General features: G+C 50.5%; 1 protein-coding gene across 4 annotated transcripts; it reads right to left on the bottom strand.

Annotated features, from left to right (window-relative positions):
- Positions 1 to 71,458: 71,458 nt before the first annotated feature.
- On the bottom strand, positions 71,459 to 142,161 carry ETS1 (ETS proto-oncogene 1, transcription factor). 4 transcript variants are annotated; one of them, XM_050910924.1, is made up of 9 exons: positions 142,079 to 142,161; positions 137,205 to 137,349; positions 92,788 to 92,907; positions 91,922 to 92,122; positions 88,426 to 88,503; positions 87,252 to 87,500; positions 83,534 to 83,794; positions 73,518 to 73,636; positions 71,459 to 72,927 (listed from the first exon to the last, which is right to left on the bottom strand). In XM_050910924.1, exons 1-9 carry the CDS (start codon positions 142,148 to 142,150, stop codon positions 72,712 to 72,714), a joined length of 1,461 nt encoding a protein of 486 aa, XP_050766881.1. In that variant the 5' UTR covers positions 142,151 to 142,161; the 3' UTR covers positions 71,459 to 72,711. The 4 variants fall into 4 exon arrangements, with proteins under 4 accessions (XP_050766881.1, XP_050766882.1, XP_050766883.1 ...); XM_050910925.1 differs by lacking the exons at positions 137,205 to 137,349; positions 142,079 to 142,161 and adding an exon at positions 116,719 to 116,788; XM_050910926.1 differs by lacking the exons at positions 83,534 to 83,794; positions 137,205 to 137,349; positions 142,079 to 142,161 and adding an exon at positions 116,719 to 116,788.
- Positions 142,162 to 142,474: the final 313 nt, after the last annotated feature.

Raw genomic sequence — 142,474 nt, 5'->3', positions numbered from 1 at the left:
GTTTAGCACTTAATCAATATATTGATATATTGAATATATTGAATATATTAATCAATATATTGCTTTGCCCCCAGGCACGGGGACATCTTTACCTGCCGTTTTGTTTGATCGCTTTAACCAGCAACTGTTGTAATGCTAAATATAAAGAGCTTCGGAATTCAGATTTTGCATCTCCCTGGCCCCTCTCAAATAGCGGTGGGCCATTAGCTCCTCATAATATCTTGCTTTATTGGCCGTATGTTTTAATTACGTAGCAATAAGCATCTCATCGGCAGGATCTCAGCGATCCTAGATCAGTGTTTCTTCGTGAATATTTTACTGGCATTTTTATTGCACAGTCAGAAAACTCAAGGAGAGATGGAAGGAAAACAAGTGATTAAAGGCTTTGGAAATGAAAGAGGGAAGGCGAGGAGAGAAAAAAATGTACGTTTATGAAGATAATTAAAAGGAAAGCAATGAAACGAAGACTCCTGGGGCGCAGATGCGCGGGGCAGCAAGTAAAGAGCAACGCAGCGTTAAATGCGATTCATGTAAAGGAATAAAACCCCATGAATTGGGAGTATTTGGGAACCGAGTTGCTGGCAGCAGTTCAGTCCCCAGGGAAGGCTGGCAGGATGGATGTGGGGTCTAGGCAAGCTACTTGGTGGGCAAAAAACAGCCGAAAGGCAGAGGTGTGATGCTCATGGTTCAAGGAGCGTGCTCTGCCCAAGACATCGTGGGACTGGAGATCATTCACAAATACTTTTCTTAATTGTTTAAGCTTGACAAGCAACACTTAAACCTCAGCTGTGCCTGATTCAGAGAAGGGACTTATTCCTCCCTTATTCCTCCAAGGCTCACCCCGAGTTGCTGAATTTTGCAGGGAAAATGGCTCCTCTGCCTCTCCTGCTGAAGCTTTTCTGTTTTGCACCCAATAAATATTCATCGGCCAGGAGAGAAGAGCCAGCAAGAAGGAAAGGCTGGGGCTGCAGCGGCTAAGAAGCTTTGAACCGCTGCTCCAATATCGACTACTGGTTGAAATAAAGATAATAATAGAGGCTGTCTGCTCCCGATAGCTCGCAAACTCCCTGTATGAGACTGTGCAAAAGCTGCGCTCCTCCGTTCCCCTGTTGATAAAGCAGGACTGTGCTTTCTTCTGGATGCCACAAGGCTAAAATAACTCCGTGTCCCTCAGCTCGCAACGATCTGGGCTGCGTCATTACCTCGATCCCTTTTCCCCCACCTCAGCCGCGAGGTCTTGGGAGTCTGCCTTCTTCCAAGGTGATGATCTCCAGGCAATTTTACAGCCTAGAAGGGCAGGGATAAAATGTAGCTTCGTCATCCAAGCCAGGGAGAAAGTGTCATGCCTAATGAAGCCTTGTTGATCCGGTCTAGAGCTGAAATGTTTTGCAGGTGCTTGTTGCGGAGAAGAGGACAGATAATGAATAAAACATGTTTGTACTTTAGTCTCCAGTAAATGTGACAAACTCAAATCTTATGGCTGGGGGGGAATGATATGAAATATGAGTTGGAGCTCATCTGAAAAGCTCGTAACTAATCCAAGATGTTGCGCCGTGTAGTCTTGCTGCTACGGGGTATGGGTCGAGCCAGGTTTATAAGGGACCGGGGAAGTAGAGAAGGGGCTGGAGTTATCTTTAAAAAGACAGCAGGATGTGACCTCTGGCCACTGATGATATAATTCTGCGCATTAAAGCGAGAGCTGTCTTCGTCCCTTTGCTCGAAGACTGATCTGACCCTGTTGTTTTCGAGCCCAAAGCAGAAGCCAAAAGGGGAAAAAACATTTTGGATGCCAAAGCTTATTACATTAAAATGCACATGCTAAAAAAGCCTCCAGAGCCCTTCAGGATTATTAGCGCTCTGAGGTCAGCGGTTGCGACGAGCAGCCAACAAATAAAGGATCATTTTAGGAGCAGTGATTCTCTGGTATTTATTCCTGTGTGGGTCCCCAGCACCCCGCTGATGTACCCCAACTTGTGGTTGCTGAATTGTCTCAAGCTTGGGCTTTCCCCCCTTTTTGAGGACAAAGTTATGCTTTTCTGTAGGAAGTTAACTTTTTTCCTACTAGTGCTCACTGCAGGGTCTGAGAACTAGAGGCTGAACTGAATCCTCATGGAAAAATGACCTGGGAATGAGACCAGCCCAGTGGCTTCGGCACTGGGGGTGTACGGGGTGCAATGGGGCCGCCTGCTCCCTGCCCCACGCACAGCCCATTGAGTTACCCTGGCTTCACTCCAGCCCAAGGAGGAACAGAAATAGCTTGAAGTCTGTGCTCTGAACGCTCGTATTAGCCAATTAATTCTTTTCTGATCCATTTTCACTATGCCTGCACTTCCTTTTACATCATTACTCTTAATTAGGGATCCAAATATTCCCCCGGAATACACCTACGCTTGGTCTAAATTAAGCGAAGAAAGGGTTAGCTACGTGCTCCAGGTCAGTGCTGAGTTCAGTTCCTGGAGGTCCTCCTCTCTTCTTGGGTTTTTTTTTTTCCTTCCACAATCTCTTTCTCTCACTTTCTGAACCTGACCCGATCCATACACATTGTCTTTGTGACTGGGAAAAAATAAAAGCAATGATATGTGCCCTCGCAAATTAAAAATAGCCTAAAGTAGAAGTCTGGGAGAAAATGCTGACTTTGTAACGCAAGGAACTGTGTCTCCAGCTGGTTCAAAACAACTCGCTCATTTATCTTCCAATTAATAAGAATCTTTTGCTAGTCTATATTCAAGAGGATTCTCCCAGTTACTAACTACGTAGCTGAGGTCACGAGAAAGCAGAGCTCTGTATCTCAGCTCAGCAAACCATGAGCTGCCATCCAGAGACAGCTCCTGGGCTCAAGCCTAGAGCTCCAGAACAAAACAACACAAAACCATCAAAAAGCACGATATTCCCAGGTCCTACCTTGCAAAATCCTGCAGGTTTGGGAATGCAAAATACAACGCATTGCTTTAGGAACATCCTGAAATGAACCCTCACTTTTTGCTTTTAACCTTTGCTTTATTCCTCGTGGGATGCTCCCTCTGCTCCCCAGCCTTCTGCACCTTGTTGATCATCTTGTGTTTTTCATGTTTAATGTTAACATCTCCTGGGAGCCGGCCCAGAGCATTTCAGCCCTGCAGGATCTCACCACTGACATCAGGTATTGCTTTATACAAGCCCAGGTCTCTACTCTGAACCCTTTTCCCTTCATTTCTGTCTGCAGGTTCTCTGTATTCTTTAACCCAGATGGCTTTTACCCTGTCAAAAACATTAACTGTCATAACTACTAAAGGCAGCTGCTCAATTGCTGGGGTTTGGACCTGTTCCTCTTTCCAAGAGGAAAGAATGAAACAGCGCCCGGGCTTTCAAATCCACCCTGATTTGCCAAAAATACTTTAGCACCAAACACGTGCTTTGCACAGGAGTTCACTGTCTGCCAGAGAATCATTTTCGCAAGTTTTTTTTTTTTTTAAAAAGAGAAGAGTTAAAATCCCAGGAAAATTGTATTTCTTTCTATCGCAGAGCATACTGATTCCTATCCTGAGGTCAGATGTGTGTTAAACTAAATGTGTAGAGGGTCATGTAAAGCCATAACCTCCCTTTGAAATCTATAAGCCGCCCGGAGAGCATAGAGACAGGGCGTTAGCACAGCCCGCTGCGATGCTTAGGGAGCTGTGCAAGGTTGCTCAGGGGAACAAGGCAGGACAGGCAAGAATTTGCCTGCACAGGTGGATTTTCGGCACCAGCGGACCCGTTTAGGATCTCGGGAGGCAGCTTTGATTGCCAGGTTCGTTCGGATCTACCCTTGCTTCGCTGCTGCACCATCCCAGGCTGCAGGCAGATGGCTCCGGCATCCGTCCGTGCATCTCGAAGCCCTTTTCCTTCTCGTTTTCTCAGGGGTGCAAAGAGGTGGTCTATTTTTGAGGATGGTGGTAAGCAGCATCTCTCTTTAGGTGCAGTTACAACCCCAGGAAACAGGAGTTACACACACAGATGTGAGATAGCTATCTATCTATCTATCTGTCTGTCTGTCTGTCTATCCCACTTAATGAATACATGATGTGCACACACGTGGGTGTATTTTATGGCTCATTTCCCAGCCCTCGTAGCCCAAAGACGACAGCATAAGTCCTCAAAACCCCAACTCAGCAGGTATTTGGGGGATTTGAATCATCAGAGTCCCGTTTTTGAGAGTTTCGTAACTTTTATAACCAGGACATGGAGCGGCTGAAGCTTTTCACAAGCTGGCAGAGTCATAACCTCCCCTGTGGAGGCAAAACCGCTGAAGGCTCAGCTGCTAATCCCAAATGCACGCAGGGAAAGCCTTTTCACCACATCCCTCCATGTGTTCTGTGAGGTCCCCAAGCCTGGTTGAAAGTTAATTTAGTGGCAGCTTAGAGAAGTTGAAGAGCCACGAGCCGGCTGACTTCTTCTTCCCCTCCTTGTGCATCCTCCAGGACATGCCGACACCTCCAGTTCTGCCGAAACGGGATAATCCCACCCTTTGGGTCCCACCAAGGAAGGGAAGAGATGGTTATGAAGCAAGAGAGGGCTTCTCCTTTGTTCTTTATTGTTATTTTCCGCAAATTTTATTTGTTTGGTTATTTTGTCAAGGCCCCAGGTGGGGGACGAGTTGCTGGAAGAAACGATGCAAAAATGCGTGTTGCATCGGTGAGCACAGCCTCGCTTTCCAGAGGCTCGCTCTGGTTTTAGTCTATTTTCCTGCCACGAAAGCCAAACTCGAGCAAGCAGAGTTCGGAAAAGCATTTAAGAGAGTCACGGGTGAAAGAGTTGGAAAACGCTTTAATTGGCTTTTGAAATTGCCTTTAAATTGCCATCGAGCGATCTTCTCCAAGGCGTCTTTCCCATTAGCCAAATTCATTAGAAAATTAACCTCTGCGCCCCCACTAGCTTTTCACCCTTGCCCCTTTCCTCCCTTTGCTGTGCTCAGTCCCCGTTAAAATTAGAAAAGAAAAATGCAGAAGGCAGGAACGAAGGAAGGAAAAAGGGTAAGGATGAAATGAGATCTCCAAAAAGACAGAGGTGACTTAAAATCTGAGCAATTAATCCATTCCCATAACCATCTTCGTGATATCTTTATATCCCTGAGCCCTTGCTGATGTCTGCTGTTGTCTGGCTGCATTTCCTTGGTTTCATGGATGAAAATGGTATTTCTTTCCGTCAGTTATGTCCCACAGACCTGGGGAGGTTTCTCACTCTGCTCAAGGAGTTAATACATTTAGGGGTAGATTGAGAAGTTTCTGTGTTTCACCACAGCTTGCCAAGTTTTTTCCACGTTTTTGCTTTCTTATTATTTTTCTCCATAGCTTCACAGATATGAAACTCTGTCACTCAAAGAGGTTTGCATCCTTCTTCCATCCCTGGCCATCGTTGCAGTTGAAGAGCTCCAAGCATCTCCTTTACTTTTCCAACATTTTTGAGGATGCAAATTTTTCTTCCTCTCCCAAAGTCTACGGGGAGTCAACAGAACATCCACTGGGACAACAGCCTGGTGGGGAGCAGAAGCTTCACAAGCTCACGGATTAGATGTCAGCAAGAGATCAAACTCGGGTGTCTTTCGAGGTCTCTGCACCAAAGCGACTTTGCTCAGTCCTTCCAGGGAAATCGCTCTGCCCGTACACCAACGACGCCAGGCAGAGCCTCACTGCGCTGAGCCCCTTCTGGTTTCCTACAGCAGCCTGGCCTCGATTTTCAGAGGGTATTTTCCTTCAAAGAAGCAAAAAACGGTAGAGAACTTCGGTTTTTGCCAAAAGCTCCACCGATGACAAGGCGAAATAATTTCCCTGGAAATAACTGTTATTTCTTAATGTTGTGGAATCAAGATGGAACAGGCTCTTTGGAGAAAAATTTCCCTTTCTCCCTGACATGCCAGGTCCTACAGCAGCTGCTGAGGATACAGGGGAGAAGGTGGTCAAGGACAGGAATTAAGCAACTATTCCGAATGAGTAAGGAAGGTGCTGATAGCTAACAAAAAAGACAGAGCAAGTTAGAAGTGGGTCAGGGCAAGAAGTAGTTTCTCTCCCCAGTAACAAATGTGTCTGGCCTGCTTCCCCGATGAGCTCATATATCTGACAATATCCTCGCTTTAATGCTTTGCAGACCTCAGGTATATTATCATACCCTGAGCCTGAACCCTCCAGGGAAACCACATTGAGGAGGGAGGTGGGAAGCATCCGTGCAGTGGTGGGATGCTTACGGCAGTGGGATAGGGATGCCTGCGGCAGTGGGATTGGGATGCCCGTGGCGATGGGATGGAGATGCCCATGGCGGTGGGATGGAGATGCCCACGGTGGTGGGATGGAGATGCCCACGGCGGTGGGATGAGTGCAGCCAACGGGCTGTGGACCAAGAGGTGGCGCTGACAGACTGCAGTCCAGCAAAAATCAGATTATTAGCTCCGGCAGCAGAGGAAAGCAGGCACATACCCAAGGCAGACATATTTTTACCTCTTATCTCCGTGCGCTCGGGCTGGACGAGGCATTCTCAGGCACTAATCTCATGTCTGTCCTGCACAGAGTCCCCGAGGAGGCAGGGGAGCTGCTGGGGTTAGGAGCAACACACGGCATGTGGCACTCATCTTCCAGGTTTGAAGGCCACGGTCAAAGGCAGTTCTAATTAAATTAAATGAAGGGAACTGTATTTTTCTGGTAAAGAAAACATGATTACTTTGCTGAACAAGAGACTTGGGGGGGGGGGGTTAAGAGAAGGTGAAAAATGCTTGCTGTGCAGAGGAGGGAATGCAGACTATTTCTTTGCCCATCTTGACCCATTTTTTGTTTCTCCTTTGGTGCACTGCAGGAGGCAGAGGCTCACAGAGGGGCAAAGCTCTGAGCAAGCCTTTGACATCAGGAGTCACTTTTGGCCAGGCATGTTACGCAGCTCCCGGGGGTTTCACAGCCACGTCTGTAGTGCACTCGAAGAAAAGGCACTTTTTTACAGAGAAAAACCAAAAATCTACCCTAGGCACGTCTGATAAGCAGGTGGCTGCAGGTAAAAACCAGCCCAGCACACTTCGTCTCCCTTTTCCTCAACATCTTAAAGCATTTCTGGTACTAGAGATGAGTCACTGGAAATCCCCACTGTCTAGCGATGCTCTTCCCCCGGGGCTCTTCTTTCAAACACCGTTTGATGCTGCTTCGAGCGCCACACCACAGAGTCCATACTTAGTCTTTCCGGTACCACAATGCACTGAAGTTTGGGGAATAAGAGGAAACAAGGTAAAGAGGGCACCTATTTTAGGCAGCAAGCGCATGTACTGCTGATGGGCAGGTTTGCAAAGAGCCCGTCTTCTAGAGAACATCACTCACATCTCCGTGGTTTGGATGTTAATAGCCCAAGCTGTGTTCGCAGTTAGGAACTACTTATATCTTTCCTCGGGAGCCAACATGGGAGAAAGTGGTGGATGTGTTTCACGCGGGCATCTGGACAGGGTTAAAATCCCCGGGGCTTCCGCAGGTTTGGAAGAGATCAGAGGCTGAGCTGGAAACAGGAGGCTCACACGGCACCGTGCAGCAATACGCCAGCTATCTCCAGATGGAAAGGGTAAAGCGTGGGGTCTCCTGCCTCCTTGGGTTGTACACCCTCATGGAAAAACACAACTGCCTCAAGAAGGTGCGAGTCTTTCTATCACAAGGCATGCAGCTCCCCTGTTGAAATCAATAGGGTCAAGCACCAGGGTCAATCAATAGGATCAAGCAGTGTAAATCCATCAGTGAAACATCCATTTTATATTTGAGTCCGAATTCTCACCGTTGATGGGTAAAAGTTGAAGAGTCAAAGGTGCATCTCGGACAAAGACATCAGAAAGATGATTGAGAAGGGAAAATCCCAAACTAACGTGTCTGTATTGCAAATAGTCAGAAACAAGTACTCCTTTGCATCAAAGATCTTGGGGAATGTTAAAGCTAGAGGAAATTTAGGCTTGCAGAAAGCAGCAGCAAATTCAGCTTGTGTATGGAGCAGAAAAACCAAATGCTGCTGGTGCCACATCTACAAAAGCAGATAGCCAGTCAAGAAACCCCTTGAACAGGAGGGAAACGCAGCCCCAAACTTCCAGAAAAGCCTAGGGGAGGGGAAATTCAAGTGGGAGAGTCAGGCTCGGTGGCCATTTGTAGCTCTGAGGGTTTGACTTTGCAACCCCTGTGCTTTTTTCTGACCCAGCAGCATTGGCTTCTGCATATCCTGGCCCAACTCCAAGAGATTTTTGCTTACAAGCCCTGAAGTTCCTGCTGGACGACCAGACCAACTTGGGCAGGAGGGTTGCCTCATCCCCTGGGGCTGTGCCTCGGATGGGTGGGGAGGACAATACCCAACCACGGAGTTTGGATGATCGTTTAGGGATGGCGGGCAGCTTAAGATGACTTTTCCCATAACACCATAGTGATTTAAGATCCTGGATGGGCATCATTTAAACAATACAAGAGAAGAGGTGATACGAGAGAAGGTGGAGAAAGGTTTGTACAGCTTGTACAACCCTTGTGAGCCCTTGGGGTGGGAATAAGCTTCCAGGTGGGCAAAGGTGCCCCACTGGTAAGGCACGGGGAGAAAAAGAGACCACACCATCAGATGCTAAGATTGACCATATAGTTATTCTGGAAGGGATACTAAAACTCAGCTTCAGGACAGACATTAGCAGTAACTGTAGACTCTCCTTACCCAGCATCAGCCTAATGGGTACAAATCTGCCAATTAAGGACTAATTAAGGTTAATCTTTAAATACGTTCTCCCTACTCAGCAAAGTGCTTGCATGCATTTAACTATTAGCAATACGCTGTTTGGTCAAGGTCGTTGTCCCTTTCATCTAAGGATCTCAAAGCACTTGATGAAACTCCACTGCCTTTCTCTGTGGTAGGTAAAGGCTATAATGTTATTTTAATATCATGAACCTAATTTATAAGGATAAATTACAGTGGGAGATAAAGAGCACATGGACCGATGTGGATAAAAATAAAAATCCATATTGCCCCATTATCTGGCATTGGTTAAGCTTCTGCTTGTATGAGGTTTTTTGGCTAATTTATCTTTTTTTTTTTTTTTTTAATGAAATGCTATTTATTTATAGCTAAACGCCAACTTTGAAGCCAGAGCCAAGCATTTGGGGAGCTGCTCCGATAGGGCTCTTGAAAAGGAGAATTATGTCTGTTTCAGATGTTTTCAGAAGTTATTGTTTAAAGGCAGCGAGAACTAGGATATTTCTCCCAATGAGCTCGCCCTCCCCTCGGCATTTCTAAAGGACACAGGCAAAGCAGATGTCTCCAGAGCTGGGAGAAGAAGTGGTGACAAGTGTGTGTGGGGGGGAAAGGCATCAGGGAGGGGATCAGATGAAAGAGGATTTTAGACAGGAAGCCTCAAAGGACCAACGTCGGTGTAACATGCTCCCCAATGCCCCACGGGAACCTCATCCTGCTGCTCACCAGGGTATGGGGCATGAAGGTGGGAGATGCTCGGAGGTGGCCAGAAGATGTTTCACTTTCCCTAAAAAGCCACCATTCCAGTGGTCAAGAAGAAGTTGGTCACCTTCTACAGTGTACCATGGTCTTCCTTGGTGGGCTTCAAGCTCATGAGCTTCCTGCAACCCAAAATAAGGTTCTCATCAGGCCAAGGCACAAGGCAGGAGAGTCATCACGCAGCCTTCTAGCACCATTGGATGGACTGTGCTACATTTTCAGAAGGCTTTTTTACTTAATTTGGACACTTCCCTTTGCAACGTAAAGCTTTTCACCGCTTCTTCCAGGTGATCACTCAAGACTTCAAGCAAAACCCAAGACTGACCGTCCCAGGGAAACCCCGGGCTGCAGGCTCTCACCGGGAGCCGTTTCCCTTCCCTGGTGCAGGGGCTCACCCCATCTCAGTGACCTTCATGCTTACAAGCAGCAACAGGGAGGCTATTTCAGGCCACTTCTCCAGTAATAAGACCTTATGAAGGGCATGGGAAGCCTTTTACAAGGAACCACTGGATTTCGACTAAGAGACGAGGGGATTATAGAAACGCTCGATTTTCCCGTGGCTCCTGCTCTGGTGTCTGAATGACATCATGCCCTCCCGACCGGCGATAAGACAGAGAGTCTTTGATAGTGTGGGGGGGGGGACGGGACGGGACTCTGGCCCACCGCCAAAGACAATTACGAGCGGCACATACCTTCAGCGCGTCGCATTCGCCGAGCAATTCCTGGAGGGTGATATAACTTCCTCCAGGCGAGCGAGGCTCGTGCGGAGCTGCAACGGGGACAAACCGGGGCTCTATCTCGGAGAACAGCGGTTGTTTGAGGGAGGAGAGGGGGGGAAGACGGCAGGATGCATCCTCCCGGCTGCGTGCGTGGAGCAGCTTGGACAGATCAGACATTATTAGCAATCTCCTGGGTAAATGAGGAGTTTTGCTGCCTGTTTATGAACTCCCCATCCTTAACCAATTCCCCGCTGCCCCGACAAATACAAAACCAAATCCCACCGTAGGTTTTCCCCAAAAGCTTTAGAGGAGAGCACCCCTTCGGCCAGCTAAGTCCTTGCAGAGGTATAGGCAAATATCCTGTAATTGCACCACTGTCCTCCAACCTCATTGCTTTCAGGTTATTTGGGAGCCTGGGCCTGGAGATCAGCAGTTCGGGCTCTCTGAATCAGCAAGACTGCTCTGGAGGAATGCAACTATAACAGAAAACTGCAGCAAATGATGCGACTGCCATTTCCTTGGGGTTTCTGCATGATAGCATCAACCTCAGGACAAAACCGGTCCAGACAGTTTGTAGTATTTAACCTGATAATGTTGTATTCCCTGGGCCTACCTTCCCATAAGTGGTCCCTACTCATTTCGGTTAAAGATACCACCTAAGCATCCCTGGAGCAATTTTTCCCCAGTCCGCCGCTAGCACAGAAATGCCTACTTCTTTGGGATTTGCTAAGAGCCTTTAAAAACCAACACAGGAGGAAAGCGGCATGCTGGGCATGGGAGAAGTGCCTCAGCAGTTGCTTTAAGGTGAGGTTCCAAAGTTGCCTAAGCCAGGAATACACTTTAGGAGACTGCCCACATCTGCAACAACTAATTTCAAGAATGGGAAGGCGTAGACTGAGTTTCCCCACTACGGATCCTTCTCCAGTCTCTCTTTCAGAGCAGACAAGATGCCCAAGCTCAGCAGCCTGCCCTGGCCCTGCTCCCCTCCTCTTGCAGGGCAGCATCCTTCAGCCCCTGCCTGAGAGCCTGCCCTGCACATCATAGAGCAACATCAGCCTTGCAGTCACCTGCAGCCGCCCCTAATTCTGCTTGTCAGCCTTCGTAGGTTAGAGCAGAGTCCCTTACAAGTTAAAGCCTGGTACAGCTTTTCCTAAAGCAAGAAGCTCTCTCCTAAATAGCATAGCATCCCCTTTGAGCCCTTCCTGAAAGCACTTCTCCCAAATCTTCCTTACGGAGGGAAAGGGTGATACCTGCCTTACATAGACCCGTTCCCAGCACCTGCGGAGATGGCACTCAGCATCCCTCACATGGGTGTTATAAATACTGGTGGTTACAGGGATGCTTTTATTTTGCGAAACAACACAGGGAAAAGTTTCAAAACCGGCGCTGTGGAGTTTGTAAACAGCTCATTCAGCGAAGCACACCAAAATCCCAGCTTTTTATCCCGGAGCCACGATGCCACGTTGGGCAAGTGGAGGAATAGAGGGGTTCGGTCCTGTTTGAAGTGCAAAATCTCAGCTCGCCCTTCACTCTGGAGCCATTAGCAATGTGTCCGTAAGACTCTAAGATCTCCAGTTGTCCCCCTGGAAATCTGAAAGCTATTAGCACGCTTGAGAAAGGGAGGTAAATGAAAATGTGTTTGCCAGTTTCGCCAGATGTGAGGCCAGTGTCATGGACAGATTTTATTATTCTATAAATACCAGGGGCAGAAGGTTGTTATTAGCCACTCAGTAATTAATACAATGTGCAATGGCCTCAGACATGGCCCACCACTTAATGTCCAATTAATAGCGTGCTGCCCTCCTGAGCATGTGTTAAACTCCCCAGATGTTGCACAAAGTCGGAAGAAATGTAGGCATCAGGCAGAAGTATCCCCGAATGAAATCCTGAGCTCAGAAGACAAGTTGATCGGAAAACAGATGATGTTAAATATTGCAGACATCAAAGCCCGCATGAGCACATCTCTGCACATATTCAAGGCGCATGCAAAGAATGCCTAATGCAAACTCACAAACCAGATACCTCTGTATTAAGAGGCGGCTAAGTGAACAAATCCCAGATTTGCAGTTACCCACTGCATGCTAATAAGCTGCTTTCATGCGCTATTAGCATAGCAGAGAGCCCCAGAACATCTGCACATCCAAGGACACCGCCTCCCTCCGCAGAAAGTCCCTGCTCTCTGCAGCACAAGATGTGAAAATGTTCTGCTAACTCGTATTGATGCCGTTGAAAAAGCACTGAAATCATTTTATTAATGGGCCCTCTTGCTCCTCTTCCAGCGAGCCAGAAATATCTGAGGCTGGATGTTTGGAACGGTGCTCCAAAAAGTAAGGATTGATGGATTTGCAAAGCAAGCCAAGGAGTTATTTGAGATGGGGGCCTTTTGGATGCTAGTGCAAAGGTGGATGGGGTGGTGCTAAGCCCCTGATGAACTGGGTTAATGCAGGGGTGGGTCAGGGAGCTTATGAGTGGTATGTGAAGGGAAAGCTATTCCCACGGCGGCTCATATGTGCTGTCGTGGAAAAATGGGTAAGTATCTGGCCCTGATATGGGAAATCATGAGCTTTAAGTACTGGCTGTACAGAAAAGCCCAGTGTGGAGTGTGATAAATTTATTATGTAGTGGGTTTGCCTGCAATAGCAAGGATGGGACTTGGTGCCCCAGCACATTGCCTCCTGTTCTGTATTGTTGTATCCTTGAAGCTATCATGATAAAAAAAGAGTGATTTCAGGAAAACTAGGTGTTATTTTCTATTGCAGCCACATAATGCCAGCATTTTATCTAAGCCAGGGCATCCAAGTGCCTGGGAGCCCTGGTGGGTCCCGGCTGCGTTGCCAGTGCCCACAAGGAATTTGCTCCTCTGCTCATTGATTAAAGTCATTAACAACATCTCCTGAGGACAGATATGAGCTGTCGCTGGGGATCAGCACAGTTTAACTCACTGAGCTGGGGTTTGTGGAGCCCCGGTCCTTCCCTGAGCAGCCTCGAGCATCACTGCTGGGATAGCTAGACAAGCTGCAAGGTGGGAGCTCTCAGCCCGACAGCAGAGCAAGCAAAGAGCAAAACCTCTGCTGCTGCTGCTTTCCAATCCAGTGCGTAATAAATGTGACCACATACACCTACGGGATTCAAACTAACTTTGGAAAGGGACCAGGTCTGCTGGCTGGGTGCCCCTGTCCCGACTCGCCTGCGTGTCCCCAGCTGGAGGGAGTACCACCTAGCACCAGGGTCACTTGGCAAACCTCTCCACTCATCCTCATTGACAAGCCCTGGCTTTTTTAATGCTGCAAAGGCTCTTGTTTGGATTCCCACCAGCAAATTTTGATCAAGTACTTCGGGACGGCTCCCCAATGGATGCTCATTGCGGAAGGGAGCAGCCAGGGCTTGGTACGTGCCAGATATTATCCTCTTTAAGCTTGGCCTGAAGTGCAGATATATCCCTGAAGCTGGTGGCTTGAAGCTTAGTGCTAACTGTATTATCCAAGCCTCTTGCCTAAGCAACCTCATGCTTTTTACGTTACCTGCATCTTCCACAGATCCTCTGTTTGCAAAGATCAGCTCAGGATGATTTAACGTCAATTAAGAGCAAGGAAAGAGTGCGGGGGGACTTCTAATGGTTTGTAGCGAAGAGGCTATAAAATCACTAGCCTTGGAGGCACAAAACCCACGCGTGGCCAATGGCTCACAGGTTGAGCACCCCACCGCGATGGCTTTTTGGCTCCAGCCTCCTGGTGCCGAGGTGTGAGAGAGAATAAGTTGCAATGCAACTAGCTCAAGTGATTTATTTTATTGCATGTGTGCAAAAGAGTCTTGGCGCTTCAAGAAGAGGTCACCGCCAACTTCAGGCTAGCCAGGCTATACCCTGGTGTAAAATGAAATGGATGAACAGGAACATTTTTCCATAATAACAGAGTGAGAGATGCAAATGATACTCCTCGAACATCCATCTCTAATTCCCTGACCTTTGAGCAGTCTGGCAGCCGGCCCCCGAGATGAGTAGAGGTGATAAAATCGCTTGCCAAGCTCTTGTTTCCCAGCTCCATCTGGACTATCCAGCAGCAAGCACTTGCATTCCCCCCCCAAGGCCATGCAAGGGCCATTTCCAAGCCGTTCCTATGTTCTGCATCGAGGACATGCTCGGTGACACCTCTTGGATAGAACCAAGGCAGGTGCCACCACCTCCACTGCCGATAGCCTGAGATGGAAGCAGCTTAAAGCACCCTGTGTGATCCACATGCTGGAGCATTCACTGCATCTTTCCTGCCTCGCTGGACACTCAGCTTTTCTGAAAAGAAAATTTGGGGTCTACTGAAAGCTTTAGCTCTGAACCTAAAACTCCTAAAGCTCCTAAACTCGTAAAGCTTGTAAAATGTCTGACAGAAGAGACCACCTGGGTCATCAAGGGGTTGCAGAAGAGCATGCAAAGCCATGCACATTAAGGTCTTCATGTGCAAGGAGGAAAATATCCATGGCAAAATGTCCATGTGCAAGGAGGAAAATATCCGTGGCATCTCTTTGGCACAATAATCTGAGATGTCAGCCCTGCCGTACCCACTCCCTCCGTGGGGCTCCTCCGATCCCCTATACGTTCAGCAGAGCTTGCTCTCAGCAACGCCCCAATGCTTACCCTCCTCTTATTTACATCCCTTCAAGATTTTCAGGCTGTTATCATGTCCTGGGGTAGTCGCTACGTCACCTAACTGGAGGGATGTAGGGGCAAAAGGCTGCTGGAAATTGCGGTTTATCAATGTTGGCTGAGGATCTCAAGAAAATGGAGGGTTTTTCCAAGGCTTTGGGGGAATATGTGTTGTTTCTTGCTCTGCTTGGATAGCATTTACAGCAAGGAGGTTTCAGTCCAGACCTGAGAGATGTTGCTCTGACAGATAATTAATAACAGTCTGTTTGTTTTTCAGCCTCATCGCGTTGGGCTGAGCCCATCGATAGACCATTTGCCCCATGCAAAATGGAGGTGGTGCATTGCTGTGAGCCCTTCATTACCTTCCAGCCTTTCTTCTTTCCCATATGTCATTTTCTCAAGTATATGGGTATAAAACTTGCAAATGACGTATAAGAGGGCAGGATCCGGCCCTCGGTGCCAAGAACTAGCACGCAAACAGCTACCGGACGGCATTGCCACCCCTTAACAACCTGCTGCAGGGACCCACTTGCTGCACCCAGTGTAGAGCCCTCATCTCACCCCATCGCTCTCCCTACAAGGCCGATCTCGAGCGGCTTCGGGGGCTTTGACACGGTGTTAATGCGGGCCAGACACTGGCGAGCACTTTCCCTTCTCTTTTTCTGGCAAGACTTGTCCATCTCCCGGGCCGCGGGGCTGAGAGCAGCATAAGGATCCTGCAAGCGGAGCAGACCTCGGAGGAGGATGGCGTTGGGATGCGGCGAGGTTATCTCTTTAACAGGTTTCTCCTGTCCTCTGAACATATGTGCAGTAACACATCTCTGGAAAATATGTGAGTGGGTGAGTTTGGACTCGGCTCTCTCCCAGATGGGACATTACACAGCCCACATCACAAAACCATCAGCCGCGGTTTGACAGAGCTGCCAGCACCCCCCATCCCTTTATCAGAGGCCCAGAAATGTCCATATGATCGCTCCTCTCCCCCAGACCTCCTTTTTGCTCTCATTTGCAAGCAGGAAACATGTTGGCAAAAGGGTTTGGCCCAGGAGAAGGAAAAAAAAATAGAAGAAGAAATGAGAGGGAAGAACAAAGCTTCAAAAGGAGAACGTGGAAGAGATGAGACTTGGGGTTGCCTGGAAGGGTGTAATATTGCTGAGCCCGCTGCGTCAAAGCTGGCACCCCTAAAAGGCACAGATACCTATGCTCGTGTCCCCAGGGCACCCAAAACCAGCTGGTTTTGCCCCGTTTTCTGACAGCAGCTTTGCACTTCTGCTGCAGGGTTGCTTCGCAGCATCCTCCCGGTCCCCTCCTGTTGCTCCTACAGCATGGGTAGATGCTCACAGGTTGCACGGCCCCATAAGTTATAGCAGCATCTCCAAGACCGAGAGGACTTTTGGCTCTACAAAGCACCTAACCCACACTTTTTAGGGCTGTTGCTTAATATTAAGCGCTCTGAAGACTAAACCCATTTGCATCTGCGAAGGAAGAAGGCTTTGCTGAGACCGAAGTGACATCTGAATTCAACAGCCCACAGCTGGGACGCATTTCACCAGCTCCAGAGATTGTTCTAGTGTAAAGAACTATTTCCCTGCACACAACCGAGCGTAATTCTTAGGAAACCATCTGAGCCCTTGGCCTTAGCTCAAAACACATTAGAAAATCAAAAGCATTTATTTTATCCAATTTTTCTCCTGAGCTTTGTTCAATACTATCCAGAACAAGTAGGCTTAATAGACTTTGTTTTGTGACTGCAGACACCTTTCATAGCTTTGCTTTTTCATCACATGTGAACTTAGATATTCATCATCTGAAATCTGGTTAGCAACGTGTTTTCCTTCCCTAGTCCTATATTTGCATTTTGTCCACTGTTTCTTAATGAATTTAGTATGTCAGGGCTTATAAATCATTACGTTCGTTAACTGTTAGCATTCCATTTTACCACCAAAAATCTCAAAGTGCCACAGAGGCATTTAAAACCTAGCAGGGATGGTGCTGTAGGGTTTGCTGTGTTTGTAAGGTGTTCAAATTTGCTAAAATAGAGCAGATTTTGAGAAGGCTGGTGGGGCGCAGGAAGGAAACTATTCACCAGCTCAGACTGAACTTACAATTTCGACAAAATTTGGCAAAAAAAGGTCCAGACAGTCCGTTCTCCATTTTGCCGGTTTCCAAAAGGATATTTGGGTGTCGGGGTTTTTTTTTTTTACTTTTCAAGGATATTTCGGTCTTAAAAAATGGAGCCAGCACAGCAGGGTTTACTCCTTTACCAAGAGACTCCCCTTGAAAGTCAAAAGAACCATTTGCTAACTTCAGAAAATAAATTAATTTGGCACATAACGCCAATTCTCTTTGCTTTGACCTGACCTGAACTTTGCTTGGCTCCTTGCTGATGCTTTCACTCCTGTGGTTTGGTCCAAATCTCATGGATGGCTGCAAACACCTCGGGCTCGCCAGCCTTGGGACCATACCTCTGACATCCAGGCTCTGAAACGGGTGTCATGAGCACCCAGATTTAAGGTGGGTGTAAAAACTTGGCAGATTCACACCGATCCGAAGGCACTCTCAGTCTTGAACATCCTAGAGATGCTTTCAGAAGAAAAGCAGCTCCCGGGAGTAAAAGCACTGGCAGTGGCAGGTACAGCAAACCCATATTCAAGCTCCTAAAACCTGCTCTTCCCAACTCTCCTCTGTTTCCTACAAAGCAGAATTGCATTGATTTCCAAGGATAAAGCACTATCCCATCTCTAACTGGGTCCTGCAGGTAGTCGATGCTGTTACTACCGGATTTTTCCTCCATAAACCTGGATCCCAGCAGTATCAGATGGTCAACCACACACGTGACCCAACCATGATGGGATTTTTTTCCGTATTTTGAGACACCGAACACCTTGTCCCTTCCTAAAGCAAGCAGGCTCCATTTCAGCACCCGTAAATCAAAAAGCCCCAGCTTTGAATTGGGCTCACCCAGATCTTTGAAGCATACTTTGGTTTGGGGTGGGGTGGTGGTTGGGTTTTTTTTTCCCCACTCTTTCTGAAAATTATTATTTTTTAACAAACTCGCTGCCGAACAAAAGACAAATTTTCTATGAATGTCAAAACAGGATGTTTTTGACAATTTCAGGACATTCTAAAAGCTTTTTTTTATTTTCTTTTTGAAACAGGAAGCTCGTTTGAAAGCCCTTTCCTGCAAACGGTTTCAGTTGTGACAAAACTAGCACTTTCTGACAAAGTTTTGGGGTTTTTTTTTTAAAAAAAACAAAGATGCCACACGCAAAAAAAGTTAAAAAAACCCCCTCTGCCAGGTTACTCGGTACTGAAGGTGGGTGTGGATTTCTGCCCTTAAAAAAAGCCCATAAATGGGTAATATGTCAAGACTGGAGCACGGTGGCAGTTGGGTGATGGGGATGGGGATGTTTGACATGGATATTTGGAGACCAAGGTCACGGCAAGTCATTGAAGTGAACGTGTCCATGACATATATTGCAACCCAGACACCTCCTCTGCCTCCCCAGAACAGGGCACCTTTGGGTGCAAGCGTGATGCAGGAGGGAATGGAGGTGGCAGTGGATGGTGGAGAAACCCCGGTGAAACACAGCGCTGCTCAAAATGCTCAGTTCTTGACAAGGAACTGAAACAATATTTGCAAGTCAAACTCTTTCCCCCTCTCTGCACGCAGAGGGAAATGGTGCTAAGGCAGGTCAAGGGGGCTAGCAGACTGGTCAGGGTGGGTTCATGGTGGGCTAAAGCTCTTGTGTGGGGCTGGAAGGTGGTCAAGGCTTCGTTAAATCCTGGTTGCTTTGCAATGTTCGTCGAGCCGGATTCTGCACAGACCGCCCAGGACTGTAAGCCTGGGAGCAGCGTTGGCTCCTCTGCCACTGCCCTGCCGATGTATTTAACCTGAGCTCTGGATGGGATTGCAACAGGATGAGATCTAAGCCCCAGCACTACGAAAAATGATGCCAAAGGGCTGACCTGGGGCTCTGGATCCCTGGATCTTAACACATTAACCTAGATGCATTAATGAAGCTGCAGATGGGAAGCCTTTCCAAAGAGCTCTCCTCCTTTCTTAGCCTGACTCTGACTCCCTTGCAATACAGGGACGGGAAAAATAACCTGGTTTACACACAGGCACAGATATTCCAAGACATTCATCTTTTATTTGCTTAGAGATGGGACCAACACATCCTGGCCTGGCTTCAAACCGTCACCACCTTCCTTGGCTCTCATCTGGTCTTCGAGAGGATGAGCACCTAGCTTTCCAAATGCCAAAAAGAGCAGATGCTTGGTTGAGATGTCTCCTCCAGAGGCTGCTAAATATGGCCTGGGCATTGCATCTGCAAAGCTACGGGAAGCCTCCATGAGATCCCAGCTCTGTCAAAGCTCAGTGTCACCCACTGACCACAAACGAGCCTCTACGAGGCAGCAGGACCCCAAAACAGATAAGAGTGGGAAAGGTAAAATCGCCATTGAGCGTCAAGCCTGTTTTCTGTATCGTTGGGTGGTCTGAAAGTTATGGGATTAATATGACACATACACAATACTCTGCATTCATCTTCTCTATTTTTGCCAGGCTTTTGTGGTGACTTGCAAGAGAAGTCAATGTCAGAAGGAATGTAATGAAATATTCATTCCTTCTGTTAAGGAAATTCAGAGAAAGGCAGGAAGAAGGAACCAAATGTGAGATCAAGACAGGAAGATGTGCCCTGCTCATTTCATTTGCATTTCTGTAACCCAGAGCAGGGAGAGGAGAGGTCTGACTCCTCACCATCACGCTGAATACAGCAGCACAAGCAAAGAGCAAAAGCAGGACAAGGGCTCTGAGGGGAGAGACAAAAAACTCCTTCTTGATCTACGAGGAAGAGAAGTGCAGGTTTATTTGAATTTTAGCAAAGGGAGAACATTGCAATGAGAAATATGTCTTGATTTTCTCTCGTACAGCCCAAAGTGGCAGGACTTTGGTGGTGGAAACAATGTTCACCTTCATCCGCTTGCCTTGGACAGTGCGGTTGCTGAGTGGCACTGCCTGGATGAATTAATGCTCCAGCGCTCCCCATCAAAAATGTTCTACAGGAGTGCAAAGCACTAATAAAATTGTTCCCCAGATGGGATTTTCAGACTCCTTTTTCCTTGTCTTTCATCTAATTTGATTAACTTAGCTCATTTCCTGTTCTCCCTGTGATCTCGCTTATGAGATGTGCAATCACAGGTTTTATTGCAGCCTGATTAGGATCAGTAAATGACAGGAGGGAGCTTTGCAAGCACGACCTCAGCCCGGCTTGGCTGCTTCCGCGTCCTCTGGGTCCCCCAAGCCACATCTCTGTACCCCACTGTTGGGAGATGAGGTGGCCCAAGGTAGCAGGAGCAGGCTGGGGGCTCCTGGGTCACTCAGGGAGCACGGGAGCATCTCAGGGGCTGCAGCTCACAGGTTATGGGCGGCACAAGACCTCTTGTGCTTATGCATCACGGATAACACAGCCACATGCTGGGTAGACCCCGAATTTTCTACTGTTGCCCTGCTTTTTGGGGATACCAGCTTTGCACCGCTCCGTGCGGAGTATCGCCCGATGTGCAGAGGATGGGAATCGGGCACTTGTGCTCCCAGCCTTGTTATCTGCGCTGACCTTACTGTTTAAACAACGTTAAGCCTTCAAAAAATAAATATGCTGGAAGAGTTTGGTTTTATTCAGCTCACCGCCTGGCAGCGCTCCTAAAACATCCAGGAGTTCTCACAGAGCTATTTAGCATAATATTTGACACTTCTATCACTCCTTTCATCCTGAAGTGCTTCTCAAACCCGAGACCACCGCTGGAGTCAAACTTCTCATTGGACAGTGGGGTTTTTCCCGAAGGACCAAATCCCACATCGTCCTGGGACCCCCATGCGTCCTCCGTCCCCCTAAAATCAGTGAGAGCTCAGCACGTTGCACAGCCATGAGGATGTAGCTAGGACGATGGTACTGCAAAGAGGTTGGGGAGTACTGGAAAGCGGTCCTGCTTTTGGAAAAAGAGGTGCCTTTGGAAAAAATATGTCAAAAAATACATGCACAAAATGTACAGGACATTGAATTTGGCTCTGTAATACTCTGCTGGAGCATGGGCTGGTAGGGTGTTGCTGTTAATAATACCCAAAGCAGGACAACCACCTTCCTAGAGCTGATCCCTACACATTTCTGCCTTCGGAGCCGCTTTGGGTCCAGACAGAATGATGCTTTCTGGGCTTTGGGAGCAGTTTTAGTGGTGAAAGCCATCAGTCTGCCCCAGGACAGGGAGGCAGGGACAGGGCAAGGGCAGCACAGCTTCTCGCATGGCACCTCCCGATGACAAATTAACCTGAACCTTGTTTGGCTTTTTCCATCTGCGTGCCCTCGGCCAGGTCCCAAGCGCTTAAAATCCTCTTTCAACCCCAGCGTAGGTGAGATGGAGAAGGTCACCCCGTTTTTGCAGAGCTTAGATCTCCCTGTAACGCTGTTTAGCGAGAAGCAGATAACGCCTTGGATAAAAAAACCACCCCTGTCCCCATAATTAAACCTGACACTTGACAAACACCGGTATGAAAAACCTCCAGTGTGGTGACGGGTCACAGCAGCCACACAAAGAGGGTTCAGTGCGAAAGGCCCTGTTCAGATGTTGCACTTGGACTCGATCCTTCCAGCTCGGTGAGATTTTAATCTACTGCTTTCCTTAAAATCACCACAAAGAGGCGATTGGCCCCAAAATCCTCGTTCTTCTCAGTGCCGGGCTGCAGGGACGTATTTGCCAAGGGGGGTGAGTGGTGGGAGAAGATGCTTTTGGGTCCAGCAAGAGCCGTGAGTTTGTGCTGGTGATGAAGGAGGATGCTCTGGAACATCATGTTTCCAGGCAGGCTCCGGAGAAGAATCCTTGCAATTTGAGGCAGGATTGCCAGGAAAAATTAAGCAAATCTGGAAAAAAATGAGCCTGGAGCTCACTGTGGGAGCTCACTCCTCCCTCCTCCGGACACCCAGGTATTGCCCAGCCCTGGAAGCTGTCAGGCGTGTGGAAATGGGGTCTGGCTGATGTTAAGCAGGATGGGGACCGGCGGGTTTTATTAGCAAAATGCAAACAGGATTGCAACCGAGACTTGAGCGTGTGTGGCTTTGGGGGGAGCAGGACACGCACGCTTCGGGGAGATGTTCTTGGGAGAAAGAAAGCGAGTGCATTTAACCCCGCCATCGCTGAGCCGGTCAACCCCTCTGCAATCCAAAATCTGCTCCTGCCTCATCTGGGTTTTGCTGGTTGGGTGCTGGAAGAGGGAGCAGGGTCCAGGCAGGGTGGCCAGAGCTGGAAAGTTTGTTAGAGAAGGATGGCATCTCCCTGCTAATGAGGTTGGCGATGGGGAATGTGCAGCGCGTCGGGGAGCTGCCTGCACAGCCTGGCCTGAAGTTAAAGGGAAGGCAATTATAAGATTACCAGCTAATGAAGAACAATTGAAATGAATAAGCCGTGCTTGGAAAAACCAAATGAGGCTGACCACGGAGTTTCTAGGGAGACCAAATTGTCATGCTCTCAGCTGAAGCAATGGCTGAGGAGGAGAAAAGACCCCTGCCAAGCCAGGGCGGGGAGGACGATGTCTTTTCTGACTCAGGATCCCCAACTTTGAACCGTCTCGGAGCCATCACACACATGCTCATGTACCCCCAACTCAGTTAAAGCAAGGCAACAACTTCTTACAGCCTGCTCGAAAAAGGATGAAGACAAATCGCATTTGCTGCCCCCCTACCCCACCAGTGATTCCTTCTCCCCCGCGGCACAGTGCATTTTCCAGCTGCTGCGACTTCAATCACGTCTCCTAGTCCCTGGGCAGAGCTACAAAATGATGTTTAATGTGTCTGACTGGGAAGGAGGTTATTAATTCGTCTGGGGGCATAGGGGTACTGGTCGTGTTTCAAGCGATGGTGCTGCTTTCATCCAGGGTTGCGGAAGCAAATCAGCAGGCACCCAGAAGACGGGGCGTCTATTTATTTGGTTTATTTAATAAATATATTTAATCCTTAAGCCCTGGCTGGCCTCACAGCCTAAGCTGACCTCCTGCATGAATAGATGCCCTGTTGGGGAAAAGCCGGAGAGCCAGTTGGGCTGCGCATCCCGAACCATGGCAGCGCCCGCTCGCCTGCATCCCTCGGTGCGGGTGAGGATGCTGTGCGTGGCCAAGGGGAAAGGGCAGGGTACCGTAGTCTTGGCACGGCAAGAAATACCGGGGTGGCTGAAGGCCTGAGCAGATTATCCATCTCCAGCACACAGCTGTGTTATTTCTGCCGCCGGCAGATAAAAGGTTGTAAACGTGTCCGAGCCGGGTGCGCCAGAGATATATTTCCTGAAGACAGGTGAAACGCTCACCAGTGGGGATTAAACCGAAAAGCAACGGTGTTCGGCGATATCCCGCAGGCTCGAGCTGCTCATTGGGGGTGTCCCATCCCCATTCCCAAGCGAGGAAAGAGCCGGTGCTGCCGAGCTGCCGCCGTTCCCCCCCTTCCTGCCCCGGCACGGCGAGTGTGTCCGGCGCGCAGACAGGAGGGGGTTGCGGAGGACTGATAACAGCCCCGGAAACCCATCAAGAGACACCCAGCCTCAGCCCTCTGCCTCTCGTCAAAATTACCTGCCAAAGGAGGCTCCGCTCCAGCCCTGTACCTTGTCAGCTTTTACGGTAATAGGAAACAGTTGCTTGGGGGATGGCGAAGCAGCAGTGAAAGGGACTGGCGGAGGGGGAGAAAGAACCATTCAGAATTGTTGCTTCTTGCCCAAGGCTCCGGCGCGAGGCAGGGATGGGGAGGAGGCACCCCAAAAAGCCAGGCGGTGGGGGACGCTGAGGATGCTCGGTGCCCCCCCCCCTCCCCCCGGAGCCGGTTCTTGGGATCTGCTTACCTGTGGATGCGGCTGGTACGTGTGCTGGGGTGGGTTTTTCCAGCTCGATGGGGTTTCCCGTTCCCTCGAGTAGGTCTCGGCTCTGATGCTGGTTCCTGACAGCATCCCCCTGCCCCAGCTCAGAGGAAAGCTTTGTACGGAGGGGATCCCATCTAGCACCAGAGCTGAGCTTCCCAGCCCAGGCTCAAGGTCATGCCCGGGAGACAAGCTCAAATTTTTACCCAAAATAGCCATTCCACACCCCAAAACTGCCTGCAGAACTCGAATCGCTGCTCTGCACAGACCACAGGTCTCCAAAGAGGACTGGTCCCAAGGAGAGGGTTGTCCTCTGGATGGGACAGCATCATCCCTCCCTACGCTCCAGCACCCCAAGCCATGCAGCACCCCAAATTTTCAGCTCTCCTTGCGGGATTTCCACCCTCCTTAGCGCTGGGAATAGGAGCAGGGTGAGGATTTACACGAGTGCCCAGGATGGGTTTCTGGGAAGAGCAGCATCGTCAAGGAACCGGCTCCGTAATTGGGTTAGCTACAGTAATTTTCAGGAACAGGTTGCTGCTAACGAGTTTTAATTAAAACCATCTTCACGGTGTCAGCAAGTTGAAATCAAGGGCAGCTATGAATGTCGATGGTAGTTCTCCCATCGGCAGGCAGGCAGCGGGTAGGACCAACTGTCTGCCAGCATTTCAATTTTGGGGCAAATAAAGCAAAATTTGACAACCCAAATGGCTCGAGCCCCTCTCAGACCCGCACACGAAGCCCACGATCAGCTCAGCCTCTTCCAGCAACGCAGATGCTTTCTCGCTCTTCCATCTCCCAAGCTTTCTCCAGGCTAATTTTAGCAACCAGCCCCACCAGAAGGTTTCTCCAGGGCTTAATCCCGCTCACGGCAGGGGGAAGGAAAAGTTTTCCTGCTGAGGAGTCACGCTGCTTTTTTTTTTTTTTTGCCGTGAAAATGCAAGTTTTGGGCCCTCTGAACCTCTGGAAGAGATTTTCCCCTTCTCTTTCCCAGCCCTGGCTCTGCCCTGAGATTTCACAGCTCATTGCAGCCACGCTTTGAGTACATCTTGAGTGTTTTAAAGACGGCTCTTTTATGCTCTCTCCAGCTTTTAATGCTTGAGGGAGACAGGGCTGCGGTGGTTTCGGATGCACTGACGCTACACCGTGAGACAGGATCCATGCCGGGATGGGTGCTGCTGATGAGCATCACTGGGTGCAGGAGAGGATCAAGCCGATGGGAGTGCAACCCTGATACAGCGCCTGCTTTTTGCAGAGCCGCGTAAATTCACTTTAACAGAGGCCAAGTGTATTTTGTGCATGGAAAAAACGGCCTCCGTCTCTATCCTTGCAGTTCTGACAGTTGGGCCAGGCTCATGGGTCGCTCAGATAACGGATTTAATTCACTGGGAGAAAAAATTCCAGTTCAATCCATCAGCGGAAAATGAATATTGAATTCCAGGGGCTGTTTGGGTCCATACCATTTCCCTACTCAACCCCCAATACAAGAAGAACTGAAACATCGTGCTTCTCATCACAGAAATGCAACGTTTTCCTTTTTTTCCCACAAAACCAGGTCTCCAACCCAAATCTGCCGCTGCTTTTGGCTTTTTGTCTCCCTCTTGCGACTGGCCTGGAAAGGATTTCCAGGCAGCCCGCTGCGAGGAGGTGGGATGCTGCTTTCGGCATGTCAGGTCTCAGCTCCACGCCGAGGATGGGCAGAGCACGAAGGGGCTGTCGTGACATCGGGCAAGGATTAAAGGCAGCACAAAGACCTGCCTTCTCAATGCGGGACTATCCCTAAGGAATTGCAAAGGCACAAATCCTGCATGGACACGTGCATCACTCGTCCGCCACAAAGGCCGAGGACCAGCGCCCGTGGCGTGTGTTGATGCACACCTGGAGAAAAGCTGAATTTTTTTAGAAAATCTCAAATCTCTCTTGCTTACTTGGAATAAAAAGGCCCTGCTTTGCTATTAAATAAAGGGAAAAACCTACTGGAGTGGGTTTTTTTTTTAACCTGGATGGCTCCAGAGCAGGCGCAGGGGGTGGGTTTTGTCCGCACACGGTGCCTTTAAGACCCCGAACCGCAGTGAAAGCTTGGTTTTTCCCAGCCCTGGTCAGATGAAGAAGCGATCGAAAGCAGATGTTGGAGGCAGCAGTTGGTTGCACGGGGGTGGACGGGGCACGACGAGGGGTGCGAGCGGCTGGGGCCAAGCCCCCACCGGCAACCCCGGGGCTCCCGTCGCTCGAGGAAGGGGTGAACTCGCAACCCGCCCCCCCCGGCGATGCTCTCGGCAGACGGACTCCTAACCCAAACCAGATGGGAGGGGATGGCTTTTTTTCAGGGAGGGAATGAGGACCTGGTGAGATAAAGTGATTAAAATAGATCATCTGCGGACAGAGAGCAGAGGTGCCGCGGGGATGGGGGATAAAATTTGGGATAAAGCCTCCAGCGATGGGGGTTTTGCTACATCTCCCTCGCAGGGATGCCTAAAAACATGCATGTATGTCAAGCGTCTGGAAGGCAGGGTTTTTTTCATCCTGGGAAGCAGAGTTAATCCATTCTCCTTTCCAAGACCCAACTTATGGCAGGTTTGACGGTCCCCAGGTCTGCCTTCACATTTTCTCCTCATCCCTCACCCGATCCTGCAGCAGGAGCGAGGCGTGAACGCAGCATCCTCCTCCTTGCCCGCTGCAGGGCCTGGATTTCACATGGGAAAAAATATAAGGAGAATTCCTGGCTGCCTCGGTCCTGGGGAAAATTTTGGGATTTTTTTTGGCTGGGATGGGAGACAGTGCCCATGTGAACTCCATACCTCTGTTTGGACACACCGGGGAGGATTTTGGGGTTGCTAGGAGTGCCATATCGCCGTGCAAGATGCTGGCTGTCTCTGACAGAAAAAGCCCCTCAGAAAGCATGGCAAAATTTCCTCTTTTTACCTTTTAGCTCAGAAAAAACAGAGGAAAGAGAGTGGGTGTGTCATTGCAATGGCTGATCTCCATCTACAGCCCAGATTTCACAGGCATCTGTGGGCAAAGCTGCTATTTTTGCAGCGCTGCGTGGTACAGGGGATGGCAGCACGATGCACTGGCTCCGGCCAAAGCTGAAGTGCAATGAAAATCCAGTCTTTACCCAGTGGTTTTTTGCTGACATCCTCTCTGCAGACTGTCCTATGCAAAAAAAAAAAAAAAAAAGCCCTTTTCTTTTGCCTTCATGAGGCTGGGAGTCTGCATGCACAAATTCCTCCCGCTCCCTTTCCAAAGCAGCCTTGGAAAAGAATAAAATCATTGAATTAGCCAAGTTAATCAGGTGAGTTTCTGACGCACCTCATTTATCTTTCTTTCGAGGCTGAGCCCGGGAGACCCAAAAATGGGATTAAGTGCAGCGATAAACAAAAGATCCCAGACGGCCAAGAGATTTGTGGATTTTCCCCTGATCTGAACTCTGGGCTGTACGGCCCAACATTTGTTTTTTATTTTTGAATAATAGGAAATGACGGAATTAGGTTTTTCTGCCACACTTTAGTGACCGATTAAAATAGCCTGGAGGAGATGGGAAGAAGGGCCGGTAAGGTGATGGTCAGTGGGATCTGCTGCTCTACCCCGTTCTGGGCCCTAAAAGATGGGTCTTCTCCACGCTGTTAGTGCAGAGGGCTTGCAGCTCCCATCTCCCCTCGCCCAGATGCTTCCCTGCCTGGCTCTCCCTGTCTGGAGGGGGAAGGGGAGCTCATTTTTGGGTTATGCAGAGTACAAGGATTGGGCTGAAAACACTCATGAAGCTTTCACAGCCTGCCTGCAGACACCCTTGGCCACCTCCATCCATCACCCTGGATCCAGCCCCTGTAGGCAATCCATCACTTGCAGGAGCGCTCGCTGCCCGCAGCATCCTCCTGATGCCTTGCAGACACACAGCTAAATCCCCCTTCCTCCCCCCCAAGGCCCCGGCCAGCGCTGTTCTCCCTCGGATTCAGCAGAAATCACATTTTCTGTTTAAAAAGAATCCTTTCCTTGCAAACATCCCCACCACCCATCTCTATTTTATGTTCATCGGGGGATTTTGGGTGCTGCGGAGCTACTGCTTATACTGAACACAAGCAGCAAAGCAAAGATGCTCTGTGTCTGGAGGATTTCACGGCAAATGGAAACGCATCCCTAGACCTTTTCGGCAGTGCTTCTGGTTTGGGGATAAATGGAAGTCCTTTGCTAGGATTATAAGAAATAGAGTCATAGAAGGTTTCAAAGCCCTTGAGCTGAGTGCAAATTTTCTAGCAGCTTTCTCGTTTCACATTTGGCTTTTCTTCCCCAAATGAAATATGTTCCTTCATCTGGAATTTCCTGAGAGGAGCACAGAAACCCATAGTCATGGTTTGAAAAATTATAATTGATCTCTTCAGTTCTGTATTTTTAAGGAAAACTGTTTTGCTGCCAGATTTTAAAGGTTTCATTAAAAAAAAAAATGCAACCAGCATCTTTCTATGTAAACTCTTCCAAGTGCTGCAGCCTTATTCCTAAGGCTCCTAAATCAGCATCATTTGCAAACATTGGATCTAAGGAATATATCTTTACAAGAAGGTGGGTGTTTTTCTTTTAAATTATTAGAAAACAACCCTGGAAGGACAGAATTCAGCGCTGGGTGGAGGAAATGGGGTTTTTTGCTGCTTAAGATGCCCTAAAACCTGTCCATGAGGGCTTGGATGGACTGTGCAGGCGTTGAAGAGAGCGTACACTGATCTGGACATAAAACCCCAGACACGCATCTGCAGCGAGAAAACTCAGCTGCCTCACAATTTTAAGAGGTTAGCCAAGTGGAAACTTTATTTCTGCAGAAATCAGTAAGAATTTGTTTACAGGCTGGTGGAGGGGGAGAGAGAGGGAGAGCAAGAGAGATGTTTCCGCAGGAATAAGTGTTTCACACCAGCTTACACACGCATTGAAAATTAACCACTTGGCTCACCTGGAAATAGCTCCCAAAGATCCTACGAGCCAGGAGAGTTGGCTTTTTCCTTTTCCGTAAGACTTTTCATCTTTTAGGGTTTGGGTTTCGTGCTTCCAGCATCCCAAAGGCATCCCAAAGGCATCCCAAAGCGTCTCAAAGCATCCCAAAGGAGCGAAGCCAGGCTGGAGACAGGAGGAAGAGGAGGAGGCGGCCTTCTCACCCCGACCCAAAAGCAGAGGAGGCATCTCCGTCCCTATAACCACTAGATGGTGCCAAGAGAAAGAGCGTGGGAGAAACAGGGTGGGAGGAAGGAGGGGAGGGGGGGGGACGACCCACGCCACCAAAAATCCCCTGGGGATGAGGGACGTCGAGCATCGTTGCCACATCCGAGTCTCGACAGACCGACCGCAAGCTGCCGAGCCAAGCCTCGCACCGAAAAATGGACCGTTTGGGGCTGAAGACCTCCCAGACTGTGTCCGTAGGGAGGTGGTAGGCTTTGCCCCGGCTGTGGGGCATTTAGGACCTATCTGATGGCTGTGCTGGGTGATGCCGGTGTAGTGGGAAAGTCCTTGGTTGGTTTATACCGGGTTTGCAGGCTGTGATTTCACTGCACGGCGGTTGTGCTTGCACCAGGGGTGCTTTCTGCACTCCTCCCGTCTCTGTCCCCATCAGATGTCCCTGGTTTCTTCAACCTGTGAAGACGTGATGCATGGAAAGAGGGAGATATCTCTACCGTCACGATGGAAACTTGTAACTATGGTGAGATGGGTCCATCTGTGGAGATGCCTGAGGAAACGAAGTGCTCCCTGCACTGTACGGGCATTTTCTCTTGCTAGCTGGGCACCCAACAGAGTAACTACCCTCCCCACAGCCACCTACGGGCTGTAAACTTGCCGTTTCCACTGACACATAATTTGGAAACCTAAAAGACTCAGGTGGATCATACAGTGTCATCAGCCTATCTTTCGTTTGCAGATCCCTTTGCTTTTGAAGCCACCCTGTTGTATCATCTCCTTTAGTCTTCCCTTGCAGCCAGCAGTCCTCTTTGGCAGCCTGCCCTGTCCTTCTTCTTGCAGTTCCTGCTGTCTTCCCATTTGTATTTTACCCGTGACCTACTGGTAAAATAACCCACAGCTATTCTGAAACCAGCTCCTGGCTTTCCTCAGGTTGTTACTCCATCACCAAGCGTCTTTTCTTGATGTCCATCTTGTCCACGCTCGTTATCGAAGCCCAACATCTGCAGAAACCCAACGCATCTGCAGCTCCAGAGGGACATTTCAGAGAAGCCTGATAAAGTACGACCACATCACTCAGGCTACACATTACCTAAATTCAGCTGAACCAAGGGCCAGAGACGTGGCTGTGGGTTTGCCACGCTGAGATCGCTCATAACAGTACCCCTGTAGGCTCCGGCTGCAGGAGAAAGCATGGATGGAAATACTTGCTGGGGTAGGGGAAATGTAGGTGCATCGGGGGGACCTGCAGATATTACAGCCCCCTTGCAAAATCAGGGTGTGAAAGGCCTGGAAGGATTTGGGGAGCATCTCTCAGTTGCATTTCAAGATCAAAAGCGAACCTCATTTGGCTTCGTTTCAATGAAAGCTGGAAGCTTGAATGAACTATAAAAGCCAAGTGAAGTTTCTCTGTATCTGTCAGCCTGCTGAATTTGCCCGTCCATGCCAGGTCACCTGAGTTGCTTTTATGTCTCAAACTCTTTATATTTCTCCTAAAAGCCCCAGTTCCCAGAATCCCATCATTACAGATGAACCTCAACTTTCTTTTCTTTTGCATTGAGGAGGTTTCTAGACATGACTCCGTGTCAAAAACATGACCTCGGGGCACCTCAGAGGCTCAGAAAATCCTTGCCCCTTCCCAGATGATGTATAAAAAGAGCTCATGAACTTTGAGGTCCTCTCCACGCCGGGGGGGAGAAGGGAAGGCTGGCGATGCCGTTTGCATTCACCTTCGGCATTGATTTGCCATGAGAGAAAGGTTCATTGCAGCCAGCCGGGCTGGACGAGCCGGACTCATTGCACATGCAAAGGCTTAAATTTTAAACTGGAGTAGGAAAAGAGCCCAAAAGTGCAGGAAAAAACCAAAATATTGGGTGTCCCATGGTTCAGCATCTCCTATGTGATAATGAAGGTCAAGGAATAACACCGTGGTGCACACGGAGATGAAGAGATGGGATCCACACCGCCACGCACGGTGCTTTCCTGGGGAAACTGAGGCACGGAAGGATTTGGCTGTACTGGAAATCTGCAGCATGGCTGGCGGCTGGATGTAAATGTGCCGAGCGCCCTTTACCCACAGGTTTTCATCCTAATAGGTGAGAAAAAACTGCCTGCAGCATGGGCATGTCTCAGGACTTGCCTGCAATCGGTAAATAGAGCTGGAAACACGGCACGGGGATGTGTCTCCAGGCCCCTTCCCATTCCTCTCCTTTCTCTATGGCAGTCCTGGGGTTTGCTTTCTTCATCCTGTGTCATCTGGGCTGGAAAATGGATGCGAAAGCAGCGCTGGGCTGGATTCTGCATCCGCAGCATTCCCAGAAATTGCTAGTTCTTTCTCTTTCTTTTAGCTCCCTTATCCTGCAATCAGCAGGGGGGAAGAGCAACATGTTTCCAGAGAAGAAACCACTTGAACTTGCTCACCAAGCCAAGGCGAAACCCTCTGGGGAACCTCTTTTTTGTCACTCGTGTTCGGATATGGCTCAGCCCAGAACAGCCATCTACCATGGCTCGGCTGTGCCGTACCACCACACTCCCATCCCCGGTGTCCAGGAGCTTCCTCTCTTTTAAAATCAAATAAAAAAGGAGCAGATCAAGCTTGGAGCCAAAACTCGGGGAGAAAAACCCCCTCCGCTAATAAGCTGCGTGCCGAGCATCTCCCTCCTCGCCCCTTCGCCCGCACGTCTCCATCCCGGGGAGCCAGCTGCGACGTGTAGGAGAAAACTACCCTGTCACGGCTGTCTGCGCTGTGTTATTGTTAGTGTTACGTTACAAATCCCCTTTCCATGCGGAGGTCCCGGGGGGGTCATAAACGGGGGTGGGGGGGGGAGGTCAGGACCCTGCCAATAAACAGGACCCCCAGCCCCACCGCGGCCTCCCCGCAGCGGCCGGAGCAATGCAGATGGGATTTACCCGCTTGTTTGTAGACTTGGTCCTCCAGATCCTGGCTGCGAGATGATCATCATCCATTCCCAGCTAGCCAGGACACATAAATCCCCTTGGAAATATAGCACAGCAGCGGTGCGGGGTGGCCGGCGTTGCTTACAACCACTCGCAGCTCCAGCTGTAATTAAGCACCTTGCGGAGACGAGGCTTTTAAAAAAAGGTATAAGCAGGAATTGCTGTTTTCCTCCCGCAATGAGTTCATGTGTTTGGCCGATGTTGTTGCCTGGTGGCAACCTTCGGCCAAGTATTTTTTTCCAGTGCGTATTCCCTGCACAGCTCGGTGGCTGTTCGTAGGCGTGTAGTGCAAAAATATCTTAAAATAAATTCGGGTGGGGAGGGAAAGTCGAGGCTGATGCTCTGGGTTGGCTCCTTATGCACAGGATGGGGCGGCTTTGCAAAGGCTTTGCAGCATCTCCTGATGCAAAGAGGATTTTGAGAGCATCCCGGTGGGAGCCAGGCTCCGACTCGGCCGCAGCATTTGTGATCCTGAGCAGCGGCAGGGAAAGGGTTAACGTGAAGATTCCCGCAGGAGACGATCCCATCGGATCCCATTAGGAAGGTGCACAAATAGCAGGAGCGGTGTAGCCTGCAAACTCCTCTTCTCACCATCTTCCCCTGCCCTGGACCACACTGCTGAGGATATTTCTTATTAATTGAGGATGTTTCTCATGAATGTGTGGATTTATTTTGCTGCACAGGGTGGGAAAAGGCTAGAGAAGCAAAAATCACCCAAGGGAGGACCAAAACTCAAGCTCTCCTATTTGCATCCCATTTTCCCAGTCTTCTCCAGCACCTTCTGCCCTCCCATGGTTGGGATGAGAGCCCTGGGTAGATAGTTGCAGAACAGGGGGAGGATAAATAAAAAAAGGGACTTATCCACCACAGGGATAGAAATGAAACCCCACAATAAATCATAGATATTATGAAGATCATATAGGTCAAAGCATTGAGGTTTCTGGATGATTTAGGAGCTTGAACCTCACTCAGATGGGGTTGAGTGAACCAGTGCTCCACAGGCAACGAAGATGTCGTAAAAAATCCCGCCCGTGGCCGCCGTGGGAGGGTTGCAGGGGTGGAAGCGGCGGTTCGTTGCCCAAGTCCGAGCGACTTTCGGTGATGCCTCTGAAAACCTCACGCCCAAAGAGCAGTTTGCTGCCCACGGACTGAAAGATGGTCCTCTCACGCCTGACTCACGCACCCGCGTTCAGCCGCTCCGAAACCACCTTGCAGGTAGTTTGCTAATAGGAAAAAAAAAGAAAAAGAGAGAAAAAGAGAGAAAAAGAGAGAAAAAGAGGGAAAATGAGAGGAAAAGAGAGAAAAAGAGGGGGGGAAGAGAGAAAGAGAGAGAAAAAGAAGGGCTCAGCTGGATGAAGCTGCTCAGCTTGAGCTGGTGATGGAGTATCTGGGACTGCTTTTAGGTCCAGCATCGGAGCAAACTTTTAATAGCCCAAATCTGGTTAAAACCGAAGTTTCTACCATTGCAAACTGAAACTTTACAAAAGGGCGCAGCTCACGCTCGGCTCATAAATCTACGTCTCGAGGAGTCAATAAGGGACCCACATTTCTTACCATATGGGGCCACATTGTCAGTGATGCCGAGCAGTGAAGCAGAGGAAGCTTTTGGGTAGGATGCTCTCCGTGCAACGAGACGCATCGGTTGTTTTAAACATCTCTTTTACGTTGCATCGCTCTGAAAAGCAAATACTGTAGATGCAGCCAAGAGATTTCTACGAGTCCTCTCGTGCTGAGATCCTGAGTGTTACCATGTACACCCAAAAAAACTGAGGCAAACAGCACAGTGACTCAGAGGTATGTGTGATATCGGTTTCGGGTAGATGTGAAAAGAGCTCCTCGTCTCATTTCTGCTTGCAGGTCAGATTGGTAACAGCTCCTTTTTTAAAGGCAGGAGGGTTTGGTTGGGTTTGGTTTTTTTTTTAAATTTTTTGTGTTTTGTTTTGTTTTGCAGATGCTTTGCCCAGAAGCCGAGCGAAGCGCTGGCGATCAAGATAAAGGGCTGAATAGCAACGGAGGACCCTGCGAGAAGCAAAACAAAATAAATAGGCGTAGAGAGCTAGGAACCGCAAGAGTCAATACTGGGGTGGTGGTTGGGTTGGTGCTCCTGCTCCGGCTCTTGAGCAGTTACATGGTGGAGAAACCTGAGGGACGACTCAGTTGGAGCCGAAAATGGCTTTATGGGCTTCGAGTCCTTCCTCCAGATGACATTTGCAAATAGAGACGGAGCATCTTCCCCGTAAAAACTTGCAGATCAATGCAAATCCATGGAAAGGAGTTGAGGTCGGAGATGAAAACGCAAGAGCTCCCGGCCCAGACGCTGCAATAAGCTTTATTTCGGGGGATTTTAATCCGTTTGCAGATCAAAGCCTTTAATTGCATCATTTTTCACAGAAGGATGACGAAGTCACGATGCGCTTTGCAAGGGTGAAAAACCCCCTTGTTCGTAGAAATAGGGAAACCGAGGCACGGGGACGTGTCTTGCTTGCATGGATGGGATAAATCATGGCCAGCCACAGTATTTCACATTTATTGGAGGATTTTGGAGCTCGTTGTTACGGTTTTGGTGGAATAAATCAGGCGCTGGTAGTAAACCAGTAAGAAAATAGTCTCGTGTCCAGGGAAACTTTGACTGACAATGAGTCAGGGGAGGAAACGATGCTGAAAAGGTCAAGTTCATCTCCAAAAATGCAAACCACTGTCTATTTTGACAAAGTCCCCCTTTTCTGAAGGCAGCTGATATTTTCCCATATAAAGTTGTATTTTGCCCATTAAAAAAAGAAGCCGCTTTGCCTGTTCAAGTATCCCAATAAAGGCTGAATAAATAAATAATAAAGAATATGTTCGATAAAGAATGTATATATGCATCCTTGGTGAGTCCCTGTCTGCCCCTTGGTCAAATGGAGAGGTCTGCTCAGGAGCATCAGCAACTTCAGATGAAAATAAACTCTCCCCTTCCTCTCCATTCGCTTTTCCTTCCAAAACAGGCTTTTCTTTAGAAGCCAGAAACCTCCAGGATCAGAAATATTCAAACTTTCCGGCTTTCTTTTTATGGGAAAGTTGGAAAGAAAGCATCCAACCCCACTGACAATTTACTTCTAGTAAAATCCCGATTTTCCACGGATACATTAATTTTATTTTTTTTTTTTGATCAGCCACAAGGCCTTCCCCTCCATGAGAAAATATTTTAAAGGCCTCAGAAGAAAGGAGTAATTTGGGCTCGATTCAACCCAAATACCAATAAAAAAAGCAAAGAGCCTCCACCTTTCTCAGCCTGTTTTGCCAAGCGGCGAAGGGCTGGAGCATCCTGGGGACCGAGGACTTCGCTTTCATCCCCTCTTTGCCCGTCTTCACATTGAAAAGCGGTTTATTAGCGAAGCCTGGTGTAATTATATCCCCTCCTCATGCTACTGTAACCTTCAACAGTCCCTAAATGAATGAGGTTAGGGCGTTTGATCCCCATTTTCCCTCCGGCTCCATCCCCCCAGCCCCAAATTTCCTCTTCCCTGCCTCATAAAAGGATTTTTCTCCCCAAGAAGTGCAGTTACTATTTTACTGATGGGGTCAGGACCTTCCTTTTTTTTTTTTTCTTTTTTTTTTTTTAATCCATTTTATTGCCCCCCGGGGAGTGAGGCTTTCCATCTGGGGAGACGTGTAATGCAATCCAAAAATAACAGCGCGGCCGGAGAGACGGAGAAATAGAGATCGACAGTAAAACCCTGCACCGAAACACCCATCCCGTGGTGCGGGACCAGCATTGCACACGTTTGAGAGGAAGATTTTTATATCTATACGTACATATTTGTATATTTATCCCAAAGGCACCGTTCCTGAGGGTTACATACTTAAAGAAACCCTCGGTTATTAAAAAATGAAGCGGGTGAGGGTGGGAGCATCTTAAACCGGCTTTGCCCCGGTAGAGATCTTGGCAACATCTGGGTCCGGGCTCTTTTTCCCCCCCCAAAAAAGCTGTGCCTCAGGGGAGATGCTGGGCCAGATGCACACCCCTATGGATTCACCTCAGCGAAAGGGAACCTGAACTGGGCAGCATTTTCCTTGTAAAAAAGGGGGAAAAAAGCAAAAGCTCTGCTTTGCTTTTATTTCACCCTGTGCCCAACACCGCAGAGCCCGAGCCGTGTCCAGATGTGCAGGCAGATGCTGATAATTCCCCTGATAATGATGAATCCAGTGAAACGCCGCTGTACCCCGGCACAAGGTGGATTATATGCACTTAAAATAGCACTTCTCCTGTTTTGTTTTCAACTTTTATTAAACCTTCCGCGCTTCATGCCGTGTCTCAGAGCCCAGCAGGTACCCCAGGCTCTCCGCAGGCAGGAGGTCCCACCGGGGGCTCACCCCAAACCCTGCCGGGGAGGAGCTGCGGGTTACCAGGTCCACCCACACACTCATCTCTGGAGCACTGACTCAGCCCGCGATGCCAGCCAGTAGCGAAGCGAAAATGCTTTTCCTCCAAAAGAAGCGGGTGTGTTGGCAAATCCACCCTCCGCCTCCAGCTCATCCTTTTCGGCATCCCGTCTCCCTTATCTTCTCTTTCCATTTTGCTCATCTGTGGCTCGACACAGCCTCCCCCCTCCCCACCCACCTGCCTTCTCCTCCAGAAACGAGAAAAAATCTATAAAAAGCAGAGTGCCCTTTGCCACCACCGCATCCTTCGCCTCTTGCCGCCTCTCCCTTACGCTGGCAACTGGGCGCGATCACTCATCTGGTCTGCATGATGCTCAGCACAGCCCCACCACCTCTGCATTCGTCCATAGTAATCGTTATTATTAGTGTTATTATCACCCATAACGTAATTAAGGGGAGGAGGGCGTCCCTCCGTCCTCGCACGTTCAGGCCTTGCTCTGTTATTTTCAACGCGGGCTTCTCAAAGCGGCACCCAGCACCCGAACCTTGCCAACGCCATCGGGACGTGGGCATGAAGCCCCCAGGGGCTGTCAGAGCGGTGCTATCGGACTGGTGTGCGTTTGCAAACCAGTAAAAAGGGCAGACTGGGGCTCAGGGTGGGGAGTTGAAGGATGCTGAATATGGGGTCCCTTACGGAGAGCCCTTCGGACCATGCCACCGGCGTGCACACGCTAAATTGCATTGGAAAACTCCATTTTGAACCCAAACCCACCCAAATCAGTCAACTCCGCAGCTTAGCTATCTCTCCAAAACAACCCAAGAACAACCTTGACTTTGGAAAGCTTGCCCAGCCTGGGGGTATCACCCCCCCCAGCCCCCTCCCAGTCCCCTGCACCTCTGCAACCCCTTTGCAAGCCGTGCACGGGGGGAAACCGGTGCGGTTTGGCATCAAGAAAACACTCACAGAAGCTGCCGGGCTGCTGAGGACTGACCCACCTCGTGTCACACACCACCCAGCCCCTTCACATCGGAGAGGATGGGAAAGGGACGGGAGAGTCTTTTCTAGGCTGATAATTCAATATGGCATGGGAGATGTCTTTAAAACCTACTCTGAGCATGGGCTATGGGTTTCCATGAGAGTTATTCCCCCTGGATATCCATCAAAATGCTCCCCGCATCCTCTTTTTTTACCTCCTGCCCAAGCCTGTCTGCCTGCGGAGATGCCAGCAGGGCGGACGTCTGGGTAGCAGACGGCAGAAATCCACCCCGAAACCTTTCGCAGCCCACGCTAAAAACGCTGCCTCTGCCCGCCGCAATCCCTAGAAACGGCTATTTCTAGCAAAAAAATGATGACACCCCTAACCGACAAAGCTAGAGCAGCACAAATACCCATGGGGGGTACTTAATGTATAGGCAGAACATAAAGCTGCATGTTTCCTCTGAAAAACTGGGATAGGATGTGATGGGCAGGGTGTGTGTGGGGGGGGGATTATTTTATTATCTATGGTTTATTTAATAAACAACCCCAAATATATAAGGAGGATGCTTTTCAAGTCGCCTTTTCCCATTCTCCCCTTTGTTAAAACGCTTGCAGCTTCCAGCCAGGAAATAAAATTCAAATATTTTTTCCCCTTGCAACCAAAATAAACATGCATTTATTTTATAAACACGTATTTATTTTATAAACACGGCTTGGAAAGAAACACGTAAGCCCTTCATAAATCCACCATCCCTCGAAGCTCCCTAAGACCCCTGCAACACCATTTTCTTTTGAAATGGAAAGGGGGAAAAGTAAAGGTTAGAAAAAGAGCCCGGTCCCCACATCGCCCTGTTTCTCCTCCCGCTGCATCACTCCTCCTTTAGCTTTTCGAAAGGGTTTTTTCGGTTTTGAAATGACTGTTCGCTCGCTGTTCGTTGGTCCAAAAGGTGCAGAGAGAAAGGTCTTAACCAGTTGGACGCACGGCTCTTTCCATAGGTGTGCTTTAAGAAAAGAAGAAGAAGGAAAAAAAAAAAAATAAAAAAAAAAAGGGCTTTTTTTCTCATTAAAGGAAAAATAATAGGCAAAATATTAAAATTGCTTTTTTCTTTTTTTTTTTAGAAGCAGAGCTTACCCTCAGCGCAGCCAACACCACAAGAGGGCCCAGAAAGTGTTTCAAGTGATGCTGGTGCCTTCCTATATGCGCTTTCCATATCCACTGCCTTAAAAACGGCAGAGCTGCTTGTGCACCCCCCAACCTCTCCAAAAAAATTTACAGGTTTAAAAAAAAAAAAGAAAAAAAGAGCTGAAATTAAAAAGGTACCGTTTACCAACCATTATTGGGAAGGATTTTGCTATAGAGACTCCTCCAAGCCTCCTGCAACAGTGTGTCTCACGCATTTTAGACCCCTTTTGCAATAGCCAGTACATTTATATGTATTTATAATCTATATTTTGGGTATATTTGTACCTGTATAAAGTTGCTTCGTATCAATACAACTTGCACGGATGCAATTCACCTTCTCAGGGGTGGAATTCAGCTCCCGGGCTGGAACAGCCCCACGCTGACGCTCCTGCCACGGCTAATGCCCGTGGGCTGCGGGACCCCATCGGCTCCAGGCAGCTGCGGCTGAAAATTGAGAATTATTTCTCCTGGGGTTTTTAAACTGCTTTTCCACATTCCTCGATGAAGTGAAAAAGGGAACAGCTTTTCCTGGCATTCTTCCGTTGCGATATTTGGTTTTCAACTTATAAAATATAGAGGTAAAGACCCCACAGGAGCGGACCCGGGGGTATTTCTGTTCCTGTCATAGGGACCCGAAGGGATGCTTTCGAGGCGGGGATGTCGGGAGATGTTATCCCCAGCCATATCCAAGCTGTCATCGCTAATTGATATCTGCACCTCCAGCATCCTCTACCCCCTCCCGAATTAACCCTGTCGTTCAGCTAATTCCCAGGGGGGCAGAGGCATTAAGAGCAAGCGGCGTCTCCTCGGGGACACCATTAAGGAGGAGAGATGGGAAAGGCAAGCTTTAATGGGGCGGTGAGGAGGGGAGAGCTGGCGGAGAGGGGGAGCGAAAAGGGATTTCTCTGTCTTAGAGAAGGCAATCTGGGCACGCTGCTCTGAGCTCAGCCCCGTAGCGATGCAGGTGTGGGTTACAAGGTCCAGCCCTGCTCCCTAATCGTTTTGGACCGTGGAAAAAGGGCGAGTCTGTAGTCTGGGGGTGAAGCAGAGCCTCCAGTAAGGTGGTACCCTCATGCAGGAGGCCACCAGAAATGGTTTTTTGGCTCGCAGAAACCTGCCAGCTCTCAACGTGAGGATGCTCTTGCAGGCGAGCTCGGAGCTGAGCAGCCAAGGTGCAAAGTCCAGAGACCAGAGCAATCACCCCAGCCCAGCTTCTGACCTAAATTAGGGGATTTCCAGGGCCAAATTCATCAAGCTCTCCGTGCTGCTAGCAGCAATGCTCAAACAGTTTCACACACAGGGTTAAAAAGCCCTTTCAGGCAGGAATACAAGTCCCAGGGGAGGTTTTGATGCTCAGCGTGCCTCTCTGAAGGACCAGAATGGAAAATCAATGTATATGAAGGTATTTCAACCACAGGCTGCTGTCCCAGCAGAGCAGCTTCCTGAGCATCCCCGCGCCGGGGGACCACGCCGCATCTGGGGTGTAGGAAGGGGCCGGGCTCCCCTCCAGCGCCGTCACGATGCTCTCGCCGGCAGTCACGAGCGGCCAAGATGTTTCCTGCCATTCTTGCTGGCCCTGACCTGGATTTCGTTATCGAGCGAGGTCCTGATGCTCGGCACCCGCAGCAGCCGGCTATCGCTGACCTTCCCCGCTGAAGCCGAGCTGGGCTGCAGCATCCCCCTTTATCTGGCTTTATCTGTTTGTGGCTCGTGCTTCCTTTGACGTCTTTAGATTAGCATGGAGCAGAGGTGGCTTCGTGGGGTGGATTATATAGCTGGGGAGCACCGCAGCCTCCTGTGTCCTTGGGAATCGCGGCAACGTGCACAGATAACCCCATGAGATGCTGGAGCAGGGTGGAGAAGCCTGCCTGCCTCCAGCCAGCTCTGGAAGAGCAACCTAAGATGCCCACATCATTCATGAGCAGCTCCCTCACTACCAAACACCTCTATTTAAAATTGCCTTGGTGTAAGGTCCTGGCTAGATTTCGGGTGTCCTCGCAAAGTCCTGCAAGCCTTAGTGTGGAGCAGGAGGTGTGAGCCTTCCTCTCCAGGCTGTTGGGATGCTCAGCGTGAAACCACGGTAGAATCATAAGTCAGCCTGTCCAACATCAACCGGGCGCTGTGTCCCCTGCCCCCCCGCCACGGCAAACCGGCATCCACAGAGGTACCGGCCCCCCTTTTTGGGGAGTGAAAACCCCAGAGCCGGCAACGGGGAGCTCCAATTGCCAAACCAAAAGCCCCAGAATCCAGCCCACACCAAACTGCAAAGAAACCAGCACAGCCCTGCTGACGGGGGCTCACCGTGCGGCTCGGGGAACACCCACCACCCCACAGCACCCACCACCCCGCAGAGGCCGATTGCATCCCTCAAACCCCCGGGAGCCGAGCTGCATCGCTTGCGTTACCACCCGGCATGGCGGCCTTGGCCCCGTGGCACGAGCGGCTCGTCCTCGCCGGCCTTTTCCATCCTCCCGCTCCCTATTGTTCGCCGGAGCCCGGCCCTGACCCCGGGTATTTATAATCCCCCTTTCCGGCGCGGCATTGTGTGCCGGCAGCCCCGGCGCGCAACCCGCGTCCTGGATGAGCCGGGGCTCGACTCCTCGCTTCCTCGCTTTCCTGTTTACGGGGCTCGGGAGGAGCCGGTCCTGGCCACTCCTCGGAGACCTCTGTAAAATCCTATTTATCCTTCCAGCGGAGAGAGGGACGGCGGCTTGGGATGGGTCCGGCGAATCCATAAGGCCCCCGAAATTTGGGAAAAGACGGGTTGAGCCGGGATGCGCTGTAAGACATCCTATAGCTATTGCAAACGGGTCATGCATGCCACCAGCATGCAAACCCTGATGGGTTTGTCCCGAGACTGTTGGAGGAAAAATGGGTGCCGTCAGTGGGAGAGCAGCTCCCACGTTGCTTGTCCATCTGTCGGATCAAATCCTTTCTGTATTCATTGCTGTTAGGCTTCCTCCAGGATAGGCGTGCTTTGTACCAAGCAATAAGATCTGGGCTATCTCAAGTCCTTTTACCTCCCTGAAACACTACGGAACCCCAAAACAACATCCAGGCTCAGATTTGAGCCCAAAACAGACTTTTTCTTCTCTCCTAGAGCAGTTGTAGCCCAGTCGTCCACGCCCATGGCAGTGCCTTGATGCAGGCAAATCTTGTATGTGTGCTGTGTTAGGAAAGGGGGAAAAATAAATCTATGCTCTGTTCTGGTATCGTGTGCGAAGCAGTTTATTACAGCAAAAGAGACCTTTTGCCTGAATACCTTTTATTGTTCGGGGAGGTAAACAAACAACGCTGGCAAAGGACGTTTGCTGGTGTGCGGGTGTTGCCCAGAGCTCGCAGGCATTTCCCCCCTCTCTGCCAGTGACCTCTGCGAAAGAGCTGGGCCAAAACAGGATGGGGTTTGGGCTTCTCTCTGCTGAAGGGATTCGTTTCCAGCTGAAAAAAAAAAAACCAAACCCTCGATGTTTAATGAGAAAAGGTGTGCCAAGAAAACGTGAGCACCCGACCCCGATTTCAGTTGCTTTTGCTTGGGTGGGTGGCTGAGCGCGAGGGCTCCCTGGCCATCACCATGATGCTGTCCTGGCAGAGGGAGAGCTGAGGCATAGGGAAAAGGCATTTTGCTCGTGCCAGAAAGAGGGTAAAATTGCAAAAAGGAGGAAAACCAACCCTTGGGTTTGCTCCGAATAGGTTGTGATCAACGGGGTGAGCAGAAGAGTGGTCCGTTCCCACTGTCGCCCTCTCTGCGCTGCGCAGGGGGATGATTTATCTCCATTTTTTCCACTTTTTTCTGCTTAAACGGAGATGTTGCTAACCCCGTAGTTTGCAAAGGTTACCCACAGGGCCAAACTCCGTCCCCCATCCAACCTCCTCGCTAGCACGGTCCCCTCCCGTCGCCCGAAACCCCCTGGTGCAGTCCCAGCAGCGGGAATTAAACAAAGCCAAACAAGAACCCTCCCAGCGTTAATCTAACCCTTGCAAAAGCTGGGTGGAGCGAGCGCTCCAGGAAACCCCGATTCAAAGCCATTCATTAGTCAAAACGCTGTATAAATAATTATCTTTGCTGCCGGTTCAACCTCTGGGTCCAGGTGGGGACGTCAATCCCCGTGTCTACTCATCGCTGGAGGAACCCGAGTCGTTTTTTTCCCCCCTCTGACGTGCAAACAGCGACGTGCGAACAATAGCCTTGCGTCAGCCCCCGGTCCCACCGCCGTGGCTCATGAAACTCCAATATTTGTGGGTTTTTTTTTTTCCCCGGTCCCGACCCGCTGATGGAGAATTACCCCCCGAAATCCCACCTGGAGCCCCAGCTGGGCTGTCAGATGTGCAGAGCCCACGGCTGTCACTTAACATTTATTCTTTATCTGGCTATGACAGGCGAGGTAAATATATTTCCAGATGTTTCCTACCCCGGATCCCAGCCCAAGGTTTTTGGGTTTTTCAGCACTGGCCAGGCCGGCGGTGAGCTCGTCTGCAGGAGGGAGCAGCCGCCTGCAAACATTGATTTTTTTCACCAAAAAAAATAGAAAAAAAGCCAAAAAAATTAAAAATTCCATGGAGCTCCTATTAATCAATATTTAATATCAAAATAAAATCTCATGTGCTTTCTTATTTATTAGGCCATTGATGCATCCCCCCCTATTTGTGGGGCTTGGGGCAGGGAAAAGGGATGGCTAAGAGGAATAATCCCCCGTAAGGGAGTCAGTAGAAATGTCAGCGCATCACAACAGCATTCACCAGAGCTGGCCTTTGCAAGGAAAATGAATTTCCTTTCCCGAGGATGGTAACACGATGGAAACCCTGAAGCTGAAGGCTTGCACATGCACTCCATAGGTCTCACTGATCGCTGGTAGGGAAGGGACCGAAGCAGCTCCCGGTATGATTTTGAATGTGTTGGTTTTGGCAAAACTAGATCTCATGAGAAAAATACAAAAAATAGCCTTTAGTCCTCGTTTTGAGTTTTATTTTAATTCTAAAGCAAAATAGTGTATGCATTTTTCCATGGAAAGCCTGCATCTGGATGTCACCATCTCCGAGGTGGAGCTGGCGAACCAGATCCAAAGCATTCTCCCCACATCCTGGCAGGAGGAAGGTCCTGCTGCCGGCGTAGGCTGAGGTTTCTCTGCGCTGGGACTATTTACTCATCTGCTAGACCTGCTTCGGTCAGTGCAAAATGAGCTTTGCCTTAACACCGTGCATCCGTTTGCCATCCGTAAACCCCATCCTGCATCACCTTCATCCCCCTGAAAATTCCTCCTGCAAACAAGCAGCTGCTGGGGAAGGGAAGGGATTTCTTGCAAGCGGGGAGGCACTTTTGGGTGGCAGAAATTGTGCACCAAGGAACATGGGGGGGGTGTGAGACATGGGAGTTCACAGCAGGGAGACGTGTATTTTTTCAGGACAAAAAGAAAAGACGGTGCTGGTGACCCACCAGCTCGAATGAGCAGGGAAACTACAGCTGATGTAGTTGAGGTTGGAGATCCACCTTCCCTCCAGATGGTAGCCAGGATGCTTCTGAAAGAGCTGTGAGATCCTGCCATGGGTTTATGCCAAGTATTTTCTCCCTGCTTTAATTCTCCCTTTGAACTTTCCTGGTTAAGTCCCTACACAAATCCCCAGCTGCATCGATGCTCCTGGTGCTATTGATGAGGTCTCTGGAGATGCCCCCATCACCTTCTGCTCATCTGGAGGAAAAAATATAGTTCCTACCTAGGTCTGAAGCCTACAGTCAGGGGAGATAAACCCCACCTCTAATTAATAAGGAGAAGCAGAGAGAGAGAGAACAGGGTCACACGTTGATGGTGTAATTGAAAAAACCCACAGTTCCTCCATGTCCAGAGACTTCCCAAAGCCTTCGTGCACCACGGGACATCAAGCCCAGCTGGGTTCATACTGAACATCTAAAAAGATCTGAAATAAAGTGATTGGAAAGGAAAAGATCTTTCTTTTACTGACTGGTTAGTGGTAGCTACGGGAAGTGGAGTTTCCCTTTATTTATATTCAGGTCATTAGAAAGAAACTCTCAGAGTTGTGGGTTTCTTTATCTCCTGGTCATCTAGATGAAAGGATGAACGAGCGCTCGGTGAGGTGCGCACTCATGCTTGTTTGCTAAGGGTGAGATCCATCTTGCTTGCTGCAGGTCATCTTGCGTTGAGACGTCTCTGCAGGGCTAATGCCCTGGATCTCACGGGGACACGGCTCCAAAATCAGTGCCCTGAAACTATCGGAGGAGTTTCAAAGTGCTTTGCAACCACCGAGGCTGTTGGGTGGAGGTGGTCCCACATGCCACGTCCTCACCACACTGAGCAAGCAGGGTTTGGGCTACCTGGGGAGAAAACTGCTGGGGCACACAGGTTTCATTTTCCCCCAGCCTTTCCTGAGATGAAAAAGAAATAAATCTCAGGTCTACGGCCCTAACACCCGTGGGGTTCAATTCCTCTTGGATCACCCAAAGCCCTTGGAGCCGTCATGTCTCTCAGGTCCATCTCGCTGCACATCCCAAGCCGGCATCTGCACAAAGCCACGTCGCAGCCTCCCACGCACTCCCCTCGCCTTGCTGCTGTGACTCAGGAAACCAGAGCCTCCCTGTTTGTAAACTCAGCAGCTTTTATCAGAGCCCGGGCCCCAGCGTGGGGTGGGGGGGAAAGGACACCGGCCGCTTTGTTGTGCAAGGCAGGCTGGAAGGAAGGAGATGAGACCTAAAAAATGTCCCCGAGCCACAGCTGGATTCGTGGAGTCCACACAATGTGACGTTGTCCATGTAAACCCACCCATTTTACAGGTGGGGAAACTGAGGCAAGGTGTTACAAGGGAAACAGCGAGACTCCGTGGCCTGAAAAACCTGCCTAATCTTCCAAATTTATTTTAGAACGCCACCTTAATTCTGTGTATCTGGTCCAGGCTGGTGGCTCTCACCAGAGACAGGCTGGTTGGCGGGGGGAGGGGGGGCTCTGAATATAGGTAGGCTTTCAAAGCAATTTGCCTCACGCCTAACCACACCGTGCTCTCATTCACGCTGCTGAGAGGCTGCTGGCTCTGTTGTCTTCACCGCGGCGTAGCAGAGAGCAAAGGCTTTGCGAGGCACGTCTACCCGTTCCCATCCTCCCCCGGGCTTGGCCCTGCAATTTCTGCTACGTGAGGTCTCGTATTTATTTTTAATATAACATTAGAGACGCTCAGGCTAGTGCTGCAGCACTCGCAAAGGTGGCTTTTCTTCTCCGGGGAAGAGGTGGCTTCAGCATGGGTAGGGCAAGAAACGTCGGAGGAAATCCCAGACCTGGAGAACCCACGGCAGATGCTTCGGGATAGCTCCACGGAGCATTTCCAGGATTGGCTTCCCCAGGGCAATCCGAAGTTGTTTGGAGGGGGGGAGGCGGCGGGATTTATTCTGCCTGCGGTGAGGGAAATGATATCGTTTATAGGATGGGTTTGCCTTCCTATAAACAGCCTGAGCGCAGCTCTGCTGCCCTTCAAGCCCGGGATGAAGCTCCAGGGTAAACACGAATGTTGCAGGGATTCGATGGGAAAAGGGATTTAGAGGAGCGGGCGAGCTCTGGGTACGTGGGGTGAGGACAAACAGGAGATCTTGGCAGTGAAGATGGGAGGAAACCAACGACACGGATCTGTGGACATTTAGAAGCTGGAAAATTGGTGGATACGCCAAATCCCACAAAAGCCCATCCTTTTTTTTCCTCCATAAGATGCTCTTTTGCCTTCCTTAGCTGGAAGCGGCTCTGGACCAAAGGCAGCACAGCGTTTCGAAAGATTTCCATAAAACATCCTTCATTCCACTCCAAAGGAGAGGTGGCCCTGGCTCCCTGTGCCCTGGATGGGGGAAGGAAGAGCAAGGAGGATCGGAGGGGGGGAAAATGGTCCATGATGCTGGCTGGCATGGGATGGGGAGGCTTTGCAGAGCCTTGCACACCGTGGCACAAGACTGCCAAAGCCTGGGCACTCAGGCACTCCCTGCAACGGGGGGATTTTGGGAAGAAATGCACATTTTTTGGCCAAAAAGCCAAAAAAATTCTTTTTTTTCGTCTTAATTAACCATTATTTCTGGTGGGGAAGGAAACAAGTCCCGTGGAAATTTAGGGGAGTTCAATGAAAACCAGATCCCTGCCCCTCCTCGGATTCACCAAACCCTCTTGCATCCATTTGCGTCGCAACATCCCTCTCCCCACACCAGGGAAATAAAAGCCACTTCCCCACCAGTCCTTCCAGAAAACTTCCCAAGCCCTGATCCCTTCCCCCTTTATTTCCTCCGGGATCATCCAGGCTATGAGGAACCGGGATAAACAGAAGATTTTTTTAGACAGGAGGATAAACACCGCTGCGAGGAGGAGATGTGCGTGGTACAGTGACATCTCGCCACTGTATGCACCCGTGGGGCATAGGGACATCGGCATGGGACCCTTGGTGGGTGGCTCTGGGCAGATCAGCAAAAGCCCAGCTTAAGGCCATGGAAATCCAATAGCCCCTCCAAAACCTGGCTCTGGAGACGTTTAGCTTAAATCCAGCTTCCTCAGAGACACATCCAAAAATACTCATCAATGTCTTCAGGCCAGCATCACTGCAATGCCACCAAGCACGGAGAAGCACCCCGCAGAGAGCTTGCCCCATTCCTGCCTCAGTTTCCCCAGCGATTCAGGCAGGATTAATGATCTTTTCCACCCCGGCTCAGCGAACGCCTGCGTGGGCCCAAGGGATGCGTATAATAAATACGCTTTTTTAATGCCATTCGGGCATTTAACATCTTAATCTTCATAACAACGGAGCCAGCAGACGGGCGCCTCTGCACCGCGAGCCATTAGAAATCCATCGCGAAGCTCTTTGGGGGGGACGGGCATGGAGAGAAGGTTGTCTTGTTTTGTTTTCCAGTGTTTTCTTTTGTTTTCCAGGGCACTTTAAAGCTTTGGTGAATATAATCAGGTCCCTAAGATTTTTCCCTGGTGGTGTTAATCCCTTTCCATCCACACGCTGAGTAGAAAAGGGTGTAGAAGGGCCAGGTATCTGCCGAGCCTCATCTGCAGCTGGGAGACGTGACCTGCCGATATTGATACATCATTAATAACTGCAAGAGGTGCTTTGGAAAAAGAAGACATTCCAGAGAAATTAAGGAGTAAAGCGGGATAATGCAATGCCCTGAATTGCCCCGCAGGTTGGAGAGAGCTGGGACAAAGCCTCGGTGGGTTCCCCACTCTCTGCAGCCCTTGGACCACATGCCACTCCAGGAGTTGTATATGCATAGCCCAGACATAAAGAATAGGTTAATTTGGGAACTACAGGATAAATTTCCTACACAGGTCAGTTCAGATTGTCTCACCAGTGCATTGTATCCTCCAAAGCTTGTAAATCTATTAACTCAGGACTGCTAAGCTAATTATGGCTGGTTACACTTCCAGCTAATAAAATATTTGTCATTTTTAAAGCATGTGGGAGTTTTTCTTCAGCTTAACCAAATCACCCTGACAATCCCTTGAACTAAAGAGATTCCCAGCAGCATTTTTGCCAGAGGTAGGAAAAATCTGATTAGATGAGATGATAAAAAGGTGTATTCCTGCAGTTTTCCTGGCTGGAGCATAACACGGTGGATGGAAGCGATGCACGGCTACATCGCTCCAGCATCGCTCCCATCAATAATCCAACGCCGTGCAGCAGCAGGGATGGAGAGGCAAGGAAATTCTGGGTTTGAACGTGCAGAGACCTGTTGGACACTTGGGTTCAAGGGGATTCATCATTTTGGCTTCATCCTTAAGCCAAGTCTTGTTGAGCCTGGGAGGATTCAAGCTCACCTGGCTGTTTTTTTGGTATTTGTTCATCTCCTGGTATGCTTGAGATATGTTTAATTCAGCAGAGGAAAAGAAACCTTTTGAATGAGTTTCTGCATCTAAAGACAGCTTTTTTCCCTTTCTATCTTCCCTTATTTTTTAATGGACTTAATAAAAAAAGGAAATGTATTAGCCAAGTCCAGCCCATGTGTTTTTAATAACTCAATTTAATTAACATCTCCCAAACTGTCTTATTAAAACTAAATTAAATCCTTATTTGAGATGTTTAATAGATCACACAGACCTTGAGCAGAGACAACTGCAGCTGTGGGAGTGCCAGAAAAAGGAGCTGAGATTTTCCTTGCTCACCTTTGCAGGGGCCAGACCTGCTCCTTCCCCCGTTTCCAGGCCACAATCCGGGTCTCCTGCTGGGATAAATCAGCGGTAATTCACTGGGGCTGGAGAGAGCCAGGGGGTAGAAATGGGCAGTACCTCCCCGGCTCCGTATTTTATTCTGGAAGGCAACAAAAACTGGCAACACAGCAACTTATGCAGAATGTACAACCTTTTCCATGGTGTTTTCCATTTATCTAAACCACATTTTTGTAAGATTACTTTTTGACTTAAAAAAACGAGGATGCTCAGGTTAAATAAGAATTATCATAAAAATTGCACTGTTTACAATACGCACTACATGGGAAAGGAGTTTGGCTTTGGGTTTTGCTGGAAACGAGTCATGTTTTTGAGAGAAACAAGGAAGAGCAAGAAAACACCGATTTCTTTTGCAAATGTTTCCTCTCAACAAGAAGTCAGCAAGAAAGTGCCGGCTCCACCGCCCTCGTCTTTTGTTGAGAAGCTAGTGCCTTCTCCTGGTGCCTCGTCCCCATCATCTCGTCTTTCTGTGCCCTTTTCTGTTTACCTTCCTTTGCTTCCTTTCCACTTTCTGTGTTTTTTCACCTTCCCCCCCCACTTCGCCCAGCTTTGGTGGATGCTCGCACACCACAAAACGTCCAGGCAAGTGTTTCTGATCATGCTTTTCCCACCAGGACCTCCAAAGCCAGAGAGCCAACGAAGACGGCGTCTGCTTTCCATCACACCTGCCAGGCAGGGCTTAGATCTCCTCCAGTTTAAGACATGTTGGTGCATTAAATATATCCAACCAGATTAAAACCATGTTCAAACAACGCTCGCTCGTGGCCACGGCGGCCCAACGGCTTGGAGTTCAAAGGAGCTTGTTGGGGGCGATGGCCTGAGATTGCACAGCCCAAAGCTGTTGGCGAGGATGCCTTGGACCTCTTGGATGGATGGACGGGACTGAAACCGCTCGCTGGAGTTTTTATTCGGCATCTGCTGGCTCATGTCAACCACTGAGGTGATGTCAAACACATGGCCGAGCTCTTCCCCTGTGCTCTGGATGGATGGGTTTGGTAGCAGGGTTCAGCTACTGCTTTCACTGCAGGAACGCGGAGCTGCCCCGGTTGGAGGGGGGCACCCGTAATGGTGGGAATGGTCAGCCCCAGGAGATAACGTCAGTCTGGAAAACGTCTAAACTAAATACGGAAGACACTGTGTAAAACAGCAGATGCAAAGGCCATGGGACTTGGGGAGAGTCATGCAAGTGGGCTCAAATCCCTTAAATCCAGCTGGCCAGAAGGTCACCTCTGAGAGGGGCTGGAAAGTCCCACTCCTCGGTGGGTGTATGAAGCTTGTTTTCCCTGGGCACACAGCAGCAGTGGAAAGTCTGTGATTCATTTATTTGTGAGCCCAAAAGATGTCCCGTGCCCACCAAAATCAACACTACGTGTCAGCCAAGAGCATGGGGCATGCAAGGGAAGGCTGCCAAGATGGGTCAGACACAGGACTCCAGCACGTGGGCAAAAAAGCATTTAAAAAACATATTTAAAACACAGTAATCGGTTAAAAAGCTGTTGTTTCATCATTTTGCTTTCAGAGAGCAAATTTAAGCCGGCAGCTGGTCGTTTTGCAATTCTGTTGACAATGATTTTCCAACCTCGTGTCCATTCCTGCTGACGTTCGTGGAGTTATATCACCTGGAAATCTGCTCCAAATGTGTGTCGAGCAGCATTGTTTACTGAAGATTCTTAATCCTCCATTTACAGCTCCGCTGATGCAAAGCTACGCTGAAATCAGTAAAGGCATCTGAAAAAAAAAAAAGTGGAAGGAGAAAGAGATTTGAATCATCGAGTGCTGCAAAACTTCTCTCATCTATTTGTTCCTGGGCCTGACATCTCCACAAAAAAAAAATAACCAGCCACTTTCCAAACTCAAAGAGGGGTCTGAAAAGGTTAATCCTGGCCCAACTTTACCATCAGCCCTTCTGGAAGCCGTATCCCCATCGGAAAACGTTATCTTTGGGTTGGGTTGATTATCTTTGGTTGGGTTGGGGTGCCCCTGGGTGCTCTGCTACAGGGAGGGATGAGGATTAGCCCCTGCGCTGTGTTTGCACTGTAAGTCCTTTTAATGGTGCGAGATAACGATCGTGTGATAATTGCCTCGGAGCAGGGAAAGATAAATGCTCCTGATTTCTGTGCCATCGCTTGTATAGCTCCAGCTTTGCGCCGACGCCGCTTGGGGAAAAAACTCCCTTTTCCCTAAAAAGCATTAAAAAGGTTGACGGAAAACCATCGCTGCGCTTTTTTTTCCCGCACGGCACCTTCCAGAGGCAGCCCATGACTTCTCCCGATGAGGATTTTGGGGTACTTTCTTCTCATCACGGGGTTGCAGTTTTAGGGCGGCGTGTCACGGCGTGCGGCGATGGCTTCAGCAAATGGTGGCATCTCGGCGGGGTTTGGCCCGGCGACCCCGAGTGTTTCCGGTGAAACGTGTTGCTGTTTCAAAGCTGGAGCTCTGGCTAGAAGGGTGATTCAGAAACTGAGCTCTGCAGGACTTAAAGCTGTTATTTTCTTTCTATAAAGTGTCCTTAGAGGCTCTTATTTCTTGGTATCAAAAATCTGCTTGTCTCTTTCCTGGTAATTCAGATTAATATTTCTTTGGTAAAGCCAAGTGTTACCCTTCCAGCATCCCAAGGAGGCTGGCTGCCATCATTAAGGACACGCTTGCAGAAATTCAGGCAAAAGAGGAAAAAAACATAGAAATTATTTTTCTCTCTTTTTTCAAACCCCTCTCCCCTCTCTGCCACCTCTGCCTTTTTCATCTGTGTCTTTTCCTTTCGTGGAGCGGTTGGTTGTGAGCACGGTTCAACTTTTCATTTTCAGATTGAACTTTTCTTTTAGAGGTAAAAATTTTCAACCTTTGAGAAAACAGTTCTAGGAAAATGGCACAGTAAAAAAATATAAATCACTGTCTTAAGTGAAAGATAATGGTAAAAAACAAAGTTATGGACAGCCCACTTATTGACCCACTTCTGTGCAATGACAATACGCAAAGCTCCTCGGTTTTATTTTTTGGGGTTGTTTTTTTTCTCTTCCCCAAGCTGCCTTCCTTCACCCCAAGGACCCTTGTAATGGTGGGAGCGCCACGAAGCACCCAGGGAAGTGGGGTCCCCTCGCGTGGACGCCTGGAGCTTCTCCCTCTCCCCTGCAGCAAGGCGATAACCTGAGCTTCCCAGGGCAAACAAGAGCAAACATCAAAGCTGTGGGGAGTCGGGGCTGGTGCACAGAAGCCAGGGGCTGATTTCAAGAGTTTCGGGCGGCGAAATCCCCCCAGCGAACCTCCAGTTTGAACCGGAGAGGTTAATGTGGCCATATATAGATGGGAGCAGAGATTAGACATGTTGAAAGGGGAGAGGAGGAGGGACCCAACGTTGCTTTTGATCCCTCTCCGCCGTTCCCCCAAAAGCCACCATGTGCCCAGCACCTGATAAACGCTATTTATAAACCTGGAGGAGGAGAAGGGAGGCCATAAATCTTCTCGCTTTCCTTTTCTCTATGGATCAAGAGGAAAATTAAAACCATGCGCTTGATTTCCCAGGGATGCCCCATCCTCCTACCCAAGCGCGGATGCGGCCGTAGGGACCTGCCTGTCCCGACCCAGTGATACCCGAATAAGTCAGGAGGTGAAGTCCACACACTGGCGAGGGTGATGTTTCACCCAGTTGAGACTCTGCCCTATAAAACTAGTGGGGAAGAAATTTTTGCTGACATTTTGGTGAGGTTTCATGTAAAAAAACCAAGGCTCCAGGGCCGTAAACTTCGCTGCTGAACCTTCACCTCCGTAGCTCCTCTGAGGACCGTATTCCCTCGCGTCATTACCAAAGCCATCTTATTGGAAAGCAGAAAGCCGATCGCTTTTGGTAGGGAGCCAAACCCTTAATTTTACCAAGCAGGAACCACAGAGTTTCCAACAGGCTCATGGAAGCTGCAGTGGAGATTCTCTGACGTCTAATAAAGGGTTGAGCTTGCGTTGCAAGCCCAGCACCTCTACGCTCACGATAAATTTGATTGCTGGACCCAAAATTCTGGGTGGAAAGGTGGATGCCAAGCAGGCAGCATGCTCCTACAACGTCAGGCTCAGCGACGCGCTGCACCGTGCTGGTGCAATGATGCCCCGCTAACGCAGCCAGAGTTATCTGATGGGGAAAGCTGCTTTCTTTGGGAGCAACGGGTCAAAGGCCAGTGCCACCAAACGTGACCCGCACGGATGACCTCGCGCGGGGGGCGAGGAGCACATCCAGACGCCAAAACTCATCGTAGGGGCGTTGGAGGCAGCAACGGGGAGGAGGGGGGAGATGGGGAGGGAACGATTCTCCCTCTCCCCGTCCCTGCCGAGCGAGCCAGGGTGAAAGGGGAGATGCGCTGGGCAGAGCCAGTGACCCAAAAGGCCACGGGAGAAGTAGGACCAGATGTTAAACAGAAGCTCGCAATGTTGCTGTGGCCAGCAGGAGCCTGCCCCGGAGGAAATGACCCCACGTAAGATGCATTGTCACCGAAATTTCTTAACATGAGATGGCGGCTAACTGATTAGGACGAGCTGCCCAGAGGCAGCAGCTGCTAAAAATACCAGGAGGCAGAAAATCTGGCTCCTCCTGTCCCTGCAAAAAAACGGTGCCAGCAGGCATTTGCTGTGCTGTTTGCATGGCAATGGAAACAGGACTTTCCCCCAGTTTTGTTTTGGTGTTTTTTTTTTCCCCGTTCCTCCATCCTCTCCACTGATGCTGTTCAACTCTGTGCCCTGGACCTAAAATGCAGAGCCTGCGAATCCCTTCTGCCAAAAAAACCCACAGAGAAGTGCTTTTTGATATCGTTTTTAAGGTGAGGAAACTGAGGCACAAGAGCAGGGGTGGATATTGCCCTCCCCTTCATATCCTGGGGATGAGACAGGGCATTTCGTGCAAGCTTTCCTGCAATTCTGGCCAAAATAAAAGCCGCTGCCCAGCTCCCCGTGGACACGTGCGATGTCTTCCACCCGGAGCAATGCCACCCGCCGCCGTGCTGCCCAAATCAGTTTGCAGCCCCTTTCTCTCTGCCGGAGGGAAAAGAAATAAATCAAACAAACCGAGTCACCAAAATCCCTCCTAAAAGCCCAAGTTCTCACGGCCGGCAGCGACCGGCCGGCAGCGAGGAGCCTCCCCGCGGTGCTTTCCTTGGAAAAACGTGGGGTTTTTTATCCGGTAGGATAATCGGAGCAAAAAAAAGGGCTTATTTCAAAGCCACAAGTGCCACAGCGAGAGAGAGGTGCCAGAGAAATGAATTCAACGTGGCGAGAGGGAGGTGCCGATGCCTGGCTGCGCAATCCGGGCATCGAGCCTGCGAGAACCGCGTTCTCGGGATGTAGTTGGGCATAAAATAGGGAAAGCAGCAAAAGAAAAAAAGGGAAAAAAGGTAAAATTTCCTCCAGCACCATCCAAGAGTTTCCTAAGCCTCCCGGACCAGGCTGCGCGCGCAGGAAAACGGCAATAATTCAGTAAATAGGAGTGGGATTTGAAGCATTGGGAAAAGCGGCGTCTGAAGTTTCCAGAAACGTCCCACAGCACCTGCGTAATATTTTTTCTTGCTGCCTTCCCCCTAATTGCATCCATCTGGGACGGAGTATCTCTTTCAATGCCGCAGTGCGTGGGCAGGAACCATCGGGTTTTGCCCCCTTTTTTCTCACAGATCGCAGATAAATATGACCTCTTCCCTCGGAGAGGCTCTTAGATGCTACGGTAATGCAAATACATGGTGTTATTCTTACGACGCTCTCAGCGGAGCCTTTAAGAAAGCAGTTTTTATAAAATAGCTAATTTTCATTCTCTTTTTGTCATATTTTTGGGAAAGGGGGGTGATGTTGAAGGTAAAAAGGAGGGGGCAATCTCAGCTTTCCTTTTCCGCCAGGCACATCATCGGAGGATACAGGCACTCATTGCCAACGCCTGTGCCTGGCTATGTGCCTCAGTTTCCCCTTTTATCTTAAGGAGATGCTAAAACTTCATGCCCTGGTGAGCTTTGCCAAAAACCCCAATGTTTCAAGTAACGTCTCCACGTGCCGTCCCCAGGCATGATGTTCCCTCCGTTGGACCAGCGTCAAACCAGCAGGAATTTAAAGAGAAAGAGAAAACGCTCCTGCTATGCACCAAAACCTCTGCTAGAGGGATAACTCCTATGAGACGAGGGACCGGGGAGAGTTTCAAGATGTTTGGAGTTCAGCATCCCCCCAGGGATCTGCCTGAGGCTGCAGCAGGGGCTGGGATTGTCATCACATTTTTTTAACATTTCTATAAAACATCCAAGTTTTCTTCTGGTGGGAAAAATCTGCAGCGAGGGAGGACGGTTGTTGAGGGGGTCTGGAGTGGTTTGGTTTTTTTTTTTTTTTCCTGATTGCAATTTTCTTTGTATGGACGTCAAGCCCTGATGCTCCAGAACACCCCAGTGACTCCAGATGCTTACAGACACCGACTTGAAAACGATCCTTCTGCTTTTTGATACCATCCGATAAAGTTGTGGAGACATCCCGGTCTCCCCATCAGGAGCCTCCATCAATCGCTTCCTAAATACTGGGGAGAGGAGATCATTTAGCTGCCATTTCAGTGAAACCTCATTAAGTGTTTCACGAGTCCATCTCTCCTAAGTGCTCGTACAGTCCCTGTGACTGCAATTAGTCTCGCGGCGATCTTTTGCTGAGCTCATCCCATATAATGCAGCCGGAGAAGGGGGAAAGATCCACATGTGAGATGCCCAGGGACAAAGAAGGGTCAGGAGCAAGGATTTAGACCCGATCCCCCAGGGTGACATCTCTGCTTCTCATGGCAAAACATTTGGGATGAGATGCTTTAATGTCAAGCAGCGGCACCTGAAATCGCAGTGGGACTCGCGGAGGTCTCGTAGGATGGTGCGGCTCTGATCCCACCTCGACACCCTCTGCTCCAGGGTGCCATGAAACCACTCGCCAACTGGATCATAGGAGGCTTTTCTCTGCCCCGAGGTCCTACCTGCTCCCCCCAGCCCAGCCAAACCTTGTGCAGGGAGTGGGATGAGATGGTCAGGGAGGTAGAGGAGGGAGGTAGAAGAGGGAGGAAGAGGAGGGAGGTTCAAAGCCAGCAGATTGCTGAGGTTTCTGCTGTTGTTGTTTCTATTTTTACTCCCTTTATGTTTTTCCAATTTCGAAATTCTACTTAAAAAAAAAAAAAAAAAGCCCTGCCTGGAATTTCTTTCATGCCCCGTTCTCAGCCTGCGTGCGTATTTCCCAACGCGTTGTCAAGGGTTGCATTGACTCAGCGGGGACAAGAGCCAGCTCTGGTTTCTATTACCAGTGATTAATGCCAGGGAACATGTTTAGACTCCCAGGGCTTACACGCTGCTCAGGGACTCGGGGAATTTTTGGTACCAGCTCTGGTAAAACCCTTCATTCCTACAGGGCAGTTGGGTTCACGTTACCGGCCAGTGTTTTGAAGTCGGCTCCCCGGGAGGGTGGGAGCAGGACGGCGGGGCCGGGCATCCCGAGACCCGGCGGCTGCGGGGGTACCCCCCGCTTTCCCTGCTCTCTGCGGAGGATTTCTTCTTGCTCTGGTCCTGGTTTCTTCCGTGGGAAGCCCAGTGGTGGTGCAATATGGGGAGGAATGGGAGGGAGGGGCGGTAAGAGGTTTGCAATGGCAATCGCGAAACGAAGCAGGTCAAAGCAGTATCCTCCTTCCCTGTCTGCCGGAAAAGTCCTGGGGACATCCAGAAAGCCACCTCCAGGACCAGCATCTTCCTCAACCCCAGCAATTTTCAGCTAACTTCAATCTGAAAGGATCACTAAATTCAATTTGACTTTATTCCTTATACTTTTATTTGCTTTACTTAGTTCAAAATTGCAAAGACTGGAGCTGGCTACTCCCAAATCCTAGATGATGGGGGAATTTTAGGAGGAATCAGGAAAGCTGGGAAGATCTTCAGGGCCATGGGATGAAAGCAACCCCATCCAGTCCGTGCACACCAAGCTCGGGTTTAGGAGCTCCCGTGCTCCTGCGCTTGGGCTTCAGAGGTGAAGCCGTATCTCCCCTGGGAGGGCTAAACCCTCCACCACCCTCACCCAAAGGGACCTGCAGGCCGAGCGCCACGGCTATCCTGGTTGCGCTCGTAAAACTTTCCCCACGCTGGGTTAATTGGATTAGCCCCAGGAGGAAATGCCCAGGCTCCCCAAACTCCTTCTCCAACAGATGTTCAAATAACGCCACATTAAAAAATAAAGTTTCCTCTTCCAGGTAGCTTTAGCTGTCAGCATTGCAGAGGTGAAGTTTATCCTTTTGCTCTTGACGGTATAAATCCTTTCCTGGGCTTCAGGCCAAGGCAGCTGCTGTTGAGGGGCTGATAGATGCTCGGAGAGTTAATTCCTGCTGCCCTCACACCAGCCAGCCTGGACTTACAGGATGAAAACCCCCAAATGCCTTGAAACCCCTGCGGTTCCCCGTTTCCAGCTCCTGGAAACAAGACTTCTCCCTGCCCAGAAGAACAAGGTGGCTTTGGAAGTGCATGAATTATTCGGGGTACACCGGTGGCATCGCCATGCACCAGCAAGACCTCAGCAGGTTGGTTGGGTCACCTCTCTCCATCCAGGCAGATGGAGGCATCCGTCCCTCTCAGTTGCCTCCAAAGCCTTGGATGGCCACCAAAAACTCCAGCCATCAGCGCTGACCTCCGACAGCCACTGCACTGGATTGCAAACCCTTTAGAAATCCCATTGACTGTGATTTTTTTCTGAAGATTTGCCATTTTCACCTCCATCCCCTGCTCTTTCCAAAAGGATCCTCAGGGCTGGGCTGTCTTTGGAGACAGAGATTTCTGCTGCCCAAAATATTGGCACAGCGTCGCTTACAGACCTGGGGGAGATGCCAGCAACCAAATCATATCTGACTTACTTTCCCAGCCAACGTTTAACTGCTTTACCTGCTTGTCCCTCTGCCTACCGGTGATGGGTAACTTCTCTCTCACTTCAATCTTACCAATGTTGCATTATCAGCTTCTTCTCAGAAGATGCAGCTCTTTATACCTGCCCATGGCCAGCTATTTCTAAGCTTTTGAAGTCATCTTATTGGAGGGTTACATTTCTCAAAGCAAGATCGGGGTTTGCTTTTGCAGGCAGAAAGGGCTACAAGATGTGGAAAGGATGGAAGAAAGAGCCCTTGTGCCATGCTGGGAAAGCTGCTTGGGTTACAGACTCCGGAACCTGGCAGCGTTTGGGAGAGAAAGATGCTGGGATTTTTTGGAGAGCTGGTCAAAACGTGTTTTGATTTAATTTGGTTCCTCTCCACCCCCAGAAAATTGTTAGTTTTCAGCTAAAAGTCAAACTCTACCCAGTTTACTCCCACACAGTCAGTACTTCTGTGTCAGTCTGTGTTACTCCTTCCCCTCTTTTGTAACGTCAATCCCAGAATTTCTATGGAAAGCAGACATCTTTTAAAAAAACCTACCAATTTATCAGAAATCCCATTCTTCTCCTAGAAAATTGTCTTGAGGGATTATTGCCTTTTCCAGGAATGCAAATTATGCCCTTTTCAGGCTTTTCTTTCATTCAGCAATTCAAGCGACCAAGAAGCTGGCAGAGCCATGGGGCTGTAGGGTAGACATGTCCTGCGCCTCCGAGCATCCGGCATGAAAGAGGAGAGCAAGCTGGGGCTGTGTTGGCCCGTTCATCTCTGCTTGAGGTCATGGTCCCTTGTGTTCATCCTCCGTTCCTGGAAAGCAGATGGATATTGTCTTCTCCATCCTGACTTTCAAGCCAGGCTTCTTGCTTCCCAGCCCGCCCCACGCTCTCCTGCGTGGAGCATGAGCAACCAACTCAACCCCAGCTTTGCCCTGCTGGTGATGGGGATGAAAAGCCAACGTTGCCTCCTCCCAACCATGCTCCTAAATAATAACACACGCACGCACAACCGCGTACTTCCCGCTGACTTCGGCGAGACCTCTTGTCTGCTTCCCCCCCGTGTCCTTCATGGGGAGAGAGAAAGTGGTGGGAAAGTTATTTCCCAGGGCACCCAGCCGGCTGCGGCAGCGTCTTCGGCTTGGAACAATGCTTGGAAGGGAAGATGGGGAAAAAATAGACTGGGATGACGGTGTATGGACTTATCCAAGCAGCAGCAGTGCATAGTTTGTGGTGGAAATGTCCTAGAGTTATTTCCTACAGAAATCTGGTTTAGCTTAGGCAGCCGCGCTAGCAGGCTGAGATCTTCACAGCTCCGAGTTCCTTTGCTGGACTTTCATTCGCTTACCACCAGCTTTTCTGCTACAGGCTTTGCTTTTCCCACCGGAGATCTACTGGCCTCCTCCCTGGCTGGTTTTCCAAGGGATGTTCCCAAAAACGCATCTGCTGGTGGCTGGCATTGCATCTACAGGAGGACATCACGGGACTCTTCATCAGGACATGTAGGGCTGGAGTCCCCCAAGACTTTGCTCTTACCACCCATCACATCCCTGTGTTGGGGCTTCAAGAACGAGTCAGGGACTGTGCCAGCAATTGTGGTGGCTGCAGTTGGGTGAGATGAAGCTCATGGAGAGGGTTTGTCCAGCAGAAATGGGGACACGCATGGCTTGGACCTCTCCATGCCACCAGAGCATGACAAGAAAAGCAAACTGAGTCTGGGTGCTTCTCCAATGACTCTCAGTGTTTTGGGGGGAAAATAGGGAAGGCAAGAACCGAGTTCCCATTTGTCCATATCTACTAGGTGCTTTTTGAACAAATCCACCCTTGCAGACCACCTTCATCATTCATAAGAAGTGCACACAACGGAAGGCACCAGCATTTCTTCCCGTTGCACCTTCATGCATGTTGTTAAGCTTAGACCCTCCTCTCCATAGCTCCATCAGCTCCTCCTCCATGCCCTAAATTTTGGGACCCCACTTTGAATGGCTTTAAACTGCCCTGCTTTTCCGAGGCAACATCATCAGCGTTCTCTGAAAAGCCATCCTCTTCGAAGCATCTGCAAGCTGAATGCACAGAAGTTGGTCAGTCCAAAACCACAAGTCGTTTTTATCCACCACCAGAAACTTCTGTGTTTAGTTCTGTAGTTACAGCAACCCAACACGAAGATCTCTACAGCTTAAAAAGAATGTCTGAGAAAATTGTCAACTGTCAAAGAGAAAAGGATGCAGGTCCTCACGCAACGCAGGGCTGGAGGACCATCACCTGCTCTGTGCTGGTGCTCCTCCTGTGCCACCTCATTTTGGTCATGGTCAAGGCAAGATTTGGGGCTAAATTCTTCGAATCCTTCTTCCATCCACTTTCCCAAACTAATCCAGCCCTTATCTGCAATGGGTCATCTCCACGCGTGCACACGGGGAGTGAGGACGAGCTTGCAGATTCGTGCAAACCCAGCCGGCGAGTGCATACCAGCCTACGACTGATTTGTATCAGTTTTGCTTGTGTGGTTAAGCAAGTTTGAATCATAAACCAAATTGTTTATTAAAGCAATTTAGCTAAAATGTGCAACTTCTGGAAGCAGCCTGCACTCTGATTTTTTTCCCCTCTCCTACAAGCCTGATGCTCACGGTGGGGGAATCGAACGCTCCAGCTGCCGAGATTTCTAAATCCACACATAAAACTTTATTTGTTCTGTTTCTGTTTATCATTTCCATAAGCCATCCCGGTAGGAATTGCACATTCCTCGTTGCTAATTTTAACGGGGAAGGATTGCACAGATCCCCAGGCCGCCGTCAGGAATGCTCCTATGGAAATTGCATCGTGTTTTCCTGCCAGCGTGTTGTGTGTGCACCGGGTGGCTTTCCCTGAGAAGACTTGCAAATGGCTTTTTGTTGAGTCGTTGGGCTCGTCTTGGGTTTTTTTTCTCTTTGCTGGCGGGTGAGTAAGCAGTTGGCATGGCCTCGCCGGTCTTGAGGCTGCCGATGACTCACCGCGACCAGGCAAAGGCGGCCGCATCGCTCTAGCTTTTTCCCTGCGTGTCTGGTTGCAACCACCATTTTGGGTTCGGGTTATGAGGTTTTGGGGATGGGCACCAGCTTTGCGCTGGGTTGGCGCAGCCCTAGGTGGTTGGGAAGGAAAAGGTGCAAAATCCCATTTTGCTACTGCTACAACATTGCAATGTTGGGATTAGCGAGGGACGGGCTCCCCATTGGCACCGAGCTACGTTTCCAGCTCAAAATAAGATTCGGTTGCAAAAACTCTCCCAAAACTCATGCGAAAATCCCAGGCTTGTTGTCAGCACCTTGGCAGCCTGATGGGATCTCCGCAAGGAGCTGCTGTGCCTTCTGCTACAAGGCATGAATGCATTTCTTTGAGCTAGAACAAATATTCGGGGCGGGGGGGGGGAACAAAACAAGAGCCCCCTCAGGCTCTATTTAAGCCACGGCAGTCGTCAGCAAGCCCTTCCAGCAGTTAACGAACCTTGCCACTAAATACGTCTTCCTCATTTCCACTTTCAATTTGTTCACCACCCGGTTTTTGCCTCCGGATCCCTCAGCCTTCCGCTGCCAAATTTCTCTTCCCCGTGGAGGGAGGGAGCCTGCGAGCCGGATAAGCCCTTTCCTACCCGTAGGGAGAGAAATGAAGCTCCCGGAGCCTCATTCCAATCATTTTCCTTGCTGTGCCCTGAATTGTGGCCAATTTTGCAGCTCCCCCACTCCGGCTGTAAATATTGGTGCTGCTGGAGCCCAAAAGCTGTCACACCGCGGGGATGTTCCTTGCTGCTCCTAGTTCGTATTCCCCTGCTTATTCACCCCAAAATCAGATTCATATATTGGCAGAGCCATGAGACCAGGCACTCTTTTTTGGTTGTTATCCTTATTTTACTAGGGGACAACGATGTGTGGACATGAAAATTGAGGACAGATCTTACCAAAACCTGGCAAACCCCAAGCAAAATCTCATGCGGCGAACAAAATGTTGCAAAAAAATCATCATTTCTATAACATCTGAGACTGTCAGCTGGGTCGTGCTTCCTTAGATGCGGAAACCACTTTGAATCACCCAGCCGGCACAGAGCACCCATAGATGCCCTTTGCAAAGGCACCCATGGGTGCTGGGAGTCCCGGGGGGGGCTCGGGGAGGTGCTGAAATCATCGCAGGAGCTGCTGGCATCCCGGAGAAACCAGAACGGATTTGACACCGTGGGATCTAAACCCCTTGGCACATCCCAGCCAAGAGCTTGGCGTTGCCTTTAAATAGGTCAACAGTGACAGAGATTTCCAAATTCAACTGGGAAAGGGACGGTAAGGTTTCGATTTACACTTAAGGGCATAAATCAGCGTGCATCCATTGCTTTGCGCCAGCAAAGGGGTTTTCCCTTGCGTCGCCCAAGGACGGTGGCAAAACCGCCCCATTTGAGACCTTCCCCCGTATTAATACCCACGGCAGCCAGCAACCCCTTGGATCCACAAGCCCTCCTGCAGCCCAGCGAGTGTCACCCGTTTGCCTTTCGTTATTTATTTTGCATTTACATCCCCTCTTTCTCCTCTTTCCCTTGCTGGCACGAGGCCCTCGGCTCCTATTTTTATCGGCGGGGATCGGAGCTGCCACGAAAGCCACCGCGTGGGACCTCACAGGAGCAACAACACGACCCCAAAAAGGGGAAAGGGAAAAATAAATATACATATCACCCCGTGCCAGCCAGCCGGGCCGGGGCCTGGTTCTCACGGGGGAGGGAAAAGCCGAACCGGGGCCGTGCCAGCTTCGTGCTGAGAGCGATATTTCCCCCGCTTGCTATTTCTTCGGTGCCTTCGCGATGAAAAAAGAGCCCCCAGTGATGAAGAGCCCCGTGATTTACGGGGAGCTCTGCTCCGACAAGGGCTTTCCGCTTGCCCAGACTGGGGGGGTGCAGAGGAGAAGGGGGTTTTGGGGGGGGGGGGGGGTTCGGGGGGAGAGGAACACAAGCTAGCAGGCGGATTGGAAACAGATGCTGATGGTGCTCACGCCAAGGACTGCAAAACGCCTCCAGCCCAGGCCAAAAAGGGCCACCTTCACCCAGGGTTTGGGGGAGTTGCAGGGGGACAGGGTGCCTCCATCCGCCTTTGCCCTCACCGAGGTGCAGCCACCGCCACCGACCCCATTTCGAGTGTCCCTGAGCCCGCCGGACCCCAAAATAGCAGGATGGGTCCAAGCTGGATGAAGCGATGCTCTGCAGGGCGGGGTTTGGCTTTTGCACGTCGTTAAGGTCCAAAATGACCCAGGTTAATTTTTAATCCCCTGTGATGACGCCTCTGCTCTCTCAGCCGTCCCCCATCTTCCCAGAAAAGCATTTTGGGGACCCAGGTGGTTGCAGTTGGAAAAACATAACCACTTCCAAAAGGCTGTTCATAGGAAGCAATACCGTGAGCTGTTCAGACAGAGCATCCTACCGACCTTCCCACGGGACCCTGATCCCTGCAGCCCCGTGCGGAGGGTCCCAGCCCCCAGGTTTTGTGCGCCGTGTCCCCAGGGAAACCCCAGGCAACATCCCCCCGTGATCCCCATCCCAACCTCCTGGGAGATATTCGGGGTAGGGGCGGAGAAGGGCTGCCAGAGATGCGGGCATGGGGTCATTCTGCAGCGCCGGGTTCATTCTGCAGAGCCGGGTACGCGGGTAATTGGGAAAAGGCTTCGGCGAAACAACGTGGCGGTGGCAGGGCTGGCAGGAGCCATCCCAACCATCCCATCCCTCTCCCAAACAGGGATCCTCGGCGTTCGTGTGATCCTTTTAAGCCAGGAAGGCTTGGGAAACGGGTTTGCACTTGGGGAAGCTGAGGCAGGGAGGGTGAAAGAGGCCAAACTTCCTAACAGCTCTGCAAGTCACAGCTTCTGCCTCCGACACCTACACCGTGGGACGCCTGCCCACCCCTCCTGCCCTTTCAGACCGGCAGCGAACCCCTTTCCTGCTGCCAAATCCCCCTGCCTGATTTTTTCAGCTCACTCAGCAAAGGGTTCGCCCCCCTCGAGTGGAGCCCCCGGCCTGAGGACAGCACCGCCGCCACCGGCGCAAAGCCGCGGCTGGGATTTTTACAAGAGCAACCGGGATGGGAAAGGGGAGAAACATAAAAACCCCAAAGAAAAACCCCAACGCGGGGATTTTTATTTTTAATTTTCCTTGGAGCGCCTAGTCCCTGAAAGGATGATTTCCCCCTTCTGAAAGAAACCCCTTCCTCTGCTGGGGTTTGAGCTCAGCAGCACTTTTCCCTCCCCTCCATCCCTCCCAGCCACCCGCACCCAGATCCCCGCGAGCCCCAGGGCTGCTTGGGTTTGGGCTCGGGGCCCCGGGCTCGCCGGTGGTCTGCGGCGGGCACGCTGGTGGTCTGCACCGAGCCAACGGGTTGCATGGCTCTGGCTTCGCTTCGTCGTTTCCAGCTGGTAAATGTCATTAATCGAAGCTGAAAATACATGGCACCGTTCCTGCGATGCCTTTTCCACGGTGCCGGAGCTGGAGCGGGAGAGGATGGGAGGGAGGGGGGCCCAGGGATGACCCCGGGCAGGAGGGGCAGCGGGAGACGGTGGGTTTGGGATGCCAGGAGAGGTAAAGGAGAAGGGGACGGGAGGGAGAGGGGGGTGTAGGAAGGCAGTTAAGGAACAGGACAGAGCTGGGCTGGGGCACGGAGGGGAGGCAGCAGGTCTCATCACTCTGGGTCCATCAAGGGCAATTCAAGCTGGGGGGAGGCGTGGAATTAGGACATCCCAGTTTTACCCCATGCAAAAACAGTGCTGTCTTAAGGAAGAAATAAGCTCAGGTCAGCCCGGCCGGGGCTGTGAGTGTCCTGCTCCCACCCCAAACCCCAAAAGGATGCTGCAGGCAAGAGGGGGATGCAGCATCTCGGGGAGCATCGTCACCCCAGGGATGCAGCATTTTGGGGGAGCATCCCTGGCCCCTGAGCTCCCCACGAGGCAGCTGGGTGCTGGCAGGCACACGGCTCCCCCCCCCCCCCGCCAGCAGCTGGGTTTTGGCCCCGGTCGCTGTCTCCCCTCCGGAGCAGCCTGGCACAATAGCTCATTGTGGGGCCGGCTTTCAAGCGAGGCCAGGGAATGGCAGCGCTCGTCGGCGTGGGGGAAAGGCCGCTGGAGGAGCCGGAAAGTTGCTGTTGGACGGCGTTCAGAGGCCTCGGCGCAGCAGGAGGGAGCCGGCCGCGGAAAGCAAACAGCGTGCGGAGCGGAAAGTGCTGACTCCGAAAGGTGGCCCTGGCACCTCCGGCACCACCCGCGGCAGCACCACCCCGGGCACGGCAAGCCCCGGGGGGGGTAAATAGGGCCCAAGTACCTAAATACCTTCCAGCAGCCCTAAATCTCCCGTTATTCTGGTGTAAGGCCCTTGCCGTCCCCAGCAAGCGCTCGGCCATGAACAGCACGTGTGCAATGGTGTGCACGTGTGTGCAAAGGTGCGCGTGTGTGTGCAAGGGTGTGCAGGCATCCGCACGCGTGTGCATGCGTCTGCACGCCCCTGCGTGCCTGTGCATGCCCCACATCACCAAGGGAAGGAGCAAAGCTCATCGCCTTGCTGCCGCGGCACCCCAGTCCGCCTCCTCGCACCTCTCCCTCTCCCTCCTTCTGCTGCCTACCCCTATATTCACGTTTCTCCTCTTTCACCGCCTCCTTCCACCTCTCTTGTTCTATCTCAGAGATTTCTAGAGAGCCCTTCCCTTAGTTTAGTCTTCAGTAATTTCGGTTCCTGTTTCAATCTCTCTTTATTTCCCTCAAGCGCCAGTTTAGATGTCTCATTTCAAGACACCGACCTGAAAAAGACCCGTTTGCTCTCTGGCTTCTATTTAGAGCAGCAGCTCTCAGCGGGCGCGCGGCTGCTTTCGAGCGTGCAAAACCCCCTCCATCCCACAGGCGCCAGCCCCGGGGCCCTGGGGATACGCTGCCTCCTGCTCCGCTGTCCTGCTGGATGCATACATCCCTGGACACATCCATGCTAGAGTCTGGAAAAACCCCGCTTGTTGCTCTGGCTTTGTTTAAATCACGCGCCTGAGCAGCCGCACAACAGCACCCGGGGCCAATAAGCCATGCAAAATCCTCCTAAAGGTGCAAGTCCCTGCACAGGCGAGTTTTTCCTGCTGGGGAGCTCATCCCTCCCAGCAAACCCCCTCCCATTAGGCTCAATTTCGATGCTCTTTTATTAACAGCTTGCTTGCAGGATGCACTGCTGCAACAGCCAGGGGCTGCTTTTGGGGGTGCAGAGCTGCAGCCGCGATGCTTTTCCCACGGGAAGAGCTCCGGCTCCCTCCCCAAACTCCCCTTCCCCATCCCAAATCTCCTAAGCGGGTTATTGCACCCGGTGCTGGCACGGAGAGCCTCGGCATGGGAAAAGGAGATGGGGGGGGGGGACAGGGCAGGGGCGTCAAGGGGGAGCATTTGCTTTGTCTGCCGCTCCGGGTGCTTCCTTTGGGGGAGCGGGGAGGTGGGGTGCTCGGCCGCCGGGGCCGTTAACTGCTGGCCATCATTTCCCTAGCGGGTACCCCAGGTGCGCGGGGGCTTCCCCCGGCAGGCCACCGGCCGGTATTTTTAGTGCAAGCGTTAAAGTAATCGTCTGCAATTGCTGGGGTGAGGACGAGGGATGCCGGGTGCCTGTGGCTCAGCTTCCCCTTCAGTTTTTAATTCCTCTCCTTCCCTCGCACTTGCAAGGACCGGCGGCAGCATCCTTGGGGTTTTGCAAGGGCTTGCAGAGCGCTGCGTGCTCCCCTGCTCGCACAGCCCTTCTGCAAGGCGGGGGGCAAAAAGCCCCTCGAAGAGCTGGGGCATGGTCATCCCTTTGCTTTTTAGCTGCTCCCCGTCACCGAAAAGCCACCGGCGTGGAGCGGGCTGCACAGAGACTTGAAAGCGGCGGATGGGAAAGGAGCTGCGCTCGCTGTTTATTTACCCGGGGCGGCCGGGCTCTGCCGAGCACGAGGCCACGCCGCCTGGCCCGGCGGCTCCAGCTGCGATGAAAAGACCTACGGCAAGATCAAGGTCCTGCGGCGGCTCGGCCGGCGGCGAAGGCAGGCTCTGCTCCCGCTTGGAGCTCCGTGTCTCCAAGCCACGGATGGAGCAGGCTGGGTGCTCACCTGGGCGGTGTCCCCAGGGTTGTCCCTGTTTTGGGGTCTCACCCAGCCTCTCTGCCAGACCCTGCTGTTATTAAGGTCGGGGTTTAGCTGAGCTTTCGAAACACAGGGGCATTCCACAGGCAGCCCGGGACCACGCTATGGCTGCAATGAGGACCATCATGGTTCTCCACCCCTCGTTCTTCAGTCCTTCCCCGGGACATCTTGCTTCCTGCCTGGCTGCAAGCTGAGTTACTATAAATGGAGTTATTCTAAATATTCCTTATCCTGGATTCATCCGTTGCGTCCTCTTTACGCCGATGACCTGTCCGCCCTTCTTGGTATTCAACAAATCCGAGCGGCGCGTTTCTGAACCCTTTGTCTAACCCGCTTCGTGCTGATTCAAGGAAAGAAGCGTCAATGATATTGTCCTCTGGGAAGTTCCCATCACGCAAACCCACCAGCCTGATGAATAAGCGTCAGCTCCTGGACCATGAACCTCTCCGAGACGCTGGCTTCATTAATCAGCACTTCCAGACCTACACGCTAATGGGATCCAACCAAACCTCGGTCCAATTAGGCACAACACAGATTTCCTCCTGGCTTGACGAGGACCAGGGGATACCCGAGCCAGCATAAAACTCACTGGGAAAACCATAATGTATAAAAATAGATGTATTTTTCAAAGATCTGAAGCACAATGGTCTGATTTGATCTATTAGGAGCCCAGGAGCAGATTTCTCCTCTTGATGGAGCACAGCCCGAGGTCTTGAGTGGGAAAGCGGGTGCCCAGCACCATCTTCACGCTGCAGCGAGGGCGAACTGGTGGCCGCGGGGTTTTGCCAGTCGGCTACACCTATTTCCCAAGGACCTGCCGAAGAAACTACTACTATAAAAGCCATTTGGGGTGGTAAACCACAGATATCCCAAGCTCCCAGTGATGATTCCGGATGAAAGACCATTTTGAAACCCTGGAATCGCCCTTGGGACGGCAGCGCGGAGTGGTGACGGTCTCCGAGGAGCCAGACCCACCGTGTCCTGCTCCCAAAGCGAGAGGGAGCCCGCGGGGTGCAGCATCTCCCTCCTCGGGCCCCCGAGACCAGAGCCTGCGATGCCAGCCAGACCCTTATTTCCTATAACCGCACAATTTTGTTTAATAATGAAAAAAAAAAAAATATATATATAGAAGTTGCTAGGATTTCTAAGTGCTTGCATTGTTTTTCCACTTTGCTCCCTGAATGTAAAGAGTAAGGCAAGGAATAAGCACGCCGACACTGAGGGTTATGAATTATTCTTCTTTTAATTTCACATGGTTTAAAATACGATATGAAATAAGGCTACAGTATATAAAAAACTCTCCAGCAAAATGATGTGCCAGCATCAGCAATTAAAACAAAACCAATCCCCTCCTTCTTTAAGAATTCAATGTAGGAGGGACTTTTTTTTGTATCCTTTAAAACAAACAAAACAAAACAAAACACAACACACGGACACACACACACATCGCTACATCTCTAAGCTACCTCAGCTCAGTTTTTTTAAAAAGCACCTGCTTTTTCCTTTTTTTTTTTTAATCTCGCTTTTAAAATTTTTTTCCACTTTTAAAAAATATAAATTATATGAAAATACAAGTTGGAAAATAGTCGAACAGCACAATATAACAATCTCTTTTTTTTTTTTCTTCTTCTATGTTTATCAGCTTAAAAAAAAAAAAATCCCATGTGTAAAAACAAAACAAAACAAAACAAAAAAAAGACTTTTTTTTTTTTTTTTTTTTTTTAACTGAGGCAGTTAATTCCTGGAGATATTCCATTATAACATATATGTATACATAGATTTATCATTTATTTAAACCTCTTTGGAATGTAGACAACAGCTCACGGATGTTATATAGACCCTACCAGAGAGCAGAGCACGCCAAGGCATCCCAATTTTGCGACGTTAACGAGGAACAAGCAACCAAGCCCTAAAGCCTGGCAGAAAACCCATCCAGAAAAGCAAGAGTCAGAAGATGGAGACGTTTCCCGCAGCATCTGAACTTATTGGTGCTCACTGGGACCATTTTTTTGGAGGAGGTGTTGGTTTGGAAAGACGTGAGAAGGTTAAATCTTACATTATCTTCTATTTCTTGCCCCGTTTGGCTATTTCTCCACCTGAACGATCACGCCTGGAGCGGGACGGTGGTAGTGTGGAAATAAAATGGATCTACGCTTGCACACACACACACACGAGTGTCCACGGGTTACGGTCATCCTACACACAGAGAGGGACAGGCAGCAGTAAAAGTGCTTGCATTTTTCATCAGGTTGTGGGTTTTTTTCCTTTTACTGAGGTCCCAAATATCGACTGCCGAGGCCCTGGAAAGCTGTTTGCAAGCGCTAAGCTCCCAAGGTAAGGCTCAGGCTCTGCCGGGGGGGGCCAAAGGGACATGCCCCCGCGCGGAGAACAGCAGATCACGAGCAGGACACAGAAAATATCCCAAAAAAAAAATCACCAAAGGCACCTGAGACATTCCAAAACAAGACAAAAATTACCCAATTTCCAAAAGCCACGCGTATCTGCCGAGGGTGAAGCTCGCCCCCACGCAGAGAAAGCAGCACAGGAGCGAGTCCCATCCCCTGGCAGATCTCCATCACCCCTCTCAAACCCCATCCTTCTGGTCCAGCACGTGTGAGTGGGTTAACCAAATTTTCACGGCCTCGAAGATTAGGAGGTCAGAGGGTTTGGGTTCCAGCACATCCCTCGCCAAAAGTCAACATGCAATTAAAAAGCAGAAAGAAAAAGAAACAGAAAAAGAAAAAAAAAAAAAAAAAGAAACAAAAACAAATCTGCAAATTTCCAGTGTATAAACAGCACACAGCCCTCTCCGGGATGGTCTCTAGATTGGGAATAAAAGATAGAGGAAAACAGAAAATGATGAACCTGACATTCCCTAGGACTGTACTGCCCTTTTCCTGCTGCACTCGCACACAGGCTGCGAGCTGGGATGGCAAACGGCCGGGAGAAACAATGGAGAAGCTCCAGCCAGGGGCTACTTCCAATAAACAGAGCTGCTTTCCACGACTCGCCCTTTCTAACCTTTAAACCACCTTCCCAAAATCGCTGGGAACACACAGGTTTGGCTTGGAAACCTGGAAAAAATAAGCACGGCGGAGCGGACGAGGGATTTAGCCTGGCAGAAGGATGGGGTTGGTACCCGAACCTGCGGTTCCTTCCGTCGGAGGGAAATTTTATCCCTGTTTTCTGCTTGAAAAAGGCACTTCAGCTGCAGCGGAGCATCCGAGCAAAGCAGGAGACATGTCCTGGGACACGGCGTGGTGCCAAGGGCAGGAGACGGGGTGCCTGGCCTCCCGGCAGCACCCTTTCTAGGGGTGTAAGGGGGATTTTTCAAAGCGCTGCTAGAAGTGGCCCGTGAAGGGTAAGCTAAGGGCACTTGGCAGCTGCACGCAAGACAGCAACCCTGAACGCCTCAAAAAAACCCATCCGATTGCTGAAAATCCAACCCGTGCAGTGCGTCCTGTTGGGATGCTCTTTAACTCCTCCTCCCCTGCACACTTCTGTGCCGCCACGTCTTGCTCGACTCCCTTTTCAGCCTGCGCAGCGGCTGCGGCGAGCCTTGGCTCTGCGGTAGAGCTCTGCCCCGGTGCTTCGCCGGCGGGGGGGCCTCATCCACCATATCTATGTTTTCCTTTCCTCCCTCCAGCTCAGCCGAGCTGCTTTCTCTCATCCTCCCTGTCTGCCCGAGGAGATGAGCTGAAGTTTAACTTCCCAGTGGGCAGCGTTCTTTTCCTCCTTTGGTGCATGCTCCTTTCACCTTCCTTTCATCCCCTTTTCCTTCCTTTCCGTCCATCCCATCCTTTTCTTCCCGTACGCTCAGTGGGATGACGCGCAGCCCCAGCCCCGTGAGTTAACAGCATAACTAATAACCTCCCTTACCTAAACCACCGTTTGCTTCCATCCCCCTTGGCTGGAGCTCCCTCTTGGCCCACTCCTTTCCCCTCCACCATCACCTTTTTTTAAGCACGCAGCAGTTTTTGGGACTGACTTGCCCCAAAATAACCAACCGGGGGATACAGAGGTGCTGGGTGTTCCCAGCTCCAGAGGAAGCGGAGGAGAGCCCAGCACCTCTGAGCATCACCTTGCCCCGGGGCCAAGCTCCCCATCCGACACTGCCCCTGTGCAGGGGGGCTACGTGCCCGAATATTTCGGCTCTTTGCACGCAGAGTCCTGTCCTGCCGACCCGATATATCAGCCCGTATCAGGCAGGCATCGCCCGGCGAGCATCTCTGGAAAGCCTCTCCCCACCTCGCCCCCCATTACTGTCTCACAGTGCCTCTGTAATGAACGCCACTACCTAAAACACACAGACGGAGAGACAAACAACACAAAAAGAAGGTACTTTTGGTTCAAACGCGGAATACTGTCTTTAAAAAGAAAACGCTCAGTGGCTCTCGGGGGCGAAAGACCCCGTTCGGCAGTCGGATCCGCACAGATCCAGCTTCGGAATCATTTCTGGATGTGGAAACGCTCACCACCCGATCCTCGAACTCACACCGAGCCCACCCCGAAGGCGCTCGTCAGCCTCAGTCTGCTCAGAGCATCCCGGGAAGCGCTCGGTGCAGCAGGATTTACCCCTCTGAACGCAAACCAGTTGCAAAAGGTTTGGAGGAGAGACGGAGCGGGCTCCCCCCGCTCCCCGGGACTGATCCTGCAACCATCTCGAGCAAGCACACGAGACCTCTCGTTTACCCCGGCGACACCGGTCATATGCTTCATGTTAATCACACCCTGACAGGGTTTGCAAGATCAGGCTTACAAAGAGCAGTAAAGAACCCATTCGCAAGGACAATTTCCTTTCTGCGTGTGCCCAGGCTGGTTAAGATGTACAGCAATAAAGACAGAGCTGGTCGAAACAGGAAGGAAAAAACATTTCCCTTTGGTTTTTCAACTTTTTCCTGATTTTCCCCCCCCCCCCCAATCAACTTACATATTTTCCATTTACGACATTCAAAACATGGGAATTTCTCCCCTTTCCCCGCCAAAAAAAAAAAATAAACCCACCTCAAATTTTCTGAAAGCACCAAAGTGTTCCTTGAGCAAAAAAAGCGATTTGGGAAACGCAAAAAGACATTTTCCCCGCGAATCTTGATAGGTTTCGTGCACAACGCGCAGCCGTACAAAAAGGCCCCTTTTTTAACAACAACAACAACAAAAAAAAGCGGAAATTTCAACCAGCTTTATCAGCAAATGGCGGAGCAAAGCGTGTGGGACTGGAAGCAAGAGCGGCACACCCAGCCAGCATCACTAGGAACCAGTTTGGAGTTAATTTTCCTTCACATACGATTCGGAGATGCCGAGTCGTAGCGCTACACTCCTCCAGTGGGGTCTACATAAACTAATTCGCCCTTTTTTTTTTTTTTTTTCCTTCTTTTTCCTCACTGTGATAAAACTCTCTGCTGGCATAACAGAAACAAACACACACAATATTGCAATACTGAGACCATCTTAGAGCTTAAGACTATTTAAAAAAAAAAAAAAAATACTGGCACAAAATTTAATAAAATAAAACTTTAACAAATTTAAAAAAAAAAAAACCAAAAAACAAACGAGTCTTGATCCCTCCTAGCAAAAATTCTGTCTTTTGTAGAAAAGAAGACAGCCGACAGAAAGGCGATGCAACAAGAACGACAAACAGTTCTTGGTTTTTTCCTATATTGCCCCTCCCCGAAGCAGGAATATTCACCCACTTTGGTTTTCCCTCCCCGCCTCCCAAAAAAATGTTTCAAATCCTCAAATCCTCGGGAACACTGTCATTTCCTGAACCGTCAGTTTGTGTGCGAATAACACAAAAACCGAAGGGATGCATTTGATAATATTTCTTCTAAACAGCAAGGGATGGGGAGGGGTTTGTTTCTTTTTTTAAGTGAGCTACATTTTTCTGGCTTTCTTAAAACTCAGAATTTCACCCCCAAAAAAGCCTGTCTTGGAGCTTTCAGGAAAAAAAAAAAAAGCCCATCCTTCTCTGAACCAAACTTTTTAGGTTTCAGCCAAAAGTTTGCCTCTTCCACCACCCTCTCTCCCAACATCCTCAAAGCATTGAATCTGAGTTGTTCTTTAAAAAAAAAAAAAAAACCAAACAAAAACATAACGAACAACAAAAATAACAGCAAAAATAAAAAAAGAACCAACAGAAGAAGTCCCGTCGACTCTCCAAAATGACACGGGGTGATCCTCCGCCCCGGCCGGTCGTCTTCACTCATCGGCATCCGGCTTGACGTCCAGCATGGCGTGGAGCTCCTCGGGTGTGTAGCCCAGCAGGCTCTGCAGGTCGCAGACGAAACGGTAGACGTAACGTTTCCCGGCCGTCTTGTGGATGATGTTCTTGTCGTAGTAGTAGCGCAAGCCGCGGCTCAGCTTCTCGTAGTTCATCTTGGGTTTGTTTTTCCTCTTGCCCCATCGCCTGGCCACCTGGGAGAGGGGTGAGGAGAGTCAAGGAGGGGGGATGCACATCGCAGGGAAGTGGAAGGAAAAATCCGTCTGGCTTGGTTGGGCAGCCATCGGCAAGGAGCAGTGCCGGACATGAGGGAAGTGAGAGGACTTTCCTCGTCCTTAAGATGGACACGGATGGGTCACAAGCGTTAAAAGTTTGGGAAAAGCAACCCCCATGCAATGGCAGAACATTGCAGAGGACTCTATGGGGGTACGTAAGTCAGGGAAGGGAACAAATGTCCCATCTGTTCCCCAGAATCAGTTGGAAGTGTCCCCTCTCATCTGTACACATCCTATTTGAAGAGCTTTGGCACTACGCCTCTCCCTGCGGTGTTTCAGCTACTTCCCATCAACTTTGGGCACAAATTACTGCTTCCTCGGTATTCACTGCAGCCCAATTTTTAACAACTTTTCAGCTGGGCTCTAATTCATTGTTTTTCCCTACACATACCCAAGAGCAGAACAACGTGACTGCCCAAATCTCAGCCCTGAAGGGAGGAGGGGAGGGTTATCCACGCCAATTATTTCAGCGGCATTTGGGCTGTGCGCTTAATTCCAGGGTACTTTACCTCGTCTGGGTCGGAAAGTTTGAATTCCCAGCCATCGCCCGTCCAGCTGATGAAGGACTGACAGGACTTGTCAGTGAGCAGTTCCAGCAGGAATTGCCACAGTTGGATGGGTCCACTGCCTAGAAGGACAAAGGAAACATGAGACATTAATGTCAGAAAAAGCACAGCCCCTTCTATCCCAGAGGGGGAAAAAAAAATCACATGCAAACGGTGCTCACTGAAAAAAATAAAACCTTCTGCTATCAAAAAAAAACCATCAGCGGCCACAGGGCAGGATCTGGGCTGCGACGACAGCTTGAGAGTTAAATCCTGCAGGTAAAAGAGCTTCCTATTTGCAGTAAGAGCTGAATATTCATGCACTGGAATGCTTCACTTCGAGTTACATAAATAGGATTATTTTTCTGGCATCCAAACAGCGAGGAGTCATTGTCTTGGCACAAAGAGCACCACCATTTCCTCCGTGCCAAAAAGCTGCTGGCCATCGCATGAACTCCGGCAGACTCCTGCTTCCCAACCTTGACTCTTTGCTCCGTCGCTGTTTACCGAGATAAGGGGGGACCCAGGTATGAAAATTATTTGGCCTCTTTCCAGGGCGTGTTGCTGCAGGAATGGGCTACGCCGGCTCGCAGAGCTCAGCGCGGGGAAGGCAGGGGCTGGCTGGCTCGGCAGACCGATTTCACCAGCTCAGGACCAGCGGATCTCTCCATCACAGTCTTGGCACGGTCTTAGCAAAGCCATAAGCAAACCTCCCTGCGGCTGCTGGTTCCCCTAATCCAGCCGGAGAGGCACGAGGCGGCGCGCAGCATCCCATGCCGCCTGCGTTCAGCCTCTCCTTACAACGCCGCAGTCTCCGTCTTGCCCCTGGGTGCTAATTTTGGCCAACAGCAATTTGCCTCGAGGTCCTGAGCCTGACCCATCTAACCTGCAGTACCCGGTGCACCCCACTGAGAGCCTGCGGCTTCGCAGCCTGGTTTTGGCTGGCTTAATGGTGTACATGGAGTGATTTCGAAATACTTATCTCTTCTTTGCGCTTGTGTCCCAATCAAAGGTAGAGGAGAAGCCCTCAAGCCAAAATCACTTTGATGAGCAAGTCCCAGATGCGGCCGCACCCAAAATATTGCACTTAGCTCTGGGCAACATGTTTCAGGAGAGATTTTGCCATGTTTTAAACGCAGCTTAGAATATATCGCTAATAATAAGGATGACAATAATAATAATAAACAGAGCCAGAGGTTAGAGGAAATGATTTATCACAAAAAGAATTGCACAGGCTGGATTAGGACGGCAGGCTGGCGTAAACCCGCCTGCTGACAGCAACGAGCACAAGCTTCAAGCAGGGAAAAAAGAGTTATGTACTCAGAAAAAGGGATGGAGAACAGCCTATTTCCATGAATGACAATGAAGGCTGTCAGAGCTGTGGCTGCGGGATAACCCACGGAGGGAAGAGCGGGCTGTTCCCCCTTTTCCACAAGTTTTAAAATGACTCAAAAGCAGAGAAGCTGCTGGCGAGGAGGAAATGAGAGAGCTGGCTCCGGGACAGGGGAATTGCTGTGCCCCATCCAGTCCTCCTCAAATTGTTTCCCTCCTGTTATCCCTAAGAAACCCTCCAGGGTTTTGCAGGCACCGGGTCCTCCGCCAAGCCCTGGGGGTTATCGCACAGCCATGGGCAGGACAAAGCAGGGAGCTCACAGAATCTCTCTGCCTGTAAATGGGAAGACGACACTCAGCGGGGAAAGGCTCCAGCCCGTCGTTCTCGGCAGGAGCTTGCCAAGACGTTGACTTCGCGACCGCGCTCCCCGGTAGGGATGGAGTTGGGTTATCCGCGCCAAAACGAGGGAGGAAATTCAGATGATGCCTTCACCCCTCATCCGAAAGGGAAGAGCCAAAACCCTGGCCTGAAATGTCACCGTATCTCAAAGCTTAGACCTATTTATAGCAGCGAGCTTTAAATACAGAGAAAACATTGGGCAAAAAGGTTATTTCAGCTGCCTGAGGTCCTCCACGGGGAATCACAGGTGAATTCACGTGGGGCGGTTTCTCTTGACCCATCTGACTTCACACCAATTCCCTACGCACATACAGAGAGCATCCAACACCCGTATGAAGTTAACAGAGAAACAGTCCTAGGAGACGAGACTTGAAGCAAGACCAGGTTCACCACCTCGCATCGATTTCTCTCCTGCCCAACCAAAGAACAAGGATTTTTTTTTTTTATTCCTTCCCCAAAATAAGATGGATGGAAACCCATCAGGTAGGCGCCAGGTTCTTGGGTAAGCAACTGCCCCCAAAATAGCCCTGGGCCACCCTGCCTTTGCGGGAGCCTTTCAAGGTTCAAGCGTCATTAACTCCGAGCCAAGCGGCCGATGCAGTTCACGCTTGGTGCTCGCAGCTCGGCTGCCAGCTGGCAGGGAAAGGTGTCGGGAAACCCAGCAATTTCTCACCCTCTCTCCAGCAAGCGAGGTAGGGCTCGTGCCGCTGCACCGGGTGCCGCTCTGCCGGGTATTTTGGGATTTTGAAGGAAGCGGTGTCATCCTTGGAACAGGGATTCCCAAGGTCTATTCCGAGCCGCCTGCGGGACACGCGTAAAACCCCAAATTCCTCTGTGTTAGACAAGCAATTATGTCAAGAATGTGTTTACTGCAGGGCTCGCAGGCATGTCTCAGCTCCTATAAACACACGCCCTGCCAGAGGGGAAGGCAGCGGAGGGCCTGCAGATGTGCCGCTGCCGCTGGGGCACGACTCCAAAATGTCAGCGAGGCGGGCGATGCACGAGGTGGCAGGAACCAAACCCCAGCACATGCTCGAGCCTGCGTGCCCGAAAACAGCTCTGGGGAGACGGCAGGGTAGGAAGGCGAAATGATCAGGGAAGGGGTGCCGGAGGTCCAGGCATCATCTGGTGGGCCAGTACAGCTGTAATTAGTGCTGGGAGGGTTCTCTTCAGAAATGAGCTTCTTTTGCCCGCTCTGCAGACCAGCAAGGAGCAGGGAGTTATTTTTCCTAATGCCTAAAAGGATTTCAAGGTGACTCTTGGCTCACACAGAGGTGCCACCCCCCCGACATCAGATCCCCAAAGGGCAAGCACGAAGCTGCCGGGCTTGCCTCCGCACCCCAAAGCTCTGCCCCCGCAGGAGCTGGGAGCAGCGCCCATTTTCCATCCCTTCTGCTTCAACCCTTCCGCGGTCCCCGGCCGGGGCTGGAAATCCCCACCGCGACACCTGGTCCAGATCACTTCATGGTACAAGCACGCACAGCCGCACCGACTGCCCCAAGGCTGCTGTAGATCGGCGGGTGCATCCCACCACCCGACCTGTTGCCTTGGTTATCTCCAATAACCACCACTGGAGCGTTCTCGCAGCCTTTTTTTGGATGCAGCCCCAAGCGTGAGGTGGAGGGACACAAGTCACCTTTTATGGGGCTGGTCTTGCCGCACACATCCAGGGGCTTCTCAGAGCAAGCTCAGCCCTGGCTGGGGAACAGGGGCAGCCCCTGCTCCACCGAAGACAAGGCGAGGACTCAGAGGGTGGTGGGATGTCCTCCCGCCCCGCCGCGACCTCCGGCACCCATGAAGGCTGCTAAGAATAGTGCCCGCCGGAGGGGCTCGCCCGCCCGCCGGGGCCACAATGGGGGCCCTGTCTGGCCTCGGTGGCACTGAACGGGGTCCTTCAGCGGGGAGTGTCACACCACAGGAATTCTCCCACGTCAGGGGGAAAATATGTCTCTTAAGCCGGATGACGGCCGGCTGCTACAGCGGGAACCGCTGGCTGAGCGGTGCCTCCTCAGCACCAGTCCTCCGATGGCACCCGTGGGTGTCCCCACAGCGAAGGGTTTGGTGCCACGCCATCCCTGTGCCATCCTCCCTTGGTCGGGACTGAAGGTCCCCTACCACCTTCCTACCCAGCGGCTCTGGAGGGGTTCAAAACCAAAATACGCACGACGGCCACTTTCACTGGCGTGGTGATGGTGGTACCACCCGGCTGGGGCAGACGGGCATCCGCGCCGTACCCGGGAAGGCACAGCCCGAAACACGTCATCCCCACTCTCTCTCGAGACGGTTTCACACCCCCACCCCTCTCAACGGCCTCCGTTTTGTTTTCCTTCTTTCAAACAACAAGAAAAGAAGAAGAAAAAAAAAAAAAACCCTACTAAAAAAAAAAAAAAAGCGGCGCACCTATGCTTTTCGCTCTGCGGTTTGTGGTTCCAACCCAACAAAACAATTGGGCATAGCAACATCTCCAAAACAGCCTTCGCCTCGCTCACATGCCCGCCCTGCCTGAGCCCCCTTCGATGGCACTGTGGCACCGAAGGTCCCCAATTTTACCCACCGCGTTGGGGGATGGCAAAGCTCGTCCCCATTGCTCCCTCGTTAGACCAAGCTCAACCGCCTCCTCCCCAGCTCTTGCCCAGACTGGCGCAGGCAGTCACGCCACCGCGAAGTACCGGCTTTGCATGAGTGGGAGGGCAGCGGTGGAGCTCGGATGGAAGCATCTCCAAAGAGCACGTGTGAAGAAAGCGGGGAAGGACCCAGAAAGCACCTTTCTTAGGGAGCCACATGCTTTTGGCCATGCTTATAGACAGGAGAGCAGCCAGGTGGGCCACTCGGGGCCAGTTGTGCTTTCCTGATGCACCTCCTCTGTTTCGAGGAAGAACATGCCGGGAGGACTGGTCTCACGCCAGAGGCATCTGGCAAAGCACAAGGGGTTTCGTGAGCTTCACATTTCCCCCCGAAGGTGGTCCTGCAGGCCAAGAGCCGTCATGCAACGCTCCAGCTCGTTGCTCGAAGGAGAGACAAAGCCACAGTTGCTGCTTTGCCATCACCTCCGGGCTGCTGAGAAGCCGGTGCCGGCGGCTGCAGCAGCTCTGGTGAGAGCTGAGCTGCCGTCACGGTTGGGCAGCGTTGCGTGGGGTTGATTTCACTGTCATTTGCACATGTCTGGCAGGTGGAGCAGGAGCCACTGAACCAGCCCCGAGCCCCACCCTCGAGCTCCCCACCTTGCGGAGGCGAAAAGGGCTGCTCAGCCCATGCAGGCTCTGCACCGGAGGCAGAAAGCAGGCAGGAGCCGCTGGCTGGTCACACTTGAAGTCACCCTGCAAGGGCAGGTAAAGGGTATGACCCAGAACGAGCGAGCTAACAACATCCCCTGCATTGCACAGGGGACAGGGGTGCTGTTGTGCTGCTTCTGATTGCTGGGGTAGCTGACTGCATCTCCAAATTCCCCTAACCCAATATACAAGTGGCTATGGATGCCCATACAGGCACACTTCTCCAGAAGTGCAGGCAAGCAGGCAGGAAGGATGCTGATGTTTCTAGGAAAGCTACTGCACAGACTCTGGATGTCAAGGACAGCCGGATCACCGGACCGTGGTGGGAGAGGGGCCGGGAAGCCAGCTCCTGGCGGATTTTTGGATGCCAATGACCACAGCACATCCAGGGAGCTTGCTGGTGGAAGCTTCAGGCCAGCAGCATAGGCAACAAGAAGAGGGGAAGCAGCACACAAGCTCTCTTGAAAGAGACCCACTTTCTTTGGCACCGACTTGACTTTCTTGCAAAACAGCAGCTGCGTGCTTTCACTTCTGTGTCACAGATAAGCATCGCTCAGAAACGGAGGCTTGTCGAAGGCTTCAGGCTCTGCACCACAGACAATTCGGACCAGGCAGATGGGTTTAGCAGGCAAATTTGGGCCCTATCGACACGGTACTGCGAATGCTGATAGCAAGGATCAGGGTTGGATCTGGCCTGGGCAAAACCGTTTGGTCGAGAGAAGCGCTGCTGGGTGCTTGGGCGAGATAGCATCTGCGAGAGGTGGCTATTCCCTGCACTACTTTCTGTCTTCTTTAAGGGCAGCATGATAATGAAGATAGCATCAATCTATGGCTAAGAGAGACACTCAGGACATGTGTGATATTAGCTGGGAAGGGGGCATTAACTCTTTAGGTGCTGAGATTGTCTATAAAGGCATCAGCAACTTCCTAACCAGCTCCATAAGAAAGGACAGCATCACAAATGCAAAACCAGCCTTGCAGATGAGGGCTCAAGGTTTGGTGTGCGCTCACTTCACCTTTCTCATCCCTCTTTCCTCCCTTCACCTCTCAAACACGAGGGGAATCGCTCTGCTCTGTCTGTTCAGCTACGTGGAGCAGCAGCTCAGCACACCACAGCTCTGGTGTTGTGGCAATGCAGACAACACCGCGAGATGGAAAGCCCCGGCCTGCACAGATGATGCTGAGGTCCTATGCACCACAAAGCAAACAAACACCACGTCTTGGCTATAAACCCACGCAGGTGCTTTGGGGCACTCAAAAAAAGCCGAAAACAGTTCAGCCCTGAGTGGCTACCGCCAACCACAGGGGCAGACGGAGGGTCTGAACCTCTGCTGGACCTGCATCCCCAGGAGGACAGCAGCACAAGTAGGTCAGCGTAGTGGAAAAACGAATATAGGGCAGAAAGGCCAAAGATCAATGCGATCAGACCCACACCACCTGCCCTCTGCACGGGCTGCTCGCTTCTCTGCTACAGACCGTCCGCATTTATCCACGTGGCGTCAGGTCTGACGAAGGATGCTGGTGGCCATGGTACCCGTGGGAGGCAGCGGCTTGCAGGATCCAGCTGTGGCACAGCCACAGGCAGGGCTGCAGGCGGCACAGAGGCAAAGCTGAGCTCGATTTAGCCCAGCCCGGGCTCAGATACGGAGGGATCTATGCCCATGTGCCAGCACGCACCTAGCACGAGCCACCCACCCACACCAAACACTGCGCTGCTGCATGAACGAGGGAGCTTAAACAGAGCTCAGCTAAGCCAACGTGAGGTTTAGCCCATCTGCCTGCACAGAAGACACATCCTGACGCGCCGCTTGCCTAAATTTAATAGATGCATTCTGTCTCAGTTTCCTAGGTCATGTCAAAAAAAAAAAAAAAAAATCTGGCTTCATGTACGACTCAAGCTGGCCAAGCTTTGAGAGAGCTGGCCCCAAAACCAGAGGTGTCCAGAGCTGGCCCTCCCTGCAGCTATGGAAACTGAAGTTCACCAACTCCTAAGCAATTACATTTCTCCTTCAAAAAAGATAAGAGAATTGCATCAACCTCTATCTGAGCAACCATGGCAACTTGTTAAATTAGGTCAAGATGTGGGGGCAGATAACGCAGCTTTGAAAAGCTGCTTGCGAGCTGGGTGAAGAACACATCAAACGCAAATGGAGCTTCCGCCAAAATGCACCTTCTCACCAAAGCATGCGCCTCCTAGGGCAGATACCATCAGAGATCTGCCGCGGCTGCGATAAAGCACTGTGCCACCTCCCTGGGCCACGGCAAAACAGGCCCTTGGCAACAAAACCTGAACAATATTGTCAAGTTCTTAAAGTCAACCCAGAGAGCCCTGGAGATGAAGGACGTGATCTCCCAGGCTTCACCCTTCCAGCCCTAAAAGGCGACCACCATGGCGTGTCTGTTGGGTGCTCCACCGGCTGGTGACTGGTGTTGGACATGTGCTTGAGGCATCATCTGAGTGAGAGAGGGAAAGTAGGGGTCCTGGCCGCTTTGGGACCCTGGGCTGGTAATCCCCTGCTCTGCTCATTTGGAGGCTCCACCTCCTCACCAGAGCTGCAGAGCCCAGACTTTAAGTTCCTCTGCTCTAGCTGCTAGACAGCACTTCCTCCCCCAAGTAAAGTAAAAGTAATGTCAAGCAAAGCAAAAAAAGAAGGACCTAGGAGTTCTGCCTGACAGTCCCCACACTCCTTGCTCAGCTGGCCCAAGAAAGAGGTCCAGCACTTCTCAGTGGCCAGCCTGGATTTTTTTTTTTTTTTTTTTTTTTTTCAGAAATACACTAATACAAAACAGTTTTGAGCGTGCCCAGTTCTTCTACAGTTTGTAATGCAGCATGTTCTCACTTGCTCTCGCTGTGACCTGCTTTCACAGCAACCTGGCTTCACTTTGCACCCATGCTGCGCTCCCTTTGCACAGAAAACGTAAGGTGCTGACAGGCTAGTAGGCTTTAAAAAGGGACAGAGGACATCTCTGGAGTCACATGCCTGCAAAGATCATCTGTCCAAAGATCGTTCCCAACGGTAAATGCAGGCTGTGGCGGTTTGAGGACTGAATTATTGCTTAGCAGCCTTCACAGCAAGCAAACAGTGCTCCAGCCCAAGGATTTCCAAGTGACTGCTGATCCTGGAAACCTCTGATTTTCCTCTCCCCATTTAAAGTTTCTCAAGTGAAGCAATGCAAAAAAAAATCGGGCGCTCCCGCTTATTGATCACACCGAAATGCCTGGGCCAAGGGATTATCTTCCCCGCTCAAAACGGGGTTTGAAATGAGGCAAAGGAAAATGTTATGCAGCGCAAAGCGTTTGGAAGTGTGCACTGGCACTGCATTAACCGAAGTCTCCCCTTCCTGGCGGCATGAGTCCAAGGACTCTCTTTGGGGTGCTAATACTCCTTGGCAAAACATAGGGTCCAGCCGCCGACTTCGGCTCCTCGCTCGCGGAGGGAGCTGGGAACGCCGCCTCTCTACGGGGGCGACTCTTTTCCATGAGCTACAGCAAACGTGGAGAAAACATCCCGCATGGAAAATAAAGCTCCTAGTTTTGCCAGTGCCTGCGTGCCTCAGTTTCCCCAGCTGTTAAAATGCAACCAATGCTCCTGCCCGGGCACTGGGTACCCAAAACACTTCCACGGGCCACAGTGAAAGGCGTCATCAGGAGAAAACAGGAATAAAAATTGCAAGTTGTGCTCACTGGTCTCTTTTCTTAGGAACATCAACTTACGTGGCACGGCGGAGGACGGTGTCCCAGAGCATAGCCCCTCCTACCACTCATGCCTCTCCCCACCACATCCCCCAGCCGAAAACCATTCAGGAATAGCAGAGCACACTTTTATTTTGCATAGACTTGGTCGAAACAGGCTCATTCAGCAGGCAGGGCTGAGCTTTCTTTCTAACTAAAGCTATAGCAACAAACCACTTCCTTTTTTACACATAGCTCCTAAAATTATCTCTCCACCTCTCCTCCCCTCTGCATCTCTCCCCCCCTTACAAAAAACTAGATATCAGCCCTAAGATGAGCCGTGCGTGGGAGGAGATTTCAGGGACAGTCACACCTCAGGATCTGCTCTGAACCTTTTGATGATCTTTATCTGCACAAACTATTTCCACCGCTTGGCTCCTCCGGGCCACAGCTGCTACCAGCTGGGGCAGGAGAGATCAGTATGTACGAGGGAAAGGGGAACTGACAGGAGGCTGCCCTGCGAATTTTACTTATAGTACAGGGAAAAGACAGGGCACAGAAGGACTGGAAAGGATTATCTTAGCTTTAGCTGGAAGCCCCATCCCACCAGGTCTCTCTCCATGGAGATGCCAGATTGCCGGAGGGCTGTCATATAAAAAGCCGGAGTTTCCGTGGCCTATCGCCTTCTCATCTCTCCCAGTGCAGGGAATGGAAAATGTTGGGGTCTGCTTTGGCACCATCCAATCCCTGCCTCGTACCAAGGTAAAGAGCAAAACCAAGTGCTTCCTCCATGCCAAAAGGGGAGAAGATCATTTCACATCACACACAGCAATGCTGGAAATGGAGCCGCTCCTGCCTGAGGTGGGAAACCACAAGCAACTGGTCAGCACGTTGCATAAAAGTGTCAGAGGGGGCAACAAAGGCTCTCTACCACCTTGTGTTCTCAGCAATACAAACCAGGCACCAGTTCCTACCAGACTCAACCAGGAGGCATCCAGGTGTAAATGAAAACACAAAAGGCATCAAATGCCCTGCATTCAGCCAGGTCCTACATCCACCATGAGGTTTGCAATGCCCACGCTTGAAGGACACGCAGCCTTGGGAAGCTGCGTGCTCTCAGGTGTGCCTGCATGCATGTGGCTGACCCCAGAGACACCCCAAAACCCTTCACTCACAGACCGCTGAACCAGCAACACAGACATTGGGCAACCCAGAGACGCTGGACGCTCTGCCCTCCACCGATGGAGAGGCTCTACCCAAGACGCTCAGCAGAGAGGAGGTTTCCTGAGGAGCGTGACCCTACCTGTGTAGCCAGCAAGGGCAGCAGCAGGAATGACAGGCTTGTCCTTGTTCATATCGGCCCGATCTCGAACATAGTCCTTGAAGGTGCCCTTGGGCTTGTGGTTGGGCAGGGCGGCGGGGTAGTCCTCTGAATCAAAGCTGTCGTAGGAGGGGACGCGCTGCAGGCTCTGGAAGGAGGACTGGCTGCTCCAGGACTGCGTCAGGCGGTCGCAGCTGTCGTAGCTCTCTATGCTTTCGAAGGAGTCCTGGCCGCCCAGTTTACCTGGCGAGAAGGAAGGGCATGTGAGATGTGCCTGGCCAGCACAGGGATGCTTTAGCTTGCCACGGCGGGGAGAAGGATGCTTCACCTGCCCGCTGCACCGGCAGAAGGCAACCAGGCAAACGTTGCTGTCCCACCGTGCCTCATGTCCAACCAAACTCGAAAGTACGGCCCGAAACTGGGATATTTTTATTATCTTTGTAATTCAGAGCAGGGCTATCTGAGCCCCGGAGAAGTTCAGGCAGCAAATCAAGGCAGAGTCAGGGGAAAAACCCAAAGTCCTGGCTCTCTACCCAAGACTGATGCCTGGGGCTAACTGGAAATTGTCCTCTGTTTCAAAAAGGCAATGGCAGAGAAATAATCCACTTTAGACAGATATTCAGGGCTCAGTTCAGGTGCCAAGACCTCTTCCTCTTGCTGCTGAAAGACATGGGTCTCCAGTAAGAGAGATATTATATCTGCCAGCCCTATATAAATGCCGCTCAGGCATATTCAAGGGCACTGGACACCCAGCTTCTTTACTTTTGATGTTTCCTGCAAAACTATACAGCAGCCTTTTATTGCCATATGTTACAACCAGCTTCCACCCCCAAATCCCCAAACAGCAGCAGATTTGATGGAGGAGGAGAGCAAAAGGCTGAGAGCTCAAACAGCTATTTTTCCAGTTCTGGTAAGGTGAGCACAGCTGGGTTGTATCAAGGCTACTCTCTGGGGTATTTTTAGTAAAGACCAGAACACGAGAGGCCAGATCCTCAACAGTGCTATGCTGATTTACACCCACTAGAGACAGCATAAGTATACCCTCTGTACTTAAAACAGAGAGCTAAAAAAGGATCCAAAGAACAAATTGAAATTGCGCTCTCTGATCTCCCGTACGCTGCCGATTGCTCAACATCTTTACTGACAAACTAAGAGCGTAACAGGATCATTCAAGTTCACTAATTTCCCAAACCGGGCTAAAAACAGCTGCTGGGATTGTGCAAGAACTCCTGGAGAAATTTCCACTGGCAGAGCTACCCGCAGCTTGGGCCCAGATAGTAAATCACAGGGGAACAGGAATGTGGAAGGACGCTGGCATGCTCCCCCAAATATTTGTTGTGTTGTAGTTTGAAGAGCACTTGCTGCGAAAAGACTCAACTGCCGTGGGCTCTGCCCTGATTGCTGGCCCAGAATCATTTGAAGTTTGGATCCATTGGCTTGATTCTGCTGGCAATATCCATGCTTCAAACTCATTTTATTTTTTTCTTTTCGTTTTTTTGAGAATTTCACAGAATACGCTTCAATCACTTCCTGAATCCTGCAAGGGGAAAATTAACACCGCTTTGTGCATGTTCATTAATTGGCATAACCACTTCCCTGAGAAGTCCTGCGGCACAAGCTCGTTTAGAAAAGGAATTAAAAATCTGCCAGATGAACAGCCACAGTGTCGGAGACGTGACTTGGGTCATTTCTTTGAAAATTCACCTAAATTTGACCTAAAAGTGAGCCTTTGGAAAAAATCACGCCTTGCACCTACTCAAGAGAAACTTGTTAAGAGTTTGGCAGCTACACTTTCCAACCAGATGCCCTCGCTGATAAGGCAAAGTGAAACAACTCCCATGGGAGCACAGAATTAACTCCTAAAGCGCACACAAAGAAAGGCAAAAGGTGACTGTCTGGAAAACCTTCATCCTGAATTTCCCACTGCTGAAGCGCTTGACTTCAAGACAGACTAACCTTTTAATACAGTGGAAGGTAAAGACATACGTAAATATAAATAAACGGGCCTCTGCTTTATATTAAGGCTTCTTTATGCCACTCTGGGAGGATTAATGCCACCCAAAGGCCCTTCTACATGGCTGAAATGTAGCGTTAGCGTAAGCACGGCCGTAACCTGTTGCATTTCTTCAATTGCAATCAGTATGTTGAAGTGTTTGCTAACACCAGGGGCCCTTGGTCCCCAATGCTGAGTTAAGGGCTCTTTCTTCCCTCCCCTGGAGCCTTTTTAGGCTTGCCAGTGAGAACAGGCTCAAGGTACAATTGCAAAAGCATGCCTGAATCATTGCATTTCAATGAGAATTATTATGAAATCACCTATGTTAAAGAAAAGGTCAAGAAAAGGGAAAGACACTGATGAAAGATAGCCAGAAAAACAACCCCAGAACGAGGCGCTTACCTAAAATTATAACACCGCTGCCCTTTTGGCTCACCATATGGTCCAAGTCACCTCTCTCATATTAACACTCAGCCAGCAGCAGAAGCAGAGGTAATAATACAAATAATAACTTTCCTGTCATTAGCTCTCCCAGCTTGGAAAAAGAATGAGAAACTTAAAATAAGCTCCACTGAGCAACGCGTATGTGATGCAGACCCGCAAAGGGGCTCCAGCTTTCACAGGGAACCAGCATATCTTCAGCTCTCGTTGCTGGATGAATGGGTTTAAATGTTCAACATCAAACCTGGCTCACAGCAACACATTACTATAATGAATTTTAGGCATGGGGACACCTGGATTCTATTCAGGGCGCGATCGCAGGCAGGTCAGATCTCTTCCCCGTGCCTCAGGTTCCCTACCTGGAATCAGGAGATAATGATACTCCTTTGTAAGTGACTTTGAGCTCTATGGATTAAACCTGTGCTTTGAATATATACCGTAAGCCAGATCCTCAGCCTTGCATTAAGCGATGTAATTACAAAGTAGTTGGGCATCTGGGCCCCATGTGTTCAGAATTTAATAATATTAATTGAAAAGGTATTTGGGCTCAGATCCTCAAAAGTGTTTAGGTGTTTAAATCCCATCATCTCAAACAGGAATCATGTACCTATAACTCTTTGGAGATGTAGGGTTGTAGCACAAGGATTCAGGGGGTCCTTCAGCTCTGTCGCTGACTCAGCCCATGACATCTGCATCTCCTAACAAAGCACAGGGCTTGGGTTCATCAGAACAGATTATCAGTTCAAGCAAACAGCCATCAAAATCAATGGAGATAATGGATAAAGACTTTGGATCATCAAGTGTAAAACCCTTCAGAGCCTTGGATGGTAATTCCTGATGAGAACTTGTGAAGGCATTGTGGGGTTTTGCCCAGTCTCCTAGGAAAATGAGATTTATACAACCACACAGCAGTCTGTCCTCCCTAATAACCTTAAAGCCTATTCCAACTTCACTCAAGTTTGACATCAAAGTACAGAGCCAGAAATGCTACATTTTTGCAGATGTTGTAAAAACAGGCAGCAGAGTAGAGAAAAGAAAGACCTTCTTCATGTTTTCCCTGGAGAGAAAGGTAGGGCGGGCTCAAAGCCATCAGGGAATCCATCTGGGAGTTCAACCTCGTAAGACATACGGCTTCATTACTGGCATTGCGTGATGGCGTGATGGCCTTCGTCCACCCAAAGCACTATCTCCTCCAGAAGGAGCGCTTATGTTGATACAGGTAGATAGCAAGAACCCAAGCAAACCCTGGGAGATACCCGACTTTACCTCGACTGGCACGTCCCATGCACATGTTGTCTGGCGTTACCACTTCTTGCTTGATCGTGAAGTAGTCTGTCTGCAGGGAGTCCGTCTGGACCGGGTCACGCAGGATCACCGAGGGATAGTCGTTCTCGTACTTGAGGGACAGGAGCTCTTCCGAGCTGATGGGATGGAGGGTCTGGTAGGACTCTGTGATGAAGCTGGGCTCGGAGAACTCGGAGGGAGGCACGCACTGTGCATGCTCAATGCCATAACCTGTCGGCAGAACGGGAGTGTCAGAAAGCAACCCGAACACAAACAGCTCAAAGAAACCAGAGCGTTGCTTGCTCCCCCTCCAGTGTCCCACAGCACAGTGAAATTTGAGGTCTGCAGTGCAAGAAGAGACTGCTTTTGGATATAAAATACCTGGCACAATTGGGCACTAATTTTGAGTAAGGTTTCTAAAAGCTACAGAGAGATGGTGTCTTATAATTGCAGCAATTTAAAAAAATAAGACATCCTCAACCGTCATCAATGTGCATTACTCCTCTCAAGCAAGCTGCTAGTGGCAAAAAGCTGGAAAATCATAAAGAGCGTAGTCTCAGCAAAGGAGATACAGGGCAAAGAGGTTTAACTGATGATTGTAATAGATGAGTCACTTCCACAGTCACCTCTCCTCACTGGCCAGAGCCTGGAATCCCAATTCAGGTGAGTTGGCTTTTTTTGCTGGTTCATGAAATACATTACAGTTTTCAAATGCCCTTAAAGAACATCTCCAAACCAACGGCAATGGGAAGTGCAGGAGTCCAGATTGATGACTCATCCCTTTCCTTGCGAGGCTCCTACCTAGCAATCCAGAATTAAGCCTTCTTCCCCCATTCCCTCCCTTTTTTAATAGGCTTTTAAAAATTCCCAGCGTTCTAGAGTGTTGAGGTCGCTTTTGAGGTCTGCTGAGCTACAGCTTCAAACAAATAGTGCTTGCAAAGTCAGATTATGGCATCTCAAGGCAGTCACCAAAAAACACAGATGGCTTCTAAGTAAACCCAGAACACTAGGAAAGACAAAATTACACGGTTTGCATGCTTTGCCACGACAGAGCAACGACTGCATGGTGCAGTCCTCATGTGATGCAAACAAACCTCTAAGAGGTGGCACTTTCATGCCTGGAAGCACCAGAATGATACTGATAATTGAGACTTACTAATGAAGTAGTCTGAAGTATAGCGGGATTCTGGATATGTTGTATTCACTCCATTTGCGGGGTACGGTTTTACCTCTTCTGCAAAGAGGAAAGGAAGGAAATGTCACATGTCCATAGGCATATCGTGCTTCACAAGACTTGCTGTAATACAGAGAGGTCTGAACTTCCTAAAATGCTCCTCTCTGGGTTAAACTGGGATGTTCAAAGGAACAGAAAAGAGTGAGGAGCTGAAATCCCACTGAAACAAGTGCTTGATGCACTTGGGTTCCTTTGGGAATTCTTGCTGCAAGCACGCCCAAATTTAAACAAAACAAAACCAAACCAAACAGCAACAACTTTCTCAATCAGAGGCTTCAGGTGGTTCTGAAATACTAGTTGCATAATTTCCTTGCTTGCCTTAATTTTTGTCGTCTGTCATTCTCTGCAGGATTGCTTATCACGCTTACATGTACGAGCTTGTGAAAAAACTCCACCATACAAGGACAGTTGTTTTCCTGAAAAAGCCCCTATTTTTAGACCAGCAGTAGGTGTGTGCAAGTGAGTGGGTAACGCATACCAAAACCAGCTCCTACAACCCCAAATTTATGCTAATTCCCAGCCTACGCAGCACCTTTTACCTTGCACCTGATGCAGGCAGAAGATCCCATGCTCAAAAAAGCTTTGCCACACTGTCCATCACCCAACTCCTGATACCGACTCCACTGTGTATATATGGGCAGCACGCAAAATTTTAGCCTTTCTATAGGCATAATTCACTGAGAAAGAGCACATAGCACATCAAAGCATAGACTGTCCACTTTCCATTGCTTTTTCTGAGCACTTTGGTACTCCTGGGCTTGGTGCTGAATTTGCTTTCCCATGTAAAAGCCACATTGCTCCTACCCTGACCAATTTTTCTATTAACACCTTACTCATTCCAGTATGGCATGTGGGCAGAGACACCGCCATGGGAGATTTTATTTTCTTTGCAGAGGGTAACCAAAATAAAAAACACACAGACAACTCCAGATTATGTTTATTTCTGCTGAGGCTAGAGAAGCGAACCGAAGATAACGCATGTTCGCTTGCAAGGAGCCTAATTTTGGCCCTCTCTCCTGGGGATTGCAGGGTGGAAAATATTCTCTAACAAAAGGAGGTTTTGTGCAAACAGAAAGACCTAATGAGAAATGCTCTTTTCCTCTCCCCACGGTGTCTGCCAAGGGGCAGGGTGGGCGACCACAGAGAAAGAGAGCAACCTTCAGCTATGCTTACAGTCAAGTGGAGGGCACTGCTGACTGCTGGTAACTGAAGAGGTTATTTTAGGAAGAAACTTGGAAAAATATGCCTGAAAATACCCAAATCCATGCAGGGAAAAGTCGCCCATCTGCTGCCGTTTTTAAACCCTGAGCAGCCTGTGGTACTATGAGTCACTCTCAGAAAGCGCTCACAAGGGAAGCATGTTAGCTGAAGGGACAGCAAGGTCACAGCCTGTCCCAGCATGACCCGATGCCAGCAGTCGCACCGCTATAGGTAAAGCCAAACATTTTGGGGTTAACCACCATTCCCAGCATCAACACCCCCAAGTGATGATGGTGGGTGGTTGGGGAAGATGGAAGAGACGAGGACTGGCAAGTTGGACCCTGACTCCATGGTTGAGCCTGGGGAGACCTTGATCTCTTCACGCTTCACATCCCCAGCTGCAAAGTGGAGACAACCATCTCCTCTTGCGTGGGGAGAGATGGGGCAGGGACAATTTTGCACGTTATGTTTGTACAGCACCAGCACAACAGAACTCAGATCTTGTCAGGGGTTTGGAGATGTACTACCAGTAATACGAGTCCCATGACTTACAGGGAACAGAAATTAGTCCTTGGGGTGAGGCTGGTTATTTCTTGAAGCTCTTCTTAGCTACTCTCTAAATACTTCACAGATATTGCCCTTCTGGGAAATGTGTTAAGAACCCACCATAGAAGCTAAGGCTCAGACAGCTTACGCAAGAAGTGACAAAGTCACCAGTAAAACTGAACACAGAACGGAGATTTCTTGGTTCCCAGGGCTACGCCAACAGTGTTGAGACAAAGAAATTCAGCTTTATTCTTTTTCATCCTTTTGGAAGAAAAGCTGCAACAGGCACAAAGATTTCCAGTTTCCTTATAAAAGCTCCTCTCTGTGTCAGGCCTTTTGCATCCTCGTGACTGCAGCACCCTAACACCCGCATGTGTCAATGCTATAAGGAAACATGATCCCTACTTTACTGTGAAACTACAGGCACCAAGTTCACCTCCATGCCTTGGGGAATCTGCAGGAAGAAGCAAACCCAGCTCTGATGCCTCAGTCAATACCTGCAGCACATCGCGCCCCTCTCCAGCGGGTTACAGCCCAAACAAATGAAGAAGGGTTGCAGGAAGGCATAGCTGCATTACAAGCAATGGCTTATAGCAAGGAGAAATTGGACCGACCGCAACGTTTTTCTTTGTTTGGTTAAGCTGCTTGCTGTTGATATAAGCACTAAATAAAAATTATGCAAAATAAGAAGAACAGAACAGATATAGAGTCAAAGAGCAGAAAAACAGCCTGTCGTACCCAGACCCTGGGAAGAGCCGTGTTTACCTTTTGCAAACCACAGGTAGCAGTAAAATTAGTAATCAGCAATTAACATCCATTTGTCAATGGTTTCCTGGAAGGCATAACTTTGCTCCTCCTCCCCTTCCTGCCACCAGTACAGGCCCGCTGACAAGCACGGAGGGTCGGTATGACAGCACAAGGGATATTCCAAGAAAGCAAATAGCTCTGGCCAGAAAGGAGCTAGAGATAGAGCCCAGATTTGCTGCTGTTCCTGCTCGTGGTTCAGTTAAAGGTGTTAAGCTCTTCACCTGCTCTTTCGAAACCATCCCAGGTTAAGTGTTGCTTGGGCATCCAGACACTAAGAAAATCGACACCCAAAATCAATGTGTGTCCCCCCAGTCAATGAAAATTAATGCCTTTGAACGCTGTCATGCAGGGACTGGCAGAGATGGCTTCTGTGGGGGACACAGCCACTCTTAACAAAATGCCATTATACCTTTTGGGACATGAAACAAAGAAAAGCAGCTTCCAGTCACAACTGGGAAATTAGGGTGGGATTTTGGTGGTATTGTTGTACCCAGTTCTACCGGAGGAAGTAGTAAAATTCACAACGGGAGCTGAACGAGCTGAGGAAGAATGCTTTGGAAAATCCCATCGTCGTTTCCAGGCAGGCAGAGCGTCCCTGCCCACTGTGCATTCCTGCCAAGCGGCCAGCACAAACACCCTTCCTCTTTCAAGCAGTGCCAGGATTTGCATTGCCCACTACCGCTTGGGATGCCCATTTGAAATCCTACTGGAAAGTTGGGCTTTGAAAGCTGCTTTTATTGGGATCAAAGCCCAAGGTGAACACCTCATTGCAGAGCAGGACTGCGAGCCAAAGTCTTTGGAAAGGCCCAAAAGCAGGCTAGCCAGGACGGGGTGAGCCATTCACCCTGGAGACTCCAGGACTCACCTTTCTGCAAGATCTCCAGATGTTCCCAAAGGATATCTCCCACAAAGTCAGGCGCTAGCTCCAGGAAGCACTCCTTGCCCAGGGCACAGAGGGCAGCTCCGTTCATGCAAAACTTCTGGAAATCCACTCCCTTCAGGCTAAACTCGTTCACCGCCCACATCACCCAGTCCCGCACGTGCGTCTCCGTCCACTGCTGGGGATCTGCAACAAGGGGGTGTAGAAGAGATCCATTAATGAGCAACCACAAGCCATTTCCCCAGGAAAACAGGACACAAACAGTGCTACAGCTGCACTGCACTTACACAGCCTCATCCCATAAGAGATTGGCAGTCCATTGGCATAAGGGTAAAACGTGGTGGGGGAACACTGCACCTACAGTTTGGATCAGCCCTTTTGCAGACATATTTCATACAAGGAACGAGCTTTGGATTTCTTTGGGACTCTTAAAAATCCCACCAGTTCTCTGACCCCTTCTCCCACCCATTTCTCCATTTTGCTTGGTTTCTCCCTGTCATCAGCCTCTGGTAAAGGGTTCTTGCTGCTTCTCCGTATAGTGGAGATGACTTGGAAACAGAAGTCCTGGAGCTGCCTCCAAAGGAGCATGTCCCCAGAGCTGCAAGAGCAGTCATCCCGCAGAAGTTAGCAGGACAGACAGGCACAATCTGTCAGACAGGTGTAGTTTGCAAGTGGTAGTGAAAGGTTTTGCCTGTATGTCCAGATTTTTCCAGCTCAAGCTGCCAAGGAACAAGGCAATATTACATGAAGAAAGTCAACAAAGGAGATGACAGATGTGGAGAAGGGCAGCCTGGCAGGAGGACACCATCTCTGTGGCTACCACGGTTGCTCACTGGGAAAGCATGTCTTACCTTTGGGGATTCCCAGCCGCTGTTGCTCTTTTGCGAAGCCGCTGAAGGTGGCCTTCAATGCCTGAGACATCATTTCTTTGCTGCTGGGAGTTAATAAAGGCACATCCGCACATTCCATATCTGAAAGAAGCGGGAGAGAAAAATGGTCATAAGGACATGGGACTGGGAAAGATGACAGGAGTCATGCTGGCCATGCTGAATTGTCAAAAAAACAGAGAAATCTTTTATTTCTTCTGAAATTTTCACACCCAGACCCTCTAGCCCTACACCTAAACCCTGCAAGTCCATGAGAAGGCTTCTTAAACATAAGAAAAAGAATCTTGTGCTTATAATAAGCCTGTACTTAAAGGGCATAAACAAGCCATGTCTGGTAAGCTAGGTTACATAGTGCACATGGTCTCCCCACAAGCCAACCACGAATGCGCTACTGGAAATTCGACGGGGATATCAAAGACCTTTCCAGACATCAGCCTGCTGGGCTTCATCACCCCAGGTAGCGTTTGGAGCCTGGGAGATAGCTGAGCAGCTCCCGACGCCAATGAAGGTAAAGAGTCTCACACCATGGTGAACAAGAAAGCAGGGAGAAAAGCATCTCTGAGTTACCGCTCCACCTCTGGGCATCCCCATCCAAAGAAAAACAAAAGGAAAAAAATAATTTTAAAGAATCACAGGCAATCCTGGAAAAAGTAAGCTGACAGCAGGCTGAGGCAGGATGCAGAACCGGCAGAAAACCCATTCGAAGAGGGAGGGAAAACAAAGAGCTGGAAAATCCCACATTAGCACAGAGTTACATCATGCGCAGCCCATAGCACGGAGCGACGCGATTCGGGGTGAGTCACTGAACAATGCTCAGCCACCCCCATGGGAGAGCGCGCGGCCAAGTCAAGAGCCAGGCCTTGGAGTAAGTCCTGATGAGAAGCAAAGCTCCTCCTTTCTTCTTTTTTTTTTTTTTTTAGTTTTTCTAATTTATTTGGAAGGAGGCGGATATTTGTAGCCAAAGAGTTCACAAACAAAAGCAACCATTTAAAAAAAACCCTCCTCAATCTGAACAAAGGTTTGCCTCTTTTTCACATATTTTAAGCATTCCTGAAAAACATCTTCCACAGAGAAGGAAAGCCTCATACAACCACCATCTCAAACGACTGAACTTTATCGGTCTCATAGGTAAATCTTCCACCTGAGGCTGGTTTATTACTGTAGCCTATTGGAAATTTTTCAATGAAAACTGTTCTCAGTGGAAAAATGACAACATGCGCAAGCTCTTTTGGTGTTTTCATGAATGTCTGGATGTAGACATCAAAAATCAAAGAATTCTCTGTTTTGTGGAAACCCCAGCCACCTCGGCTTACCATCGCTCCAAGTTAATTTAAGCTCTGATTTAATAAGCCATTATACCTGCAAAATGCTGGCGAGCGCCTTGTTTCAAGCAGCGTTGAGTGCATCCCTAATGCAACGGCGAGTCAGGGCTGGAGACAGCACTGCAGCCGCCGAGCACGGGCAGCCCAGTGCAACAACGCTGCTTTCCAGTCTGACCCAGTCTGGGGTTCCTGCTCCGCTCAGGTCCTCCACAGTCAAACTTGTGGGCATCATTTAAAGTCCAAAGAACATAATGTTGGGGTTTTTTTGCAAGTGGGAATCTGGGGGTTGGGTCAATAAGCATCCACGTGCAGCTCTGTAGCACAGGGTGAGGTTGACCACGCTGCAAAGCATCCCCAAATCATCAGCTGGATGCACCAAATGCAATTCCATCACCAAGCCAAACAGAGCAACTTTTCTGTCTCCATCTTTGCACCTTCCACCTACCATCCCCAAGTAAAAGGCATGCAAAATCACCCCCCTCCATTTGCAGCTCCCTCTAATGTTAGTCACCAAGGCACTCAAGTAATGCTTTGCACGACTCTTTGCTCAGGTAGGACTAGTAAAATTCCTGACACCGAGCCTCTCGGGACCCGATTCCTCCCCCTAACCCCACCACATAAATCAAGGATTGCCCGCCACAGTGGAAGTATCAGGACCTTCGAAAGCAAATAATACATTCAAAGGCTATTTGGCAAATTACACTTCATTATTTACTGGATTTGGCTGGAGAGGGCACAGAAAAATGAGCAGCCACCCTCGCTATCTCTGTTCTCCATCTGCTGCGTTGAGATAACACTGGGAGAAAGTGGTTCAGTGCCCCTTTCCCTTCATCCTCATGTTACATTTTAATGCTTTGCTTTCTGTGCTCTGTGGTTACAGGGACCACCCAGGAATCCGCTCCCCTCCGCCGGCTGGTTAAACGGCAGTTCACTGCTCCCGGGTGCTATGGGAAGATGAGTCAGAGTTAGCCTAAGAAAACGCTTCTAACCCCAATTTTTACACTGAATCACTCATGAAAATCTGTGTGGAGATGACCTCCTCAGGCAAGCCACGAAGAGCAGCAGGGCAAGGTGAGGTGCGTGCAAAATCGTATTTTTATGTCCGCAATACAAGCGAGTATCTATCACCGAACCCCCCTGTTTTCTCCTGCAGGATTCCCAGGGTTGGGTTTGCACATACCCAGCGAATCAATTTTTCAGTAGCGGGGGATAAGGTTTCGGTTTAGTAAGGTGAACGCTGAGCTCTGCACAAACAACATGTCAAAACAGGGAAGACTTAAAAGTGATTCCCTGGGAGAGGTCATCGGAGAAGCAAACAGTCTATTTTCAAATTTAAAAAAAAAAAATTTAAAAAGCAAAGTGCCAGAGGAGGGTTTCTATTTAAACACCAAAATAAACCAAATGTGCATTTCAAGGCTTCTCCTTCAAAATACGTTGTACTCGGCAGATTTAGGATTGAAACATCATGTACTTTTTTTCCTGTTAGATCGTAGCTACTAGTTAAAATTTCTTCAGAAAACAAAACAGCCAAAAAGCCCCAAGCCTGCAAACGCTTGCAGAAGCCTTATTTTAGTCAGCAGTGTCCCACATCTACAGAAAAGCTCACACGTGTAAAACTAAACGGTGTTTGTAAAGCTCTGCATACGTGTTTGCGGACAAGTCTTAGCCGTGTGATCTGAAAGAGACGGGGGGGACAGGCAGTTTTTAATCTAAATTCAGCCTCTGCTGGTTTTGAGATACTGAATTTACTTAAATATCATTTTCTTTGTTAATCCCTGCGTGTCCGGGGAGCACGATGGGCTCTACCTGGCTCTGCCTGATGCAACTTTGCTGGGTGCAGGGGAGTTACTTCCCAGGGAGGAGAATCAAGCCCTGGTGATGTCCTCCAGCACCCGCAGACAAGTCTTTCGCCTTCAGTTTGGGACACCTAAAGGTCAGAGCCAAGCAGAATTTCAGTAACAAAAGCAACCCAGGCTTAGCTCCCCCCGGTTTCAGCTTTCACTGCCATCTGAAACCTGTTTCCAAGATTTTAATCAAATCTTGCACAAATAAAATGTCTCCTTTTGTGTACCTCCTGCCATCCACAAAGTACACACACACATGCATGCGTGCGCACACACGGGCTCGGAAGAAATGTATGGGAAGGAGCATCAGCCAGCACCAAACCCAGCTGTTACACCCAAGCTCAGTTCAGAAATTTCAGGGTTTTAATCCAAAAAGCAAGCGCAGCAGCGGGGGCCAGGCGACCACGGCGTTGCATCCCAGACTTGGTTTGCTGTATCGTTTTTATGACGCCCATTAAAGCCTCATCGACACGGCTGCCACGTGCGGTTTGCTGCCTAGATGCCATGTCCTCCTCTTGCTGCCGCTGCACTGACAGGGAACTGCATTTGATTTTCCTCCTGGGAGACCAGGCAGGGTGTTATGGTTTGATTTTTAAATACTAACAGGAGTTGCAGCCGCTCTGGAAAATTATGTCACCAGCATCACCAGCATCTGTAGAGCAGAGATAAGTAATTTGCCTTGCACAGTGGGAAGGCAGAGAAGGACATCTATTCATCTGGCTGCAGCTTTCCAAAGCAAGGAGGGATCTGGGGGCTCGGTTTGAGACCCCGGAGGCTTCTCAAAACCAGACCCCTATTTTTCCTCCAGCTCCCTGACATCCCTGGGGACGGGACTTCAGAAAGACAAGAGGAAAATAACAACCCTGACACTGCCGAGAGCCAGCACTGCATCCCTATATAGGTTTCATGCTAAGGGGGATCTGCCCAAAACCCACCACCCCACTTGTGCTAGGTGTTGCACCAACAGATGTGGAGCCTGAGAGAAAACCAGCCAGCAAACGGACACAGAGGCCAAGATCACCGAGTTCATCTCCCAGCCAAATTCCCACTCTGCTCTCACCAGGCTCCGCATGTATAAACTATTTCTACGCATCTGATCTTTTTAAAGGACTACGATTTACAAACTTTAGGGATTTTGACCTTAAAACGCAAGCGACTCTGCTGCACGCCAAAGCATTAGCATCTGATTGCATAAGCAAAATAAATGGCAGTAAAGGAAAAAAAGATGCTCTGAGCAGGAGGATGGGAGCAAAGTCATTTTTCAGCCGAGTTTCCACTCGGGGTCAATGCCTCTTTAAAGCTCCCCTCGGCCACTCACTTTTTTTCCCATCAAAAGCCCCAGTGTGTCCTTGTCTGGTCCCCGCTATTTTACCCGGTAGCCTGCGTGTAAATGGATGTACGGCGGGTCAGAGTGGAGCCAGCTGACCCGGCGGCCTCCTCCTGCCCTTGCTCTGATGGATGGACACCAAGGTCAGGAACCTAACATGCTGTTGTCTCAGGTAAAAGCCCGCTCCCTGCCCAGCCTCCTTGTCCTCCCCTTCCCAGGCCTGAGACTAACCCCGCAGTATGCTGATACCGTGACAATTTCGGGCCCTTTGGTGGCTTGAAAGAGGCATGGGGACAACTTTGGGAGAAGATGTGTGTTGGTTTCAAATCAGACCATTTGCAGAGAGTCCAGAAAAATCACCTCTCTAAGACTGTGCATCCAAGGGCTGCACAAATTTGTGCCTATCTCCCTCAAAAGACCTCAGTCCTTGAGCCCTGAGCTAGCTGAGATCCTCCTCTGAGCCCCTATGCACGACAGCCACCAGTGATGCCCCACCTTGAGGTGTCCATGGTCCAGGACATCGCCCCACCCTGGGTGTCTGTGATGGAGCAGGAGGAGTTTCTCAGAGGCTCTGCAAGGAGCAGCATGGATTTGCTCTCCTACCCTCTTCCCACGTGCCCACAGCGAGCCCATGACCACCAAGCCCCAAGACTCCCCATCTCCAGCCCGCACCAAGCCCAACGCTGCCCGAGCTCGTCCCCCTGCCGCGCCGAGCCCCCTCTATCCCAGCCTTCACGAGGACCAAAACCAGGGCAGACTTAGTGATGGGGGAAGCTGAAACACAGAAGATTTCCCAACGTCCCTCAGCTGGCAGGGTTCAGCAGCGGAGAAACCTTTCTCAGGATAAGAGGAGGCTGGGGAGAGGGGGGCCAGGAGCTGAGACCCTTCCCACGCTCCCCGACAAAGCAGCCCGGGCACCGTGGAGGCACCATCTCCCCATCTCAGGTTTCCACCACCACCACCAGGCACTTCCACTCCCCCCGGGGGCAGCTTTGCCTTTCCCAGGTGCCCCCCGCTCTGGAGCGGGGACGCCCGGGCAAATAACCCCAGCCGAGCCCCCTGTTATTTAGGCAGGATTAGGCAAAAATTTGTCTGCACTTTTGAACTGTTTTCACAAGCGTTGCCTCTCACTCCCACGCAGGAAGCAGGAGAGGAGCCGGCCTGTTCCAATTAGGGCTCCTCGGACCGAAAGGGCAGCGAAATTCAGGGCGGGGGGAAAGGGAAAGCGGGACAGAAAGCTGGAAAAAAGGGAACAGAGGGAAATCTGGGAAGCAAGGACGGATGGGGAGAAGGGGTGAGCACAGGGAGAGCCGTTTGCTGGGGAGGTGGGGATGGGATGGGAGGAGAGAGGCAGAGGACCGGGCAGTACGGAGGGGAGATTTGGTTCCCCTTCCTGCAGCAACTCGCCAGAGACTGGCCTTGCTTCCCTCTGCAAGGAATGGCACAACAGGCACAGACATTTGCTATTTTAATTTAAAATAAATATATTTCTTTTAAAAAAAAAAGAAAAAGAAAAAGAAGTCTTTTTTTTTCTCCTTCAAGCAGTGAAAAATAAATACTCTGAGATGAAAGCTGGGCTTCAAGAGAAAAACAAGAGAGGAAACCGAAAGCCCACACTGCTTAGCGCTGCAGAAAGCACAACAAAGCCGGCTTTCTTCCGGCATTCAGCAGCTTTCTTATGGAGATGTGGTGTGTCATGGGGGCGAGCTCTTCCCCTAAATAAAGAGCCTGAAAACTGTCTTCCCTAAATGCAGATAAAAGCATTGCTTCCAAGTTTGGACTCTCGGCACTTAGAGCATCACAGGGAGCGAGGAAGGGGAAAGGTTAAGATGAGGGTGAGATGTTCGGATGCTCTCCTCGGCCTCAGGCTTTGGGGTAAATTGCTTCACCCCTCTGTAAAATGGAGACACCCTTGCTTGGGTGCAAGCTTGCTAGAAGAGGGTGCTCGGGGGAGACATGCCCACGAGGAAAACTGGACACAGAGCAACCAAAAGGTGAAGGAGGGTTTGTTTTGGCTCTGGGTATCTTGCAGCTGGTGAGGAACCAGCAACACCGGCAGGTGAAAGGATGCTTCACCCACTATCCCAATGCTATCAAAGTCGCAGGCTTCACCGTCCGAGCCTGCCTGCTGCCCTCATTCAGGCTCCTTTCTGCTCTCTCTCTCTCCCCCTCAGCTTTATGATGTGGGTGTTGGACGGAGATCCTGGGAAAGCGGCATCCCCTGCAGTCCCAGGAGCTCGCAGGGGAACAGCAGCCTGGTGGTCAGCTCGCTTGGTCCTCCCCAGCTTTTGTGGGGGAGAGGAGGGAAAGAAGTGCTAGAGAAACCCCTGGACCGAAGCTAAGCAAAACCACAGGGCTTGAGTCAATGCTCGCTGCAATTACAGGAAAGTTTCCCCAGCCTCAGCAGACAGGGACAGGACCTACGGTTCGTCTTCCTACAGCAACTTGAAGCGGGGCTTCCCTCGGTGGAGGGCTTCGCTCCGTCCTCCCCATTTCAGCTGCTGCAAGGAGCACAGATGGATAAAAGCAAGCACTGGGGAGATGCGGCCACCTCTGAGGCTGGGGAACGTGGCCACGGTTTAACACCACTTGTCAAAACTATGCAAAGCAGTCAGCAAAAAGATTTTTCCATCAAGACGAAGCAACAGCAGAGGTTAGGCTGTGCAAAGAGACCGTGGTTTAGCTCCAGCACTGTCGTTAACTCAACACAAGCCCCCCCCACAAAGGCAAACACTATTGAATCAGCTTCAAAACGGCTTCTGTCACTTTAGATTTAACAGCATCGCAACTAAAAACTTGCGCAAGCCTTTTCCAAACCCGCCGGCCTGACGGCAGTTAATTAAACCCGTGCAAAACCCATGCGGAGGCTGAGCTCCCAGGTCAGCGCTCTGGTGATAGCCAGACCAGGAGGCTGCAGCCAACGCAGAGGCAGCGAGGAACAACCTCCACGTGCCCAAACCACTCCTGCTTGGGAGTCGAAACCTCTTCTTGCAGCAGTCAGGCCCTTATCGCCCTTCACCCTCCCGCTTTCCCAATCGAACATCACATGAGCCGGGGCGTCCTCTCTGAAGATAGGATTAGCATCTCACTTTCAGGCTTGCTTGCCTCCGATCCTTCCTTAGCAGGGCTAGGAGGACACTCCCTGCCTCGCGCAAACCTAAGAGACATGCTTCCCCTGTGATAATTCACTCTAATCCCCGCTAACTGCGCTGCTAAAGAGCTCTAATCCCCATGCACAGGCACACACGCAGTAATGGGAGCACGGGGTGGGCTCAGCAAAGCCTGTAATGGACACCCAGCCCCGACTGAAAGGAGGTCAAGTGTAAATAGCAAGTCCAGGTCATGCCCGTGTCAGCTGCCCCGCATCAGTGCTCCAGCTCCGGGAGATGCTCCTCTGCAAACAAGCGGCTAAAACTCGGCTCCTCACACCCCGAGTCCCAGCAGCGAAGCTCAAATTGCCCAACAGCAATGAGAAAAAAAGAAAGAAAAAAAAAAAACCTCCAAAAACCCAGCGATCCCCACCGAACAAACAACTAGATATTCATTTGCTTCTTGGAAGGGTGCCCGAGGTATTCAAATGGCTCACGCCTGGGACCAGAAGCCTCTTGAAATTCCTCACTCTCTTCGGGCTGGGCTGGAAGCCCTGCAAGGCCAGCCGTGCTGGCTTCACCGCCCCGGAGGTTTCCACAGCCACAAGAGCATGGCCTGAGCCCTCCCAAAGCAAACCCACGGCTGGGCTCTGGCACTCCGCAGAGGAGACAGTGGTCCAGGTCATCCACACCCAGCGCTTCCCACCATCCGCGAGAACATACATTTCTTCCCAGCCAGGTTAAAACCAGGACTTTGGCTGTTTTCACCTCAAATCTCTGGCTGATGATGCCATTTCTGGCATCTTCGATGAAGAAGTGACGCGACTGGAGGATTTGTCCCAAAAGAAGGATGCATCCCAGTACCCTAACATAGATTTACCCTGGGCTGCAAAAGCACACACAGGATGCTACCAAGGTACTACTGTAATCACACCCGAGCAGTTCAGATTGAGCATTTCTCTATCCAAACAAGCCCTCACTCTCTCCTCCAGATATTAATCTCCCTCTCCTTCATCATCTGGGGATACAGACAGACATGCAATGGGGATTCAGCTCCAACACCTCCAGCTGCTTGCTCCGGGGAAGGATGGGACTGCCAAACCACACGTGATAGTCTCCCAGAAAAGGGAGAGCAGAGATTTTGCAAGGCCGGGTTGAGGTTAATCGGCAGTGCATTGTGCGAGGAAGATGCTGTCAGGATCAAAAGTGTGAAAAGGGAAGGCTGAGATCTCTTGGCAGGGCTGTCCCCTCACAATAGGGATAAGGGCCAAGGAAACTTCACTCATGTTGAGCTCTTTCATCAGCCCACGAAGAGATCCCAACCACTCTAAGTCGGCTCAAACACACCTGAAGAACGTGCTGTGCCAACACATTCTGTAAGCAGCTACGCATGACCTCACAGCTCAGGATGGTTTCATTGCATATCCACGGCCATGTGAAATGACTCCGTGCCCAGAATGAAAAATCAATTATTTGTGCTGCCCATCACCACGATACAACACACTTCTGATGTAGACCGACTCCACAGATGTCCCTGCTGCTGGGAGCCCACTGGTCCTAAAAAGGAGCCTCAATTCTCCTTGCCTCAGGAAGGGAACAGACATGCAGATGCTCAGCCAAATGCCTCTAATCTGTCTGTCCCAAGGAATTCCCCAACCTTCACTTCATTTTCAGCCCAAGTCCTGCATAAACTGATCTCTCTGTGTCCTGGTCTTAGCCCTTGCCCCCAGGCTGAGTCAATGCCACGTCATGCCAGACACGAGGGTACCACATGGCAGGACACAGTCTGAAGTGCCCTCAAGCTAGGATGATGTTCAACCCCCAGAATATCTCCCTCCACATCAAAGTCACTCCCCTCCACTCACCAGCTCTCTCATTCATAAACCAAGAATGTTTGTTAAAGCTGGAAGGGCTGGATCTGCTGTGGAGACACGTTGGTGGTGTTCACACAATAAAAGTGCCCATCAGTCACGAGTGGAAGGTGCCCACATGTATTCCTACAGCATTCCTCAAGCCCAGGACATCTCCACATGCTGCAGAGAGCACGAAGCCCATGATGCAGAAGGGATCAAGCCGATGACGAGGAAGGGAGGCTCGGCAGCTCCGGGTCACCGGAGCATGCACACTGCCCCAGGGCGGCAGGGTATGGAGGCGAAGCTTGCCACATCGCTCTGCAGCTGCAGATTCCTGCCGCCCGTCCCACCCCCACCTCCGCAGCCTTCCTGGCCAACCCTTCCCTTCAGGGCAACGCCAGCCAGACGTACAGCCAAGCCGGCAAAAAAACGTGGCTGATTGCTCAATGGGAGGGTGCAAGTTGCAGCGTATCACATCCCCCATGGATTGCAGAGGGATCGCTGCTGCTGCCTTACCCAGCGAAAGCCCTTCTTCTAATATTAGGCTTTTGATAGCATCTTTTTTTTTCTCCATACAGCAGGGAGTGTTTCGGCTCTGCCCAGGAAGCGCAGGCAGCACTCGATGAGCAAGGCGAGTGTGTGCGGAGGAGCAGAAGAAGCCCAAGAGCTTTACCCTGTCCTCACCTGGTGACCATCAGGTCCCCATCTCACCACCTCGTCCCTTTCTGCCCAGGAACCTGCCACCGCACACGAGGACTCCAGGTCTGTCCTCCCTTATCAGGCCGAGCTGTCCAGCTGTCTTTGCAGTTACCAAAGGAGAAGAGGAGAGATTAGGATATTTAGCTTTGAAATCAAACAAATAATTGCACAGGCTTTTTGTAAACAGATCAGGGTTGGGAGGTCAGAGCGCGGCTGGTAAATCTCAGCACTGTTTGCTCTGACTAAATAATATTAGACCAAGGATAATCAATCATTTTCATCAACAAAATTATTTATAACTCTTTAGAGCAACTAGTCAACTCTGCTAGCAGCTGCCAAGAAATGGCAGGTAGCGTAACGATCCACATACCTCTAATTCCCCTGCGCTAGATATGGATTTTCTTCTTTGCATCGCTGGATTTACTGCCACTAAAGACTTGCACTTGCAAGTACCTTGACCCCTCCTCTCTGAAGGTATCCTTCCCCTCTCTCTGTGGCTCACAAATACACACAACAGCCCCCTGCAGCTAAAATCAAAACCAAAGTAGCTCGCAATATTCACTGCACACTCCAAGCATCTTCCCTACGCTAGCTGCATCTCTCAGCGCAGCATGATTTAACAGGAAGGGAGAAAGAACCAACTAAACAGAAGAGGTAAAAGATGCTCAAAGCAAAGGACCTGCTCTCTTTGCTTTGCTGCCCGAGCCAGCCCCATCTCCTCGGTTGCCCAGGCAGCCCTCAGGGTTGTGACTCCACTAATGCCACCAAACGACACCATCCATGTCCCAGCCCATGAACAAGAGCCACACATGCTCTACACCCATTGCACATTGAATGCTTCCACCCACCGGCCCTGAGACTGCCGTGCTTTGCACAGCAGCAGATGACCCCCCCCAGCAGCCACACACGGGGGAGGATTTTGCTGGCTAGGCTGAAAGCCGTGCAAGCCAAGGTATTGCTGGGGCAAGGCGAACGAGGGTCAGCTTCACACCGGCCTTGGGGCCAGGAGGGGACAAGGGACAAGGCCATCCCTGGATTCTGCCTGCCAGCTTGACACTGTTTCACCTCCCTGTCCCCAAAGAGCGAACCAAGCTGCTCAGCTCCTCCGGTGATGGAGGCCAGAAAGGGCCCTGGGAGAAACCTGGGAACCAAAACTCTCCAGCCCACGCCAGAGAGAGTGCCTCAGAAACACTGGTGCCAAACCAATTTCATTTCACAACATCCCAGGAACGATTCTCCTGGTATTATTTATTTTTAAGCAGACAGGAAACAAAGGCAAAGAACAAGGGGATTTTCCCAAGTACACCAGGCAGCTGAAGAGCCCCGAGATTAAGCCTCCTCCATCCCAGGGTGAGCACAAAGCTCCTGGGCTTTGCCCCTTCTGGGCTATACCATGCAACCTCCAGGTTATCAAGCATTCCCATGCAAGGGTTTTCCCAACCAACCCCGGGAAGGTCTTCTTTTCCAGCTCCTCCTTCTAGGAAACTTCCCACCAGGGAAGGGACCAGCGCAGAGACTGGGCCAAACAAAGCCCTGGGAAGACGAAGAAGGTGGGAGTGAGCTGGGGAGGGCGGCCAAAGACAAACTAGGCTGCCCCATCAGCTTCAGTCATCCCCATCCCAGAGCCAAGGGTTGTCCGGGACGGGGATTATGTCACCTATTGGCCTCAGCCCGGAGAGACGGGAGAGCAAAGGGCGGGCAGGGATAAATCAGAGAGGCTGGAGGTGCTCGGATTTGCCCAGAGGAAGCCCAAGCTTGGAAATCTCAGCGAAGGCTGGGGGGAGAGAGGCTGAGACACTCGCAGCCCTCGCATCCACCCCGCATGCAGCATCCGGAAGCTATTAAGGAATTACAGCCTCTCTGGCCCCGAGCCTTCCCCGGCAGAAGTGCCTGGGAGCAGATGGTGAAAGGGCTGATTGAATTCGGCTGCTCAGGCCAAGAGGCTATTAGGAGGAGACGTAAATGGAGGAGGGGGTGGAGGGGGTGTCTTTGGGCGACTCAGGAGCCGGGAGCCCTTGCCAGGAACTCTGGGAATCCTCCACCGACTGTAACAAGCTTGGAGGAGCTTCGGCAGGGCCCTGGACGGGTGGCTTGGGGGTGCAAGCCTCCCTGCTGCCCTCAGCGGCTCGGCCCCGAGCTCCTGCTGCTTAGGGGCTGGGGTGAAACTGTAAGTATATGGGGAGCAGGAGCCACAGACTGGTTCCTCTCCCCAGGCATCTTCATCTCAAAAGGCAGCACGGCCGCTGCGGTGGACGGGCACCCTTCCAGGGAGGCAGGACGCCCGCAGAGACCTGTGTCCCTGTGGTCACAGCCCCAGGAGCTGTGCGCTCCCGAGCCTTGATCCCGGTTGTACGAAGGAGGTACGAGAGCTGTCAGCTCAGCAGCCCTGCCCACCCACGGGGCCAGCCTTCCTCCCAGAAAAAATGCAGGTTTGCAAAGATCCTCGATTCCCAACCTGGTCTAATCCCACCCCATTCCCAGCACCCGTGGGAAGGCACTGGGCATGGGACCAGACCTCCCAAAGTGCCTTCAAAAGGGGATGGGATTCAAGTGACTCTGGTTGGGGAGGAGGTGGGGGAAAAAGGCCAGGGTGAGAGAGACACTTAGGATGAAAAAAAGCCAACAGGCAAAAAAAGCATAAATACGATTCGCAAGTCATCCACGGTGCCAGCCCTGCTGAAGGTAATGCCAGTGTCTGAGCAAAAACACTGATGGAAGAACCAAAATTGCGTGGGGACAAAGGCAGGGTTTAAATCCCTCCCTGGGAAGACGGGGAAGAAAAAGGAGGAATGACCCAAAAATCAACACAACCTCGAGCTCTGGGCTCCCTGCCCTGGCAAGCCAGCTCCAGCTCCCCACACCCCTGTACCCTGGCGGGGGGACAGGCACCGGTTCCGGGGCCCCCACGCCACCCCCTCGTCTCCAAAACCATCCCTCTTTTTCCAAGGGAGAAAGGTCCAATAAGTCCCCCTGGGCTGCCTTGGCTGACTGCCCCGGCTCCCCGAGGTTGGGAAATCGGGAGCCTCGTCAGGGCTTTGCCGGAGGGGCCGGCACGGAGCGCTCCGTGACCGTAAGGGGATCTTTTCGGAGCAATCTTTTCCGAGACAAGTCATGAGATTATTTCTTGCCTGGAATTTGCTCCCGCGGCTCCCATCGGCCCCGGACTGCTGAGTCAAGAGACCTCCGGGGCTGTGCCCTCCAGATGAGTAAATAAATTGCCATGGGGAGTGGTGGTGCGGCTGGGGGATGGCGGGGGGGAACGGCGCCCCGGTGGGGCGCGGAATGAAAGGAGGGAGGGGACCCGATGACTCCTCGAGCCTTCGGCCGAGGACGCAGCCTGGCTTGGCAGCCGGCTTCGCTGCTGCTTTGCAACGCACCGAATTAGTCACCAGATTAGCGAGCGCAGTTACACATGCTGGCGCACAGCTGTTTAAAGGCACATTATCCCTCCCCTTTGCTTTTCTTCTTTTTCTCTGGGGTTTTCCCCCCCCCCCTTCTTCCCTTTTTTTTTTATTTTAAATTTTTTTTAGGCCTAATTCCGGCTTTCAATGAGTGCTTGGGACCAGCAGCCAGTAAACTCCTGGGGAAGCCAAGGAAGAGGCAGCCCTCGATCATAGCCTGAAGATGCCAAATGGCTTGGGCTAGCAGCGAGAGGGCTGGTCCAGCCCGAGACCAGCTCAGAGCAGGGGCAGCCCCCCGCTCCCTGCCGAGCCCCCTTCCCTCCTCACCCTGTTGACATTACCCTGGTCCAACGGGCAGCCAGGTCACTCTATAGGATCCATATGGCCCCGGCAGCTCGCAGCTCGGCCGTTTGAAACCAGGAACGCGCGCGAGTCATCCAGCTCGAAGGCAAAACAGGCGCACGGCCGGGGCCTTTCAAGTTGCAAGCTTTAGAGCCAGCTTCAAATCTGGAGCCGCTTAAAGGGATGGAAACCAGCCCCAGTGACTAACCACCCCGCCGGGCCACGGCTACTGTGACAGCTCCGAAACCCCACTGCTGACGCTGGAAAGCGAAACTTTCCCAGCACCGCACCGGCACCGGGCTTCCCAGAACCGGGGACAGCCCTCTGACATCAAGTCCAAATTTCATCGCATCCTTTCAAAAGGACGGGTCCGGGAAATGCCACGGGGTCCGGGCACGGGATGGGGAGCCACGATGCTGCTACCAACCTGCCGGACTCATCTGCCGCCTGCGGCTGATGCTGGGGATTGAGTAAACGAGTTTTTCCCCACTTCTGGCTGCAAACGAGGAGGAATTGTGTTTACTGACCTCACGAAGCCGTCTGGAGAGACGGAGCAGTTGGGTAACATGCCTTGAGCATTTTAAAAGAGAAAGCACTTGGCATTGCATTTTAAAACCGCTTCTAACAATAATGTGTAAAAAAAGAAGGAAAAAAAAAAAAAAGACCCAAATTTCACGTGTTCCACTACATCTTTTTTTAATTTTCCAGTGGAAAAAGCCAGGAGTACTCAGCTTTTGCGAGTTGTTTCTTCTGACGGTTCAGGTTTCGGTAAACAATTTCTCAAAACTAAAAGGTAAAAAAAAAAAAGCCCTTGCTGCTTCCAGAACACTGACCAAAATTAAGTGGTTTTGCACAAACACATGCAGACACCTACGAAAAAAAAAACTTTCATGTGGGTCAAAAAGCCACATTTTGATTATTGTGATAGATGGTGCTGACGGGGAAAAAAAAAAAGGCAACAGAAAACAAACCCCAAAGCGCTTCCCAGTGTCCGGCTCCAGTTTCTGGGGTCTACTGGCTGCAACATCAGCGGCAGCTTTCCCTTAGTCAGCAGTTTTATCCAGAGACCTCCAAGGACATCCCAGGAGAGGCAGCATCCCAGTGGAAATCCCAGCCCAGGACTCCAGCCACCATGAGGACACGCAACCGTCATCCTGCTGTGCAAGAAACTTGGTTCCTGGAGGGACGCAGGGCTGAGCCATTCGCCTCCCCCCCAGCCTAGCTCCCAGCCCAAATCAGAGTCAACCAGTACACCCAAACTGGAAATCCTGAGAGGCAGATGGGTCCTGGCCTGCCTGGTGCTGTGGAGGAGCCAGAGCGGTGCAGTACGTCTTAATGCAGACCATAAGAAAATCTAAATACTGCAAGTAAAGGGAGACCTGGAGCACACGGCTGGGGGTGCTCCCATGTCCCTGCTGCAGTGTAATAGGGGCACTGTGCCTCAGTTTCCCCTAAAACCAGGTCTCATCAAGCCTTTCTTCAACATCTTTTGGGGTCAGAGGCCCCAAAAGCATGCTGCATTTAAAAAAAAGCAAAGTCCCACTGGCTGGCTTGTCCTGAGCTCCCCACCAGCCATCTGAAGAATGCCTTGGAATCACGTCAAATATTTGAAATGAGATGGGGGGGAGAGGGGGCACGGGGAGGGGAGCGCGGGGGGAGTCGCTCTGCTTTTGACTCAGTGTCTGGCTTCTTTCATCAAACCCACATTCCTACTCATGCCATCACCCTCCGGGAAAGTGCGACAACATACATAATCCATGTGGAGCCAATTTAAAATCCCCTCCGCGTAAGAAAATGCATTTCGTTCATTAACAAGCTCTGAACACTTAGCTGGGGTTAGGAGCCGGCCTGCAGCTCCACAGCCACCCCAGCAACATGGTCTTCAGCAGGGAAGGTTTCCTACACGCAGCCACATCCTACAGGAGAGCAATCCTGCCTGCAAACCCACCCAGAGTGCTGGGGGATGCTGAGCCAGCACGGCTCAGCCCACCGGAGACTTGTTGCAGTTCAAACAACGCTGGGTTTTCTGAACCAGCCACCTGAGATGGAGGTCTCTGCCTCTTCTGGCTTTACAGAAAAGGTTTAACAGGAGCAAAAAAGCTGGAAAGGAGGGGATTGCTGGAGCAGGGGACTGCTGCTGTGTCCAACACCAGCCGCGAGATGATGAGGACGGGAATTACAGCCCCAGAACCCGACCAGCTCAGACCCAGACAGAGCCCTGCGACTTTGCACATCCCAATCCACAACGGGGGCTGCCGCCGGCGCACGGCAAATAGCTGAGGACTCACAGTAACCTCTGATCTTCAGCTCTCATTCCCAAACCAGAGGGAGCCACAGAAACGAGGGGATTTTCCTCTCTGGGAAAGAAAGCTGTTATTTCTTCCTTGCATTTGTAATATTTTTCTGGCGGGTTATATTTATCCACAGGCTGCGTGGCTACAGGAACCAGATGCGGGACTGAACGGCTGCGCTGCACCAGCACAGCATCCTGGCTTCTTGCAAAAAACAGGTCCACCGGCACGGTGCACAGAGCAGGTCGCTGGACGGAGGGAGCCAGGCACTGACAGCAATTTGAGGCACGTCAAAAAATTGTGCATGCTCAGCAAGACCAGGGGAGGCGATGGGGAAAAATGTATCGCCTGCCCGGTCCTGCACGTACAGATATTGCCCCAATGACTTGACGCTGTTCACGGGACAGAAGAGCAAACCAGGTCTCAGATCTTTGCCAGTTGAGTGGAAAAAAAAAAAACCTCAACACAAAAATGTGCAGTTTCATCTCACAGTTCAGAAAGAGGCGAGCAACGGTGGAGAGCTCTGGGTTTGCCCCCCATCCGGGGCTAAATAAGCCAAAAGTTACTCTGAGCCACCCACCACATTCAACAAGGGAACAGAACAACTTAGAGCACTTTTGAATGCAAGCGCCAAGAGCTTTGCCTTCATCTAAACACACGCAGCCTTGCAGAAGCTCAGGCTTTGCATGCAAACATTTGCAGCCTGTTAATGTTACACGCTTTCAGATCCGGCGAGTGTCTACAATCTAGATACGAAGCCTGAGCCTTTTAACCAAATTACAAACTGAAACCACACTGATTTTTTTTTTTTTTTTTTTTTTTTTTTGCCACCTTTCTGGACCTGACATCAAACTATCTATCCCCTCCAGACACGAGTCCCTCCCGTGTTCAAGGAGATATTCAGGCAAGTAAAGCGACTTGCAGATTTGCACCTTTTCACATAATTACCACCCAGCGGTCACAGGCACAAATCCTCCAACCTGGGGAAGCTGGGACGGACAGAAGAGAGCAGATCTATAGGCTGGACGTGCAGGGCTGTACAGCAGGACTGAACCCAGCTTTGCAAGGGTCACCTTTGCATCGGAGACCACCAGAGAGCCGTTATCTCTGGAGCCATCTCACAATTTTGCGATGGGCAAGACTCAAGTGGCCCCCCTCAAATTCCACTGCACCTGGGAAAAATGTAGGAGCTTGTAGGAGAATCAATAAATATTTATTGTTCAACCAGCAGTATTTTGACTGGAGATGTAAGCATGGCCCCACGCCAGTGAAACCAGAGCCTTCTTGGCCAGCGCTGCAAACAAATTTTTTTCTGTATCTAGTTGGAAGATTATAAACTACACAATGAAGGAAGAAAAAAAAAAAAGAAACACAGGCAGTGAGCAGCTTAGTCACGGAAGAGGAACAAAAGAGCTGAGATGTATAACTATGTCGTGGGTTAAAAAAAAGGGGGGGATGAAGGCCCAATTTTTGGCTATGAGACAGCTGTACAGTTTATATCGGCTACAGATTTGTCCCACTGGCTTCTGCAGTGATGAGGCTTTACGCTGGATCAGAGCATATATCCCCAGCTTCAGTGGAGCTACACTGATTTGGACAAGCTACAAACTGGCCCATAACTCGCGAGAAGCAAATCTGGAGAGTCAGGTCTTGACGTACAGAGGCACAATCTTGCACCCATAAGGAAGACCCCAGTTTCTGTGGGGTTCCCCCAACCTCACAGTGCAATGAAGAGTCAGTTCCTGGCTCCAGGGGCATTTTAATGCTTGAGTAAGGCAGATCACCCCCTCCTTCTTCACTTCAGTTAGTCCCCTGGCACCATCCTACCAAGCACAAGTCTTCCCTCGAGCAAAATTTGTAAGCCTGGAAGATGCCAGCAGTTCCATCCTTTGGATCCATTCCAGGGACAGCAATGATACTTGCCCTCCCATGTCATGTAATTTGCTCACCTTGTGCCCATGCAAGGATGAGCTGACAGTGCAAAAAGGAAAAGACCCTCTTTCCTTGTCTGGGACAAATCCACCTGGATTTGTTCCTTTCTTCCCCAAAATCCCAGCTGATACCGGTACCACAACCGAAAACAGCCATTCGGAATGACAGATCTGCAAGTTTACATCCCTAAACTGTATTCAGACAAAAGTCTGATCTTACTCACACCTACCTCTTCCCCAAGTGCCCGAGACGTATCTGCTCTCACCAAAACAGCAACTGGTGAAGAACGCCAAGCCACCTTCCATTTTACCTCCAGCATCAAACTATCATCCCAGGGTCTAACCACAGGACAACCTTTGCACCCTAAACCCCGTCCCCGCTGCCTCCCCCCCCCCCCCAGCTCAGCCACATGGCAGGGATCCATCCAGGAGGATGCAGTTGCTGCTTTTTCACAGCAGCATACTCAAAAGCTGGCTCCCCTGGTAAAACTCAACGTGCCACAGACCCGTCGGAGAGCGTGCACGCTCCCAGCTACTTGCTGCCTGCCTGCCAGCAATCTGCTATGGATTTGGGAGAGCAGGATGGCATACGACGTGCTCGTCAGCTCGCTTTGGAGAGCTCAAGCGTGGTATTCCAGCATGAGACCGTGTTATCCCTTCATTTTATAAGGCCTATCAAAGCATGGCACGCTGTAATTACATGGTAAATTAGTGGCCACTTCATGTAACAACACTGTAATTACACAGTTGTTACATGCTTTGGGGAGTTTATGATGAAAAAGTGGAAGGAATGGGGCTTTGCTCCTTTTTCCTGGACATCTCACTCCCTGTACCCAGGTTAAAAATGCTGTAGTCACGGATGCGCTTTAGTCTGTGTATCCCTGAAGGAAAGGTCTATGGAGCTGCCCTCTATCCACCTCTTTTCACAGCTTTGTCCCTTAAGTAGACAGAAGTTGACACTAAAAAAGCTGGAGCTGGTGGCAGCCAGGTGCAGACAGCCCCCTTCCTCCTGGGAAGCTCTCCTTGCTCCTCCTAGCTGGATACCACAGTAATGGGCATTTTGTAAGTGCATAGAAAGATAATTGCTCTTTTTCAGTTCAAATTCTCACCTCCTCCACAGGCAATCAGCATCGAAAATGCCAGAGGAGCCCAAAGCCCTCAATTTATTAGAGTCTCGCCCTTGTTGGCTGATGATTCATGCCCACACAGAGCAATCCACAGCCAAATCCAAGCTCTCACCTTTGCTGTTAATGCATAAGCAAAAGCATTCAGACAGATGCCGGATGCAATTCTCTGCATCCCTGAAATCACTTCACCTTTCAGTGGTTGTTTCCTTTCCCTAGGCTTTGCTGGGCTTCCAGGCAAACACTCTGGCATTTTGTGTGCGCGCAGCCCATCCCAGTGAGGACAGGTAAGTGCTCGTCCAGTACAACTGATGCAGAGGAAGGGACAGAGGACATCTCGAAGCAGAGAGGGAAATGCTGGTGTTCTGCTGCTGAGTTTCATCCCACATGCGAAAACGTGACCATGCAAGCCACCAACAAGACGGATCTCTTAACAGCAGCAGGGAAACCGAGTCACCCAGTGGCTGACAGAGCTGCAGGGACCAGCCTGGAGTCTCAGCGCTGTGCAAAGATAACGCAGGATCAAACCTTCCTTTTTGGAAGAGAAGATGTTCCAAGTCCTATGCACTGCTCTTATCCCCAACCAGCTCAGCAAGTTGACTCCCCTTGAATGCGCTGATCCAGCTGTGACCCTATTCTGTGCACATATATACAGACCTCGGAGCGAAGGTATGGCTGGAAACTTGCCCTCCCTAGACAAGACAGAGGGAAGGATGAAGGATCCCATCCTATGACCATAATGAAGACGCATTCAGGCTCGTAAAGCACTTTGCAGCAAGGCACTGCGGAGGAGGGTATGCATTTGCCAGAAGACTCCACTTTAAATGCAAACTCCCTTATTTGCCTGCACTGAAAGCGAAAGCAAAGGACAAAAAGAAAAGATTGACCTGGCTATGGGAAGGGGAAGCGGTGTGATGCAGGCAGGTCCTACATCCGAATACACGCTGGGTAGAAGCTGTCCGCTTCCCTGTACCCTGCAGTAACCACAGCAGAAGAAACGTTGCTTCAGCCCTGACCCGACTTTGTCCCAAATCTTAAACAGAGGGAAAGGCTCTTGCCAGATAAAAATACACCCCTGGGATGCCACCCACGCACAGGCCAATGGAAACAACGCGTCTGTCTCCCAGCTGTCCTTAGGGTACACATGGGAAGCGCCGAAACGCGCAGGGTCCTTCCGTCTCCCGGCAGTCAGGATTTCTACACTACATGTGCACAGACCAATTCCTCTTTTCATGCTAGACAGGAACAAATCCACCACTGCGCCCGTAACACACCTCCAGAGAAAGGAAGCAAGAGGGGGAGTGGATGCAGGAGGACGGGGAGCCCAGCATCTCTGCCTCACTTGTGATGCCCAGCATCACCTCCTGCCATTACAGCCCTTCTACCGTACCTTGCGGGACGCCTCGGGGGCAGCAAGTCAGCAGCTTCATTAGCAAGAAATGTCGTTATCTCTCAGTACTTGGGAGTCCCAATTAAAACACTGCCAGCTTCCAGCAAGGGTTGCGGACCTGCTTTTAACTCTGACCACAGAGAGCAAACAGAGCTTTTGCAGAACTGGAGGAAACAAATTGTTTGCGGAGGGCAGCGTTTACCAGTCGCAAGGTTAAGTTCCCGTTAGGGTTGATTTTCGCATGGTTTGGGTTTTTACTGTCTGAAAAAAAGCCGGTAAACTAAGTCCCACCAACCCATTGGTGGATCAGTCATACATCTGCAATCAAAAGTGATGTTGCCATCTACTCTATCAGATCCTTATAATGAAAACCCATGCACATATAACCTGTATATTAAAGGAGAAGCCCACCACGGTGGTTTTTTGGCTCCTGACCTACTCATCTCACTCATACATTCTTGCTGGCAACAGCGGGGGGGAATTTGGCTTTGGAAGCTTTGTACAACTCCACATCCCTTTCAGGTTATTTTTAAACCCTTTGGACACACTACAAATCCCATCTAACTTTTACACACAGAGGCTGCCTGCACGTGTGGGTTGGAGCAGGGTTTTACTTCAGGGGAGTGAGAGGGGGACGGTACTGTGCGGCCAATGCATCTCTGCAGTTTTACAGGGCATCAAGCACCTGGCACATTAAACATCTTGCACAATTGAAAACCTATGCCTGCAACGACTCTCCCTGTGTAAGGTTAACCCTATGGATACCGTGAAGCAAATCTGCTTGCTGCTTGCTGGCATGTAAAGGAACAAGAGGCTGGACTCCTTCTCAGCGAGGCCAAAGCCCATTTTGAAAAGAAGGGCAATGGGCACGTTTGGTGGCAGACTCAGCAACCGAGACCAGGGGCTGAACGAGCCATCAGGGAGCAGTTAAGTCCACAGATGCAGCCCAAACCAGACAGGAGCAGAGAAAAGTTATGTCCCCTACACATGGCATTGCTGGATCCCAGAAACGTAAGCTGGGATCCATACTGCTTCTCTCAACATCAATCCAACCAAGCAAGAAAGCTTCAGCATTCTCTAAAAAGTTAGAGGGGAAATGAGGTTAAGCCAGCTAATTGACAACATTGACCTTTTTGGCTCACAGTGTTAGCGCAGCCACCAAAACAGAAGCGACTGCAGCTGAAGTCGATAGGGAGTCAGCTCTTTTTTACCTTTTGGGTTTTTGTTTTTCACCGCTCTTCCTGCCCAAGTTTAAACTTTCGGTCAACTCTAAAAACTGCTTGCTGACATAAGCTGCAAAAGAGCTTTCATGGAGAGAAGAAAATGAAGTTAAGGCAGCGCAAAACACCGAGTCCTCACTTCAGGCACAAGGCAATTACATTGATCCAATGCTCAAACACCTAAACAACACAGACGCCTCTGTAACATGCTCTCACCCATGCCAGGAGACGTGTAAACTTAAACAGATACTTTGGTCTGAACTGAAAAACAAACCCCACATCCCCCCAGCCCTGCCCCAACGGACCAAGTGTTTCTTCCTATCCCATTTTCTTCCCCTGCAAGCAAACAGACTACTGTCACGACCTGAAGCGCAGGAATGAGTCTCCAGTAAATGTTCTTTTAACCAAAGCTTTAGGAAATAGGCACGAACAGGTCCTCAACTCCACCAGAGCCTCTCATTTAACCTGCATAGGTGCTTTGGAAAAACATCTTCAGCATCCCCATTGCATTTTGAAGCCTGGCCCTTCAGAGCCCATACCTGAAAGCCAGGCTCAGCCTTGCTGTCAGAGGCACAGAGCACCGAAATAGCTATAACTGGTGACCGAGTCCTCTCTACGTGCAGGTAGAGCGGGAAGATGGATCACGCAAAAGACACTCTCCCCGCATCAGACACCATGTAGCCCATCAGTGGCAGATCCCCCAGGTGTGTGCCGATTTACTGGAGCTCTCTGCAGACAAGCTGATTCTACACGAGCATCTATTTTAAGTCTGAGCGCCAACCCCTGCGCCGCTCCGGCCCCCCTTGCACTCCAGCAGTCAGCTGTCATATTATTTCCCACATGCAGCCTCAAATCATATTGCCTGGCAGGAGTTGAGCCCTCTTTCTGGGTTTCCTAGAAACTTGCTAACTGGCAAAGAAATGCACAACTCTATCTTTAATTTGATTTTCTTCGCCGCACCGGCGCCACACAAAATCCAGCAAACCTCCACTTCAGCGCAGTGGGAGTTACAGCAGGGAGAGATGAAGCAACAGGACTCATTTCACCGTCCCTCGTACCCAGAAAGAGAAGTTTTTTTCCCTGCGGGCTCTCCAAGCCCCATCCTCTACCTCGACTGAGCAAGACAGGAATCAGTTGAGTGTCTGGGGTCAGCAGGCAGTCAGACGACATCAGTATGTGAACAACAGTCCTCATTATGGTAAAGGCTCAACTATTAGCGTTAACCACAGCCAGCAGCAGCTGAACTTATCGCTACAACAAAAAAACCCACACGCCTCGTTTCACTAACATGTTGCTATCTTCCCTGATAGCTCCTGCACCCTTCCTCCACACATTTCTCCAGCTCCGGGGCGGGGGGGGGGGTGTGGAATCAAAGCAGCGGGCTTTCCTGGTTTAAACGTGGTAAATCTAAAGGAGGTACCGCTGGAGTTTTGCTTCCCAAATACCAGGAGTGCTTGGACCACACAAGACATTTCCAGCGAGGGATGGGGAGAACGTACATCCCAGATAAGGAGTTTGCGCAGGGCTGCCAGCCCCGGCGTGGCTCACCCACTCGGGAAAAGGTGGGGGTGTCCCGGGGAGCTCATAAAAAAAAAAAAAAAAAACAAACCCATCCGAGTGCATCTCTCCTGCCTCCCAGCCGGAGGTGCTTGCCTACATCCTCTCAAGGATGCCAGAAGCATGAGAAAAGGAGGCTGGAGGGGCGGCGGGTTGTTTTTTAAGAGAAGGGGGTGGGTGGGGGGGGTGGTGGAAAGTCTTAAAACTGCTCGGAAAGCAAGTTCGCCTTCCCCCAGCGGTGCTGCGGGGCAGAGCCGGGGGAGCGCAGGGCCGGGCGGCAGAGCCCGGGCGGCGCCGCTCCGCTGCAACTTGGGGGGTGCGTTTCATTTTCCCTTCCCAAAGACATCTCACCCCCCCCCAAAAAAAAAACCAAACCCAGCCGTCACCGGGCAGATATTTCCCCACCACCGCCCTCGCTGCGAAAAAGGGGGAGAAGGGATCCACAGGGCTCCCCGGCGAGGGGGGGGGGGGGACGGACAGACGGAGGGGAGGGCAGGGCGCTCACCGGGGGACGGGAAGAGCTCGATGTCCACCTTCTCCGTCTTAATGATGGTCAGGTCCACCGCCGCCTTCATGGCTGGGGCAGCGCCGCGGGGGCGTCGCGCCGGGACCGGGGGGCGGCGGCGGCGGCTGCTGAGCCCCGCCGTGCGCGGAGCGGGGCGCCCGGGGCAGCGGCGGCCGGGCGCCTGCCTGCCTCCCTCCCTCCTCCTCCTTCTCCTCTTCCTCCTCCTCCTCTTTCCTTCCTTCCGCGCTCCCTCGCTCCTCTCTCTTGCTCCGCTCCGCTCCGCTCCTCCACCGCCCTTCCGCGCTCCCTCGCTGCCGCTCCGCCTCGCCCGTCCCCCGCCGCCGCCGCCGCCGCCCCGGCCCGGGCTGAGCCGCCGAGGGGAGGGCGCTGGGCCGGCCCCGAGCGGTGACAGCGGCGGGGAGGGACCCGCCTGCCCCCGCCCCGGAGGCGGCCCCGGCACCCGGCGCCGCGGGGAGCGGAGCCGGAGCTGCCCCGGGGTCCGAGGGAGTGGCGCGGCCCGGGGAGGCGAGAAGTCCAGGGGGATGGGGGATGCGGGGTGATGGGGGGGTGCGGGATGAAGGGGGGTACGGGGTGATGGGGGGGTGGGGGGTGTCAGCGCATCCAGCACAAAGTTGGGTGCTGCTGCGCCTCCGCCGCAACCTCTGCTTGCATCCCAGCCCCAAAACACGAAGGGAAAAGGGAGTTGCAGTTTTAGCACGGGAAGATGCCGCTGAGCTGCACGCAGCCCTGAGCTGGAGCCGCGGCGGCCTGCCGAAAACCGATGCTTCTTGAAACCAGGCCAGTTGCCTTCACCCTGCCTGTCTCGACACGAACCGCCGCCTTTCACGCTCGCATCACCCCTTCCTTCACGCTCGCATCACCCCTTCACGCTCGCATCACTCCTTCACGCTCGCATCACCCCTTCATCGCTCGCATCACCGGCACTGCTGCCTGCTCGGAGAGGCCCGATCCGCTCCCACCCGCAAGTGCATCCGAATGCGCGGGCACGGTCAGGGCAGAGCGTGTGTGCACAGGCACGCTCAGTCGTGTGGCGATGGGTGACGGCCAGGGGCGGTTGTTCACGGGCGTGCTTCGTACAGGTGGGAGGCCAAAAAGGTTTGGGAAGTGACTGGATAAAAAGCATCTTAAAGATGCAAGATGAGTATCATGCCAGCATGGCGTGAAGTTAACAGAAGAATATCGGTTTTCACATGAAATATGTTTTATTATATTTAGGTAGCACAAACTTCAGACCACAAACGGCAGAGCAGAAGGGAGATTATGACTCACAGATGTCAATTTACCGGTACAAGTGTTAAAAAAAAAAAAAAAAAGTCATTAGCAACCAGCTCTTGTGGTTCGCTCACTCCGAAAGTCTTAACAGTCTCCAACACACTGGCAGAGACCGGGCTGCTCTGATCAAAGATGGGCTTAAATGAACATCCCGGCTGTAACAGAGGGCAGAGAGCAGCCACGTGAGTCAGCCTCCGGGGTTCAAGGCTGCCCGCTAACCCATAGGATGAACCAGGGTCCTGCTTGCAAACACCATTGAAACCTTCAAACGCACTGGAAGATGAGCTGCAGATGCAAACGTTACAGCTCAGGATTATTTCTAGCTTCTTCAGTGCTGCCTTTCTCAGTCGCCTAAGCTGTATTTATAACTGGAAAGTTCATGTAACTAAAAGAAGCTGCAAGGTGCTGGGGCCAGAAATTGAGAGCCTGATTCTGGCTCACACAAGCAGCCGGTTTTACCTAGGCGCAGGTAAAGACGCAGCCAGCAGGAACTCTGAGAGCTAGCAAAGCCGGGCAGGCCGTTAGCTCCGGCCCAAAGTTCATCTTTCAGGTGCCCCACTCATTGACAAGCACTCGCATTTCCAATTTTACAGGCAATCGTGTTTCCAATTTACTTGCAAGCTCAATTATGGGCAACCTATTCCTGCAGCAGCGGAGTAGAACCAGCAATTCGCCGTGTGACCAATATATAACCTCCCTCCACTGACTCCCGTGTGCTTTGGAGAACCTGAGCTATGCTCAGGCAGGGCACAAGGTTTGAAACCTCGAGTTGGTAGGTCCTTGGCTTGAAACCTACCACAGGAATGAACCTGGAAATCCGAAAGTGAAAAGAGGATGGCTGTAAGGATAAAACTTGGTCCCCATTGCCTCCCCCCGTGCAGGATAATGTGCTTACACCTGCCCTTTGTTTTGGGTTTCTTTCCCTTCTTCCCCACATGGGATGGACAGCAATGATTGAAGCAAGAAACTATAGAGAGGAGATTTAGCAGAACGTTTCCAGTTGAAAATCAAAGGGGCGTTCAGGAGAAGCAGCTGCCTTTCTGTACGGTCCCTTCCAGAGCAGGCTTGGGAAGAGAAACCTGATGCAGTTATCACAGCCTGACAATCTTTCCCTTCCTACACTTCGCTCGGCGCGCTGCAAACTCCCGGGCGAGCGTGCGCGCAGGCAGGCTGCGATCTCTGCGGCGGGGCGAGTGTGGGAGAGTGCGTGCGTGTGTGCGCGCTTGGCGCGGCGGGGACGGGTTTACGCAGCTGGCTGCGGGCTCTCGGCCGCGGCGATGAAGCCATCAGAAAGCACCTGCGGTCCCAACCGTATTGAAATGACCCGAGCGTTTCCCCCCCCCCCCCGCCGCCCCGATTCGGCGGCGCTCGATAATCCCCCCTGCTCAGAGCGAGCGCAGCCTCCTGCAGCGAACCACGATCCCCAGACTGAAACAGAAGAGGAGGCGCGCGGCAAGGTCGCCGGGGCTCGCCCGAGCGGGCGCTGATGGGGACAGGCTGTCAACGCCACGTAGGAGAAGGCTCTCGTGAGCAGAGATGGTCCCAGATGGAGCTGCCGGTGGGATTAAAAAGCGGCACCGGAGGAGGCAGCGGCTGCCCCTGCGGTGTCTGTGCTTCAGCCTTGCTCCCGTGGGCCGATGCATTTGGCTCGGCCTCTCCTGCAAGCGTTAACGGTCTCAAGGACTGGCTGAACTCCGGCGCACCTGTAATGGGGCTCCTTCTCTTCTGGATGAGTACAAAGGCTCTAATAAAGATCTTTCTCGCAGCTTGTGTGTTTTTTATTAGGAAAGATACGCACGCTCTTGGCATCCTGGCTCAGCCCTGATCCCGCAAAGCCGATGACACTAAGCCACAGCTTGGTGCAGCATGGCTGCGGCGAAGCTTTGAGCTTCTCCACTCCCCTGCCTCACCCCGCCTCCATGCTCCCCCAAACTTCTGTTTCATTTTGCTTGTGCAATGTATGGCAGCCCCTACGTGCGGGGAAACTAGAAATGCTTCCAAAAGTAGCACCGGGGCAAAAACCTCCAAAGTGGAGGAAAAGAATGGAGAGCCTGCGGACAGAGATTTCCTCCTATGGCAGCTGAATCTCTCCTTCGAACTCGACTCCGTCCTAGCGGCCGCCTTAATTTGTGTTCACTTCAGAGCCTGCAACATGAAAGCCCTGGCTCTGAACTCCAGCTGAGCCGCTCAATGGCTCAGTGTTCACAGAAGGCATGGAAGGAATCCATTGATTAGTTTCTTCAGCTGGGATGTGACCATTTGGAGTCCAAGACCTGCCAAACATGACTTTGCCTCAGCAACTGGTTCCTATTTGCTGCTTACAGGCTTTAGAAAAATCTTTCCTCTTCCACATCCAAGTCTCACCCTCCTTTTCCATTCTGTCGTTATTCAACGTTAATATCTATTCAGGCTCTCTCCTGTCGAGGGAGGATGCCGAGTTGTGGAGAGCAGCCCTCCTGCCATTAATATAGCCAAAAGATTTTGCCGTTGATCGGAGATAACCATCTGCCCTCCCTCCACAATGCAGCCTGACTGTTTTTCAACAGTTTGGAACAAAGAAAGGACGGGCAGTAAAGCCACATTGTTCCCAGGGACGCTGACTAACCTTGGTTTAAAAGAATAATAATAATTATTCATTTAGCGTCGAGGAAAGGTATTACGAGACCCATTTCCGAATGCGCAGTGCAGGCAGGACTGCTCTTCCATGACCTCTCTCCTAGCTGGGGCCGGCTCTTTCCCTTTGGCAGGGCCAAATTCGCTCCTGTCATGGCCCTTTTGCAAACGGCCAGCTGCTGGCTTTCCTCCAGATGTTACGGAGCTGGGATAGCTTCTCCTCTCCCTCGGATTTACCCATTCTCATTACAGCAGGCTCAGGATTAGGTGTTACCGGTAGTCTGGAAAAGGAGGTTTTCCTAGCACCGCTGCTACCAAAACGCGGCCACCTCTGGGGTGAAATACAACGGCTACGTAATAACGCGGAGCAACACCACCCAGCTGTTATGGACAGGAAATGAAGAACACCATATCCAATTAAAACTGCAGGGGGATATTTATGGCAGAACGTAATTAGCCAAATTGGAGCCTTCCCCAAAACTGCCATGGGATTTTTAATGACCGCAAGCAGTCAGGGCTTCGGTTTGATGTTTTGTCAAGTAAACAATATCCAGAGGGCATGAGACAAAAATCAGGAGCAAAGGGGAAGGGGAAAAAAAAAAAAAAAAAGTGTCGTGCAGTTCCAGGGAGAAACGGAGACATGAAAGGATTTATCGTAAGGGTGACATTGTTGGAAAGAGCAGCAGCCACCACTCCAAGAAAGGAAAGAGCAGGGAGGTGGCTCTGGGAGTGGAGGTGGCCCTCTGCAATGAGAGGAAAGAGCAAGCAGCTGCCATGACTATTCCCCAGGGAGATACCTTTCCTGGAATTTAAAATGATATGAGAAATTCTTTTAAGCGCTGTAATAGCTGGGAAGTATTTGAGTGAGTTGTTCCACGCTGGTAAAAGGAGGCTAGATTAGTAGTCCTGGTGACTACAGCCTCCCCTTTTTGGCTAAGCAGCGGGCATGGAAATAGAGCTTGTTAGGCAGCACGTACTGCATGTGCGCCCCGGGGCTGTCTGTAGGGAAGGCAGGCTGCTCTCAGATCTAGCATTTGTGGCCAAGAGGTGATGACCATCACGAAAGCATTGGCTCCTCCATGACCCAGATGGCTGTAGCCTCTGGGGTCCCCTTGCTGCTCCGCGCTGTAGGGCTGGAGTCACGGAAAGACCCCCATCCTCCACGCTGGCTGCGTTAAAAGCAAGTTTCTGTTCACGCTGCGGAGATCCAGACTTCAGGCCCCGGCTCAGCCCCGAGACATCGCTGCCACAATACCGTCCTCTGATTGCCCTCCAGGCGCGAGCAGAGGAAGCCGCCTCCGAGCCTCCCCGACTCCTGCTCTCATTAACTTCCCAGCGGAGATGGCTCACAAAAGCATCTTTGTGGCCAGCTAGGAGTCAGGACTCCAGCACACACACATCCCTGCGTGGCTGCGAGGGAGCGACAGCTCCGGTCCGCACGCCGTAGGTTCCTCAATCAACAGTCTCACAAGCTGCTTGAGCATCTTCAAGTGCCTCCAGCTATTGGTTTCCCAGAGGTCCCATGCTGATTCATAACCTGATTAGCTAATCTGGGCTCGAGCAGTGTAATTCTGCCTTGAGTTTCGTTGGTGGGGGGTGCTGTCACTCACTTGTTATCCTGCAGGAAGAGCTGGCTGGATGGAAAATCCTCGTAAGCTGTTCTGCAGCGCTGTTTGCTCTTGGTACATTTTCCCTCTCCTCCTCAAGTAACAGTGCTGAGCTCTTGGTAAACATAACCTGAGGATTTTTGCTGTTTAACTCTTGATATTCGCAATTACTCTGAGCACGCACACACGATACACATCAAACCTCACCCGTAGGACCTCTCATCTTTGGTCAGATCTCTTGGGCAGCCTCCTTCATAGCAGAAAAAAATGCAGCCAGCTCAGAATTAAGCAACACATCTCTGCTTGCGACTTCACCCTTGGCATTCACTGGTCTCTGGCAACAGAGGTTTCTGAACCAATTTCTGATGGTCCTTGAGATCCCCTTCCCTGGGACACAGGTGAGGGATTACGAACGAGAGGCAATGGGATCATTGCTAATAAAGCAGATCTCTTGGACAGCCAGACTGTATTCACTAACACTTATCTGCTCTTTCAATCTTTCAAAAAAACCACCACCAACAAAAAAAGATCCACTGCTTCAAGAAATTACCAAGTAACAGCCACATTTCACTTTCATGAAGGTGCCAGGAGCCACACAGAGGGGTTCAAGAGATGAAAGTTGAATTCCTGGTCAATATTGCTACATGACCTCTTACAAACTTTTGTGCCTCCATCTCCCTTTTTTAATGAAATGACACTTTCTCAGTTCACAAGGGGCTGGGAGCATCAGTTCAGCAGTCCTGAAGGAAAAGCTCAGGGGCTGGGGACCGTGAAGGGGTCTCTCTCTCGCCAGAGAGAGATTTGAGGGGAAAGCTCAGGAAAGAGAACCGGGATTCCCGTCCCTTGTCACGCAGGACCCTGGGAGGCACAGACACTGATCCAACAGCCAAGATCCCTCCAGCCCAAACCACTGTCCCACCGTGACCATGAGATGACAGGTGCCTACAGCCAGTCTACGGAGATAATACGGCGATGGGCACGATTACCCCACGTACACCAAGCCCACAGCAAGGGAATTACAGGATGAGACCCACACTAGCAATTAAAGCCCTAAAGCTGCCCTCCCCAGATAGGCTCTGCTGGCGGAGACACCCCTTCAGCCCACCGCATCGCTCCTGGGATGAAGGATTCGCCTGCGTATGTGTTTCAAAGAGGAAAAACCCTCGCCCGGCGCTGGAAACCTCCTCGCTTGCAATTGTCTCCGCTTGGCAACCCGGCCCGATAGTGAATAAACGACAGAGAAATATTCCTCTCTACACGTGTTTGGGTTTTTCGGGGTGGTTTTCTTGGACGGCGATCCTGGCTCTCCAACAATACCCGTCTTGTTCGGCCCAGCGCTACAGAGCAGGCTTGAATAGATCTGTCTAAAATTATAAGCGGGCAGCCCCTGGGCTCTGAGAGATCACAGGCCACATGCTGGGGCTGAACAAAGACTCTGCTATTTCCTAACAATTAGCCCAGCTAAAAGGACATCTATCTCCTTCCATTAGAGCCACCACGTGCCTCCCAGTCAGTCCATTGTAAAGCTAATTAAATAACACGCCTCTCTCCCCATGAGGGTCTCCTGATTAGTTCGCCTAGGTCCTAAATCCTTGCTGGTGTAAATGGGGAAGAGACAGCTGGTCGGCAGGGGCCTGCGACTCCAGTGGAAGTATGGTCACCCATCTACAGCTATCATCATCATCACCAGTTATTTCAGGTTTTTTAATTATCTTCAGAAAGCCGTTGAACGGAGATCTTGAGATACAAGGGGGTTTAGCACACAAGCTGGTTTGCTTCCCTATCCGCTTCGCCGCTGCCTGCAGCAAAAGTTGTGAAAACAGCTGATTTTTTTTTTTTTTTTTTTTGTGCTTTGCTGGTAGTTGAAGGAAAAAAGCAGACGTAAATATTTTTTCTAAATATGTTCCGGGTTGATGCAAACCGGTTTGGGGTTTTTTTCACACACTTCTCATTGGGCTAAAACAGCGAAAAGAAAATAAATAAGGAAAATGGTGTGTCATTCAACCTGAGCTAAAACTTTCTATTTTTGCACTTCTAAAATGGGAAGAAAATTCAAAATGGGAAAGGAAAAAAGTCAATTAAGAGCAATATGTTAACAAACCCTCTTTTTGCCCAGTTAGTTCGTGTCTTCGAGGAGGTTTCTGTGGGAGGGGTAGGTCTCGGGTGCGGATGAGCTGAAAGGAATCTGCCTTTTTAGCTGGGAAGCCCGATCAGTGTTTTAGCATCATGAGTGAGTTGAAACTCTCAAAATATATCTCTGAGGCTTGGAGTTTCCTTCCAACCTGAAAATTAGTTCTGGCAAGTCAAGAAAATTCATTCCGACGATACACCAAACGTCACAGGGGCTGTCTGCGATGTCCTGAGCAATGCTTCAGGGAGGCCAGGGGCCACCACGAGCCATCATCTGTCCCCGGAGGAGGTCGACACGGCTCCTCTGCGTCGCCCAACCTGCACCTGCTCAAGCCAAACGCCGCAAGCGGCTTTTCTCTCCGTCGACCCATCCCAGTTCTTCGGCGTGAACTACGTTTGCACCACCCCGAGTGTGCAGCCTTGCACAACAGCATGAAACTGCTAAATCGCTCCAGATGTTCAACACCTTTTCTCACACGCTCCCAAGACCCGGAAGAAATACAGTTTCCTTCTGCCAAGTCTACAGTCAGCAATAGTTGCGAATATCCCCTTTACCCCCTTTAAATCATTATTTTCCACCCTTGGCTATTTAAATCATTATTTTCACACCGAGAGAGCATGGTTGGAAAACTGGAAGGTGGGTCAACAGACTAATGAGCTGATTTCCTGTGGACCTTCGGCTCCAGGCTTGAAACAGCTGGACCTGCCGCTACAGATGGAGCTCCATCCACCCAAGGAAAACAGAAAGACCCCATTCCTCAGCTCTCGTGGTGGGGAGACAGCGGGAGGAAGGACACAGAGGAGGAGGCAGAGCTTGGTTTCATTCTAATGGGAACGAAAGCTTGCTCCTGCTTTCCAAACCCACGAGCCACCCGTGCTGCTCACAGCCACCCTAGGTAGCAGCCGCTGTTGGAGCCTGGGTGGGAAAATGCTGGGAAGCTTTAGAAATGCATCAGGGCTTGCCAGGAAATACATTAATTAGTGTGTGTGTATGCATGTCCATAGGGTTTTATTGTAAAAGCACAAGGATCAACTCATTGCCCATTGCTATTGAAATCATATTTACCCTACACTCAGGAAATGCAAAAGTTTTACATCAAATAACCAAATTTTACAGGGACATATCAACAGGGCCAGGTAAATCATCATTAAAAGATGCTACATGACTCACTTGAAGGCCTAGAAGGGGCTAATACAAGAGTCAAGCCCAAAACAGAGTTTGAATGTAACCTAGGAGCATGCTACTCAGCCCTCTGGCTGCTTTCAAACCCCAACAGCCGGATCTGACTGCTTCATTCATCGCAAACCTACCAAAAAAAAGGGTAAGAGCCAAGAAAAAGATGTCTTATATTAACTGCCTGCCTCCTCTCACCCAGCTAGTGCCCTTGATCCCAAAGCTATGGGAATGGCTCCACAAGCCACTTGATTAATAAGAGCCCGGGGGGGAAAATCGTTTATATAACCTCGTCTTCTCTAAGCTTCCTAAGTGCTTTAGAAAGTGGCTGCCCTGGAAACCCAAACTGGAAACGAAAAATATTATCTCTTCCATTTATAAACATCTCCAGCGCTAATGAAGTGAGGAGCGGCAGCAACGGGGAGGGGAGCATCGAGATGCACTTGGCAGGCGTGGGAGAGCCCCGATAAAACCATTTCGTTTCAGGTGGGTGTGGAGCGGAAAGTCCTCCCACCGCGGTCCGGTGCCACTGTAGGCTGCTGACTACAGTGCTGCGAGGCCCCCGGGGAGGGATTTCAGAAGATGGATGTTTATGGAAGTATCTGCTACACTAAACATAGAGGCAGACCGACAGCCTTACTCGGTGCAAACGAAGGGGGAAGGAAGACAGGGCGACATGAATGAGGCAAGAGCAGATGGATGAAACCTTAAAAATCAGTTCCCTTAACTTGGAGCTGTAGCTCGGATGAAGCATCGCGTCCTGATATTGGAAAGCAGGGAGCGAGAATCGGTACTTACTGTGCACAAACTGCACAGACCGGGCTCCTTGTGCATGTCAACAGAGCACGTCTGTTTACACCAATCTGGTCTAAATAAACATAGAGTGGTCCAGATTAAGCTCTTGGGTTCAACCACCCTCTGCCTTCCAGTCCCTCAGACACACATCTGAATCAGAGAGCCAGGAGAAGTATTCTGCAGAATAGTCCAACCTATTTCTCCATTTTCTTTCCATGTTGGCGTTTCCCACGGAGATTTGTTTTTGCATCAACACAGCCAGCACCAGAAAACGCTGAGTTTTTGCTGGAAATGTTTGGATTTCGTTTTGACAAAATATTGTTGATTTCTGCAAACAGTCTGTCACTTTTGGCAGCAACAAGAAGAAAAGTAAAAAAGATGTATTTCATCTAGATAGGGGACTGAGCTGACACCCAGCCTGGAACTCGGCACAAGTGGAAGACAAAGCAGGCTACTGGGTTGCCTCGTTATCCTGTCATTTTGATTACTGTAAAGCAAGGGAAACTGCTACTACTTTCATGTAGTAGCTGTTTGCCTGGATAGAAACACAACCAAAGCTGCCAGACAAAGGAAGCATCTGGTCTCCTGGGGTTAGGCAGTAACTAGATGCAAAGCAGGGAAGAGAAGGTCTGATCATCTCTGGAGACATTTCACCGGAGGTGTAGATGCCCCAAGGTTGCAGTGTGGCGAAGAGCTGGTCCAGGGCAGGACGGAGATGCCAGCTTTATTTCCATCACTACCTTCCATAATTAGTCATGCCTCTTCAGCCTGCAAAACTGGGTTGAAATCTCCCAAGCGCAGGCTTTTCTGTGAGATGCTTGGAACTGACCAAATTAGAAATTTTCCATGAACAGGCTCCCTTGGGGCATCTCCTCCTTTTTTCCTATTCTACCTCAATGCTGACATCAGTCTGGCCAAAACGAGTGCCCTCTGCCCCCCCTGAACTTAGGATGTGGAGAGTGAATCATGCAAACCAGGGGAGAAAGGCATTTCTAACTCCTGAAAAATAGTTGCTGATGAGTTAGGGAGAAGTAGTTTGGGGCAGCTCTTCTTAGAAATCAAATCTCCGCTTCAGTGGAGCAGTTTCTTTTGCTCCATCCCATTTGTGCTATGGGAAGCACGAATGTCTGCAAGCGTTTTTGCTACCCGACATGCCCCTGCTCACGCAGCGTATGCCATGTCAGCGGCTTTGTTTCCCTTTCCAGGAAGGGAAGTCCTGTCATGAACTTTATTATATTGCTTTTTGGTGTGTGCACCCATCCACTCCCCCTTGCCGAAATCGATGGCAGCGTTCCCACTGAGTGGGTTGAAGCCAACCCTGTTTTCCCGCAGGCTCATTGCCGGCTTCAGGGGTTTAAAGGGTAGAGCCTGGCCTTGAATCCTAACGTGCCCTTGCAACATCATAGGGGAAGAAAAAACACCAAAAGAGGAGCCCTAAGAGGGGATCAGAGGTCTCCGAAGGCAGCTGCCAAAGGATGGACCTGCGCCGCTCACGCTGGCTGAGAATCTCCTTTAATAAACCTAATGCTGAAAATAAGCCCGCATGAAAATTCCACCCTCCATCCCAAGCTTTTCCCAACCTCACTTGAGTCATTTGGAGGCCGGCAAGCTGCCCGCTGCAAGTCTCCCATGACTCTTCTGCAGAGAAACCATCTTCCCGACGTACACACACAACTTCATTAGCCCTGCCTGCTGCCGGAGAGGCAGCCTCCCTTCCCGGGAACCAGCCGCAGAGAGAGCAACTGTATTTCATCTATTGTGGAACAGCCAACAATTGACCCGCTGCAACTTTTTCAAAGCCTATTGATACAAAACCCCACAGGGGAAGGTCCATCCGGTGGGCTGTGTAAACTTCAGCACGTGTTCAGCAGCTTCAAGGGCTCGGCCACGCTAGCAGCTCGGTGTCGCTTAGGGCATCTATTTTTATTTTTTTTTTTTTTACAATGTCAAGCACTTGTACAACACCGTTCCCCAGGGACTTCCAGCCACTCGCCTGACCTCAATGAATTAAGCATCGCAATAAAATGTGCAATGAATTAATCACCTGCATCTCCAACGTGAGAAACTGGTACGCAGTGGCTCACAGGCAGCCTTTTGAATGGTTTAGGCATCTCACTCCAATGGAAGTCAGTGGGGTTTAGATGCCTAAAGACTTTCTGTTAAGTAATGTAGCCAAGGTCTTCCAAATCCCAGCTGTAAGACCCCGTAATCTCAGCCATATCCCCTAAATCTGCTGTTCTTATCCCTGAGAACCCTTCCTCTGTGAAAAGACCACAGATGCTGGGGAAGAGCCACCAGGATCTAGAGCTCAGATGAATGAAACCACCCCACGGTCTGGGAAGAGGATGTTGCATTACGTAGACCAAGCACTGCAGGGTCCTTTCAGTCAAACAGCTGATTGCTGCAAAGCAGGAATGAAGAGGAGAGATGCTAAGAGAGCAGTGAGAGAGCACGGACTCCATATCTCCCCCCAGGAGCTCCAGAGAAGGTGAGAAACTTTACATGCACAAAACAGGGTCTAGTAAACAAGGCGCAGAAAGCACACCACATTTGAGAAAGCTCAGACCTGGGTCTGCTCTGAAAAGGAAGAATCATTTCCATCTACAATTAACAGCAGGGGCAGCTCGAGCTTATTTCTATTCAATTTTAGAAAGAGAGCAGAGAGATGCAATCCCTTACAGCACTTTCGAGGAATATTCATCCTAATCCTGTCCTTACTCCTGTGTGGCTCTAAGCGTGGTATTTCTCCTTCCTGCTCTTCATCTATTCAGCCTGCATATAAGCTCCTCGAGCTGCGCGGGGGACAGGACAGTCCAATCCTCCTGGAGGTGTCTGTGTGTTAGAAATAACAATTAAAAAACCAGACCATCCTAATACAACTTGCCCCCCTCCCCAAACGTCTGACAGCCTGGTTTCTCAGACTGAAGTGATGCAAATAGCTCAGATAAGGTTCAGATAAAGTATCTGAGCTCTCAAGGGCTTATCTGAGCTGAACACCAACTCCAAAAATTCTGAAATTTGCCCTGTGGGACTATCTCCATAGAGCTTGATTTCCATCTGAAGCCTCGACCTCCAGAGGCTGCAGAAACAGCTACTGTTCGAATGCATTCTTGAGATAGCAGGGTGGGACGGGGCAGGTCTGCAGCTCCACTATCGTGCGCTATCTGGGGATTTGCCTTCTGGTGGGAATGTTGCAAGAGCTGGGCTGATGGCTCAAGGAACCGGTGACGGCACCTTTCACCGCCAGCACTTACACTGTAACAGATGAGGTAAAACCTTCTTCGGCGGCGTCAATGGAAAGATCACTTTCCCTTGGCTACAAAGTGCTCCATGCTGGCTTTTGCTTTCAGCCCTGTTCCCTCTCAGTAATTGCTAGCAGAGGGAAGGCTTGTGGGAGAGCGCAGCTTAGGGTGCCGCGCTGTGAACTCCATCACAGTCCGTGTCAGCATGGGCATCGTGCTAAGATTTGGGGTTTCCAAAGCAGCCTGGATGCAACAAGGAGCTGGGTGCAAAATCCATCTGGCCTTCTCTGAAAATCTCAGCCTGGCAGGATGTAAAGGGAGTCAGCAATCGTGGCGAGGAGCTCTGATCAAACAGATCCAGGCTCACAGCAATGGACAATCTCTCATATTCATTTATGGTGATAAACATTCGTGCTTAGAGATCCAGCCTTTCTGAAACACAGATAGCTGCAGCGGTCTCAAAATGTGTGAGACCTGGTACTGAGCATCCATTTATAGTATGCAACTCAGACTGTGAAAGGAGCCAGGGGAAGTCCAAGGCCAGGCTTAGAGAGGGTAAATTGAGATCTCTTTGTAAAGTTGGTACAAAGGGCCCATTAACTGACTTACACCTGGACTAGAGTTATTCTTTGTCCTGCAGGAGCATCAAGGGTCTCCCATCTTACAGCTAGATCCCATATGCTGGATACTCTACAAACACAGGAGTAAAAGACAGCAGGAAGGATTCCTTCCCGAAGGGTCTGCAACCAAATAATCAGTAGTCTAATCATTTATACACCTAATGCAAATCTAGCAAGGATGAAGAAAAGAGCTTTTTGAAAACCCTTCAAAGCTCTGCAGAAATTACCCCCAAATCTCGCTGATTCAAGCAGAGAAAGATTTCCTCTCTGTAGAGGTTTGCAACCGTCAGGCAGAGTTCTCAGGCAAGAATAACTATGAAATTCTATAGGATGGCTCATAAACCATAGAAAAAAAGCTTTCATTTCCTACTAAAAAATTCCCAACGGCTCGTTCCCAAAGGGCCAGCATGCCAAAGGGCTGCTGCAGAGTGCTGGCTCCCCTTCCGCATCGGCGCTTCGCCCTGGCCGAAAACCAGGGATTGGGGGAAAATGCGTGGGCAGGCTACGGGCTCTCCGCAGCTCCCCAGCGCTCAGCTGTGTTGGCAGCACCAGGGTTAACCGCAGCGGCGCCCTGTAATGCAATGATTTCTGGTTTATTTCAGCAGGGGAAGTGTGTCCCGGCCTGATTAGCCCAATGGTTTCCTCTTTTCCCATAACCTCCAGACCCCCATGGCCTAAGTGTTTACTTTCTGAAATAAAAAATCTGCTAGTGTTTTTCTTTTTTCGGGGCATGTGTATTTTGGGAGGATTCGGGGGGAGGAAAGTGGAGAGGGGGAGTTGAATGGGATGGGAGGCTTGCATACACCTCCCTTCTCTCTCCCACCCCTCACCCCCAGCTCCCTTCCAGCTGCAACCTCTGAGCTGAGACTTCTGGCTTCAATGTGAGAGAGAGAGAAAGAGAGAGAGAAAGGGAGAGAGAAACGTATTAATGAGAGAGTTCAGTCTCTTGCTTCAGCAGCTATAAACACAGCGAACATCTGGAGGGAGAGAGAGGTGCTTCACGCTGCCAGGAGCTGAAAGAAACAGGCTGTTTTCAGGGTCCCAGCCCCCCGCGCTCCCCACGTCCCCCTCTCCTGGCATCACCCAGCTAGCCCTGTCCATCCGGAGAGAAAATAGTAGCTGGCCTCACTTACGCTGCCCTCCCTGTTCCATGCTAGCACAGCAAAGCCCACCTAGGTGCTGCTACAAGAAGGGCTGGCCACGTGCAACCCACACCCTCTAGAGAGGGTGCTCTGTTGCCCACTATTCCCAGGGGCAAGTGCTCGTGGGTCTGTAGGCAAAGGAGTTTGGGAAAGCTCAAAAAAAAAGCAGCTGTACTTTGTGTGGCCTGTCTGAAGCAAGTGTTTGATGGCACAGGATAGCCGCCTCCTCTGGAAAAAGAAACAGGTACATCCACCTCACTCCATCCCTACAGAGGGATCAATCCTACTGCAAGACCATCCCAAAACAAGACATCTTCTGCAGTCATCCTCAAGGTACCACAGAAGCCCTGAATAGCCTGTTGCTTAGTCCCTTTCCTCCTCGACTCTACACCAAGTTATTCCTTCCCCATGGCATACCGAAGCTGCCAGTGGTGCTGCTCATTTTTGCGACGGTCCTGGTGCAGCGTGCTAACTTGCGTTTTCCCTCTTGCTGAGCTCCCATCCCCCTGTTATACTGGAGGCCCTCAGCAAATCTGCAGGCATCACCCAAAAACCAAGCAACAACCTCCCAGCTTTCACCCAGCCCCATCCAGGGGACCAACACCCTGTTCGGAGCACGATTCCTCCCTGCGCGGCAGCTGATCCCCAGCTCACACCAGTCTGCAGCTCAAGTGGGAAAAGAGCTCAGCGCTCATTCTCTGGTGATGACCCAATGTGCAGGGAGCTCCCTTGGGTTTTGTCTTTGAGAGGCAAGACAGGGATTTTTCCAGAGTCAGGCAGGAAACAAATGGAAAAGCGAAAGCCTGGATTTTTGTCGTTCTATTGCTTCGGTGCAAATAAACCTCTCCAAGTGCTGACTTGCAGCAGGTTACAGCGGGGGATGCAGACGGAGCGTCACTAGGTATCATAGGGTCGCCTGCACGTGTTTTCCTCACCTGCGAAACAACTAGGATCCACACAAATCAGACACTGAGTCCGGCTCCCAATGACCTGAAGAGCAAGCCAGTAACTGCTCAGCGTCCTTCACAGGGCCCTTGCAAAAGGGTCAGGAGAGTCTAAGACACCACAGGCAGCCCACGGCTCTGCAATTCATTCACAAGGCATAGAGGGATCTTTTCTCTCCACCGACAGATTGGAGTAAATGCTGTTAATGGAGAAAATTATGCATGTCCTTCAACAAACCCAGAGCGCCCGAGTATAGTAGGCATGACATGCTTTTAACTGGAGCCAGTGAAACACCCAAAGACTGCCACGAAGAAAAAAGGTCAAAGAAAAACCCATTTCAACCAGGCTATAAACAGCGCCAGACCCCAAGGCTTGTAAGAGGCTGCGCCACCTCGCCAGCCAGAGGATGACAACAGAGCCCAGCAGAAAGGGCTCATTCATCCCCTGGGCCGGAGCGAACGGCCAGGGAGAGCTGCAGATCTGGGGGAACGACCGGCAGCAGGTTGGGCAGAGGCAGGATTTCGTGGACGGCTTTTGTTGAGCCTTGAAATGAATTAGCATCCATTGCCTCGGCTCTCGCTCGTCCCTCCCCGTGGTGGCTCACCCCTTTTTTTCTCCCCCTATTCTGTTTCCCTTCACCTTCCTCCACGTCCTCCCTTGCCGGCTCCTCATTTATTAAGGAGGGAGAGAACAGACTGGCCAGTCCAGGAAAGCTGCCTGAGAAGTCCTGCTAGGTCTCGAGCCCCAAGCAGATGTGCATGCCCTGTGAAAAGACGCCCATTCATCTCTGCAGAGAGCGTGCGGGGGAGGCAGCAGCGGCGCAGGGGAGGGGGGAAGTGTTGGAGGAGGCTGAGAAAAGGAAGGAGGCCGCAGTTAAAAATAGGATAAAAGGACATGAAAAAAAATGCAGATTTTTTTTTTTTTTTAAAAAAGCTTCGCTCGGAAAATGTGCTGCAGCTGGAGAAGCCATCGGGCTGAGCCTGGTCAGCTTTCACCTTCCCCCCTCCTCTCCTCCTCCCCAAGCCCCCTTCCTCCGAGCGTGGGCCTGGAAGATGGCCCAGAAACCGCTCACAGAAAGAGCTTTCCTCCAGGGATCTCCACCAGGGAAAGAGTAGGTCTCGTGGCAAAGGAGGGGGCAACATGGGGAAAAGCAGGGAGAGTTCGCCACGGATGCAGGCGGTCCCCGTGGGATTCCTGCCTGCAGTCCAGCCTGAGCTGAGAGCTGGGCTTGAAGGAAGATCACAGCTAGAGTTAGCAGGGTGGGGGCAAAGGGAGGGCATCTCTATTTCGTCTGCGTGGGTGTGAGGCAATGCAGCACGCTGCAATGCGTTGCTCCAGCTACAAAAGCTTTGCTTGTCTGCCAAACCCAGCGCAACACCACTGTGGCCCAGGCTGCAGGGACCCAATGTCCATGAAGCAGCAGGGGGTTGGATGCAGGTTTGCTGCATTAGGGACATGCCACCCCCAAAGCTAATAAACCCAAAATATTGTGGGTTGAGAGGTGGCACTAAGCTAGTATGTCCAGGCAGCATCGGCAACAGATTGGGTAAGACTGGTGTCCCACAGCACCCGGCTGAATGGCACTGGGTGTTGGGGATGAGCCTAAGGTGAAACCTTTTATTTGTGACAGTGTCTTGGTGCAGGAAGCCTGACCAAAATCAGCTGGACTGCTTTCACTGCGGCATCAGACCCACAGCTCTAATTTCTTTTCTAGAAAAGGCTTTAATTTAATTTCTTGCCTTGCAAATCCCAAAGCCAATCCCATTTGCCTCAGTGAAAGCAGGATCGCTCCCCCAAATGCTCCTGTAGTGTCCAAAAGGCTGGGAGCACCTTCAGTCCAAGCGTCCTAATTCAGCACAACAACAGTTGTAGAAACTTCTTCAGCCAGAGTTATTTCATCCCTCGCTTGCCATTAACAACAGTTTTATCTCCCCTATCACTAAGGAAAACAAACCTGTTCAGAGTGAAAGGGGTTGTCAAAGTGGCCTTACCTCAAAAAGGCAGTGCAGCCAGGACTTATGTCCGTGCTGAAATTATAATACTGCTATCAAATCTTTTCCTCCACTCCAGTTTTATGCCTAACCTCGTATCAGCCAAAAAATATTACCAGAGGGTAATATTAGGATACTATTACCTTATGAATTAAACGTACGGCGCTAAGTGTAGCTTTCAGCATCCTTTCAGCAACCCTGCCACTTCGGGCAGACACATGGCACCCTTAATTTTGGGCTGCCAGACGGTTCAGCTAAGGTGCAATGGCCTTTACGCTCCTATTGCCACCTGTCCAAGGAGCAGAGCTACTTTTCATAAACAGGCAGCAGCTCCCTTCTTGCTAGTTTTTTTTCTACCACCTCCGGGATGTGTCCTTTGCTTGCTGTGCACCCAGTCTAGGTTGATTCTCTGGGCAGTAAGAGTCCCAACATATGCACGGCAGATTGTGGTAGCAAGCTAACAAATAAAACTGATTCTATACCATTTCCAAATTTTTGCTTTTTAAACAAAAAAAACAAAGAACACCACCACCCCTTCTTGTCTTTATCAACAAGTGAAATCCACATCAGGCTTTCCTTTATCCATATCACTGAATAATCTTATCGCACTTCAAGCACAATGTAAATAAACTCATCCAAGCTTCAAAGGCAAAATATCTTCTCTAAACACAAGCAGCTCTAAAACTTTTAGAAATATTGTGGGTTTCTATTGCAAGAGGATATATTCACACTTGCATTTTCCTTGTTGACTTGTTTCTTTCACCAACATCAAGACCATGAAAACCAAAATAGCCTCTAGTACACCAGAAGAATAGATGACAAATGGTTTTAATGTGCACCCGAAACACAAAGGAGAAATGAAAGACCGTTCCTAGCGGTATATACAAATGAGAGTTTCCTCTCATTTAAAATTAGAAACTGCTCTAGACTGAAGAAACAGCAGCATTAAAAAAAAAAAAATCAGAGAAAGAGTACCTTGCATTGCAACAGGAAGAACTGAAAAGTAATTCTTAGGTATTGCAAGAGAATTAAAGGCCTGTCCTACCCGTCCCAATGTACCAAAAGTTTGATTGAAACCTGTAGAAGACAACGACAGCTTTTTTTTTTTACTGGCTTCACTGACGTTTGAACCAGGCTCCAGCCTCTGCAACAAGAAATTTCACAGACCCAGCATGGGGTAATGAAGATCTGAGTTGCAGATATGTTGGTCCCTGGAGAGAGCACTTTCACAGAAAAGGGGAGAGGGTAGGGAAAGAAACACAAAGAAAACTTTCCAGGCACAGATTTGCAAAATGTTTGAGTAAATCCAAATGCTGCAAGGGCAGGTTTCATCAGAGCAGAGTTGACATCATGCTGAGAGAGGTCACCCACAGGAGTTGAGCAAATAGCTGAAATAAGAATGGCTGGGAATAGGCAGCAGAGTTTTGCTCCAGCCACAGGCGCAGGGCTCTGCATCCATCTCCTGCTCACACACAAGTGCTCACCAAAGGAGAAAAAAAAAAAAAAAAATTGAAATGCCTGAATATTTGCCAAGGAGAGATTTCAAACTGTACATTTGACCGCAACAGTCACTGGTTCTGCTGAACTCTTTAGCTGCAAAAAGTCTCTAAACATCAGGGCTTTTCCCCTCCCAAGGGGCCAATGTGCATAACTAACAAGCCGGGAACAAGTCACAGAAGACCAGCACATGCCATGCAAAAGCTTACATGGGATTTAAATGCTTCATGATAGGCTTATGTGGGACTTAAGTGAAACATAAACTTCATATTGGCCCTTCGCAAAGGTCACATTCGTGCAACTTGAGCTCTTTCACTTAGTTCCTGCGGTTGGCCCATGGCATGGCGTACCTGAGCCCTCTCCTCTGCCACAGCACAACGGGGCTCTTTGCTGATGTCTCATCACCCGCCCCGCAGGCAGGAGGACCGACTGCGCTGCCAGTTGGTTATACAAGCAGCAGCCCAAACTGCAAGCTCAGCTTGAAGATTCACGGGTTGAACAACGTGCAGGGCAAGAATTAGTCACCAGCGATTTTGTAACGACTTTCAAATTATGAATGCATTAGATGATCACCTAGTCCAAGTCAGTGAATTGCTTTAGCTGTGCAGCACATTGCAACCATGCAGCCCTGACAGCACAGCGTGACCACACATCTCCAGTTGTGGTTACCTGAAGACCATGCCACCACCCTCCCAAGGAGCAAGGCAATGAGCTACAAGAGCAAGAGACCCAAAATTACTACCACAGTGGAATTAAACCTTGGGAGTCCCTGGCTCCTTGCAACCCTCCATGAAGGCCACTTTCCAAAGCCACTGGCAAGGACATCAGTCCTGCAAACGCCAAGAGAAATGCTGAAGATGCAACCAGCAGGTTGCAGGTCCACCTTGCCTACAGTATCCTCCCGGAGACCCCCAGGTCTGTCAAGACCTCAGGGAGCAGTACCCACGGCTGCAGTCCCTAAATGCAAGGGAGGTGTACACAGGAGGTCAAAATCACCACCTGAAAGAGGAGAGGGTTTCTCCCAGCCAGGCACCCACGCCATGGGGGGGAAGAAGGAAGCTCCCATCCTTCAGCATCGCTCCGACAGGAGAACAATAGTTAAACAAAGCAGCTTTAAGGTTTTTGTCTGCTTTCTGGCCCCATCTCTACTGAGGGAGATCCTTGACGACCAGCAAGGCAGGTACTAACCTGGTGATGCTGTGGTAGGTGCCCTATGGCTGCATTAAGGGCAAAACACCCCAATAAATTAAGTCAGGACTGGGGCAGAAAGCAAATATAGGAGGAAGGAGACAAGGGGGACGCGCTGGACAACAAACAAAAGCATGGCGGGCCTTTAAGGCTCGTCTTTTCACCTGAGCACTCTGCCAAGCCCCACAGCACGGGGGGGGGAAAGGCGCCATCCCGGTTTGCAAACCCACCCCCAAAATGGTGTCCTACCCGTGCTGTAGTGCTCCAGGCCGGTGGGCACTTCTTGCGTGGCAGGCTCGTCCCAGAGCGGGCAGCACGTCCTCGGCTGGCAGCAGGCGGACTGAAAGCCGCAGGTCACCCAGGGATCCTCACAGGGGCCGGCGGCACCTTGCTTCTGGGAGCAGGAGAGGGGAAAGCATCAGGGGAGCGGGACCCCGAAATGGTCGGCCTGTGCAAGGTGGCAGCGCACATTTCCCCCACCAAAATCAGGCACGAAGCCTCAGGCCGGCAGGGTTTGCCCAGAAGAAACAGTGTCATCCAAACTCACCTGGCTGAGGGGCATCATGAGGAGGCCAAAAAGGCCCTTTTTTAAACAAAGGTGAGGAAAAAAAATGAAGGCCTGCAGTGAGGCTGTGCTCAGCAAGATGGCGGCGGGGAGGGGGCTCTCCTCAGGGCCGGCCGTGGGGAGGACACCCTCCATGAGAGGGGCCTTGTTTCAGCCCCACCAGCTGGAACTGTTATTTTTCGGCAGCATGAGGCAGGAGGCCCCATAGCCCCCCCCAAAAAAATGTGGGGGGCCTGTGAGGGGGTGGAGAGGCCACGGCCCTGCCCCGAATCGCAGCCCTGGCACGATGGGGGAGCCCGGCCCCACACTGGCAGGAGCTGGGGCAAGCCGTCATATATATGTTCATATTCCTATTTATATTGATATTATTTGTGATTAGTACATTTATATTTATGTTTATGTTTGCGTTATTTGTATTTATATTTATGTCAGTTATATTTATGTGTCCATGGACATATATGTGCGTGTATACATACATGTGTATATACATGTGATATGCACACATGAAGTGTATACACATGTGTATATTTATATAAACTTATGTATTATTACATATATATTACATAATATACTGTATTATTATATGCTTACACATAATACATTATATATGTATATACATGTATTGATTGTATGCGTGATATAGGCATGTATATACCCACACGTGTGTAATGCTAGGTTATAACTGTCATTATATATTACACGTGTTTGGTTTTATTGTATATAAAGTTATACTTTATAAAGAAAAGATATGTATTATATATACAAGCATATATAGGTATATGGAAATAATCCCAGGATATACTTTTAATTTTATTTTACACATGTATATTTATAAATATGGAATCATAGAATCATAGAATGGTTTGGGTTGGAAGAGACCTAAAAGATCACCTAGTTCCAACCCCCCTGCCATGGGCAGGGACACCTTCCACTACACCAGGTTGCTCAAAGCCCCATCCAACCTGGCCTCGAACACTTCCAGGGATGGGGCATCCACAACCTCTCTGGGCAACCTGTTCCAGTGCCTCACCACCCTCACAGTAAAGAATTTCTTCCTAATATCTAATCTAAATCTCCCCTCTTTCAGTTTAAAACCGTTACCCCTCGTCCTATCGCTACATTTCCCTGATAAAGAGTCCCTCCCCACCTTTCCTGTAGGCCCCCTTTCAGTACTGGAAGGCTGCTATAAGGTCTCCCTGCAGCCTTCTCCTCTCCAGGCTGAACAACTCCAACTCTCTCAGCCTCTCCTCATAGGGGAGGTGCTCCAGCCCCCTGATCATCTTCGTGGCCCTCCTCTGGACCCGCTCGAGCAGGTCCATGTCTCTTACGCTGGGGGCCCCAGAGCTGAACACAGTACTGCAGGTGGGGTCTCACAAGAGCTGAGTAGAGGGGGAGAATCACCTCCCTTGGCCTGCTGACCATGCTTCTTTTGATGCAGCCCAGGATACAGTTGGCTTTCTGGGCTGCAAGTCCACATTGCTGGCTCATATTCAGTTTTTCATCCACTAATACCCCCAAGTCCTCCACAGGGCTGCTCTAAATCCACTCATCGCCCAGGCTGTATTTGTGCTTGGGATTGCCCCGACCCGTGTGCAGGACCCTGCACTTGGCCTTGTTGAACTTCATGAGGTTCGCACGGGCCCACCTCTCAAGGCTTTCAAGGTCCTTCTGGATGGCATCCCTTCCCTCCAGCGTGTTGGCTGCACCACACAGCTTGGTGTCGTCGGCAAACTTGCTGAGGGTGCACTTGATCCCACTGTCCATGTCGCCAACAAAGATGTTAAACAGCACCGGTCCCAGTACTGACTCCTGAGGAACGCCACTCGTCACTGCTCTCCACTCAGACATCGAGCTGTTGACCGCAACTCTTTGAGTGCAACCATCCAGCCAATTCCTTATCCACTGAGCGGTCCATCCATCAGATCCATGTCTCTCCAATTTAGAGACAAGGATCTCGTGCGGGACAGTGTTAAATGCTTTGCACAAGTCCAGGTAGATGATGTCCGTTGCTCTTTCCTTATCCACCAACGCTGTAACCCTGTCGTAGAAGGCCACCAAATTTGTCGGGCACAATTTGCTCTTAGTGAAGCCATGTTGGCCGTCACCAATCACCTCCTTATTTTCCATGTGCCCTAGCATAGTTTCCAGGAGGATCCGCTCCATGATCTTGCCGGGCACAGAGGTGAGACTGACTGGCCTGTAGTCCCCCAGGTTTTCCTTTTTTCCCTTTTTAAAAATGGGGGTTATGTTTCCCCTTTTCCAGTCAGTGGGAACTTCCCCGGACTGCCACGACTTCTCAAATGTGATGGATAGTGGCTCAGCCACTTCATCCGCCAGTTCCCTCAGGACCCACGGATGCATCTCATCAGGTCCCATGGACTTGTGCACCTTCAGGTTCCTTAGATGGTCTCGAACCTGATCTTCTCCTACACTGGATGGTTCTTCATTCTCCCAGTCCCTGCCTTTGCCTTCTGCGACTTGGGCGGTGTGGCCGGAGAACTTGCCAGTGAAGACTGAGGCAAAAAAGTCGTTGAGTACCTCGGCCTTCTCCATGTCCTGGGTAACCAGGTCTCCCGTTTCCTTCCGGAGAGGGCCCACATTTCCCTAGTCTTCCTTTTACCACTGACATACCTATAGAAGTAGGTATGTTTTTCTTGTTGCCCTTGACGTCCCTGGCCAGATTTAATTCTATCAGGGCTTTGGCTTTCCTAACTTGATCCCTGGCTGCTCTGTATTCCTCCCAGGCTACCTGTCCTTGCTTCCACCCTCTGTAGGCTTCCTTTTTGTGTTTGAGTTTGTCCAGGAGCTCCTTGTTCATCCACGCAGGCCTCCTGGCGTTTTTGCCTGACTTCCTCTTTGTTGGGACACATTGCTCCTGAGCTTGGAGGAGGTGATCCTTGAATATTAACCAGCTTTCTTGGGCCCCTCTTCCCTCCAGGGCTGTATCCCATGGTACCCTACCAAGCAGATCCCTGAAGAGGCCAAAGTCTGCTCTCCTGAAGTCCGGGGTAGCGAGCCTGCTGCGTGCCCTCCTCACTGCCCTAAGGATCTTGAACTCCAGCATTTCATGGTCACTGCAGCCAAGGCTGCCCTTGAGCTTCACATTCCCCACCAACCCCTCCTTGTTGGTGAGAACGAGGTCCAGCATAGCACCTCACCTCGTTGCCTCCTCTATCACTTGGAGAAGGAAGCTGTCATCAACGCATTCCAGGAACCTCCTGGATTGCTTATGCCCCGCTGTGCTGTCCCTCCAACAGATATCGGGGTGGTTGAAGCTCCTCATGAGGACCAGGCCTTATGAACGTGAGGCTGCTCCTATCTGTCTATAGAGGGCCTCATCTGCTTGGTCTTCCTGGTCGGGGGGCCTGTAGCAGACCCCCACTGTAATGTCACCTGTCCCTGCCCTCCCTTTAATCCTGACCCGTAGGCTCTCCGTTGGCTCCTCACCCATCCCCAGGCGGAGCTCCATGCGCTCCAGCTGGTCACTGACATAGAGGGTGACACCCCCTCCTCGTCTCCCCTGCCTGTCCTTCCTATATACATATATACACACATATATATAGTGTATGTATAGGTATATACCTTATATATGTATTTACCTTATATACATACGTGTATATACATATATACCATATAATATATCTATGGTACATACATGTGTATATCGCTGTGTAAGAGCATTACAACATATACATACATATAAATAAATTCAGGATGTTTTCTTTTTTTATTGTTATTATTATTTCCCTGCAGGGAAATAGGTTTGCTTCATTTCCGATCAATATTTAAAAGCCAAATGCATGCTTGGAACCATTTAAAGGAAAAATATCGAGCTGTGTTAGAAATATTTCATGTGTCAGAGTGGCCTTTTCTTCCTAATTTGGTGAAAATTTTGCTTTCTAGCAAGTCTTCTGTGCAGCCTGGTGTCTCAGCTCAAAGTTACAGCTTTCACCTGACCTTGTCCAGGATCTTTGACACTGGCCAGCATTTCTTTGGGCAAATGTCTGTTAATGTGATTTCTCTAAATAAGGGTCGAAGCACGGTCAAACCTGTCCCATAGCTGCTGGCAGCTGGCACGGGCATGCCCAGGATCACTAACATGTATTATACGTAACCACCCGTCAGCTGCACAGACAGAAAGCTGGCTCGGGAGAGGAAGCACCAAAGTTGTCCAAAAACTCCAGAAAACCAACCAAACCTTTTCCAAAGCCTGATCTGCTTTGTGCTGATCCCACTGTGTTCATCCACGGCAGATGAAGGTCAGCATGGGGAGCGGAGGCACCGGGACAATGGTTACCCTAACAATCCTCCTCCGAACACAAGCGCAGGAAATCCGATGCAGCGATCCTATTTCCAGTTGAGGTTTGCAAGCTCGAGAGGTTCAGATAAGCTCTGGGTAAACACTCAGCGTTCGGACGCTGCTCTGAACTACGTGAAACCTTGGAACGATTTAGCGGCCGACACCGAGCCGTGTCAGTGAATGGGCTGGCAAAGTCACAGCAACCAAAGAGAAAACCCACCGCTACGGACAGAAAAATAACCCAAACTCCTTTCTTACCATCACTGCAGGGCGAGCCAAAGGATAAGGGGCTGTGTTGCCGATGGTTGTGTCCATATAGTAACTCATCATCTCAGAGGTGCCTGCAGAAATGGAGACGGACATTAGATGCCCTGCTGCAGAAGGCATAAAAATTGATAGCATCAGCTAAATCTGTGCTTTCTCACAGCCATATAAAGCTAGGACCAGACTATCATCTTAATGAGTTTAAGCTGGAAAAGTTAAGAGGAAGAATATCTGTATTAATAGCAGATATTGTGATTAGACGTGTTGTATCAACAATGCAAACACACAGACCCATTAGTGTAAACTGATGAGAGCCTGACAATGGTGAATGAATTATCACCTGGAAGCTGATGGAGCTACTCTGAGGGAAGATGAGATCATATTTCCTTT

The sequence above is a fragment of the Gymnogyps californianus genome, chromosome 25 (assembly GCF_018139145.2).
Source record: "Gymnogyps californianus isolate 813 chromosome 25, ASM1813914v2, whole genome shotgun sequence".
Taxonomy (NCBI): domain Eukaryota; kingdom Metazoa; phylum Chordata; class Aves; order Accipitriformes; family Cathartidae; genus Gymnogyps; species Gymnogyps californianus.
This window is presented reverse-complemented; position numbering and strand designations above follow the sequence as displayed.

Excerpts from the sequence above, each read along its gene's own strand:
- ETS1 (XM_050910924.1), bottom strand. The coding sequence starts at position 142,150 with ATGATGAGTTACTATATGGACACAACCATCGGCAACACAGCCCCTTAT. Across the intron at positions 92,908-137,204 it reads CCTGGAGCACTACAGCACGG|ATATGGAATGTGCGGATGTG; the intron begins GTAGGACACCAT and ends CGCTTCTTTCAG. Across the intron at positions 87,501-88,425 it reads TACTTCAGACTACTTCATTA|GTTATGGCATTGAGCATGCA; the intron begins GTAAGTCTCAAT and ends TTCTGCCGACAG.